Raw genomic sequence first — 142,081 nt, forward strand, 5'->3', positions numbered from 1 at the left:
CTGCCGGGGGCGCGTGTCAGGATAGAGGTGTCAGGCCACCTTTGCGTTAAATGCCCCTGCAATTTGGTCAGTCGGTGTGGTGATTTAGTCAAGGTTGCTTCTGAGCGAAGCCAAGGCCTTGGGCAAGCCGGTGATGTGTCCGCCATAAAAAGGGGGCCTCGGGCGAGACGGAAGTCTCTCGAGGTCGGCTGCCTTCGGCCGAGGCTAGGCTCGGGTGAAGCGTGATCGAGTCACTCGTGTGGACTGATCCCTGACTTAATCGTGCCCATCAGGCCTTTGCAGCTTTATGCTGATGGGGGTTACCAGCTGAGAATTAGGCGTCTTGAGGGTACCCCTAATTATGATCCCCGACAGGAGCGATCCGATTAAGCGAGAGCGCGACATAGCAATCACATGACGCAACCAAGTTTGAATGGCACAAATATTGCGTCGTGTTGCCACGACGCAGTCAATATTCAGCTAATGTCATAACTCAGCCGATAATAACATAGCTTGATCAATATGTCCGAGTACCCACTATAATATTTAATCGCTCGGCGTGAATCAGAAACTCAACATACCACAAATATTTAGAGCGATTTAAAAATACACAACATAGCCTTCACATGCAATTTAATTAATTTCTGTTAATTATTTGCAGCCAAAAATAATTATTAATGCAGAAAAATTAAATACCAAAATTATTGCATGAGCATAACACGTCAGGTGTAAAAAGCATTCCCATATTTAAACATGTACTTTTCTACTAATTATTTACTGCTGGAAATAATTAACTAAAGTGGAGTCTGAAACATAAAATGTTTTGTTCTTTCTGTTTATTTTCTGGTAACTTAGTCGTGTGCGTTTAGAAAAATACATCAATTTTTTTTCTTGAGACACAAGAATAGCAAAAAGCATCTGGTGCGCATGCAAGCATGCAGTCCATCTAATTGGGATTTTTCTTTTCCTTTTTTTTCTAAGCTGTACGACCCTTTCTTTTCTCTGCGCATGCACGTTTGTGCGAGTGCGACAGTGCGTGCGGGTCAGCCTTTTCTCCACCGCATGCACATGCATGGAGAACCGCATGCAAGCCTGATCTTGATGTGTGTCATGCAAAGGTGGGATCCTTTCTTCTCGCCGCTAGAATCGGTCAGCAACTGCTAGGCTGTGGAGCATGCAATGCAGCAGCAGGCTACAGGTCAGGTCGCTGATGTGCGGCGCGGCGCAGCCCAGCGCATGTGTGGCTTCTGGCGCCGGCGAGGAAACCAGTCAACCGACGCGGGCGCTTCTGGCGCGAGCGAGGACCAGAGCGGACGTAGCACCATGACAGTGATGGCTAGTTTGTGGCGTACAGATCGTAGCGCGTGTACACTAGCAGATCAAGAACAATAGATCTAATTGAAGCATACCGCTCGAATGTGTAGAGGGAAATCGAAGCCTCTAGCGTAGGAGAGTTCGGCTAGGCCAAAGACCTGCCGACTTGACGTAGAGTTGATGCAGATTTGATCTTATAGTAACATCGAGGTAGAGCGTGCTGATAACGTGTTGAGAACTACGTTACCACGGATCACCAGATCCGCTCCCTTCCCTTACGTCAGCAGTAGAGGCACAAGAAGTTGTAGAGAACTCGTCTCCCTTCCCATAAGCACGACAGAGAAAACACACGAGACACAGGATATAGGGTTGAGCCTCTGACCTCTTTCTCTTCTCTATCTTATGAGGTGGTGTACAGGTTGCTTACATAGAGATGTGAGACCCTTTAGGGGCAAAGCAGGTATTTGCCTACATAACCCTAATTAGAGTTACTTAACAAGTACAGCTTATTAAAAAAACGTGAAACCAGATAAAAGCCCTGCCAAAATGATCCTTACATATACACTTGTTCATATATATATATATATATATATATATATTAAAAAAAGTGGAAGAAAATCGAGGCAGTGCCGCGGGTAGGACTAGGAGGCCTGCCAAAGGAGCGGTTCGACCCGCTCCTAAATCAGCCCATGGAGGCATGGAGCAAAGCAGGCCGACCCTACAGGGCAGGAGAGGGGCAATGGGCCATCACAGGGTGGTAGGTGGCCTGTTTCAACGGCCATGGTACATGGACATGGCAGGTGGTTTCCCCGCTTCAGAGAAACAGCTCGCCGCTTGAAAACGAAGCCTCGCGCCGCAGCCGCCGCCGGATGCGTACTATTTGCTCCGCGGTGAAGAGGAGGCTCAGACGGTGCCTTCCTCTTGGCTCCCCAGCGACTGCTCCTCGCCGCGGATGCAGCAGCTACGGCCCGCGCGAGGCCGTCGCGCTCCTCCTCCGGCTGCAGTCCGCCCCCGCCCTCACGGAGGTACGGAGACTCCACGCTGCGCTGCTGGTGCGAGGCTACCATAGAAGCACCGTCCTCGCCGCGCAGCTGGTACGCGCGTACGCCAGGATGCGGGATGGTGGGCTCGGGCACGCGGTGCGTGTGTTCGATGGAATGCCTACGAGGAACTCCTTCGCGTGGAACGCTGTGATCAAGGGCCTTGTCGACGCTGGCAGGTTCTCGGAGGCGCTGCGGTGGTACTGGGACATGGTCCGTGACGGCTCGGTCGTTGCTGATCGTTTCACGTACCCGCCTGTTCTGAAAGCGTGTGCGGCGCTTGGCGAGGTTGAGCAGGGGAGAAAGGTTCAAGAGAACGTGGAGACGGACATTGCCCGGGGCATTGCAAAGGGCAACGTGTTTGTGCAGTGCGCGCTTGTGGACATGTTTGCCAAGTGTGGGTGCTTAGGTGAGGCGAGGAATATGTTTGAGAGCATGGGAGTGAGGGACTTGGCTTCGTGGACTGCGATGATTGGAGGAGCCGTCCGCGGAGGAGACTGGCTTGAGGTGATGACGTTGCTTAAGCGCATGAAGTCAGAAGGGTTTCGGCCTGATTCAATGATTTTTGCTACTGTTATTCCAGCATGTGGTAAGGTGAAAGAGCTGAGGACTGGAATGGCATTGCATGGATATGCAGTAAAATGCGGAGTAGGTGATGATATCTGTGTTCCTAATGCTTTGGTTGATATGTATTGCAAATGTGCTAGGCTGGATATGGCTGCTTCTCTGTTTTGGTCTATCGATCACAAGGATGTGTTCTCTTGGAGTACCATAATTGCAGGGCATTCACAGAATAGAATATATAATGTGAGTGTCAGTTTGTTTACTGAAATGGTTGCTTCAGGCATAAAACCAAATTCTACTACCATAGCAAGCATACTTCCTAGCATTTCAGAGCTGAGGTTACTGAGGTATGGAAAAGAAATTCATTGCTTCTCCTTAAGAAATAGATTGGAGCACAGTGAGTTTCTAGCTAGTGCACTCATCGACTTCTACTGTAGACAAGGATACATTAGGGACGCACAAATTGTTTTTGAATTCAAGCCGAAGAATGATTTGGTCGTTTTGAATTCAATGATCAGAGGATATGTCGTGAATAAGGATTCAGAGTCTGCATTACGTCTATTAAGGGCACTGCTGAAAGAGGGACTCAGACCTGATCATGTGACTGTTGTTTCAGTTCTTCCTCTATGCAATCAACCCTCGAGGCTCCTCCAGGGTAAGGAGCTACATGCTTATGCCATCAGACATAACATAAGTTCGTGTTTCTCAGTTACTAACGCACTTACAGATATGTACTGCAAGTGTGGTTGCCTAGAAATAGCCAACAAGATTTTTCTGCTGATGACAGAGCGAAATACTGTTACATATAACACTCTGATTTCTTCTCTGGGAAAGCATGGCCATGCAGATCAAGCATTCATTCTTTTTGACCTAATGAAGAGGGATGGAGTTTCTCCAGATAAAGTGACTTTTGTAGCTCTGTTATCATGTTGTAGCCATGGAGGCCTTATTGACAAGGGCTTATGCTTCTATGATTCCATGTTGCGGGACTATAATATTCCTCCTGACAAGGAGCACTATTCATGTATTGTTGACCTCTACAGTAGATCTGGGAAGCTTGATGATGCTTGGAGTTTTATTGCTAATTTACAAGAAGTGCCAGAAATAGATGTTCTTGGGTGCCTATTGTCAGCATGCAGAGATCACCATAGAATGGACATTGCTGAGCTTGTTGCAGAAAGAATATTTGAGCAAAACCCCAATGATCCTGGTTATCACATTCTGTTATCTAACGTCTATGCCAGTGCTGGAATGTGGTCTGAGGTGACTAGGATAAGAACTATGATAGAAGAGAGGAGCTTGAAGAAGAGAACAGGAAATAGCTTGATTTAAGATCATGGCGTGTCGCTTGTGGTTCTTTGACTCCCTGTACATATCAAATTCATTTTGCACAAAAGAAAAACATCATTTGCTTGTGGTTGTATGGAACAATTAACTAGATAGGAAATCCAAAAATGTCTGACTGTCATATTTAACGGGAAGATACATAACTCAGCGAAATCATGAACGGTCACTTCATAACATGTCTTGGATACATAAGGCAAGACGGAGTGTAAAACTGCTGATGTGAAGGATAGTGACTAACTTATCTAACTACTGAGAATTAGTGATAAACCTGGGAGAGAGAATGCAAGGAGACAGCTACTACTCTGCTACTGCATCAAAACACTGTTCAGATATTTTCTTTTCTAGAGGAATACATTTCCATATTTGCGGGCATAAGTGAGTTGACAGGATTACAGTGTGAACTTTACTGTTTATGCTTGTTCTTAATGTTATATTTTAAGAAGTTTAACAAATTTGCTCGTTTTCTACGCCATGCCTGCAATCTGCATTCTCTGTGTTTGTTTGCTAGTATAATTAGCTAAAGAAGACTGCTTGGGGTCACATGGTTCATATTGTATAGCTCACATTTTCTTCTGTTTGACTATCGCCAAGCTCAATTTGAATCTTGATGATGATTGATGAATCTATTCACTTTTCTTGGGAACGCTTAACGTTTTTTCATCCAAGAACTCCTTTTTTCTATATTGCCTACTCCTCATTGCTCTATGTGCAGTTTAATATATTTTTCTGATGCTGAATTTCCTTATTAATAATCAAGAATCTATTCTGCAATCAGTTCATGATTTATCAAACATTCATAAAGGGAAATTGATACTTATGCTCTAAGATGATTTCGGCTATACCTCTTATAGTTTTGCAACTTTTTTGTAGGCAGACAGTATACCCTGTTCTGAAGTCCTTTTTTTGCTAGCTACACTTGTGAAGAAAAGTAAGCAAGTGGGTGCACATCAACGCTCAAGTCTTTCTATGGTTTGGAAGAAGTTTGGATTTTGCGAGGGAAAAATGGATTTTCCAGTTATGCACTGTTTCAAAAATTTTATTCACCATGAGTCTTGGACTTATTCTCCTAGGCAGGTAGTTAGACCACACATATCAGTGCACTGTTTCTCCAGACTGGGTTTCAGCACGACAAAGCTTTTGCTTACTCATGAATTAGCTCACCTGTTGCTATCATATACAACGATGGTGTCTCCATCAATGGATGCCAAAAGCAGAACCAGCACCACAAGTAGAATCGGTAAAGCACCCGGATTTCACTGATGATGCATCATAATGCAATGCAAAAGGGCAGTAATCAATGAGGGTGCTGGGCCAATGCAGAGGGGGTGGGCAGTGGGCTCACCACATGTCTTCATCAGATAGTTGATTCCCCGCTTGTCCTACTGAGCGTTGCTGCTATCCGAAGTTTGTGCAGAGGATTGAGTTGAACCACATGGCCTATATTATTACAGCGTTTGTTCAATTCCGGTGTCCCAGAATCTATCAGGTAAGGAGCTGCTTTCTTGCAAGATAGGTAGAGAAAGAGAGAGAGAGAGAGAGAGAGAGAGAGAGGTGATTTTGCACGCCTAAATCCCAATGCTTTTATTGCATCTTTGAGTTTGACTAGCCATTTTTCAATAAAATATTGTTTTACATGGCCTATATTATTACAGTCGTTTGGCCGTTTGTTCAATTCTGGTGTCCCAGAATCTATCGGTTAGGGAGCTGCTTTCTTGCAGGTCAGAGAGAGAGAAAGAGAGAGAGAGAGAGAGAGAGAGAGAGAGAGAGAGAGAGAGAGAGAGAGAGAGAGAGAGAGAGAGAGAGAGAGAGAGAGAGAGAGAGAGAGAGAGAGAGAGAGAGAGAGAGAGAGAGAGAGAGAGAGAGAGAGAGAGAGAGGGAGAGGGAGAGGGAGAGGGAGAGGGAGAGGGAGAGGGAGAGGGAGAGGGAGAGGGAGAGGGAGAGGGAGAGGGAGAGGGAGAGGGAGAGGGCGAGGGCGAGGGCGAGAGAGGGAGGGAGGGAGAGAGGGAGAGAGGGAGAGAGGGAGAGAGGGAGAGAGAGAGAGAGAGAGAGAGAGAGAGAGAGAGAGAGAGAGATTTTGCATGCCCCCAATGTTTTTTTATGATTTTGACATCCCATTTTTTTAATAAAATATTGTTTTACATACTTCGTCCATACATTTCTGTCCAGAGCTCTGAGAAGTGAAAAACGTTATCAATGGTAGTAATAGTACTATTAGGGTGTGTAAGAAGATCCTGTGTGATTATTTTTTTTTTACACTAAACCCTTTGACATCTTTCAGTTCCTCACCCTCGGTTTGTTGCTTCCTTGCTGTGTAGGTTAACTTGCAAGCTTCAAGACAACAGGGAACGGGCATCCTTATCGGATCCAGATCAGATCTATTCTCCAACTTCTTATCGAAGTTCCGATGGCCGGTGCGATGTAGTTTGGGGTTTGGACCATCTGCCATCCTGCAACGGTAACTGTCTTCTCCCATGTTATCTGAAGTTGATTATGTAGGATTACGGGGAGGCTACGCTAGCGCAAAACAAAATTTTCATCCCCATAATACCAAGAACTACTGCGGTTATAGGTCATGGAATTACCACTAGACGCGCAGAGCAGCGGAAGACGTCTCGATGTAGACGAACGCGTCGAGCAGTGTCGTGCAGTCGCCGGCGTCCTTCACGTCCTCGCACGGTTCGTCCAAGTGCTCCAGATGCAGCACCTCCGAGGTATCCACACGTACAGGGAGGAAGCGCCGCGTACCGAACTGCTAGGTTCGCGATGGCGGCTTGGCGAGGGCGAGCGGCGGCTGCTGATTTGCAGGTGGCGAATTAGGTTATCCCTTAACCGCGCCCCCGCCCCTCATTATATAGGCGTTATGGTGGGCTTCTGACGCCGAGGCCCATCATTAACCCTAAAGCCCAGTCTAATTTCGGATCTAATCCGAATTAGGCTTCCTTCCCCTTAAGTGTGTGACCCTATAGGTTCACGTACAAATAGACATAGCCCGAGTACTCTTACTTGGCTCAATAATTGACAGCGGCCTTTAGCAAGACATGTCAACTCCTATGTGTACGTAAAGATCATATCAGACGAACCATTGCGACATTAAGTACATGCTGTTCCCTTTGTCTCACGATATTTGGTCTGGCTCTAAGCTGACCTCTCTTTCTCGATACTGTGAATTGGAATCCTTTCAATGGTTAACTCTTAACCCTAGCATGGCCATGCATTTCTTGATCCAATCACTCGAGGGGCCCAGAGATATCTCTCTCACAAAGAGAGGGACAAGTCTCATAGCATGCTTCCTGACAAACCCAAAACTACCTTTATAACTACCCAGTTACGGGATAGCGTTTGATAGTCCCTAAGTAAGTCAATTCACATCTTGAGAACATGCGACAATCTCAGGTCTAAGGATACAGTATTCATGTTGCAAGAAGAGAACTATATTACAATATCTCACGTTGGGTCGGTCCAGCCTCATGTCATACATGCGCCCACATTATTAATTTAACATCTCCATGTTCATGTGATGTACGGAAATACGTACACACGTCGGCACAGGGCACGCGACGTGCGGCGCGCGGCTGAGCGCGCAGGACGCCTGATCCAGCAGGCAGCGCCTGATCCAGCAGGCAGCCAGGCCTAGCGGCTAGATCTGGAAAGAATAAAAGTGATTGATGGCCTTCCTATTAGTCTGGGCTAGATTTAGAAGGAATAGGAGTGATCTGTGATTGATGGCTTTCCTTTATTAGTCCGGGCTAGATTTAGAAGGGAATAAGAGTGATTAGTGATTGATGGCTTTCCTTTAATAATCTGGGATAGATTTAGAAGGGAATAAGAGTGATTAGTGGCTTCCTTTAGTAGCCCTGGCCTATGGCTTTATATACCCCTGTAAGCACCCATGATGAGGACAAGAAAGTTTTATCTCCATCTCCTACCTCTCTCTACTCGGCAACAGGGGGCATAACCCGTTGACGAAAACCGCCGTTCCTGGGGGCATAACCCGGTCGGCAACACGGACGGCGGCTACGACCTTCGGAGCCGCGGTCCTCCTACCCTCGGGCCCGACGCCCTTGACAACCTGGTATCAGGAAGTCGGCGATCCCCAACCACCACCCCCAGCCCTTCAGCCGCACCACCACCACCAGCCACCACCTCCCCGTCCACCGCTACGTCCAGGTTCATCACCATGGGTGACGGCGCTCAACCCTCCATGGCCGACGTCATGCAGATGCTCCAGACCCTGTCCACCAACATGTCCAAAATGCAGTCCGACATGGTGGTCATGCAGGAGAAGGTCGCCTCCGCGACCGACTACGGCGGCCACCAAGATGGGCAGCCCCGCACGGATCACCCGCCGAAGTTCCAGCGGATGGAGTTCCCGCGCTATGACGGCAAATCCGACCCGCTGATCTTCATCAACAAGTGCGAGTCGTACTTTCGACATCAACGCACCATGCCGGAGGAAAAGGTATGGATGGCATCTTACAACATGGACGACGTGGCCCAGCTGTGGTTCCTCCAACTCCAGGAGGATGAGGGCACGCCGCCCTGGGGTCGCTTCAAGGAACTCCTCAACCTCCGGTTCGGACCAGCGCTGAGATCAGCGCCGCTGTTCGAGCTGACGGAGTGTCGACGCACGGGATCGGTGGAAGAATATTCCAACCGCTTCCAGGCCCTTCTTTCGCGTGCTGGCCGGCTGCAGGAAAGCCAGCGCGTACAACTGTACACAGGGGGGCTGCTGCCGCCGCTGAGCCATCAGGTCCGCGTTCACGCGCCGGAGTCCCTGGCCGCAGCCATGAGCCTGGCCAGGATGCTGGAACTGGTGGAGCTAGACCGGCTCAACCCCCTACTCGGTCGGGCGGCCCCGCGCGCGGCCCTGCCCGCTCTACCTACGCGGCCAGCGCTGCCAGCGGCCGGCGCGCCTCCGGTGCTTCCCGTACCGGTTCCCCCAGCACAGCAGCTGGCCCTCCCGGCGCCTCCTCCACGCGGCGCAGCTGGGGCTGCCAAGCGCCTTACGACGGAGGAGCAGGCGGAACGTCGTCGTCTTGGCTTGTGTTACAACTGTAATGAGCCGTACTCCCGCGGGCACAATCGGGTGTGTCGCCGTGTCTTCTACATTGACGGCTTCGAGCTGGAGGACGCTGCCCAGGAGGCTGACGCCGTCGACACCTCCGCACCATTGTTCTCCCTTCGCGCTGTGGCTGGTATGCCCATTTGTGACTCCATGCAGGTGCGCGTGCAAGTGGGCGCCGTGACGCTGACCGCCCTTCTGGACACTGGCTCCACGCATAACTTCATCGCCGAGGCCGCAGCGTCACGCACGGGGCTTGCTGTCGAGACCAGCCCACGCCTCACGGCCACCGTGGCGAATGGCGAGCGCATCGCCTGCCCGGGTGTTTTCCGTCAGGCCCCGATCACCATCGCAGGCGAGGACTTTTGCGTCGACCTCTATGTGATGCCACTGGCCGGCTACGACGTCGTCCTCGGCACCCAGTGGATGGTCACGCTAGGCAAGATGGTGTGGGACTTCACCACGCGCACCGTGGCCTTCACACGCCATGGCCGCCCCGTCTGCTGGGAGGACGTGGCCGCCCGGCGCACACCGCGCCTCGACAGCATCACGGCGCCCGAAGCCTTGCTGGAGGAGCTGCTGACCACGTTCGATGGCCTCTTCGCCGAGCCCTCGGGCCTGCCACCGCCGCGGGCGCGTGACCACAGCATCGTACTCAAGTCGGGCACACTGCCGGTAGCGGTCCGGCCGTACCGTTACCCGGCGGCCCACAAAGATGAGTTGGAGCGACAATGTGCCGCAATGATCGCACAAGGCATCGTGCGTCGCAGCGACTCCGCGTTCTCGTCCCCGGTCCTCCTCGTCAAGAAGCCGGACGGATCGTGGCGTTTCTGCGTCGACTACCGGGCGCTTAACGCGCTCACGATCAAGGACGCATTCCCTATCCCAGTCGTCGACGAGCTGCTGGACGAGCTCCACGGGGCATGCTTCTTCACCAAGCTCGACTTGCGCTCCGGGTACCACCAGGTCCGCATGCGGCCGACTGACGTGCACAAGACGGCGTTCCGCACACATGACGGCCTCTACGAGTTCCTGGTCATGGCGTTCGGGCTGTGCAACGCTCCCGCCACGTTCCAGGCCATGATGAACGACGTCCTGCGCCCCTTCCTCCGCCGCTTCGTGCTGGTATTTTTTGACGACATTTTGATTTACAGCCGCACATGGGCGGACCACCTTCGTCACCTGCGTGCTGTCTTCGGCGCGCTTCAACAGCACCAGCTCTTCGTCAAGCGCTCTAAGTGCGCTTTCGCGGCCTCCTCCGTCGCGTACCTGGGACATGTTGTCTCGGCGGCCGGAGTCGCCATGGACCCCGCCAAGGTGCAAGCGGTGCGCGACTGGCAGCAGCCGCGGTCGGCCCGCGCGGTTCGCGGTTTCCTCGGTCTTGCCGGGTACTACCGGAAATTCGTGCACAACTATGGCACAATCGCCGCGCCGTTGACCGCCCTGCTCAAGAAGGACGGGTTCCTGTGGTCGGACGAAACGGCGGCTGCCTTCGCCGCTCTAAAGGAGGCGGTCACGTCGGCCCCGGTACTCGCCATGCCGGACTTCTCCAAGACGTTCGTCGTCGAATGCGACGCTTCGTCCCACGGCTTCGGGGCGGTGCTGGTCCAGGACAGCCACCCCGTGGCCTTCTTCAGTCGGCCCGTGGCGCCTCGTCACCGCGCCCTAGCCGCCTATGAGCGGGAGCTGATCGGCCTCGTCCAGGCAATCCGCCATTGGAGGCCCTACCTTTGGGGGCGCCGATTCGAAGTCAAGACCGATCACTACAGCCTCAAGTACTTGCTGGATCAGAGGCTGTCCACCATACCACAACACCACTGGGTGGGCAAACTTCTCGGCTTCGACTTCTCCGTCGAGTACAAGCCGGGACATACCAATGCCGTCGCGGACGCGCTCTCACGCCGCGACACACCGGAGGAGGGCTTGGTGCTGGCCTTGTCCGGACCACGCTTCGACTTCATAGATCGGCTCCGTCAGGCACACACCGTCGACCCCACGCTCGCGGCCCTCCAGCACGACATCAGCAGCGGCGCCAGGTCACGGCCCTGGGCGCTAACCGACGGCCTCGTCCACTATGCGGGCCGGCTGTACATTCTGCCCGCCTCCCCGCTGCTCCAGGAGATCTTGGTGGCGGTCCACGAGGAAGGCCATGAGGGCGTACAGCGCACCCTGCACCGACTCCGGCGCGACTTCCATTTTTCTCACATGAAACGTGTGGTGCAGGATCTGATTCGTGGCTGTGCAGTCTGCCAACGCAACAAGCCCGACCATCAGCACCCGGCCGGCTTGCTGTTACCCCTGCCGGTGCCGCAAGGGGTATGGACGGACATCGCCATGGATTTCGTCGAAGCGCTGCCTCGCGTCCGCGGCAAGACCGTCATCTTCACGGTGATAGACCGCTTCAGCAAGTATGCACATTTCGTTCCCCTGGCGCACCCGTACACGGCCGAGTCTGTGGCGCAGGCATTCTTCACCGACATCGTCCGTCTCCACGGCATTCCCCAGTCGATCGTCTCTGACCGGGACTCGGTGTTCACCTCCAACTTCTGGACCGAGCTGATGCGCTTGAGCGGTACCAAGCTACAGATGACCACGTCATTTCATCCCCAGTCAGACGGCCAGTCCGAATCGGCGAACAAGGTCATCATCATGTATCTCAGGTGCTTGACGGGAGATCGACCCCGCGACTGGTTGCGCTGGCTCCCATGGGCGGAATATATCTTCAACACCGCTTTCCAGTCGTCCCTGCGCGACACGCCGTTCCGCGTCGTCTATGGCCGCGACCCTCCCTCACTTCGCTCCTACGAGCAGGGGGCAACGCGGGTGCCTGCGGTGGCCAGGACTTTGGAGGAGCGCGTGGAGTTCCTGGCAGATATCCGTCACCGGCTGGAGCAGGCCCAGGCTGTCCAGAAACATCATTATGATCGTCTACATCGTGACATCGACATACAGGTCGGCGAGTGGGTGCTGCTTCGTCTACGCCAGCGCCCGACGGCCTCCATGCCCGACTCGTCGGCTGGCAAGCTGAAGCCGCGGTTCTACGGCCCTTACCGCGTCGTCGAACGCATCAACGCCGTGGCTGTCCGCCTGGCCCTGCCTCCTCAAGCTCGCCTCCACGACGTCTTCCACGTGGGGCTTCTCAAGAAGTTCCACGGCGCGCCTCCGCAAGAGCCTCCAGCTCTACCTCCGGTTCGCCACGGCGCAGTTATTCCAGAGCCAGAGCAAGCAGTCAAGATGCGGCTGCTCAGGGGAGTTCGGCAGGTCCTCATTCGCTGGCGGGGAGCCTCTCCGGCATCGGCTACCTGGGAGGATGTGGACACATTTCGCGCTTCATACCCACTATTTCAGCTCGAGGACGAGCTGCCTCTCGAGGAGGGGAGAGATGTGATGTACGGAAATACGTACACACGTCGGCACAGGGCACGCGACGTGCGGCGCGCGGCTGAGCGCGCAGGACGCCTGATCCAGCAGGCAACGCCTGATCCAGCAGGCAGCCAGGCCTAGCGGCTAGATCTGGAAAGAATAAAAGTGATTGATGGCCTTCCTATTAGTCTGGGCTAGATTTAGAAGGAATAGGAGTGATCTGTGATTGATGGCTTTCCTTTATTAGTCCGGACTAGATTTAGAAGGGAATAAGAGTGATTAGTGATTGATGGCTTTCCTTTAATAATCTGGGATAGATTTAGAAGGGAATAAGAGTGATTAGTGGCTTCCTTTAGTAGCCCTGGCCTATGGCTTTATATACCCCTGTAAGCACCCATGATGAGGACAAGAAAGTTTTATCTCCATCTCCTACCTCTCTCTACTCGGCAACAGGGGGCATAACCCGTTGACGAAAACCGCCGTTCCTGGGGGCATAACCCGGTCGGCAACACGGACGGCGGCTACGACCTTCGGAGCCGCGGTCCTCCTACCCTCGGGCCCGACGCCCTTGACAGTTCATGACTTGTGAAATGTAGTCATCAACTAATACATGTGCTAGTCATCGACTCTGACTAGGGACATCATTTAGAATAACCATATAAGTAAAGAATCTCACAAACAATTCACATAATTGCTAATCAATACAAGGTGTCTTCCATGGATATTCAATTAAGCAATATATATATCATAGATACAAAGAAATATGCTCATCTCTATGATTATCTCTAGGGCATATTTCTAACAGATTAGCAGCGCTGTCTATATATACCTGATCCAAATGATTGCGATAGACCTGCGCACAGCAATCGATAAGCTTAATGAGAGCGTTGGTAACCGTGTCCAGTTATTCGAAGCATATATTCTAGTTCTTATCATGGAAAAAAAAAAGAGGAGTATGAAGAAATCCAGTGGTAGACCGCAGGTAGCTTGTAGCGGTTCTCTCTCTGGCTGAAGTAGTAAGGAATGGAAGGCTGCACATGCGGAGTTTTGCACTGGATAACTAACTCCACGTGCTATTCTACTACTACCTGTCCAACCCTTCACAAAAACCCTAAGTAACAGGATTTGTATTCTTTAAGCATTAGATAACCACAAGCTTTAGAAGCCGGTAACCCACCTGTCATGAGCTGCCACCAGAACAGAGAATATGTGAATGCTTACACTAGTCTATGCAAGTCTTTGGGCACTGGAGCTTAAACGGCACGCACCCCTCCCCATGTGGGCAGATAAGATAACGACGTCCCTGAGAATGGGGAACCGACCCACGCCCCTCTTCTCATGCTGCACCCACCGGCCACCGACGCTGGAGTGAATTCACCGACCGTGGCTCGTTTCGCCGTCACCCAGAAGGAGACGTGTAGCTCGCGCTGAAGAGATTGGATGTTTGTTTGGTTTGATGGTTCGTTTTGGCGCTGCCTGCCACTGCAGTCTGCAGCACAGTGATCAATGGCGTTTGATAGCAGCCTATTGGGGGATCCCAGACCTGGTCAGTCCATTTTATTTCATCACCATTCATGGGTGTTACGGCCTGTTTGGATCAACCAGAGCCAGTTATTAGCTGGGCTAGAAGTTAGCCTAAATTAGCTGGAGTTGGCCACCTAAAAGATTGTTCGGTGGGTGGATTGAAAGAAATCGGAGGGAATTAGATCCAGTTCTATTCAAATTTATTAAGAAGATTTAATCCCTTTCAATCCACCTCAAAACGAATAAACCCTAGGCTATATATTTAAACAAACCCTTACGTACGGGCGTGTAGGTGTAGCTGATGGTGATGGTATAGCCAAATGGATCGTATTAAATGGACCGACACTAAGCACGACATGGCCCGTAGTACTTCGGCACGGCACGAACATGATTCATATAGTGACAGTGTCGGCACAACACGGATCTAATGCCGTGTTTGGGCCGCCACCCCGGCACGATGGGCTGACACGAGCACAACATGATTAAGTGATCGATACGGTTAGGCATGACTTAGACTAACCGGTAGTATATAGATGTGTTTGTGATATTTGCATGTGATTGTAAATTGTTATTTGTTATGATTTTAAACCTAATGAATTTACTTTATAATGGTATAGATATCTAATTGTGAGTGCTAGTGACAGTGCAGTGACTTGCCTGACTACCCGTTTGCAGGTGATGGGCGGTGGGTGCCGACATGTCCACAGGACATCCCGCCCGTTGAATTGTCTGCAAGGAGTATGCATTATGACACAGTAGCTAGCTAGTGACTTTATTATATTATATGTTGATGTGATGCCTAACTGTCTCACATTTATAGCTGAATGGACGAGCGGATTTGGCATGACTTATGTATTTACGCGGCAGTGGTTAGTAGTGTATAGCTTTACCTCTGTTCCCCCATCCTGTTTTGGAAACTTTTATCCGTGCCTGTTCTGAAACGATCAGCCGGGCTTTCCTGGTGAGCTAGCTGTTGCCGACTTGTTTTCTTGTGGACGATTTACAGCGCAAGTCAGAATAGTAACTGATAACTCACGAGATTAACTCTAAATCTCTAAATATGTAGCCTATACTAACTACCACATATTCTATTATTTATTTTCACCTCTTTCCTCTCCACACCCAATGGGCAGCCAATAGGAAGAGGAAAGAGATTATTCAGTCCACCACAGAAGGTGCACTAGCTGTGAAGTTCCTGAGAGCTGTAAAAATTTACGGCGCGGCTGCGGATAGCCTAAAGGCACGTACTGATCGTATGCATGTAACAGCTTTTGTTGTCTTGAGGAGTTGAGGTCGTCGACGCTCGACAGCATTGGAAAAGCTTTGGCTGCTAAAGTAGAAAGTACACTTTGCACTTTCCAGGTGTGCATTCTAGTAGCCCTCTCTTGCTCTCTTGGCCATCGAAGCATCCTCCAGAGTGTGTAGATCCGATCAGATCCGCGAGAACATGCTGAGAGTCTCCGGGCAAAGGGATGATAAGAGCTGGAACATGAATTGGCAGAAGCAGAAGCGAAAGCAGGCTGTTTATTTGTCATGAATGGATACCATGATTCGGCCTCTAGGACTAGGAGAGGATAAGAGGGTCGGGGTGGACACGTAGAGGAGGATGGTGGTAGGCAGGAGAGCTGTCAGCTGAAGCAGCAAGCAAGCCCATGCATGGGGCGGTGGGGTCATCGACCGACGCGGCGCGGGCCGGGGCCATTCTGGAGACCGTGAAATCGACATTTACCGTTGATGGATAGCGTCCCTACATGACCGACCGCACTAGAGGCAAAAAAAAAAAAAAGTGGACCCATCTGCCGACCACAGAGGCGAGGAGCGAACCAATGAGCTCCTCGTCACCGCGTCCAGCAGGCAGCAGGCCGGGTGGGGTGATGGACTGTGATGAATGCCCGCGCATCCCGGCCAAGTTCCGCGGGGCGTCAGATGGGGATGCATGCACACAGCTCAGCGCACCCGATGCCCTCTGCCCACGCATCTTGGCATGTTGGCACCCCGGACCCCCGCCCGCTCCCCGCCTTTATAAGCGCCAGCAGCCACGGCAGGTGGAGCTCATCGCATCCATCCACCACGCACCCCACCAACCCATACCCATACCAGAGGCTCTCTGATTTTACTTCTCCGCGGTAGATCGGCTGAGCGAGCGAGCGAGGCACACGGAGCTAGCTAAACAGAGCACACGGGTAGAAAAGCAAGATGTCGGACGGCACGGCGACCTGCATCGACATCATCCTCGCCATCATCCTGCCGCCGCTCGGGGTCTTCTTCAAGTTCGGCTGCGGGGTGCGTGATTTTTTAATATCTACTACTAGTTCGGCGGCAGCTTTCTGCCTTCTTTGCTGCAGTGCAGTGCCGATCGATAGATGACTGTTATTGCTTGCTTGCTTGCTGCAGGTTGAGTTCTGGATCTGCCTTATCCTCACCTTCCTCGGCTACCTCCCCGGCATCATCTACGCCGTCTGGGCCATCACCAAGTAGCCGGCCGGAGCAGATGAACCACGGTCCCCTGCCAGTGCCAGGCAGCTAGCTGTGACTCCGTCGCGTGCGTTAGCATGCAATGCAAGCGCAGGGTGGTCTCGTGGGGGGACGTGGTGTGCGCGTGTCTTGAGATGTGATTCCTTCCTTCTTTGTTTAGTTGCTGCTGCTCCTGCTGGTGTAGTACTGGTGTATCCAGTCCTTTTAATTTCTTGATTAGTTTGCTCGGCTGAAGAAATCAGGACGCGTGCCTGGTGTCGCTCCTCAGCTCCATGTACTTGTACAACCGTTCCTCCCTGCAGCTGCTGCCCCTTCTCTCTTTTTTGTTTACCTTGGGTTGATGGGTTGTTAAATTCGTTGTTTGTCTCTTTTTTAACCTTCGCGATTGTAGTACTGGGTTGGTTGCTTGCTTGGTTGGTTTCGGTTGGGAGATCGATGGGAATAAGTCTATGATATATATCAGTACAACAAAAGAGAGAAAGAAATTGCCGCCGTCATAACTAGCTTACCGTGCGTGAATTCACTACTCGGGCACTGCCAGTGGCTTCCGCCATCTTGGGGGAATTACTGCACCACCAACTTTGGTGCGTGGGTTGGACGAGAGCGTGACCTGAGCATGGAACACGTCCGTTGGTTATCTCGTCTTCTTGTGACAACCGCCTGGTTCGTCGCCGAGGGCCGCGGCCCATCAAACAGCCTCCGCCGCGGCGGAACTCCAACGGGGCCGGGTCGGATTGGGGCCGGCAGCTGCCCAAGCTGGAGTCCGTTCTGTTTGGTTGAAGAGCCAAGTAGAACGGAACAGTTCTGTTTCAGTTTTGTTATTGTTTGGTTACAAAGTAACCAGAACGGAATGACTCCAATTAGGGAATATTCTCCTCAGATCCGGAACCATTCCGTTCCAAAAAATCAATGGGATGGAGTCGCTCCGTTCTAATCCCGCTCTCACAGTCACGCTCCGTTCCGTTCACTCTGCAACCAAACAAAAAACAGAACCGCTCCGTTCCAGATTACCAAACACAGAACAGAGCGGCTCCGTTCCTAGAATCAGGGATGGAACGGCTCCGTTCTATTTGGCTCCTCAACCAAACACTACCTAACAGCGTCGTCCGACCCGGCAGGCGCTGACTTCACTAGTTGATTTACACTGCTGACTTCAGTAGAGAATGGCAGAGCGAAGGAGCCAGAGAAGCCGCATCAAGGTCCAGCACCACAAGCAAGCTGTTCGCTTGGCTTTACCGAAACGGTTTCCACTGTTTCTGCCGCGAGGAGAACCAACAAAATGCAACTGTTGCCCATAAAACGATTGGAATCCACATGTTTACAGCATGAGTATCCAATGGTTTATGCTGGGCAGATGTGGAGATGGACACACCAACTATCTGCACCCTGCAAAACGTATAGCCATCTCCCCACGAACAGGGTAGTATCTAGCCTAGTCAGTGAATACAGAATACACAAGCATGTGAAGCCAGCAGAGCATAAAGACACAGATTCTCAAAGCATCCATCAACCGAAGACATAAAAAAGCACATCACAAGCTAACCCCCCTAGCAACTTCAGCAGGTGCACATCTTTCAACCCTATAAACATAGCATCAAGTGCATGTTTAAGCAAGTGCTGCTCGAGCTCTTCAGCACAGCAGACTCGCCAACATATTCTCAAAGCTCGAAAGTTACCAGCTCAATGGATCCTGTGTCTGCAGGAGGCCAAAACTCATCGCATTGTCTCGTACTCACAGAAACAAAAATACAGCCGGAAAATTGAAAATACCGCCCCCTCCCCTCTGCAACTCAGAACAGATTAGACAACCCCGTCCATTGTAAGTTCTAATTACTATGCCTGCTCTGTCTCCCCACTCTTCTTTTTCTTCTCCCTTTTCTTCTTGCTCTTCTCCACCCCCGCCCCATCTGCATGCTCAGCACTCTCTGCATCCGCGGCCGCGGCGCTTCCTTCCTTGCTCTTCTTTTTCTTCTTCTTTTCGCTGCCCGTCTCGTCAGCTGCATCATCAGCCTTCTCCACCTCCTTCGCTTCAGCGGCATCAGCTGATTCTGATTCTACCTTTTCTTTCTTCTTCTTCTTCTTCTCGCTCTTGTCCCCTTCCCCTTCCACTACCTCGGCATCTTCCTCGACCTTGATCTTCTTCGCCGGAACGGAAGCATCATCGCCATTGTTCTCATCCTGCTGCCTCTTCTTCTTCTTCTCCTTGACCTTTTCACCGGCAACTGCATCCTGTTCCACCTTCACCTTCTCTGGCTCAGGAGCAGCTGCGATGCTAGCGATCGATACATCGCCGCCAGTGGGAAGCACCACATTGCGGAGCCACTCAGCTGGGGTCTTCTCGTTTGGCTTCCCATGCTTATCAAGGAGGCCCTCGGCGACCATCTTCTTCTTCTTGAGTGCCACTGGACCAAGCCCCCACTTCCTCGGGTACGTATCCCTGTCCATCACGACCCTCTTGATCTTTGCGACCGCGCCATGGTCGCAGGTTGCCATAACAGCAGTGGTCATCTCAGCAATACCAATGGCAATCGCCTCCCCCTTCGTTGTCATCAGGACAACCTCCTCCCCGGTCTCGATATCATTCTCAAACCGGAGCAAGCCAGGGATCATAAGCTTAGCGCCATAGCAGATAGCATTCACGGCAGAATCCTTCACGACAAGCCTCTTGTAGCTTGTAAGCAGCACCTCCAGCGGCATGACGACGCGCCTCAAGTAGGACTCGTCCTTGTGGTTGTCGAGCGACCACATGGCGTCCATCACGTCGTGCATGGTCACCATATTGTCCTGCTCCCCGAGGATCCCCGACCGGACACGGCGCAGCTCCTGCATATGCGCGCCGACGCCAAGGAGCAGCCCAAGGTGCACACACAGAGTCCGGACATAAGTGCCTGCCTCGCAGGAGATCCAGAACACCGCGAGGTGGCGCTCAGGGTCGTGCTCCAGGAGCTTGCTCTCGTAGATGGTCCGCACCCTGAGCTGGCGCTTCACCGCGGAGATGAGCGGCGGGCGCTGGAACACGGCGCCCGTCAGCGCCTCTAGCGCGCGGGCCACGCGCGCGGTGTCCGGCACGGCGGCGTGGAAGCGGGCGACGCACACGTACTCCTTGCCGGCGCCTTGCTGCGACTTGACGAGGCGCGTGGCTCGGTCGACGCAGACGATGAGGTTGCCGGTGACCTTGGGGTCGAGCGTGCCGCTGTGGCCTGTCTTCTCGGCGCGGAGGATACGCTTGATCCAGGCGACCACCTCGTGGGAGGACGGGTTCGACGGCTTGTCGAGGTTGATGACGCCGTAGCGGAGATGCTCGGCGAGGGGGCGCTTCAGCGGCGAGTGGCCGGAGGGGAGCGGGGTGTAGTGTCCAGTCCGGACGTTGAGGCGGTCGTAGTTCTTGAGGAGGAGCGGCCAGGTCGAGGTGTCCAGGGACGGCACCAGGGACTGGGGCTTGATTAGGTAGCCATCAGTCTTCTCCTCAGCCTCGGCGAGCGATGGCGGGTCAGTGGCGGGGAGATCCTTGGACTTGTGCTTCTTCTTCTTGGATTTTGTTTGCTCGGAGGCGGGGGACGCGACGGCCGGCGGCGTGGACGACATGGCGGCACCGCGGCAGGATTGGGGGTTGGGGTGGGGAAGGCGGGTAGCTTCTTGTTTAGGGTTTAGGGCAAAAGGGTTTAGTGAGTGACGAATGGTCTGATCGTGGCTCGGGGCTGATGGGCTTGTAGTATGGACCAGGCCGGAACAGATGTTATTAGAAAGGGAAAAGGAACGAAACTGATTTGGCCCAACGACCTTAGATTGGGTTGAAAACGTGGTCCTATTTTGCCACCAAAGTCAATTAAAAATGGGAAGTTTCTCACAAAAAAAAGAAAAAATTTGGATCGGAAGTCCGTCTTGTTAATATTCGGAGGGCGCTCCGTTAGCCCTGTGGGGGGAGAGGCATCCTCGTGCCACCCCAAAATGGGTGGGATCCCCACGAGGAACACCCCACATGGATTTTTGACATCCCTGCTTACGTGAACATACATCTGTATCTATACCACTATATAATTCATCAGATTATTTTTTTGCAAAACTCATCCAACCAAATTACTTCCACACCCATAACCTTCGACATATCCGTCATTGCATCAGACTTACACACACCATCAAACCAACTGTTCAAATTGCTGAATAATTCCTCTCCTCTCACTTGTTCAAATCCAATGAACAATATTATTTGAATCATCTATCATCCCTCATCTCTTCTTCCACCCTGCGTTCTCCCCTCTCGCTCTTCCTCGCGTCCTCACCCATCGTCGTGGTCATTTTTTTTGTTTTACTTTCTTAGCTTTAGCACAAGCTATATCTTAGTGTTAGAAAAGGAAGGTTGACATTTGCGGCTCCCTACGTAAAGGCAAACATGCAATAACCAAACAATGGAGGTATGGAAGTGTAACAACTTCAGACTGCTGAAAGCATCTCTAACAGGAGCTCTAAACGAGATACTATTTTGAAATATAGAACTTTGACATAAAAACATACTCCAACAGAGGCTTTATTTTACAAAAAAATTCATTCAATAATTTTAAAGTTCCGTCTTTCGGGTTCTAAATATAGTACATCATATACCAGAGTATTATCCTCGTTCCGTACACTATTTCTAACAATTTATTTTCTAAATAGCATGATATAGTTTCTAATAATTGGAGCTGCAAACATTTTTATAGCATTAAATATTTTAAATAAAGTCTTGTTTTAATTTTGAGTAGTCAAAATATATGACTTATGTTGGATATGATCTGGTGAGAGTTTTGCGACGACCCCGATTTGGAAAAATCAGAGCTAATCCAAAGTTCCAAACACGGGTCCCATCCAAACACTCGTCGATCATTCTGAACTCCCTCAAATCCCGCAACCAGACCCCTATTCCCGTCCAAATCCCATCACCAATCCAATGCCTCCCACCGGCGACGACCCGCCGGCTTCCGCCGGCATCTCCTTCCCCGACGCGGACGGCGGCGGCGATTCTGAAGACGGCGACTTCGCCGGCGCCCACCTCCTCGACCCCACCGATCCGGGCCTCCCCAACCCCACCACCTCCTCCGCCACCGGCCTGCCCCACGCGATCCCTGCGGCCGGGAGCGGCGGCGGCCCGGTCACCTCTGGCAACGGCGGGGAGCGGCGGCCCCTGTTCCAGCGCCTCTGGACCGAGGAGGACGAGATCGTGATCCTCCGCGGCTTCGCGGAGTTCACCGCCGCGCGCGGCACGGCGTTCGCGTCGCACCAGTACGACACCGACCCCTTCTACGAGGACATGCGCCGCCGCCTCCAGCTCGACTTCACCAAGAGCCAGCTCGTCGAGAAGCTCCGCCGCCTCAAGCGCAAGTACCGCAACTGCGTCTCTCGCCTCCGCGAATCCGGCGCCACCTTCACCTTCCGCTCCCCGCACGAGCAGGCCATCTTTGAGATTGCGCGCAACATCTGGCGCCCCACAAACAAACACGGCCGGGATCCCTCGGCTGACTCTGACGACGAAGACGCCGCCGCCGCGACACAGATACCTGCCAACACCAGCCCCAACGGAGAAGCCAAGTCCCCGTCCTCTACACGGCAGCGTCGTCGCAGGCGAGTGATGGAATTCAGCCCTGCCACTGGCGCCGCCCCTGCCACAAACATGCTGCAGCCCCCTCAGCCAGTGCAATTGTCTGTATCGGTGCCTGTCAAGATGGATGACTCTCTCCCAGCACAGCCCCAGACTCCAATGCCAGTGATGGTGGCCATGGATGGCTCAGAGCCTCTCAGGTTGCCAGTGGTGTCGCCTCAATCAGGAGTTTCTGATGCTGAGAAGACTTGCCTGACTCCTCTGTTTAAGGAGATGCTACGGGCAGCGATAAATGTCGGAGCAAACCCATTTGGTGCAAAGCTTCCTGAGCCGCCGCTTGGGTTGGCCATGGAAGGGGAGAAGTGGCGGAAACAGCGGATTTTGGAGCTGGAGGTGTACTTGAAGAGGATCGAGCTGCTGCAGGATCAGGCGAAGGCAACGCTTGAGGAGCTCAAGTCATCAACCCCTGGGTCTTAATTCATGATAAGATGAGATCGCTTTGGTTTTAGGATTCTTGCTCTGATTCTTAGTGTAGATGTTTAGGCATTTTTGCATATGTTACGTCCATAAAAGAATATTGTTGACCTGATTGGGGCTTGGAACTAGTTTATTTGTTGTTCTGTATGTTCATGTGATATTAGCTTCAATTTATGATCTTTTTTCTTTATAACATAGGTTCATGTTCCTTTGTTTACTGTGGTAGCGGTATGCTTCCAGTGAACAGAAAGGTACCCTGTAGAAAGATGAATTGTTGCAATTAATTTACTAAGATTACATATATATTGTTATTTCTGTGTTGGACTGTTGGTTTCATGTTCACTTTTGTCTGTCGTCAGCCAACAATTGCTATGATGATTACATCACAGTGTCAGACTGGTTTATAATATTGAAGATGGATAGACTTGTTTTAGAAAGGTCATGGAGCTTGGTTTTCTTGAGAAAGACGATTACATGTGAGTGGAGGTTTTAATGGATTAATGATTATGTCCCCCTCCTCCTTTTTTTTGTAAAGATGCAGCCTTTCAATGTCATATCTGCATATGATGAATGGTTAACGTTCTAACCCATGTGATTGCATCTAAATCTCCACCATGAGAATATGACAAAGCTGTAGTAATAGACAGGGTCTGAGACAAGTTTCAGCCACCATTCAGAGGTCTGCATTCCCAGTTTCAGAGTCTGTTGTCGTCAGTTTCGTCAGTCATTCGTTTGTGTTCTTTTCTGTTTGATTCAGTTTGTATGGAGTCCGAGTCTTTAGCTAGTTAGTTGAGCTCGAGGAACGATTGAGCGTGTCTTAGGAAGGTCGTGTGTGAGTGGAGCTCGTGTCGAGCGGGAACCGTGGGATGGCACGGTTGTGAAAGTGCCCTGGCTGATGAACTCGACACTGTAATAAGCCCGTGTTTCTTTAGTTTTCAGTTAATACACATAGAGTCCAGAAAAGCAGTTTAGAACTGCACCAGAATCTTGTGCATTCCAGAATCGTCGTTCTCAACTCCGGCATCCATTTTCCCGGCCTTTGGTCGGAACAGGGTCATGCTCATTCCTCAAAGCATTGCCGTTCTGGAGATATATGCCTTTTGGGCATCAAATCTGGAGACATGGCATCACGTTTAACAGAAACTTGAACACCATATCTGCATAGAACTGAATGTCAGGTTGGCACATGCTATTTTGATGTTTGTACATGGGCGGGTTTTAGATATGTGGGGCCTAGTCACCAGCTTTTTGATCCCTTGTTGAAGCCACTGCAGTTGTTGTTGCCAGACTAAAGCCGCTGCAATTGTTTTTAGCACATCTTTCTGGTCTGGCTTATGCCTCCATGTACTTATCTTCCCTCTCTCCAGTTGTGCTCCGTTATCTGAGACATGGGAAGTTAGTGGGGTGTATGTATGTACACTTCATTAGCTGTGGAACTTGATGATTCACTTGATTTGAAATTCGGGAACTGAATAAACTGGATTCCGTATCGGTGTGAGTCGTGGTGATTTGCAGCGATACATTTTTGTTGGATATGTGTTCACTTGTGGCGCTATAGCTTCTTCATGGCCCCATTAACCATGTCATGGTTTGCTTATTCGTTGTCTTTTGTATAATTTGCAACTCCAGCATTAATTTGATGTTCCAATGTTCGAACAGGTTGTGCAGCGATTTCCCCTCACCTTTTGTAAATTTTTGCCAGTCCAGCGTTCGAGATTGTAAGGTATGTCCACTTTGCTGGCGACTTTAATGGGGGCATGGCAAGTTCTGTTACTACTTGTGCAGTTGTGCTACGTATCGCCTACCATATCGCAAGTTCTAGGCATCTGACTAGCTGCTGAAGGCAGGGCTGAACCCCAATAGTGTGCAAATTTTGATGATCAAACTTCACAGTCCAGCCTGTTTGCTTGGCTCTTGCTAGGCAAGAGAATGGGTTAAGAACTCTGGCTTTGATTTGTGGGCGGGCTGAATTTCGTTCTACGCATATTTTTAGTTATGGCTCCATGGAACTTGTGATGGATAAAGTCATCACATTATTCTATAATGTGTTCTCTATCTATGGGTCTGTAATCTCTATGGGCGTGTAAGCTTGTGATTGATAAAGTCATCACATATGTGTTCGGCCCCCTTTGATAGGGCTCCTCTGAGGCAGTTTTTGCTCTGGCTTCGTTTTTTTTATGAAGTTGTACCAAGTGGTGTTTATAAATAGATTTGCCTAAAAAGCACTTCCCTTATTTTCATTAGGATGGTGAAGCAAAAAATAATGGTTCAACCAACTTTAGCTTGCATTCATTTTACAAAAAAAAAAAAAAACCTTCCCACTAGATATATCTGTTTTCCATGTGAATCTTGTTTTGAGTTCCACACCGCTGACCTCCTCGGGGAGCTCTCGCCCTCGTCTTTAGTTCGGCTTTGGCGACCGCAAGCATTGCTCCCTCGTGCTATGCCGCTGGCTAGTTGTAAAGGTTGTCTCTCGTCTCCGCTTCGCGCTTGAAGCCATACTTCTAGCTTGTGCTTCACGCCAGGGCTACCCACGGGTTTGTTGTTGATGGCATAGGGCACATCACGACCGGCCACGGGGACATGACAACCGACGAAGAGCCATGTATTTGACAAGGGGGTTTAAAAATCAGTTCAGAAGCTATTTTACCAAGTGGTTTTTAATGGCTTTAGCTTCTCCACAAAAGCTGCTTTGACGAAGAAGCCTGAGTGTAAGTGCAATCAATCTCTTGAAAGTTTTGGTGATAGAATGACAAAACAAATAAAAATACTAATAATTGTGCTTGAAGTATGTACTCAGTTATAGTAAGATCCAAAGAAGCACATGAGGTCATGCCGAATAAAAATTCAAACATGTAATACAATGGAATCACGCAGGTGTTCAATCAAGATTCATTTATTTCACGTGGTTCCATGTGATCAAGACATTATATTTTATATTTGTTTTGAGTCATAGAAATCGCCATAATACTTAGTGGAATCCACAAAAGAGGTAACAGCACTTGCCATTAGCTAAAAAATCTCCATTTCAAACCCTATTTTAAAACTTGGTCTTTAGAGTGTGAAGTGCATAGTTCGACCTCCCTAGGGTTCACTAGTTCGATATGTTCTATGGAAAATACCGGGATTGGTCAGGATATGCTTTGGTAGAAACTAGTTGAACCGACCCTTTAGGTGTGGTTCAACCGGGTTTTGGGCCGGTTGAAGTTGCACTTGAACCGGTTGTCGAACCGGGATTCACTTTGGAAAATATCGGTTTAACTATCTTTCTATGTGGTTCAACCTCACTTTGCGCAGAACTTCTCCAACAGTCTGTTCTTTGGAGAATCTCATATATATAGCCTCTCCTCTCTCTCCACATTCACTCACATCATTTACTGCAGACCTGACTCAAGACAAGAGCATTCACTCCTCTCTCACTCTCTCACCCCAACTCTCTTACTCTCAAGTTGAATTGAGGAATCCTTGGTGTGAAGTGGAGTTCGTTGGTCTCATGCTTTGATTTCCTTCTCCCTCCCTCTCTTACTTGAGCTTTTTGCAAACATCAATTTGGGCGGATTTGTCGTTTTTAGAACATTGTGTTACTAGACGGTTTGAAATACCTTGATAGTCTCCAAACGTGTGGACGACCTCAAGAAGTTTGTATTACCCACTCTTTGAGAAAATTTGAGTAATAGATTGTGCCTTGACCTTTACCCAAGGGATCTACCTTTGATTTAATTGAGTATTCCGATACCGATTATGCTGGATGTAAAATTGACAGGAAGAGCACATCAGGGACTTGCCAGTTTCTTGAAAATGCTTTTTAAAATTATATTCTTATACATTGGCTATTTGCAAAAAGATTTTGAAAAAGGCTTTTCCAAAAGATTTGCGAAAACAAGCAAAGTGGTGCAAATGTGATCCAAAATGTCAAACTAGAATAAAGCAACCATGTATACTTTGAAATACTTTCAATTGGTTCAATTCAAGTATCCTATGCATAACTGTCAAAATTGCAAACTAGTTACATTTCTACACTTTATACTTGCTTTGGTTTGTGTTGGCATCAATCACCAAAAAGGGGATGTTGAAAGGGAAATGACCTCAACATTTCCTATAATCGATTTTGGTGTTTGACGTCCATCACAAACCATATGGACTAACTAGTGTGCCTAGTTGTCATTTGTCTAAGGTACGTAAAGTTCAACATAAACCAACAAAGAAAATGAGTTTGGGAGACTCTACAAAGTTTGGAGCATAGAAGAATGGACGCAACCAGTGGCGCATCAGACACTGTTCGGTGCCCAGACCGCAGCCCTCGCGAAGTGGCCGCTCTCGGGTTTTCGTAGAGCCACTCCACTAAAAATCATCGCACTGTCCGGTGTGCCACCGGACTATCCGGTGAGCCAACGGAGCAACGTCAACTTCGCTAACGGTCGACTGCGCTGACGGAGGAACAGTGAACAGTGCAGAAGTCAGAATGCACCGGACTGTCCGGTGCCGCAAGAGGACAGAAGACTTCAACGATCAACAACTCCAAACCCCAATGGTCGGCTGATGTGGCACGCACCGGACAGTGAACAGTGCAGTGTCCGGTACACCACACAGACTGTCCGGTGTACCCATCGACAGCAAAGTCAGCCAACGACTAGGAAGTGGTTGGAGGCTATAAATACCCCCCAACCACCTCCATTCAAGACATCCAAGCCTGCTACACTTCTCATTCAATACAGGAGCAAAGAATACACTCCAAAGTCACAATCAAAGCATTCAATCCTCTCCAAGCTACAAAATCAAATCAAGTGCTTAGTGACTTGAGAGAGGGTGTTTTGTGTTTCTTTTGTTGCTCTTGTTGCTTGGATTGGTTTCCTATTACCACTCTAATTCTTTTAAGTGCTTTGTAAAGCTAACAAAAGACACCTAATCGTGTGGTGATCCTTGCGGGGTCTTAGTGACTCGTGCGATTAAGAAGAAGTACTCGACCGGACTAAGTGACCGAGAGAAGGAAAGGGTTGGAATAGACCCGGTCTTTGTGGCCTCCTCAATGGGGACTAGGTTTTTTGGAACAAAACCTCGGGAAACAAATCACCGTGTTCATTTGTGTTGATTCTTATCACTTGATTTGTTTCTCCCCTCTCCTCTCTCTCTAAAGTTCACTTGCTCATATTGTTTTGAGTTAGCTCCTAAAGTTATCCACACTAATTGAGCAACTCATAGCAAGAGGAACTATCTTCGGCACTCCGAATTATTTTTAACATAAATCCCGGACATAGTGCGTGTTCAAAGTTTATAATTTTCAGGTTCCGCCTATTCACCCCCTCTAGGCGACTTTCAGACCTGCCTCCAGCGGCGCATGGGAGATGAAGCGTCCCGATCCTTTGGGACTCAAATGTGATACAATTACTAGTACTAGATTTTCGTTTGACCGGTCAACAGCTGTAGGAAGTTAGATTTTCGTTTGACCGGTCAACAGATGAATCCTAACTTCCTAGAGGAGGCCGTAGGAAGTTAGCTGGGCAGCTAACTTCCTAGAGCCAGCCGTAGGAAGTTATGTTTTCGGTTGACTGGTCAACAGCTCAAAGCTAACTTCCTAGAGGAGGCCATAGGAAGTTATCTGGGTAGCTAACTTCCTAGAGCCAGCCGTAGGAAGTTAGCTATTCTATTGGCTTGTGAACGGATGAAACCTAACTTCCTAGAGCCACCGTAGGAAGTTAGTTAAGTTTCTACGGTTTTGTAACTTCCGACAGCTTTTATAAAAAACTGTAGGAAGTTCTGTTTATTTCCTAGAGGTATCAGTTGCCTCTCGGAAGTTATGTATTTCCTACGGTTTTATATAAAAGATGTAGGAAGTTACAAAACCGTAGGAAGTGTATGATTTTGGTGTAGTGAGTCTCAGGAGGCTAGTAACTACATTCCTTACTTCAAATAGCACAAATATTCGAATAAAAGTTATTACAATACCAAAATACAAGCTCCAGCAAGCCTGGAATACAAAGCACAATGGAAGATCATCTAGCCCAAGCCACAGACAGACTGGGTGCAGACACAACCCCCTTCTAGTCGAACATAGTGGAAAAGAAGTCTTTAGCTGCTGAAAAACATAAATAAATCTGGGTGAATACACTAGGTATTCCGCAAGCCCATCCTGCTCGTAAAGAAAGAGGGACTGTCGGGGACCATAATTAGGGGTACCCTCAAGACGCCTAATTCTCAGCTGGTAACCCCCATCAGCATAAAGCTGCAGAGGCCTGATGGGTACGATTAAGTCAGGGATCAGTCCACACGAGTGACTCGATCACGCTTCACCCGAGCCTAGCCTCGGCCAAGGGCAGCCGACCTCGAGAGACTTCCGTCTCGCCCGAGGCCCCCTTTTTATGGCGGACACATCACCGGCTCGCCCGAGGCCTTGGCTTCGCTCAGAAGCAACCTTGACTAAATCGCCACACCGACTGACCAAGTTGCAGGGGCATTTAACGCAAAGGTGGCCTGACACCTTTATCCTGACACGCGCCCCCGGCAGAGCCGAAGTGACCGCCGTCACTCCATCGCTCCACTGGCCAGTCTGACAGAAGGACAGCGCCGCCTGCGCCACTCCGACTGCAGTGCCACTCGACAGAGTGAGTCTGACAGGCAGTCAGGCCTTGCCAAAGACGCCACGGCGAACTCCGCTCCGCCCGACCCCAGGGCTCGGACTCGGGCTAAGACCCATAAGACGGCGAACTCCGCTCCGCCCGACCCCAGGGCTCGGACTCGGGCTAAGACCCAGAAGACGGCGAACTCCGCTCCGCCCGACCCCAGGGCTCGGACTCGGGCTAAGACCCGGAAGACGGCGAACTCCGCTCCGCCCGACCCCAGGGCTCGGACTCGGGCTAAGACCCGGAAGACGGCGAACTCCGCTCCGCCCGACCCCAGGGCTCGGACTCGGGCTAAGACCCGGAAGACGGCGAACTCCGCTCCGCCCGACCCCAGGGCTCGGACTCGGGCTAAGACCCGGAAGACGGCGAACTCCGCCTCGCCCGACCCCAGGGCTCGGACTCGGGCTAACACCCGGAAGACGACGAAACTCCGCTTCGCCCGACCCCAGGGCTCGGACTCCGCCCTGGCCTCGGCCGAACGACTTCCGCCTCGCCCGACCCCTTAGCTCGGGCTCGGCCACGGCAACGGAAGGCAGACTCAACCTCGGTTTCGGAGGAACCCCCACGTCGCCCTGCCTAGGGCACAGACCGCCACGTCAACAGGAAGCGCCATCATCATCCTACCCCGAATCGACTCGGGTCACGAAGAACAAGACCGGCGTCCCATCCGGCCAGCTCCGCCGGAGGGGCAATGATGGCGCTCCACAAGCTCCATGACGACGGCGGCCCCCAGCTCTCTTACGGAAGCAGGACGACGTCAGCAGGGACTCGACCGCTCCAACAGTTGTCCCTCCGCCAGGCTCCGCCGCACCTCCGACAGCCACGACATCACGCCAGCAGGGTGCCCATATCTCTCCGGCTGCCACATTGGCATGTACCTAGGGCGCTAGCTCTCCCTCCGCTAGACACGTAGCACTCTGCTACACCCCCCATTGTACACCTGGATCCTCTCCTTACGACTATAAAAGGGAGGACCAGGGCCTTCTTAGAGGAGGTTGGCCGCGCGGGACCGAGGACGGGACAGGCGCTCTCTTGGGGCCGCTCGCTTCCCTCACCCGCGTGGACGCTTGTAACCCCCCTACTGCAAGCGCACCTGACCTGGGCGCGGGACGAACACGAAGGCCGCGGGACTTCCACCTCTCTCACGCTCGACTCCGGCCACCTCGCCTCTCCCCCCTTCGCGCTCGCCCACGCGCTCGACCCATCTGGGCTGGGGCACGCAGCACACTCACTCGTCGGCTTAGGGACCCCCCTGTCTCGAAACGCCGACAGTTGGCGCGCCAGGTAGGGGCACGCTGCGTGCTGACGAACAGCTCCCCGTCAAGCTCCAGATGGGCAGTCTCCAGCAACCTCTCCGGCCCGGGACGGTGCTTCGTTTCGGGACTCTTGAGTTCATGTCCTTCGACGGCAGCTACGACATGATACTTCTTCCACCGCCGCGCGACTACGACAATGGCGGCCGACAACCCGCCCGCCAGCGGCGGAATCGACGACGTCTTCCCCGCGTGGTGGAAGGGCAACATTCGGGCTCGCTCCGTTCTCTCCCCCGCCAACGGAGGAGGAGGCGAGGCCGTCAAGGCCAGGTGGGAGGCCGCGCTTCGTCGGCCGTCGAGCGAATCGACGCCCCCGACGCCCCGACGGAAGGCACGCCGGACGTCGACCTCGTGTTCAAGACGGAGGCAAGCGCCGTCCCCCCGCGGCACGCTGATCCCGAGCAAGAAGACGACGCCGGCGCGCTCGTGGAAAGCCTGCAGGACGTCGCCCTCGAACCAGAGATGACGGTGCAACCAGTCCCCGATGTGACTACGTCGCTCCTCGTCGACCAAAAGGTACCGACTAACTCCCATCTTGCGTCATTTCGACTCGGCCTCAACCCGCCAAACGACCTCGTTCTGGCGGGCGCTCTCATTGAGGCGAGTGCAACCCCACTGAGGTTTCGTATGCGGTCGCCTTGAGACCGACTGACGGACGTCTCGACCTACGGGCCCTCTGGGTCCGAGGAAGATGACGATCCCAGCATCGGTTGGGATTTCTCCGGACTTGGCAACCCCAGTGCCGTGCGGGACTTCATGACCGCATGTGACTACTGCCTATCCGACTGTTCCGATGGAAGCCGCAGCCTTGGCGACGAGAGCTGCGGCCCAAGCCGCGAATGTTTCCACATCGAGCTAGGGGATCCCTCCGAAGGCAACCATCTTGGCATGCCGGAGGACGGTGATCTCCCTAGGCCGGTGCCTCGCGCCGACATCCCACGGGAGCTAGCTGTGGTCCCCGCTCCGGCGGGGGGTTACGACCCACAACTCGAGCAAGTCCGCGAGGCGCAGGCCAGGCTCAACGAGGGAACAGGAGCGCTTGAGCCGATCCGTCGGGACGTCGGACAGGCATGGGTGGGCCAACCCCTGGCCGGAGAAATACGTCACCTGCCCCAAGGTCTCCAGCACCGCGTCGCCAACGATGTCAGGATCAGGCCGCCGCCCGCATCCAGCGGGGTTGGTCAGAACCTGGCAACCGCAGCAATGCTCATCCGCGCGATGCCGGAGCCGTCAACCACCGAGGGTCGGCGAATCCAGGGAGAACTCAAGAATCTCCTGGAAGGCGCTGCGGCCCGGCGGGCCGAGAGCACTGCCTCCCGAAGGCAAGGATATCCCTCGGAACCTCATGTCGCGACTTCCCGATTCATGCGGGAAGCCTCGGTCTACACCGGGCGCACGCGCAACACCGCGCCTGCGGCCCCGGGCCACCTCGGCAACGAGCACCACCGACGCGACCGTCGGGCTCACCTCGACGAAAGGGTGCGCCGAGGCTACCACCCCAGGCGTGGGGGGCGCTACGACAGCGGGGAGGATCGGAGTCCCTCGCCCGAACCACCCGGTCCGCAGGCCTTCAGTCGGGCCATCCGACGGGCGCCATTCCCGACCCGGTTCCGACCCCCGACTACTATCACGAAGTACTCGGGGGAAACGAGACCGGAACTGTGGCTCGCGGACTACCGCCTTGCCTGCCAACTGGGTGGAACGGACGACGACAACCTCATCATCCGTAACCTCCCCATGTTCCTCTCCGACACTGCTCGCGCCTGGTTGGAGCACCTGCCTCCGGGGCAGATCTCCAACTGGGACGACTTGGTCCAAGCCTTCGCTGGCAATTTCCAGGGCACATACGTGCGCCCCGGGAATTCCTGGGACCTTCGAAGCTGCCGGCAACAGCCGGGGGAGTCGCTCCGGGACTACATCCGGCGATTCTCGAAGCAGCGCACCGAGCTGCCCAACATCACCGACTCGGATGTCATCGGCGCGTTCCTCGCCGGCACCACTTGCCGCGACCTGGTGAGCAAGCTGGGTCGCAAAACCCCCACCAGGGCGAGCGAGCTGATGGACATCGCCACCAAGTTCGCCTCTGGCCAGGAGGCGGTCGAGGCTATCTTCCGAAAGGACAAGCAGCCCCAGAGCCGCCCATCGGAAGAGGCTCCCGAGGCGTCTGCTCCGCGCGGCGCCAAGAAGAAAGGCAAGAAGAAGTCGCAATTGAAACGCGACGCCGCTGACGCGGACCTTGTCGCCGCCGCCGAGTATAAGAACCCTCGGAGGCCCCCCGGAGGTGCAAACCTCTTCGACAAGATGCTCAAGGAGCCGTGCCCCTACCATCAGGGGCCCGTCAAGCACACCCTCGAGGAGTGCGTTATGCTTCGGCGTCACTTCCACAGGGCCGGGCCACCCGCCGAGGGTGGCAGGGCCCGCGACGACGACAAGAACGAAGATCACCTAGCAGGAGAGTTCCCCGAGGTCCGCGACTGCTTCATGATCTATGGAGGGCATGCGGCGAATACCTCGGCTCGGCACCGCAAGCAAGAGCGCCGGGAGGTCTGCTCGGTGAAGGTGGTGGCGCCAGTCTACCTAGACTGGTCCGACAAGCCCATCACTTTCGACCAGGCCGACCACCCCGACCATGTGCCGAGCCCGGGGAAATACCCGCTCGTCGTCGACCCCGTTGTCGGCGATGTCAGGCTCACCAAGGTCCTGATGGATGGGGGCAGCTGCCTCAACATCATCTACGCCGAGACCCTCAAGCTCCTGCGCGTCGATCAGTCCTCCGTCCGAGCAGGCGCTGCGCCCTTCCACGGGATCATCCCTGGGAAGCGCGTCCAGCCCCTCGGGCGACTCGACCTCCCCGTCTGCTTCGGGACACCCTCCAACTTCCGAAGGGAGACCCTGACGTTCGAAGTGGTCGGGTTCCGAGGAACCTACCACGCCGTGCTAGGGAGGCCATGCTACGCGAAGTTCATGGCCGTCCCCAACTACACCTACCTGAAGCTCAAGATGCCGGGCCCCAACGGGGTCATCACCGTCGGCCCCACGTACAAACACGCGTTCGAATGCGACGTGGAGTGCGTGGAGTACGCCGAGGCCCTCGCCGAGTCCGAGGCCCTCATCGCCGACCTGGAGAACCTCTCCAAGGAGGTGCCAGACGTGAAGCGCCATGCCGGCAACTTCGAGCGAGCGGAGACGGTCAAGGCCGTCCCTCTCGACCCCAGTGGCGACACCACCAAGCAGGTCCGGATCGGTTCCGGGCTCGACCCCAAATAGGAACCAGTGCTCGTCGACTTTCTCCGCGCAAACGCCGATGTCTTTGCGTGGAGTCCCTCGGACATGCCCGGCATACCGAGGGATGTCGTCGAGCACTCGCTGGATATTCGGGCCGGAGCCCGACCCGTCAGGCAGCCTCTGCGCCGATTCGACGAGGAGAAGCGCAGAGTAATTGGCGAAGAGATCCACAAGCTAATGGCAGCAGGGTTCATCAAAGAGGTATTCCATCCCGAATGGCTTGCCAACCCTGTGCTTGTGAGGAAGAAAGGGGGGAAATGGCGGATGTGTGTAGACTACACTGGTCTCAACAAAGCATGTCTGAAGGTTCCCTACACTCTGCCTCGCATCGACCAAATCGTGGATTCCACCGCTGGGTGCGAAACCCTGTCCTTCCTCGATGCCTACTCAGGGTATCACCAGATCCGGATGAAAGAGTCCGACCAGCTCGCGACTTCTTTCATCACGCCGTTCGGCATGTACTGCTATGTCACCATGTCGTTCGGTTTGAGGAATGCGGGCGCGACGTACCAGCGGTGCATGAACCATGTGTTCGGCGAACACATCGGTCGCACAGTCGAGGCCTACGTCGATGACATCGTAGTCAAGACAAGGAAGGCTTCCGACCTCCTCTCCGACCTTGAAGTGACATTCCGGTGTCTCAAGGCGAAAGGAGTCAAGCTTAATCCTGAGAAGTGTGTCTTCGGGGTGCCCCGAGGCATGCTCCTAGGGTTCATCGTCTCCGAGCGAGGCATCGAAGCCAACCCGGAGAAGATCGCGGCCATCACCAGCATGGGACCCATCAAGGACTTAAAAGGGGTACAGAGGGTCATGGGATGCCTCGCGGCCCTGAGCCGCTTCATCTCACGCCTCGGCGAAAGAGGTCTGCCTCTGTACCGCCTCTTAAGGAAGGCCGAGTGTTTCGCTTGGACCCCTGAGGCCGAGGAAGCCCTCGGCAACCTGAAGGCGCTCCTTACAAAGGCGCCTGTCTTGGTGCCCCCGGCGGACGGAGAAGCCCTCTTGGTCTACGTTGCCGCGACCACTCAGGTGGTTAGCGCCGCGATTGTGGTCGAAAGGCAAGAGGAAGGGCATGCATTGCCCGTTCAGAGGCCGGTCTACTTCATCAGCGAAGTGCTGTCCGAGACTAAGATCCGCTACCCACAAGTTCAAAAGTTGTTGTATGCTGTGATCCTGACAAGGCGGAAGCTGCGACACTACTTCGAGTCTCATCCGGTAACTGTGGTGTCATCCTTCCCCCTGGGGGAGATCATCCAGTGCCGAGAGGCCTTGGGCAGGATCGCAAAGTGGGCGGTGGAAATCATGGGCGAAACGATCTCGTTCGCCCCTCGGAAGGCCATCAAGTCCCAGGTGTTGGCGGATTTCGTGGCCGAATGGGTCGACACCCAGCTGCCAACGACTCCGATCCAACCGGAGCTCTGGACCATGTTTTTCGACGGGTCGCTGATGAAGACGGGGGCTGGCGCGGGCCTGCTCTTCATCTCGCCCCTCGGAAAGCACTTGCGCTACGTGCTGCGCCTCCATTTCCCGGCGTCCAACAATGTGGCCGAGTACGAAGCTCTGGTCAACGGATTGCGGATCGCCATCGAGCTAGGGGTCAGACGCCTCGACGCCCGCGGTGATTCGCAGCTCGTCATCGACCAAGTCATGAAGAACTCCCACTGCCGCGACCCGAAGATGGAGGCCTACTGCGACGAGGTTCGGCGCCTGGAAGACAAGTTCTTCGGGCTCGAGCTCAACCACATCGCTCGGTGCTACAACGAAACCGCAGACGAGCTGGCTAAGATAGCCTCGGGGCGAACGACAGTCCCCCCGGACGTCTTCTCCCGGGATCTGCATCAACCCTCCGTCAAGCTCGACGACGCGCCCGAGCCCGAGGTACCCTCGGCTCAGCCCGAGGTACCCTCGGCACAGCCCGAGGTACCCTCGGCCTCCGAGGGCGAGGCACTGAACGTCGAGGAAGGGCAGAGCGGGGCCACGCCAGATCAAGATTGGCAGGCCCCGTACCTGCAATATCTCCGTCGAGGAGAGCTACCCCTCGACCAAGTCGAGGCTCGGTGGGTAGCGCGACGCGCCAAGTCATTCGTCTTGCTGGGCGACGAAGAGGAGCTCTACCATCGCAGCCCCTCGGGCATCCTCCAGCGTTGCATCTCCATCGCCGAAGGTCGGGAACTGCTGCAAGAAATACACTCGGGGGCTTGCGGCCACCACGCAGCGCCCCGAGCCCTTGTCGGAAATGCTTTCCGGCAAGGCTTCTACTGGCCAACGGCGGTGGCTGACGCCACTAGAATTGTCCGCACCTGCGAAGGGTGCCAATTCTATGCGAAGCGGACACACCTGCCCGCTCAGGCTCTGCAGACAATACCCATCACCTGGCCCTTCGCTGTATGGGGTCTGGACCTCGTCGGTCCCTTGCAGAAGGCGCCCGGGGGCTACACGCACCTGCTGGTCGCCATCGACAAATTCTCCAAGTGGATCGAGGTCCGACCTCTGAACAGCATCAGGTCCGAGCAGGCGGTGGCGTTCTTCACCAACATCATCCATCGCTTCGGGGTCCCGAACTCCATCATCACCGACAATGGCACCCAGTTCACCGGCAAAAAATTCTTGGATTTTTGCGAGGATCACCATATCCGGGTGGACTGGGCCGCCGTGGCTCATCCCATGTCGAATGGGCAAGTAGAGCGTGCCAACGGCATGATTCTACAAGGGCTCAAGCCTCGGATCTACAACGACCTCAACAAGTTCGGCAAGCGATGGATGAAGGAACTCCCCTCGGTGGTCTGGAGCCTAAGGACGACGCCGAGTCGTGCCACGGGCTTCACGCCGTTTTTCCTGGTCTACGGGGCTGAAGCTATCTTGCCCACTGACCTGGAATACGGCTCCCCGAGGGCGAGGGCCTACACCGAACAAAGCAACCAAGCTAGCCAAGAGGAATCGCTGGACCAGCTGGAGGAAGCTCGGGACAGGGCCTTACTACACTCGGCGCGGTACCAACAGTCCCTGCGACGCTACCACGCCCGAGGGGTCCGGTCCCGAGAACTCCAGGTGGGCGATCTGGTGCTTCGGCTGCGGCAAGACGCCCGAGGGAGGCACAAGCTCACGCCCCCTGGGAAGGGCCATTCGTCATCGCCAAAGTTCTGAAGCCCGGAACATACAAGCTGGCCAACAATCAAGGCGAAATCTACGGCAACGCTTGGAACATCAAACAGCTACGTCGATTCTACCCTTAAGATGTTTTCAAGTTGTTCATATACCTCGCACCTACGCAAAGTTTAGTCGTCAAGGAAGGGTCGGCCTAGCCTCGGCAAAGCCCGACCCTCCCTCGGGGGCTAAAAGGGGGGAGACCCCCTCTGCGTCGAATTTTTCCTCGAAAAAGGATCTCTTTTTAGCAGGATTTCTTTCGTGCTTCTTGACTACTTCGGAAAGCGGATCCTGGAAACGACGGAGTACACGTAAGCAGCCAAGGCTGACCGAGCCGAGGGACTCCTACGCCTCCGGGATACGGATACCTCACTCATCACCTTCTGCGATAAGTAACTTGCGCTCGGATAAAGCGACTCCGTGGACCGAACAAGTCTTCATGTTCGGAAGCTCTCCTGCCGAAGCAGTCCTTCAAGCTTTCTCGACTAAGTCGGGGACAGGGCCTCATGGACGGGTGAAAGTACGCGTAAGCGGCAAGGCCGACCGAGCCGAGGGATTCCCACGCCTCTGGGATACGGATACCTCACTCGTCCCTTCCGCGAAAAGCAACTCTCGCTCACACAAACATCCCTGTTACCGACAGAGTCCAGATGCTCGAAACAAGAGGAAAAAAGACGCAGCTTCGCAAGCGCGGCGAGGGTGTGTTTTTCTGGCCTCGGCGGCCGCAGAAAGCACACGCTACAAGATGATCTGATCCTGCAGGCTCGGGTCTTCACGCTGAAGGGAGCCGTAGCACCCTCGGCATCGACGACGTCTTCAGCAAAGCCCGACCCAGCCTCGGGCGGCGACGTGGTCCAGGGACTCCTCCGGGAATCCGGCCCGAGCAGGCGGCTCGACCGGTTACCCCTGGGGCCTCGGTCAACCGGCTTCCAAGGGCGCCAGCCCGACCCGAGGCCTCGACTGATCGACTTTGGCGTCGGCTCCGCTGACGGACAACACGGCTAGGCTCTGGCCAACCAGGTTCCCATTCTCGAGCCAACTCCGCCTCTGTTCATACTGATATCGCTACCCCTGGCCTCGGTCCACCGAAGGGCGGCCGAGGGGTCTCTTTAACTAAGCTAGAGGAGCCCCAGACAACAAGGCCGAACGGGCCGAGGGATTCCTACGCCTCCGGGATACGGATACCTCACCCGTCACCTTGACACGGGGCGACTCATGCTTGGTAAAGCGGTTCAGATAATCAACAGGCGAGACTTAGTGCTCGAAAATGAGGAAAAACACGGCTCCGTGCCGAAATTACATACATGTTCAGGCCCCGACGGCCGCAATGAACAAAAAACACTGGCATTCGAAGTGCCATTACGAACGGAACTCCGGTTCCCCCTCCGCAGGTACGAACGACCCCACTCCATGGGGAAGGCCTGCGGAGCAACAGAAGACCGACGGCCGGCTCGCCGCCGCCCATCCTGACTACGACGACAGTGGGCCGGCGCTGCTGCGATCTTGCCCTCGCCCCCGCCGACGCTCGAGGGGCGAGGACAAGCACGCCGGCGCGGTGGCCCGGGGCGCGGGTGGTGGTAGTGATCCCGTCGGTGACGAGGACTTCTCGAGCCGCCTCCGCCTCGGCTCCGATGGCAGGGGACACCGGCCCCCTGGCAGATCCCCACTCAAATCCTCCCAGACGAGTGGGGCGCCGGCCTCTGCGCAAGGGCGCCGTCCCAGTGCAAAAGCAGGACCACCCCAGAACACGAACGCCGCCCTAACGACGCGCGGAATCGTGGGTGGTCCTCCCGTGCACACGATGCGGCGGTCACCCTCCGGCAGGAGGGGCCGCCGGAAGCCCGGCCGACGACTCCGACACGCTGGAGGTGACGACGCCCGCCGTCGATCAGCCCCACGTTGTCTAAGTCCGCGCCGTCCGCAGGGCCAGCGAGCGCCTCCACCCCCAAACGCCGCGGGAAAGGGCGACCCGTGGACCCGCGCGGAAGGTAGAGCGCCGGCTCAGCGTGGCTCCCGCCCCAGCGGGGATGATGAACATCCTTGAAGCTGAGGGTGGGACCAAGATCGCAGCCCGGCTTGCTCTTCCCCACCCAGAAACCGGCGGTCACCATCCTGGGTGATCGTCGGCATGGGGGTACGGCCGGGCCGGCTGATGAAAATCCTTGAAGCCGAACGATGGCTGAGAGGTACCAACTCCCATGGAGTTGCGTTCCTCCAACGAGGAGGCGGAAAGGCGGCGGATACCCCCCATCCGGGGGGCTTGGAAGATGGGAAGACACGACGCTTAAGGGAGGAAGGAGACATGGTTGCCTTCCGAAAGGAGTCTCCCTCCTTTTAAAGGCAACTCTCCCTACGTGCGCCCCCAGGCGCCGCGGGCTGAGTCTTCTCCAACACGCTCCAAGGCCCTCCCCTGCGACTCGGGGGCTGGGTCCCGCATGTCATGCAAGCCAGCTCAGGGCAGAAGAAGCCAAACCGCCGCGCGTGGTGCGCACGACCGTCCAGCGGTTACAAGCGACCCCCCATTTTCGCCCAGACCAACGGGCAGAAGGGGCGGGCAGCCATGCAGGCGGCATGCAACCGCGCCAGATGGACGCACTTCTCCGACTTCTGACGCGCCAGCTTGGGAACCCAGGCCCACGCGTCGAGCAACCGGCGCGCCAGTTGCTGCATGCAAGCAACCGCACCGCCACTTGTGCCACCATCGCGCCTCTTCGGTTGCGGAGCCTATGCCGCGACTCGAGGCGACCCAACAGCGCCAGCCTGGCGCGTTGGTCAAAGCGACCGAAAGTGGGCCGACAGTAATAACGGTGGCAGGCGGGCGGGCGCAGCGGTCACGTCGTCAGCCAGGCTCACGTCCCATCCTGGGACAGCGAGAGAGCCTCCTCTCGCGGCGTGGAGACAGTGCACCCGTGACCCGTTCCTCGAACGGATCGCACGCGCGCAACGGCCGCCCCGCCAACCACTCGCCCCGTCGCATTAACTCCGCGGCGGGACACGCGGCGCCTCTGGCAGGAGGAGCGCGCGACGCTTCACCTTCGCCGTAATAACCGCGTCAGAAAAGGTACGCCACGTCGTCCGATTTCGTATCCTTTTCCGTTTTCCTCTTTCTCTATCTCTTGCAACAGGGACCGGGAAAGGGGGATACCCCGAAAGGGATCCTTCTCCGCGAAGGAACCGGGCTCCGAGCCCCCCACTACTGATCAGGGGTTCGAAGGCTGGCCCTCCGAAGGGTTCAACAGCCGCCTCAGATCGCGTGGGCCCGACACCCACTACTGGTCAGGGGTTCGAAGGCCAGCCCCCCGAAGGGTTCCATGGCCGCCTCAGGCTACTCGGGCTCCGCGCCCATTACTGATCAGGGGTTCGAAGGCTGGCCCCCGAAGGGTTCACAGTCGCCTCAGACACCGAGCGAGGGATGACCAGGGGTACGTTCGATACATAACCGAGGCTCGGGCTGCGCTCCCGAGGTACCCTAGGACATTTCCGAGACCAGCGGGAACGATCTTGTAACGGAATCCCATCGGAGGGAGGCATCGAGCCCTCGGACCCCGTCGCCAGGGGACCGGGTCCGGCAAATCACCCGCAGGTACTTTTGGGCGTGCCTCTGGGCCCCTAGCCGACCCCCAACGAACGGGGCACGGACGTCCACTCGGATTACCCGCTTGCAGCTCACCGGAGACACCATGTTCGGTGCCCATCGAGGGTAACATGGCGCACTCCCCCCCTCCTCCTTGCGGAAGGCGACGTAGGGGCGTATGTAAAAAGTCGAGTCTGTCCCTGATCGTCCTCTCGCCCTGTGCAGAGGCTCGGGGGCTGCTCTCGCAAAAACCGGCTCCGGCCAAATCGTTGACAGCGTCAACATACCAGCCCGAGAGCTTGGGCCCCGACCGTGCACCCGGGCTACGGCCAGTTCGCATGAGGGAACGACCAGACCAGCCGAAGCGTTACGCGAGGTATTAAGACCTCGAAGGAGTGTAACCACTCCTCCGAGGCCTCGGGGGCTACACCCGGCGGGAGCGCTCGCGCGCACCCACCGGAACGAAATGCAACCGAGAAAGGCTGGTCCCCTTGCAAAAAAGTGCGACAAAAGCCTCCAAGCGAGTGCTAACACTCCCTTCGAGGCTCGGGGGCTACTGTCGGGGACCATAATTAGGGGTACCCTCAAGACGCCTAATTCTCAGCTGGTAACCCCCATCAGCATAAAGCTGCAGAGGCCTGATGGGTACGATTAAGTCAGGGATCAGTCCACACGAGTGACTCGATCACGCTTCACCCGAGCCTAGCCTCGGCCAAGGGCAGCCGACCTCGAGAGACTTCCGTCTCGCCCGAGGCCCCCTTTTTATGGCGGACACATCACCGGCTCGCCCGAGGCCTTGGCTTCGCTCAGAAGCAACCTTGACTAAATCGCCACACCGACTGACCAAGTTGCAGGGGCATTTAACGCAAAGGTGGCCTGACACCTTTATCCTGACACGCGCCCCCGGCAGAGCCGAAGTGACCGCCGTCACTCCACCGCTCCACTGGCCAGTCTGACAGAAGGACAGCGCCGCCTGCGCCACTCCGACTGCAGTGCCACTCCACAGAGTGAGTCTGACAGGCAGTCAGGCCTTGCCAAAGACGCCACGGCGAACTCCGCTCCGCCCGACCCCAGGGCTCGGACTCGGGCTAAGACCCGGAAGACGGCGAACTCCGCTCCGCCCGACCCCAGGGCTCGGACTCGGGCTAAGACCCAGAAGACGGCGAACTCCGCTCCGCCCGACCCCAGGGCTCGGACTCGGGCTAAGACCCGGAAGACGGCGAACTCCGCTCCGCCCGACCCCAGGGCTCGGACTCGGGCTAAGACCCGGAAGACGGCGAACTCCGCTCTGCCCGACCCCAGGGCTCGGACTCGGGCTAAGACCCGGAAGACGGCGAACTCCGCTCCGCCCGACCCCAGGGCTCAGACTCGGGCTAAGACCCGGAAGACGGCGAACTCCGCCTCGCCCGACCCCAGGGCTCGGACTCGGGCTAACACCCGGAAGACGACGAAACTCCGCTTCGCCCGACCCCAGGGCTCGGACTCCGCCCTGGCCTCGGCCGAACGACTTCCGCCTCGCCCGACCCCTTGGCTCGGGCTCGACCACGGCAACGGAAGGCAGACTCAACCTCGGCTTCGGAGGAACCCCCACGTCGCCCTGCCTAGGGCACAGACCGCCACGTCAACAGGAAGCGCCATCATCATCCTACCCCGAATCGACTCGGGTCACGAAGAACAAGACCGGCGTCCCATCCGGCCAGCTCCGCCGGAGGGGCAATGATGGCGCTCCACAAGCTCCATGACGACGGCGACCCCCAGCTCTCTTACGGAAGCAGGACGACGTCAGCAGGGACTCGACCGCTCCAACAGCTGTCCCTCCGCCATGCTCCTCCGCACCTCCGACAGCCACGACATCACGCCAGCAGGGTGCCCATATCTCTCCGGCTGCCACATTGGCATGTACCTAGGGCGCTAGCTCTCCCTCCGCTAGACACGTAGCACTCTGCTACACCCCCCATTGTACACCTGAATCCTCTCCTTACGACTATAAAAGGGAGGACCAGGGCCTTCTTAGAGGAGGTTGGCCGCGCGGGACCGAGGACGGGACAGGCGCTCTCTTGGGGCCGCTCGCTTCCCTCACCCGCGTGGACGCTTGTAACCCCCCTACTGCAAGCGCACCTGACCTGGGCGCGGGACGAACACGAAGGCCGCGGGACTTCCACCTCTCTCACGCTCGACTCCGACCACCTCGCCTCTCCCCCCTTTGCGCTCGCCCACGCGCTCGACCCATCTGGGCTGGGGCACGCAGCACACTCACTCGTCGGCTTAGGGACCCCCCTGTCTCGAAACGCCGACAGGGACCTATATAGTACATGCTTGATATAGTGGAGCTGAAGTCACTCTTCTTTTTCAGAGAGAGGCAATACTTTGATGGTTTACCCCAGAGCGAGAAGTAGCACATTTTCACACTCAACCACGCTGAGCTTCCTGCTCCCGTGGCACTGTTTTCATTTCCAAAAACACCCACACACTTCCCTATTTACGGAGATCAAAACACTAATTGTCATACCACACCAGACTCGTCCATACCAGTGGACACGGACTATTCGAATAGGTTTCAAATTTTGTGCAGAGGGGTACACTTTACCCACTGGTCTAGCTCTGCGGTCTCATGGACAATGAGACCCGAATCCGGCTCTCTTTCCTTCCTTGCACGTCCTCACCTTAACGGTTATACCGGAAGGAGTCAGGCCACCGCCATGCCCAAACCGGCAAAACATTCTCCTCCTTATCCTCCCGGTGCTCCCCAGCCATCATAACCCTGGGGTTTAAACCGTACAAGTTCAGATTAAGTGACTTCCCATACAGTCTCGAGTGGTTGTACTTTAAAGTGAGTACATGTAGTGAAGGATGATAAACCAGTCCTTATATGAAGGGACAATCCTTATGCTCACACCTAACCCGACTGAGCCAACACCTAAGGTCCTCCCCTAAACCAGGGAGTCCCTGATTATCTCACTCAAAAGGTGATAAGGGTGAATACCCTTCATCATGCACTTTTTGAAAACATCACTCCTTTTTAGAAACACCACCCTTTTCCCCAACCCACATTTTGTACTTAAAAGATGTTCTTTAATGCGGCTATCTCTCTACTCACAATGCAAAGGACCCAACCATTAATTCGTGCTTAGGCAGTGGTAGAAAGAATAGGCAATTCATGCATCAAGGGAAGAATGGACTTGCCTTCGTCGAAGTTCTCTTGGCACGAAAGGTTTATTTCCGAGAGGTGGGGCCCCTGCCCTTCTTCCGGAGCTACGATTTCTGGAGGATCGGATTCCTCCCCGCCTAGCAAAAACATGCAACGAACATTACATCAACCATGGTGGCTTAGTGAAATGTGCCACGTTTTAAATATTATTATTTTGTGCCATATAAAACATTTGGACTATTTTTGGTGCATATAATGTCAACATATATATATATATATATATATATATGAAAATAAAAAGGAGAAAAGGAAAAAGATAAAGGATTCTCGGTTAGCTGGGCCCGGGGGGATTTCGGCCCAGCGCGGGCGCGGTCGCGCGGTGCCGCGGGCGAGCCGGCCCACGAGGAGGGGAGATGGCGCGGGCGGACGCCGTGAGCGTGGGCCCACGTGTCAGAGAGAGGGGGAAAACCAACGACGTTAGGGGGAGGGGGGGGGCAAACCGGCCGGGGTTGGAAAACCGGCCGTCGACGAGGTTCCGCGGCGGTTCTCCAGCGTGGTTCCGGTTCCGGGTGGTTGGGGAGGTGGGCTAGTGCGGCCAGAGGTATGGGGTCATGGTGGCGGGGTTAATTTGGCCGATAAGCGCTTGGCATGGCCGACCCACGGCGGGGTGGCGACTTCCGTGGCGGTGAGGTCGCCGGTGAGGCCACACAATGCGACGGGGGAGGCGAAAGTGGTGCCTCGTGATCGTGGGGAGGTGGTGAAGCTCATGAGCTAACTCAATTGGACCTTAGGCTACTAGAGAGGGGAGGGAGAACTCACCGGAGCGGAGGGAGGGTGTGGCGACGCTGGCTCGATTAAGCTCGGGGGAGGGGTGTGGGAAGGTCGAGGCTGGTGTGAGGGGCTGGGAGAGCTCGGGGCGACCTTTTATAAGCGGTCGGGGAGGGGGGAGGAAGAGGTGGCGAGCAACGGCGAGGCTTGCTGCGGCGGTGATGATGGCGCACAGTGGTGGCGACGGGATGGCTCAGGGCAGGCAGTGGCGACGGGACGACTCGATCACAGTGCGCGGGGACGCAAGGCGCCAATTCGTGCAGGTGAGCGAGTTAATGGCGAGGATACAGGGCGGGTGGTGTCCGACGACGAACGCGTCGATGGCCGATCACGGGCGAGGGGGAAAGGGGCTGACGAGCGGGGCCCGCCTGTCAGAGAGAGGGCGGTCGCGAGGGAGAAGAGCGAGCGTGGCTGACGAGTGGGGTCGGGCTGTCAGGGGAGAGCGCGGCGCGGGGAAGATGGGCCGCGTGGGACGCGAGGGAGGAGCGCGGGCGCGCGGGAGAGGGGGGGGAGCTTGGGCCAGAATCGAGCCAGCCGAGAGGGAAGGGTTTTCTTTGTCTTTTTCCTTTTTCTTTTCACTTTTCTTTTCCTTAATCTCTTTTCCTTTAAACAAATATTCATCTAAATTTCCTAGGTGCCCAAAATGACATATTCTATGTGAAGTGCTACTAGCAATCATGGTGTACGCATATGATGAATATAATGCTTCATGAGATGGGGTCTTAAGAGATAAATAAAAAAGGGGGGTTAGGAGTTTAGGGTTTCTAACCTTGGAAATCAAAATCGGGATGTTACAGGAGAGGGGAGGGCCATGGACCACCGGCAGGGCACAAGGAGATGGGAGGAGTCATGTGGCCGCATCGAGGGGGAGATGATGGTGCCGGCGTGATCACCTATGCACCGGTCAGTGGAGCCAGTCGTGGGCCTACGTGCCATGGGGGCATAAGTTCGCCGACACGCTGGTGGTGAGAAGTCAACCGTAGGTCGCGATGAGAGGGAACACCTACACAAGTAGCGAAGGTTGTGCTTCGGTGGGGGAGGGAGGCCGGTGGGTGGCGGCCCCCATGACGCCGGTGGCGGGGCAAGGTCTGGTGGGGGAGGTCACTGATGTTGGGAGGGAGGGCGGCATGTGGCTACAACATAACGTGACGTTTGGGCAGGGGTTGACGTCTAGGGGGCGTGTGGGAGGAGAAAGAGAAAGTGGGTTGATACCGTATTGGAAATAAAACCTAACCCTAATTGGGGGCAGAGGATACATAATATATCCAATTATATGGGTAGGCTCATTATAGATAGAGTACACATGAATACATAATACACTAACATGACTATCTCTAGGCGCCTTACCCATCTCATCTCTTATTTGAAACTTTATTATATAAACAATACATTTTATAGTACAAAGTTATATTTTGCACGTCCATATACACATTATGCTGACCATAGCCTTATGTCACCTTTATTACCTCGTCCCTAACAGGATGTATTTTCTATGTTTGTTTAAGTAAAACTATTTAAAAAATTATTAAATGTTATAGAAAAGCATCATATGATTATGATAAGTATAGTACAAAACATAGGATTGAACATTTTCATTCGCCTACCGATAAACAGATAAAGGGCTTCTTTGAAATGCATGATTTTTCCCGTCTTCTATGTCTTTCTGTAAAAATCAATGGCACACAATATAATTATTCCGTACGCTTGTTAAAATCCGTGTGCAAACATAGGTTAGCAGGACCATGACTGCGTGCTGCTGCGGCTCTTCAATGCCGGTGAGCCCAGAGTTATTGACAATTTTGATATTATCATTTATGAGCTTTACCAATGTACTATCTGATATATAAATCATAAATACAGATGATTCTATCAGTTATAAACATAAGATGATATAATAATAGAAAGTCAAAACTGAGTGTGGATTTTTAGGGATCTGCGGTCCTCAGCCAGGGAACAACCCCCGCGCTGTCCTCCGCTCGGGCGACACAGGAGTCCCCCCATCCCTAGCCGCCACTCTCTCCTCCTCTATCCCCCCTCGTCGTCGCCGGAGGAGACTGTCGAAGGCCGGCGCGACCTCCAATGATGGCGGCGGTGGGGCGTTTCTCCGGCATTTCTCCTCTGTTTGGTCTCCCGGTGCTCAGATCTGAGCAGGTTCTGTGCCGGGCGGTTCAAGTTCCAGCCGCAGGGGTTGCTGGGGCGGGCGTCGTCCCCCGCACCGTCGTCTTCCTTGTCCCCGGCGTCATCGGGGGGCTGTGCTCGACGGTTCAACATCTGGTCCTGCAGGTGCAGCCAGGTGATGGATTGGCGACATCTGTTGGTGGTGGCGGGTCTGCGCCGTTTCGGCTGCGGACGCACGTCGTGGTGGGTCTGGAGCTGGGCGGCGGGCGTGCTCCTCGTGGTGTTGGGTTTTGTGGCATGTGGGCTGGATATGCCCTCAACAGTTGGCGCTGGCGGCCGGTGGCGGTTGTGTCGATGGCGGTTTGGGGCTCGTGTAGACGCCGTGGCGCGACACTCTCTTCTTTGCCACCCCTCCCCTTACGACATTGTCTACTGCTGTGGGCGGGGCGTCAGCCGTGCGACGGTGATGAGCGGAGGATCTGGCTTCTCAGTGGTGGTGTGTGGCGTCGTCATGTGGGCAGCAGTGGCCCCGACGGTGGTGCGCGTGCCAGCGGATCTGGCGCGTTGCAGCGGCTGCTGCCAGGGTTGGCCGACGAGAGGTGCGGTGGTGCGACGCGTGGTGCTGCCGCTGCTCGGCCGAGACCGTGGGCCCACCAGGAGGTGGTGCCGATCCGCGCTGCTTTGCGACTGTTGTGGCAATGGCACGTCATTGGCCCTCTGGATGGGTCTGTGTGGGTTGGTTGGGCGGTGACAGTTGTGGAGGTGTGCTTTGTCCTGGGGTCCTGGCCGGACGCTGTGCTGGGGAGGGTTTCTTGGGCGAAAGCCTTAGCGAAGATGACGCCCCTGGGCGCCGCTTCCCCTATTGAGGGTGTCGTGTTCCCTAGCTTTGTCTTACGTGGGCGAAAGCCCGGTCCACCTCGGACCGGCGACGATGGCGTCCTCGACGTCACTCCCTTCCCGAAGGCGTCACTACTGAAGTTCGTCTCGACCACGTCGTCGCCTTCGGTGGTTGCTTTTGTCTTTCGGGCCCCGGTTTGCGTGTGGAGGTGGAGGCTTGCATCGTGAAGTCAAAGCCGCTACGTCAGGGAATGTGGCTTGACAACGATGACGTGGGGGCAAACTCCCCTTCTTCGTGGGCTTGTTTGCTTCGAAGATGAGGCATTTGGCGGAGGCGGGGCGATGGATCAAGGTTTTGGAAGTCTCGCCGGTGAAGAAAAGAATCAGAGCTATCTCGAGTGGGATATCTCGTGGCTTGGCAACGACGACGCACCACAGTCTTCCTTCTCTTCTGCCGGTGTTTGTAGTCATCGTCGTGTTTCATTCGGCCTTGTGCCGCCTATCTTGGGGAGTCGGAGCTGCTCGTCACTTGTGTTGAGCTCGGCAACGATGACTCACGATGGACATTGTGTGTGTGGTTATTGTTGTCTGGTTTGTTTGTACGTTATGTATAGATTTTGGGCCCGATTTTCTTTAAATTAGGTCAATTTCTTTTTCTTAATTGAGAGACAAGTTAGGTTAAAAAAAACTGAGTGTGGTAAAATAGCTATGGGACTCGACACCGCAGCATCAACCATCAGAGCAACTCCCTGCTCAGGCCTCAAAAAGACTCGCCTGGATCAAAGCGCGCGGCAAAGGTAGCTCGACCGTGCGCCAGAGCAGCAGAGCTAGTCCGCTCGGCGCCGTGGCCGGACCTCGCCAGCGCGGCAAAGGTAGCTCGACCGCGCGCCGGAGCTAGTACGCTCGGCGCCGTGGCCGGACCTCGCCCTCGCGGCAGCGGTGCGCGCAGCTGCCTGCGCGGCGGCAGCGGCGGAGCTCTCCCACGCAGCCACGTTTGGTGTGCTTCTTCCTCCCCTACGCCCGCCTCCTCTTTTTCATCGAGCGTGCGTTGGGGCGACCCCGTCCGTGAAAAATGGCGGGCCTCAGCGGCGGCGGCGGAGGCTGGGGCGGCTACGACGACGACGACTGGGGCCTCAGCGCGGAGCAGCTGGACCAGATGGAGCGGGACGCCATCCGCCAGCTCGCTGAGCGCAAGGCCTCCGCCTCCGCGGCCTCCACCGCCCCCATCCCCGCCTCCCCTCTCGGAGCCACCTCGCCGCTCCCCTCCCGCGCTACCGTGCCGGCGGCGGCCGTCTCGTCGCCGCTCGGGGGCAACCACCCCGCTACCAGGGCCTCTCTGGAGGCCCGCTTCGGCAAGGTTAGGGTTTTGTCTGCTCCGTAGCTGATTTGGGGGTTTCTTGTTGGCGCAGTGGGGATTGGCTCGGTTATCGGATATTGGACCTATGGTTAATGCATTTTGGAGGTTCTTCTCCTTTTCTTTTTGAAAGACCGGAATTCTTTTCTATTACCAAACTCTTCGTATTCTGTAGCGATTTGCCCCTATCAAAGAAATAGAGGGGCTCTTGCTGGATAACTGTTGGGTTCATAAAGCGGTTGAAAATGTAGTACGAATTTGGGTCAATGCTGCATATATACAATTGGGATGGTAATCTTGAGAGCGTTCTCATCGAGCCATTCTGTGGTACTGAGTTATTTGGACAACTGGATTTTCTGTTGGAAGAAATGACGAATTTTGTTGTGTTCTGTGTTCTCTAAGCTCATAGTTTGATGCGCAGACACTGTATCTCTTTATGGACAACTTGGACAGTTTGTTGAAACGTTGGGAGATCTGTGGTTCAAGTATCAGCAGAGTTTGTGTTAATAAGCTAAATCTTAGTATTGGATTGTTATTTGTTTTCTTCATCTTTGCTCCAAGAGTGTTTTCCGCCCTATTATATGTTCTTCATTTTAGTGTGCAATTTTGAAAACCAAAAGTGGGGACTTTTTTCCTTGTTGAAATAAAACTGATGTGGCTGGATAATCAATAACTTGTGTAGAGAGTGTCATTGTTTTAGCAATAGTTACTCAGTTAGGCATAGAGGGGTTTTGCTGCTGCAAATCTTAGTTCCTTTTATATTTGTAGCTAATTTTGCTAATAAGTGCAATCCCTGTCCTTCTCAATTTCTCAGGTAGAAGCACTATCTCCCTCGAGAAATGCAGGTAGACATTACATTACAGGCCCTTCCATAGTTTCTTCTATATGGGCTGGTCCTTAAGTTTATTTATCCTTTGTTTTCACTTGTCATTCAAGTGAATAATAGCCAGGGCAGCTCGCCTAAGATATCTGTTCATCTTTTCCTCCATTCTAGCGGTATGATCGCTGCAAGATTCCCATACAGCCAGGTATGCCCCCGCAACAGATCTTGAATCACGTGCCACTGAATTATATGAAACTATAACCTGCTTGATTCTGTTTACTTCTCAGTTACTTGTCGATGCATTTCGGAAGATACCAAAAGCCAGTTGGAATGCTAAAGAAAGGTTTCTTTACAGTTTACACGTTCCATATATTTTCTGTAACATGGAAAAAATGATGCCTGCTGTAAAGTTTACTATCTGTTCTAATTGTTCTTATACTTAATTCAAAACAACAGGGTATGGATGTTTCCCCCCTCGTCTTTAGCAATAGTAGAGGAGGTTCCTCGCTCAGTACCTGGATTAACTGTGGAGGTAACAGTTATTGTCTGTAATCTCATTTCCCATTACAGTGACGTTCTTCTGATTATTTAATTTTATTGCTTTCTTGCTTAGTTGCTTGACATATATGCTGTTCATACTTTGACTAGTTAAACTTAAACAAATTCAAAGTAACACTTAAAAAGCAAACTCATGAAGTTAGCAAGCAGCTGTCCTACAAGTCCATTTTATGTAGGAGTCCTCTCTGTTTTTCTTCTCAATTTCTGTGAGGGAGTTTGCGAACGTTGTGTTTACAGCTTGTAACAAAAAACTCAGAGACACAAGTCGTGCCATCTTCCATATTATAGGAAACTAGTTAGTTGTTCGTGCATCGCTATGGTTTCTATATATCATGGCGAGCGCTTTGTTCCTAGAGACCACAGTTCGAATCCCAGCGGAGGTGTTCTTTTTTTTATATTTCGCTGGGCGCGCGGGGAAACGCTGGCGACGCTCGCTACACGCGTAGGGAGGGTGACGACGCACGACGAAACTCCAACTTTAAAGGTGTAGTGACTTTCAAGACTTCAAACATGGCCTATGTGGAAATTTCTGTCATGTGCAGAGTAGTTTTTGATAGCCCTAACTACTGGTATTGAAAGGAAAATGATGAAGGAGGAACCGATGGAGATACTAGTGTTCTCTTATTCAAACTCACAAATGTTACATGTACACAAGGTAGTACTCTCATTATATGTGCATTTAGGGCAGTTTGCTACAGAAACCAACCTGCTACAGTGTGAGTATATATCAATATCATACATACAACTAGCAACAACTATGCTTTAGTTAGTACATGCACAAAACCAATTTTGCTCCTTCACTGCCCCTGCTGATTCTACTACTACTGCAGCAGTTAATTAAAAACTTAAAATCGGAAGTCCCTAGAGAACAGTAGCAGCCCCTCCCAGGTGTTGCTGTGCGTGTGCTTAGGTTGTGTTTGGTTGGGGAGTCAACTGGAATGGAGCGGCTCAATTAGAGTTTCTGAGAATGGAGCCGTTCCATTCTGTGTTTAACAAACAGAACGGAGCCACTCAATTTTTTGTTTGGTTGAAGAGTAGAATGGAGCCGTTTCATTCTGTGTTTAATAAACTACCTTCTCACATCAGCTTAATCTTTTGGGTTGAACTGGTTAGTGTGTCCACTCTAACAATGGAAACTCCAAGAGCCTCTCTGCTCCTCTTTCGTTGAAAACCAAACATCCAGAAAATAGGAATGGAGTCGCTCCATTCTCCTCCACTCAACTAAACACAACCTTAGTAGTCAAAACCAAATTTCCTTTTTACTCTATAACAAATTACTTATCCAGCAATCTCCCCTTAATTTGTTTCCTTGGCATACTTGTATCTTCATTTCACACGGCCTGGTATTCTATTGCCCTTGCAAACTTGGACCAGCACCGAGACTTAGAAGCAAGCTGAACTCTTCTTCATATTGCCGAACATGAACTTGTATCAGGATGGACTGATGGAGAACTCACCTAATCAACATCCTGGACTTAGTCTCTCTTGATGGAGAAGGAGAACAAACCTAATCGACACCAAGAGCTCACTTTGTCTAGATGGGGAACACAGCTAATCAACGTCTTGAACTTCCAATCTTAGGATGGAGAACTCAACTTATTGACATCCTAGACATATTCCCTCTCAGAATTGAGAGCTCAACTAATCAACACCCCAAATTAAACAAACTCAACTTAGGACAGTGTACACATCTTCTCAATATCAATGACCAAATGTTTTGGACACCGGTCGCCTGAGCATGTAGTTTACCGATGACAGCTACCTCGTATGCCTAGGAACCCTCAACATCATCGGACTTGAGGAAGGGGTCGGCGACTGCAGCACCCCGAGCTGTTGCTAGGCCTCTGCAAGCTGGCAAGCAAGAGCATCAAGAGTGGCACACTCTTGATCCAAGGCGAGAGCAGCAGCTCTCTTGATCCAAGGCGACGACAAGGGGGGGGGGGCTGCAATGGCACTGGGCGGGGCACCATTGTACCGGATAAAAGAGCGGTAGGAGGGGGTGCGGGAGAAGAAGCCACACCCAGGCCGGTTGTGCCCACATCCATGGCGTTTGTGGCAGCAGCGGCCAGTGCGGCGTCCCAGGGGGCGGCGGTGCCTACGCACGCATCCCCATGGCGACCAGGGCCGTGGTGGTGCGCCAGCAGGAGGGGAAGGTGGCAGCGCTGGAGGAGTAAGAGGGAGCCAGGGAGGCCCACTAGCCATGGCGGCGGCTGCAAGCCCAAGGAGAGGCTCTGATACCATGAAAGAAGAGATGTTATTGCACTGCAGTGAATATAGGTTACATAATCTAGCAGCTCCTCCCAACTGTTGCTGTGCATGAACTTCAGTAGTCGAAACCAAATTGCCTTTTTACTCAAGAAAACAAATTACTTGTCCTACAGTTTTGACTTTTGAGCATGTATTTATTCTGATCACATAGTATGTACTTCTCTATCAGGTTCACAAATTGGATCCGCTAGTTCAGCGTGCTTTAGCTGCTGCTTTACGATCCAAAGATCTTCGAGGTATCTTAAAGTTTCCACTTTGTGCTTATGACATTTACGTCTACCTGATGCTAAGATAATATATAGACAGTAAATTTTGCACCCACTGGTTACCGAAGTGTTGTTGGATATAAACGGTCTTGCTTTCTTTAGTATCCATTTGAAATAAATAACAAAAAATGTTGGAAATTCAAATATTTTTGTATGAGACAGCATAATGTGAATAAAAATTATCCATGTGAAGTAATAAAATTTTACATTTGAATTTTAGACACTACTTGCGTGCCGTGCTGACCACATTTTGCTTGGGGAAGGTTTGTATGACAGGATTCCCCCTCATCTCGAGTCAAAGCTTATGCCATTTCAGCGTGAAGGCATCAGGTATGGTGATTCAACATTTCTGCAACTCTGTTTTGTGTATAATGTTGAAAGTGGATCTGACATTGGCATACTTTGCATAATGTTGAGCTTAGTGACCCTAAAATTATTCTTTAACGAAAAGTTAGATCATCACTGTTTATTGGCTAAATTTTCTTCAAAAACATTTTTATGTTCAACTTGCACCAAGTGTATTACATTTTTGTGCTGTACTTGAACAATGACATACTGGCTCATATAGCCATACTATAAACAAACAAACCTTTTGTTACTCTTGATTGTTTGGTTTGGCACACAACTAACCATCATATTCGACGCTGAATCCTAAGCTTGTAGTATGGTAACCAGGAACCTAAGTATGTACTTCGAATCATTGTATAAGGCTAACATATGTGCTTTTCATAATTGTAGGTTTGTTTTACAGCATGGTGGCAGAGCCCTGATTGCAGATGAAATGGGTCTTGGAAAGACACTACAGGTAAAACATTGTCTCTGAATCATATGCCTTCCAAATTTTCTGCATCCATGACCTGATTTGGTTTGCACTAGCCTTAGCCTGCATTAGACTTATGCAGCACAATTCAAAGCCAACATAAATGTATGCAACATGTTAATGTTTGGTTGTCCTACATATACAAGCTGAGTTTAGTAAGATTGTGTTTGCTTTCTTGTATTGTGTTTCATATGGTCACCTCTATGTTCTAATAGAGGTGGTGGAGGTGGGGAGATTCCATTTTTATGAGATCTATCGGCTTGTGTAAGCATTGCCTATTATGACCAAATCTGGTGTACTAGCTAATGCATGATTGGGCCTGCTTTTGGCGTTGTGCAATCTTGCATAAGGCCCTCTCGGGTGCACTGCACTGGCAACCAAACGTAATCCACACACTTCATTCCAGCTCTTGCACTGCAGATAGACCAACTAAAATGAATTATTAACAGTTTGATAAATTTACATTTTGTATTTCACGCTGACCGAACTAAAATGATAGTATATTGACTTGTGTTATTAACTCATGAATTGTGATGTTGGGACTGCTCATTTATTTCTTATGTAATTTGATGGAAGGTACTAATTTAGTTCCTAATTTTCTATGCAGGCAATTGCTGTTGCTTCTTGCCTTCGTGATGCCTGGCCAGTCCTTGTAATCTCTCCATCTTCTTTGCGATTACATTGGGCATCTGTGAGCACTTTTTTTTACGAGCCACCAATTTGTCATTTTAGCAATAATTCCTTTATGCATAAATGAAGGTCTAAACTTGATAACTTGCTATTTTAACAGGCGATTCAGAGTTGGCTTAACATCCCTGTGGAAGATATCTTGGTATATCCTTAACATTTCATTCACTAGTTCTCCCACAAAAAGTTTATTCGTTATGTGTTTTGTGAATTATTTCTCTAGAAGCAAATTATCCATTTATCTACTAATATCATGATGATTGTAGTAGAATATAACATAGAATATAACGCAATGAAGAAACAAAGAAACCATATGAGAAGTCTTGCAATTCCTGGCTAACCTTCATAAAGTTCTATCTGGAAACTGATGTAGCAGTGATTATCATATGTATACAGGAAACTTGTTATGCAAGTAAATCACATAGTTCAACAAGTCCTAGGCATAAAATAGAAAAAATATATTTCATTATCCTGATGAACATGGATCATTGTTCTTTAGGTGGTATTGCCACATACTGGAGGATCACATAAAGCAGGATTCAGAGTGGCTTACTCAAACTCGAAAGGAGATTTTCACTTGGATGGGGTGTTCAATGTGATATCTTATGATGTAGTTCCCAAGATACAAAGCACACTTCTGGATTTGGATTTCAAGGTAGATTTTTTGTCTTATACTTCATTCCGTTTATGGAAAAATGGACAAAGGAATATGCCCAAAGAACTATTTTCAGATAGGATTGTGTAGATATTAGCAATCCACATGCCAGAAACATGGTGTGAGCTACTCTACTGGTCCCCTTTATACGACCATTGTTACTACCACCTCTCCTTTTTTTTTATCCTCTTACCTTTTGTTAGGGTTTCATCTCTAATATATACCCTAACTTGCTTGGGACTAAAACACTTTGTTGTTGCTGTTCATTTCATTTGAACTTAAATTTGGGGAATTGTGTTTTCACATGATTTATTCCTCATTTCGTAGGTTGTGTTCAATATCTAGCTACTTAAGGCAAACACAACAGCACACTTTTGCTGTTGAACAAGTCATTTTGAAGCATACTATGTTCATTATATCTCCAGGAGATTGATTTTACACCTGAATGGATGATTTGCGGAGCATAATCTTAAATTTGTTGTAGTATAGGAGCGCCAAACTCAAGTAGATAAACAAGAGTTTGCATGTAGATTAGAGATTGCAGTACTGCTGCTGTTTTTGCGGGGTGGATTGGTATAGCTAGTTATTGAAATTACAGATACTTGGGGGATTGATTTATCACTTGATTGCACCTGAAGAAATAAGATTTGAACTAAACCTTCAGAAAAAGGGTCAACTGCATTTGATAGAAAATATCCGACTTTTTAGAAATACAATGATATTCTGACATCTTCCATTTTGCATGAATGTAACAGCTATCCATCTTCTGATTGCAATGAATTTAACCACCAAATAGCTGTAACCTCTTTCAAATGATTTTCATCCAGATTGTTATAGCTGATGAATCACATTTTATGAAGAATGGCCAAGCAAAGAGAACAGTTGCTTCACTTCCTGTTTTGCAGGTATGGTGCTTCTTATGAGGGAAACATGTTTTTCTTTGTGAGCATAAATATTATGTGCCCTAATTTGGACCAGTAGTTAATGTACTGCAACTCATCAAAACAAAGTTCGTGATTCTTAAATCATTAGTGTAATGACTACACTGAAGAGGGCTGAACGGTGATTACTGAAGGTGGTTTAGGAATTAGGATGGGTGATACCAGATTAGGGTGGTTTAGAATTTAGGTCTCAAAAAGTTTCCTTTTGAATGAAATATGTCTCAAAAAGTCTAACTCATTCTGTACTTATAACATCAGACCACCTTCCCTCATCTACTGTATGGTTGCTTCCTAATAAAATCTTTAAACCAGATCTTGTTTTTATCTCTTATCCCTGACAAACATTTCTCTGACTCTCGAGCAGCTTATCTATTAGTTAAACAATAACCAACTAACCTGGGAGTGTTACTACAGCACCATGCAATATGATTCTCAATTTCACCTGAACAATACACCATTACAACTGCTCATACACATGCTTCAGTTGTTTGGGTTGGGATACTTGTCCACTTATTTCATATTTTTTTTCTAGCAAACAGAAGTTCCAAACTTTCAGAGGACTGCATGGTGCTGGTCTGATTGTGATGAATTTTTCCAGATAGTCTTGTACTCTTGTTAGGTCCTGGTTTCTGAAGGCCAAAGTTTTTTTAAGTCCATTATTCTTTAGGAAACATCTTGTTATTGCCTGATTAGATGACCAGTAATATCTTCTACCCAATGGATGCATGAATTTGCAGAACCAACTAATTGTGACTTACAATCACAGAAAGCTCAATATGTTGTTTTGCTTAGTGGAACTCCTGCTTTGTCTCGCCCGATTGAGCTCTTTACTCAGGTAAATTTTGTTTCCATAGCTAGCTGCATATATTTAATGCTCAAAGGTAGAGTGACAAACTGACAACTACCTTTTATGTGTATCCAGATCCAGGCCTTGTATCCTACAGTGTACAAGAGTGTTAGTGAGTATGGCAATATATATTGCAAGGGTGTAAGTACTAAGTTTATCAAATTGCTTTCATCATTTTCTGTTGCCAATTGTTACTAATCATCAAATGACTTTGCAGGGTTTTTTCGGGTTGTATCAAGGTGCTAGCAATCATGAGGAGCTGCATAATTTGATGAAAGCAACTGTCATGATTCGTAGGTTGAAGAAAGATGTCCTTTCACAGTTGCCTGTTAAACGTAGACAACAGGTAGCATTGTGTTTTTTTTAATAATGAACATAATTTCGTTCTGTAAATTAGAAACATTCGATCTGTTCAAATCTGAGAATCTTTCTGTAGTAAATTTGACAGTTAGAGGTCTTTTTACCACTAGCACAGACCTTTTGAATCAGTGCCTCATTCCTAATTATTTCTGAACCTTTCTATGTTGGTTATATGCTTGTTTCTTTGCAATGCTTAAACTGTAACATTGAGAAGATCTGTTGATTTTTTTTTGATGATCTTGTACAGTGAGTCAGTAATATAGACTTTAGGATGTAGCTTTTATGTGAGCTTAGTTGCTGTTATACTGATATTTTCTTGACTACACACAGATCTATGCTTGATCATTTAATTTTCGTCAACCTTTCAGGTCTTTCTAGATTTAAGTGAGAAAGATGTGAAAAATGTCCGCGCTCTGTTTATTGAGGTATCATCCATTTTTATTCTTTGCCTGCAAATTATATATTGTAGAATATGAGGTAGCTAAACCTATCTGTATTTCATATAACCACATTTTTTGGTATCATACCTACTTGTTTGCACCGGTGAAGATATTTCACATGGTGTACTGGTTTAATCAGCAGTGAGTTATATGACTATAATTTAACTAATCGAAAGGTACAAATAGTGAAAGCTAACTAGTTATTTGTTCTCACATTATTCTAGAAAGTAAAATTACTGTTAATTTTTTCCTTTGCAAGTTGCTATGGTGCTTTTGAAAAGTTTAATCATCATTTTTTTATAAACACAAACATAGGCAAAGTATGCATTGCACTTAGTTTTCTTGCTGTGCCTCTGCATGAATGCATCAACATACCCATTGAAGTTACAATTTTTACTTTAAGTAATTTTGAAACGGTGTGCATTTTGTTAGTTGGAGACTTTGAAGGTCAAAATTGAGTCCTCTGACTCCAAAGAGATGATCGACTCTCTCAGATTTGCTTACCAGAATATTGTCAATAAGGTAATATGAAAGTGCATCCCTTTAGTGTCCTATATACACTTGGTGGATATTATTTCTAAGTATCTTACTGTACTTTCTTAGTTACTGTCAAGAATGTTAAACCCTTGGGTAGCTAGACTTCGGCTACGTAGTTCGTACCCTTGATCTGTCTTCTCCGGTGGGGTTAGACCCTAGGCCGAAGGCTTGGTTGAAGGCAGAGAGAGATAGGAGAATAGATGAGTAATATCTTTGTTGCCCTCTTTGATTTGCTGTCTTACAATATATATATATATATATATATATATATATATATATATATATATATATATATATATATATATATATATATATATATATATATATATATATATATATATATATATATATATATATATATATAGGAACTAACTAATCAATTATCTCCTTTAATTTAGGCTCTCAGTTAAATCGGCCTACAGAGCACAATTCATTGGCTCGTACACCACCTTAATGCTAACCTTGTCCGGAAGGCACGCGCAGAACCAAAATGCAAAATTTTTGCTTGGATTCTCCTGCAGGAAAAACTACTCACGGCCAACAATCTCGCCACTCGTGGGTGGCCTCATCAGCCATCTTGTGCCTTCTGCAACGCCATCTTGTGCCTTCTGCAACGGAACCCTTGAGACTGGTATTCACCTGTGTCTACATTGTCCTTTCGCCCGTGCGGTGTGGAGACAAATCCTGGCTTGGGAAGGTGTAATCCTCCCTGCCCAGTCTGACCTTGCTTCCGCCACCAACATTCGGTAGTGGTGGGAAGCTGCGACTCCCCCACTACCAAAAAATCAGAAACACGCTTTCAATGGAATCGTGATTTACACAATGTGGAACCTCTGGAAGGAAAGGAATCGCAGGATTTTCGAAAGCGTCGCCCTTCCCCCGGTCCAAGTCGCCTTAAGAATTAAAGAAGATGTTTCACAATTTAGGCGGGCTTTGCTTCCCATGTAATTTCAATATTGCTGCTTCCTGCTAGCCTGGAGTATTTAGGGTGTGGGGCTTAGCCTCCCTTTGAGTGTGCTCGGGTGTGGCTTGTCCGGTCTCAGACCGTTGTTTGTACTCTCTAAGCTCTTTCCCCTTAAATGATGGGCAGAGCTTCTGCCGTTTTCGTTCAAAAAAAAACTAGGAAGTAGGAACTAACTAACTCCTTTAATCTAGGAACTAGTACATCTTCTCCCCGTGTGCCCAGCGCGCGTTCTAAGCGCTCCACATCTCGGCGCACGTCACGGGGCCGACGCCTGGAATACGTGCGCTCGACCATGACATGTCTCCCCCCATCGAGGAGCAGCTCGTCCTCGAGCTGGAATTCCGGATACTTGACGCGAAATGGCTCAACGTCTTCCTAAGTAGCAGATGCTGCCGACTCGCCCTTCCACTGGACAAGAACCTGGAGCACCCCGCGAGCCAGACGAGAACGTATGGCGTGTTATGGCTCAGGGGCAACGACACCATGGTGCATAGGCGGCAGGGGTGGCCGGCGTTGGCCCCCAGAACTTCTTGAGCATCCCCATGTGGAACACGTCGTGAACGCGAGCTCAAGGCGGCAAAGCGAGGCAGACGGCGACGTCGTTGATCAGCTCGGTGACACGGTATGACCCGAAGAAGCGTGGCTTGAGCTTGCCGACGACAGTTTGGAGAAGCGAAGACGCCGCACGCTGTCGTAGGCGAAGGAGCACCTAGTCGCCCACCTGGTATGCGACGTGGCAGTGCAGCTTGTTGTAGTGCAGCTTTTGCGTCGCTTGAGCCTGTTCCAACTGGTATCAGACGTCAACTAGGAACTCTTCTCGTTCCTCCATGCTTTTGGCGACGACAGCCACCCTCGTGTCCCTCGGTCCATATGACCGGATAGTTGGCGGATCGCGTCCGTAGACAACGGAAGGGTGTGTCCCGCAGTGAAGTCTGGTAGGCGGTGTTGAAGACGAACTCCGCCCAGGGCAGCCAACGTAGCCACTGGTGAGGCCTGTCCCCCGTGAGGCACCACAAGTACATGATGATGACGCGGTTGGCTGCCTTCGATTGCCCATCTGATTGAGGATGGAACGTCGTAGTCATGTGCAGCTTGGTACCCATCAAGCGCATGAGTTCACGCCAGAACATCGACGTGAAGACTGGGTCCTTGTCTGACACCATGGACTGAGGCATGTCGTGTAGTCGAATGATGTCGATGAAGAACGCCTGGGTGACTGACTCGGCTGAGTACAGGTGCGCCAGTTGGATGAAATGGCAGTACTGGTTGAACCTGTCCACCACGATCACTATTACAGACTTGCCATGGATGCGGGGCAGTGCTTCAACGAAGTCGAGGGCGATGTCAGTCCAAACGCCCTGAGGCACAGGCAGAGGAAGTAGTACCGCTGGTAGACGCCGCATGTGCGCACCAAGTCCTGCACGAGCTACTTCATGTTAGGAAAATGAAAGTCTCGCACAGACGGTGCAGCGCGCGCTGAACCCCCTCGTGTCCCTCCTCATGGACTACCACCATGATCTCCTTGACCAAGGGGGAGCTCAGCGGGATGTAGTCGCCTGGCAAACTGAATCATGTCGTCGACGACTCGGCGGGATGTATAGTCGCTTGGCAAACTGAATCATGTCGTCGACGACTGTACAGGGTGCCTGGCGGGAGTCGACACTGATGGCTTCACGAAGGGCGACGAGAGCCGGGTCGGTGTGCTGTGCTTGGTGAAGACGGTCGATGAAGTCGAAGCGCGGTGTTGAGAGCGCGAGGAGCACCCCCTCCTCCGTGTCATGCCGGGGCAGCGCGTCGACCACGGTGTTCGTCGCGTCTGACTTGTACTTGACGGTGAAGTCGAAACCCAGTAGCTTCCCGACCAAGTGGTGTTGCAGGATGGTGGCCAGGCTTTGGTCCAACAAGTACTTCAGGCTGTAGTGGTCTGTCTTTACGAGGAAGCGGTGGCCCCAGAGGTAGGACCTCCAGTGTCGTACAACGTGGACCATGTCGATGAGCTTCGGTTCGTACGCGGCGAGGGCGTGGTGGCGGGTGCCACGAGTCGACTGAAGAAGGCGATCATATGTGCCCTTCTTGAATGAGCATCGCCCCAAAACCATGGGATGAGGCATCACACTCGACGACAAAGATCTTGGTGAAGTCTGGCATGGCCAGGACATGGGCCGTGGTAACCGTAGCCTTGAGTGCGGCAAAAGCCGCGGTGGCCTCCTCGTCCCAGGAGAAGTCGTCCTTCTTGAGGAGAGTAGTCAGCGGCACGGCGACGGAGCCGTAGTTGTGGACGAACTTGCGGTAGTAGACCGCCAAGCCGAGGAACCCCCGCACCGCTCGTGCCGAGCGAGGCACCGGCTAGTCGTGAATGGCCTGCACCTTGGTCGGGTCCATAGCGACGCCTGCCTCCGAGATGATGTGGCCGAGGTAGGAGACGGGGGTGATGCCAAACGTGCAGTTGGAGCGCTTGCTGAAGAGTTTGTGTTGGCGAAGTTTGGTGAGGATGGCATGTAGATGGAGAAGATGATCCACCCAAGACTTGCTGTATATCAATATGTCGTTAAAGAAAACGAGCACAAAGCGACATAGGAAGGGGCGGAGTACATCATTCATGAGAGCCTGGAACGTTGCCGGGGCGTTGTACAGTCCGAACGACATGACCAGAAACTCGTAGAGGCCGTCGTGGGTGTGGAATGCCGTCTTGTCGATGTCCTCCATGCGCATGCGCACCTGATGGTACCCCAAGCGCAAGTCGAGCTTGGAGAAGAACCGGGCGCCGTGGAGTTCATCAAGCAGCTCATCGATGATAGGGATCGAGAACGCGTTTTTGACCGTGAGCGCATTCAATGCGCGGTAGTCGACGCAGAATCGCCATGACCCGTCCTGCTTCTTGACGAGGAGGACCGGGGAGGAGAACGCCAAGTTGCTGCGGCGGACAATGCCCTGTCCGAGCATGGCAGCGCACTGTCGCTCAAGCTCGTCCTTGTGAGCCGCCGAGTATCTGTACAGCCGCACCGCCACCGGGGCTGCATCGACCGGCCCCAACTAACTAGAGCGATAGGCTCCTTTAATCTAGGAACTAACTAACCAACTAACTCCTTTAATCTAGGAACTAACTAACTCCTTTAATCTAGGAACTAGTAGATCTTCTCCCTGCGCGCCCAGCGCGTGTTCTGAGCGCTCCGCGTCTCGGCGCATGTCATGGGCCCGACGCCTGGAATATGTGTGCCCGACCATGACAGTTACTTACTAACTTATTATAAACCAAGACATGTAACTCCGAAGCTGAAGTGTTATTTTACCACTAGTTAGTTGCCCGTGCATCACTACGGTTTATTGTAGTGAAACTCAACATCAAAATCAGGAGCATATCTCTTTCTATATTAACATGTTAACATCATATTCAACTTTTGTTATTTGCACTTGGTTTAAGTATTGATTCTTGTTATTCATTTTTCTGTCATTTAGCTTACTGTGATTAGTCTGTATTTGTGCTTGCCTGGAAGTATGATTCTATTTTTCCTAATCACAGATCTATACTGATTCAGCTGTAGCCAAAATTCCAGCTGTGTTGGATTTCCTGGGTACTATGATTGAGGTGATCACCTGATATTATGATTCTATATGTTTGTCAAATTACCCTTTTAGTCTACCCTCGTGTTAGTGCAGTTTTGTTATTCCAAATGAGGATTTTATTTCACTGGTTTTCAAGTCGATAAGTCGAGTCGAGTCAATAAGGTACCGACTTGGTGACTAGTCGATAAGTCAGTCGACTAGTCGTCGACTTGCCAATATAGTGGCTGTTTTGCCTATATAATGGCTTCATATAGACAATATAACATTTATATATGAAGAAAGAGCATGTTTTACCTCATTTGAAGCCTGAAATTGAACTAAACTGAAATAAACAACAAGTCTTACCTCATTTCAAGCCTCAAACTGAACCAAATCAGCAATAAGTCAAACTCATAAGTCATAACAGCCATATAGTTCAAATTGGAAAACAAATAGCAAGAAAATATAGTTCAAACTTGAAAGGAAATAAGCTCCATTAGATAGCTAAGCTGCTGCAGCAGCTAGATAGATACCAGATAGATGGTCCCCCAAAATATCTCCTAAATCAAGATCATCCATTGCATTTTCTCCCAAATCAAGAAAATATATTGTGTAATGGGCCTTTGGGCTTTTTGGGCTGAATTGGGGCGCAAGTCGGCCGACTTGCCAGACCAAGTCGACGACTAGTCGACTGAGAATTTCCAGTCGTTGACAAGTCGCCTGACTTGCCAGAAAAGTCGAGCCGGGTCCCCAAGTCGAGCTCCCAGGACCGACTGGACGACTAGTCGCCGACTAGTCGCCGACTTGAAAACAGGTTGCTGAAACTGATAATGTTGTCGGGTTGTCACCAGTTACCACTGACCTATACATAGCCCTCATCTCATTTTCTTTCATAGGGGACCACATTTTGATAGTGTATAATTTGAAAAAAGAAGCAATATCCCTCATTTTCAAATTCTCTTTAAGCCAACTTGATTTTGTTGTACCATTGCATTAATAGAAGAGAAACATACCCCCACACACTGTTCACAGATTCCATTCATGGCTGTTTTATAAAAATACCAAACTCGATTCAACTTTAGTTAGACCTCAAAGCTGTTTTTGGAGGTTACAATAATGTTGTTGCATTGCCAGTAATGGACCATACTTCTATGAACCGTCCCTCATTTTTTTATCCCATAAATGTCAATGGTCTGTTGGCCCATTATTCTCATTTTAAATATGGTACAAAAACTTACAAACATATTTTTACCTTTACAAGCAATATCTAAATTCTTTGCTTTACCATCTAATCCAGGAAGGTTGCAAGTTCTTAATATTTGCTCATCACCAACCCATGATTGATGCCATTGAGAAACATCTCTTGGTAAGCATCTAATAATGTAGTTGATGTTTTACTCGTTAATGCTATGTGTGGACCTACTATCCACCACCATGTTTCAGAAGAAGAAAGTAAAGTGTATCAAAATTGACGGCAAGACACCTTTAACTACAAGACAAACCTTAGTCACAGATTTCCAAAACAATGATGACGTCAAGGCAGCAGTGGTATGTTTTTACTTATTCATATTATGTTTTGTAACTCCCACCCCCTCTCAAATACAACTGAAAGCCACAAAAATATATGCATACATTGGAAAGCCTAAATGCTCATTGAAAGCGTAGAGATATGCACGAACAATTGATGGTTATAGGCTGTGGGGTGCTACCCTTATCCCTGTACATACGGCTACGCAAGAGGGGTGCCCAATGTTGGGTTGCACCTGGCCGTAGACCTACACATATAAACACTCAAGACACTAGGCCCATAAGCTACCTATCTGTCTAACACTTATTACCAGTGACAGAGTTAGCTGGCGTTAAGTTTTTTTTTGGGAGGGGGTCTCCATGGTTTCTGGGCTTAAACGTGGTCACCAGGGAGGATGTTGGACCGGCGTTGACATGGCAGTGTGGGTGCTGCTTATTGTTGCGTTGGGAGAGGCCAATTGCGCAGTGCAGATGCAGGGGCATCAGTTGTGCATGATGTAGATGCTGCGGCTGGGATTAGGGGCGGAGCTTCGCCGCCGAACTCGCGGGGGTTGAAGGTGGGGGCACTTGAGTTGGAGGCAGAGAAGGTGCTGCCCTACTCGAATTAGTGGTGGCCATGGCTGTGGTCCTGTGTGCCAACGAGAGCAGCGATGCCAGAGCCGGAGGGGCAGGCGGAGGTGGCAGGGGAGCATGATGGAAGAAGATAAAGTAGAGAGAAGTGAGCGGGCGTGGGTGCTAACGGGTGCACGAGCAGGCGATAGTAGAGTTCACTAGAAAATAGGAAACTGATATAAGCTGGCCACTAACATGTATTTAATGCGATAACTGGCACCTGTGTTATGGTCGGCGTGAAGTACCATCTGAGGCAGCATGGCTAAGGGCAGATTACGTCCAGGTCTTGCAGAATCAGCGGCAAGGTTGTTGTGTCTAAGAGATTTGCTTTGAGCTTGTTATCTGGTTGTTGGTTAGTTTGAGAAACTGCCCTGTATATCTGGCCATTTATGTCACTGCAAAACATTGAATTAAGTAAGCTAGAATTCAACAATGTATTCTGATCTTCATTCTCTACACCTCATGTCCCTGCTGTCAGTCGTCACCTCAGCATCAATCATGTGTAAACCAGCAGCCGAGCGGCCGGCAACCTCCCATACCTATCTCTCACTGTCATACGACCGTGACAGTGTTTCATGCTCCAGAAATTAGTCGCTGGTATTTAATTTTTGGAATTTGTTAATGTCCCTAGTCTGCAAGTATAATGTTTCTCTGTAAGATCAATTTAACCCGGCATAAAGGTTGACTCCTTAGATACAAGAAAATGTTCTTACATGGTTCGAAAACTGTGGTTAATAAACTGACAATTAGCGGTTGATTGAGAGTGTGGAGATGTTAGTTTGGAAGGTCATGTGTCCAGGAAGGATACTGTGGATCAATGCTACAAAGAGACAGAGATATTGATGAAGGCCTCATTTGGAACAAAGGAAAAGTAAAGGAATTTGAAGGATTAAAACTCTATGGAAAATTTTCCTATGTGGTCCTTTGGAACAAAGGATTGAGTTGCTACAAATCCTATAAAATTCCTATGGAATTGAGCATTGTAGTGAGATTTTGTAGGATTTTTAACATGAGGTCCAACCTCTTGAAAATTTTCCTATGAAATTGAAGGTGCCATGCAACTCTATTCGTACAATTTTCCTATCCCTATGTTTTACTAATCCTCCATTCCAAAGGAGGCCGAAGATGTTAACCATAAAATTAAAGCATGGTGGATGAAGTGGTGTCAAACATTTGGCGTTTTGTGTGACAAGAGGGTGCCATAGAAGCTAAAAGGCAAGTTTTATAGTATGGCAATTAGATTTGTGACGTTGCATGGTGTAGAATGTTGATCTACAAAAAGACAACATGTTCAACAGATAATTGTTGCCGAACTACATATGTTACGTTGGATTTATGGCCATATAAGATGTGATCGAGCCTGGAACGGTGATATACGTGATAAACTAGGGGTAGCGCTAATTGAAGAATATTCTGTCCACCACTGGTTAAGATGGTTTTAACATGTCCAATGGAGACCTCCAAAGGCACAAGTGTGTAGTGGGATCATAACACACGATAGTAATAGGAAGAAAGACAGGAGAAGGCTGAAGCCGACACAGAAAGAGGCAGTAAAAGGAGGCCTGAAAGGATAGATTATTAACAAAAAATTTAGCTTTGAATAGAAGCACATGGAAAACAACTATTCATGTGCCTGAAACTTGATTTGCGGCTTTTGTTGGGTTTCAACTCTAGCCGACCCTAACTTGCTTGGGACTGAAAAACTTTGTTGTTATTGTTGTTGGTTGAGGGTGTGGATGTACACCCAGGCTACTCGATTTCGAGTCCTCGTCAAGCTGAACTTTGGTGCCCATTTTCTTTTTCTTCTCAGTGCATATAAAGCTGTCTAGTTCCTCCTAGGGGTTGGTCTATTTCCTTTGAAACATTTGTTGTCGGCAGCTACAATTAAGTCCCTGTTTGGCATAGCTCTTACTCCCAACTTCATCTCAAATCTGAAAAGTCTGTTTGAGTCTTTTTTCTTCGTCTAGAATAAAAGGAAATAGTTCAACCACATACAACTTTGGTGTATCCACAGCTCTTTCTAGAGCTAGAAATACCGAGCTCTGCCAAATAAGGCCTTGTACAATGTTCAAACCATGCGGACGGGTTGCATAGAATTTCGTGGAGTGTTAACGGGTACAATCTAATGGGAGAGTGTGACATGCCAGTTATCCATCAAAGCCGGAGGCTACGGGATAACTTTGACAGCAGCGAGCACGGTAATCTTTGCCGAGTTATCATGGACTCCTGGGGACATCATTCAAGCTGAAGATCGCGCGCACAGGATCGGTCAGGTGAATATCAGGCGCATGGTTTTGTAGCCAGCAGATTCCTTTGCTTTTTTCTTTGCTGCGTCATTATCGATAATTTGTTGTTTCACTTTTAACATGAGCTCCATTCATATATTCCAGGTCTCGTCCGTGAACGTGTATTATCTTCTCTCGAACGGTACTATAGATGATCTTATGTGGTATGTGCTGAACTTGGCTTCGTTCCCCTACCTAAAAATGGCTTGACGTTGCGGTTTAGGTCATGTATACTGAGTTGGTCTTTTTGTTGCTCTGGTTCTGCTTCCCAGGGACGTTGTTCAGGGCAAACTTGAGAACCTGGGGCAGGTTCTGTCTCTCTCATACCGGCATCTGAGTTTTGTTTTTTTTTCTCTAGTTAAGACCATGATTGTATTGCTATGAGTTGAGCTGGATTAAGGAAGCAAGAATCCTTCTGTTTTGTCAGATGCTGGACGGGCAGGAGAAGACGCTGGAGGTTTCCCAGAGGGACTGCAGGCCAAGCCCCTCGAAGAAGCAGAAGACACTGGTCGGCTTCCTCAAGCGGCCCAGCGCGTCCACGTCCGCGGAGGAGGGTATGCCCAGCACTTAATGAAGCAGCCTCGGATCTGAGGCGCGGTCGTGGCTTGTGAGCGAACCAGATCAGGTCATAGGCAGCCAGCAGCCACAATGGTGTTCGGCTCTATCACGTTGTAACACTTCTCCCTCCGTATTTGCTCGCTCTTTCGTTTCCTGAGAGATGACAGATGTATGCGTTTGGCTGACGAAGGGAAGAAAAATGAGCAAAACTTGAAGTATTTGTTAGGGAAGGATCCTAAACACTGAATTATATGATAAATTTAACATAATTGCGTTTGCTAAATCAGAATTTGGTGTAAGCCAGCCAATTCATCCATTAGCTAGTTGATCAAACACCGGTTCTAGAAATTTTGATTTAGCTGTCAGAGCATCGAGCGCAGAGATTAAGCCTAACAATACAGGAGAAGAAGAATGGGCTTGCGCTAGGCTGATTAAGCCTTGTGAAAACTCTCTGACTTAAGCTAGGCAGCGACAGGGGCGGATTTGGGCCGCAACGCCATGAACCGGGGCGTGGTCCATATACAGAGATATTCTACCTCCATACTAGCAAGACTCAATCGGCGAAGTGAGTCAGTCACTAGTCAGTTCCTCCCTATCTCCTCCAGCCCTCTACTCTGATCTTCCGTGTGCTCCCTGCTCAATCAGATTTCTTTTTTATGTATTGTGGGTTGTGGCCTTATTAAGCTATGCACTCAAAATATATCTTATGCACTATGATTGTGCTTTTATTATACTTCTTTTACTGATACTATGTTATTACATATTACATTATGAGTTATTGATTTTTAATTTTCCTCGTATCAATGTTTTTTGGAGAATAGACACGTATCATCGTATCCAATAACCGAATCCATATCTGGGCAACATAGCCTATCAGTAATTCAGTATACACGACTAGTTCCTTGGTGAAGAAACTACATGTACAAGAATACACTAGTCACTTTTCTGGTTTTCTAATGCTAGAAATGCAGAGGAAGTTAGAATACTGACATGGAAAATTCTCAACGAGACCAGCAAGTATTGTACCCAAAAATGAACTGAAATGTCTGAATCTAAACCAGTGGTTGGGTTCTTGTGTGAAACGAGCGGATGAACATTGAAATAACACATCTTGAAATTAATCAAACTGATGATGCGCACACAGATAGAACAATGTAACAGCAAATATCAACAGCGCTGTATATGTTCATGCCCGTCCTTGGTTTGAGGAAATAAACATTGTCGCTTAAACTCGTTTAAACGATAAAACGTGGTCATAGGCTAGAACGTCCGAACGTTTTAACATAATAGTGTAGAACGTCCGTGAAACGCTTGTCAATTTCGCATCGTTTAAGCGTTTTAGGACGTTTTAGACATATTTTGGACGTTTTACATTGTTAGGCCTCTCAAAGGCCCAAAAAACTAGGTCTTAACTTGTGCAGCACAGCGAGGATCGCGAACAGCCTACTCCAGCCTCCAGCGCCTGCTACGCCGTCGCCCACCTCCCTCCTCTCCTCCAGCGTCGCCCGCTCCCGATCGTCCACCGCCACGCACCTCCCTCCTCTGTCCTCTCCTCCACCCCCTCCTCCATCTCTAGGGCCCGCCTCCCTCTTCCAGCGCCCGAGCACCCCCTCCCCTCTCCCACGTCCAGAGTCGGTCTGACGTTGGCCCATCGCCCGATAGGTCCTCTAGCAGCCAACGTTGCCTGCAGCTGCATTCCAGAGTTCCAGAGTTTCAGCTACAACCACGAAGTTCCAACGTCTCCTGCAGCTGCTCTATTTGGTAAGTGGTCTACTGATCTGGACATCTGATATTATGAATCAAGGCTATCAGTCACTCAATTGTTAGGCTCTGTTTCCAGCACATACATTGTTTCCAGCAAGCAACAGTGGAAAAGATGGTGATGATCAAGACATGGATGCTCATGCTCTTGATATTGATGAGTTGGATGATGATTACTGATCCTAGATGCAAGTTCTAACTTGCTTAATTGCATAGATTTGTGTGTTGAACTTGATCTGCTTCCTTTTATGCTATTTATTTTGTGAACTCAAATAATCAACTTATGAGTATGAACATATTCTATCGTGTTGTTTTATGCCAAGTCTGAAAAGACGTTCCAACATTAGTTTCAATGTTTAAATGTTGAAAACGTGGTTCCTAACGTTTTATTGTTTTACCGCTTTAATAACCATGGAAATAAAAAGAGAGACCCAAACAAGCCGCAGTGTTTTGTACGAGAATGCAATAACTACAGATCGAAATGTAACCAGATATTGCAAACTTGTCCATATATTTCAGATGCGCTCAATGCTAAAAGATATGAAACCATGCTCAATTATGTGTTACATCTGCTATATACCCCCTCTGGTGTTAATGGATCCATACAATATTTAATGTATATGTTTTATATGTGTCTAGATTCATTGTCATCCATTTGAATATGGACAAAGAAATAAAGTGCCAAAATGATTAATATATTGGAACGGAGGGAGCGAACAGAGGGAGCATTGTTTTCAAGTCGGACGACTTGCTAGTCGTTCTGGCTGACCGACTTGGGCGTCGCGATTAATCACGATTAGTCGGACGACTTGGTCAATTAATCGCGATTGGTCCAAACCGACTTAGACGACTAATCGTGACTAATCGCGATTAATCGGACGACTTGAAAACAGTTTGAGGGAGTATTGTATACATTCTATGTGGTATTTATATATACAAAACATAAGGCTGTTATTTTTTTACAGTCCTTTGTATTTTGAATTTGAATACCTATTTTCAAGATCCTGGGCGTGCCTGCCAATGAGCAAGAAGAGGAAGCATCTGGATCCAGCGAACTCGTTGAAAGACAGCGAACAAGTGTAAGCGTGTTGCCCAATTGTCGTTTTACTAGTCTCTCCTGTTATGATCTGTGATGCATGCAGCAGCTGCTGCTTCTTTTGCTAACATTTACTGTTTTCTCCCTGAGCAGAGTCGCCTCAGATTTCATAAGAGGAGACGATCTTGATGACCTATTATCGAAGCTTATCAGGTAACACCTGCTATTCCCTCGCCTTTTGTTTTCCCGTGTTGCTTCACTCTCATGTTGAGAAGGGCATAACATAAAATTTTCATTCTTCTATAGGAGTGTGGAGATTGCCAAGGCTTCAAGGGGACGCTTACCAGAAAAGATATGGATGAAGGTTTCATTATCCTTGGTTTCACCAGATTTTACCATCATAATTGGCAGTCTATTCTGTTCTCCTGAGCAAACTCAGTAGAATGCAGCTTCTCTCTCTCCCTCACACACACACAAACATTTATTACGAATGTTTCCCCTTGCAGCAACAATTTGCTATCGGCGTCAATGATGTCACAAGGGTTCTTGAGCGAATGCCGCATTCTGTCACTGCTCATCCTGCTCAAATGTCTAGTGAAGCACCAACTGTCTCAGGCCAACGTCAAGCTCCTTTGGTACCATTGCAGGTTAATTTTCTACCCTAGTTTTCTGCTGGTGTACCTCTATAGGCAGCCTACAAATGGAATTGTATTTCCATTTTCATCGTGTGTTTATATGAGGTGGAAGTGGTTTCTTAGTCGTAGCATGTACTGGATTAACTGCACAATACTGTGTCGTTCTGTTCTATCGAAGAGAAATACATCCTGTTTTTTTTCTTCAACTTTGGCCACCTCCAACTATCTTTTGTTGCAGACTGTAATATGATGCTTTAATAATCAATTATCGTGTCAAATATATGCCACATTCTCCAAAGTGCAAACAAAGCCATTTATACTGTTTTATTTTACCATGTATAGCTTATTCTCTATTAGCTCTGCACGTAACAATAAAATCAGCCAATTAAGGATACATGTTGATCATGTTCAACCAAGAGCAAAGAAAAAGGGCGATTTCAATTGCCGCATACATCGATGACCACAGCTTCTGTGACGAACACTGAAAACTGACAAATATCCCATTAATGCAACATTGCAGGCTGTCCTTGTAGCTGCCGACTGCAATCCCAAATGGTTAACAAAACACATACCAACACTAGCGTTTACAAGGCAGGTACCGGTATTGTGCATGAAGGACAACAAGGGAGGCTCAGTAAGGTTAGGCCATGTGGTGAATGTCAGAACAGCGCTTGCCATTGGTGTAAAGGTAGGCTTGCTTTCTTTTCTCATGGATTCCGGTAAACCCTTATCTGTCTAGAAAGTATTCCTGAAACCTGTCTTCCAACTGTGTATTAGGCCAAAGATAGCGTTGTCAACAAGACTATTGATGAGTTCCTGAAAGACAGTAAACTGGTTGCCAATGAACCATAAAGTAACCCAAGTCTAGTGACACGTTTGTACTAAAAAGCCTGTACTTCTGGGCATGCAACATCCCAGGATCATCTCATAAATGGGTTTAAGTTTGAGAAGGGGATCAAGTATCTTGAGCAGATTGTGGCAATATCAATTTGGTGGGACTTCTTCAGAGAACGGTCATGGGAAATAGGACAGACTATTTGTTTGGTCCGTGCAATATTGTTTGACTGGTGAACTAGTTATCCATTGTGATCTAGAACTTGTATCAAACTCCAATGTAACGAGATGTTAGAATCCTTGTTTATTGGGTACAGTTTTTTCTTTTTCTCGAGGCTCGACACCGGTACATTAATTTTTCTTGTTTTCTATATTCTATAGTATATATAATAATGCGAAAAGGCTTACATTGTGATGTTAAGTCTTCCGAGTAGCATCTCCTCTGGAACAAATTTCTAGCTTGGTTAAAAAATTCCCTCGTTGTGCCTTGACAGCTCTTGGATTATCTCCTGCGCGTCATCTTTTAGATGGAATGATTGTTAGAGGTAAACAGAGTGGTTTTGCCGGAGGTACTAACCTCAGCCATCATTGCTTGATTATATAGAAAGATGAGATGAGTCACATTGATTACATAACAGCTCATTAGAGCTTAGCTAATCAGATAGGAGCCTTGGCAGCCGCACACACCTGTTGAGCTGCTCAAGGTCTTTAATGACTATAATTAACTAGCACAAGTAACTAGGAGAGTGCTTAGGAAACAGGACTTAATAACAACATTTCTCCCCCTAAGGCCTGTTTCAACTGATCTTGATCTCCTTGATCCCAATTCTGCTTCTCATATCTTCCAACTTGGTCTTGCCCAAGGCTTTGGTCAGTATATCAGCAAGCTGATCTGTAGTGGGAATAAATTCTGTTTTGATGCTACCTTCTTCCACACAGTCCCTGATGAAGTGATGCTTGATTCTAATATGTTTGCTCCTGTCATGGAAAACAGGATTCTTTGCCAAAGCTAGAGCAGATTTATTGTCTACTCTAAGTTCCACCACCTCAACTTCTCTTCCCAATAATTCTGCAAACAACCTTGACAACCACAAGGCTTGGGTTGCAGCTGTTGTCATTGCCACATATTCAGCCTCACAGCTTGACAATGCAACAACTCTCTGCTTGATAGATTGCCAGCTGACCAGACTGTTTCCAAGGAAAAACAAACATCCAGTAGTGCTTTTACTTGTATCAATATCTCCAGCCAAGTCTGAGTCACTATAACCCACAAGTCTTGCCTTGCCTGTCATTCTAGTATAGCATAGCCCATGATCTAGAGTACCAGTCACATATCTCAAGATCCTTTTTACAGCCTGAAGATGTTCAGCTGTTGGCTTCTCCAGAAATCTGCTAACATACCCTACAACAAAAGCCAAATCTGGCCTTGTGTGCACTAGATATCTCAGACTACCAACTAGTCTTCTATACTGAGTTGGATTTACCTCCTTTGCTGTACTTTCCTTGCTCAGTTTCAACCTTTCTTCCATGGGGGTGGTAGCTGGATTACAGTCTGCCATACCACCGAGCTCAAGTATCTTCTTAGCATAATGAGTCTGTTTCAGAGTAATGCTTCCCTCTGATTGTCTTACCTCAACCCCAAGATAGAAAGACAACAGACCCAAATCACTCATTTCGAATGTCTGCTTCATTTTTGCCTTGAAAGCTTCAATCTTCTGCTGATTGACTCCAGTGATGATCAAATCATCAACATAGACACCAATTATCAGCAAAGAATCACCTGAACCTTTCCTGTACATGGCAGCCTCATATACATTCTGCTCAAAACCCATCTGCTTGAGAGTCAAATCAAGTTTGGCATTCCACGCCCGAGGAGCCTGTCTTAGGCCATACAATGCCTTGTGTAACCTGTACACTTTCTTCTCTTCTCCTGATACTTCAAAACCTGGTGGCTGAGTAACATAAACCTCTTCTTTGAGTTCTCCATTCAGAAATGCAGACTTCACATCCATGTGATGTACTGTCCAACCTTCTTGTGCTGCTAGAGCAAGTAAAACACGTACTGATTCCATTCTTGCAACTGGTGCAAAGGCATCTTCATAGTCAATCCCTTCCTTCTGAACAAAGCCACGGGCCACAAGTCTTGCCTTGTGCCTGATCACAGCACCATGTTCATCCTTCTTCAATTTAAACACCCACTTCAATGAAATTGGGCGATGACCTGGACTAGGAGTAACAAGTTCCCAAGTCCCATTCCGCTCAACTGAGCTCAGCTCTTCCTTCATTGCTGCCTGCCAATCTGGATCATCTTTTGCCTCTTCATAGCTTGTGGGCTCACCGGCATGAGTGAGGTTTAGTTCTGCAAACAACCTCTGTGCCGGCAAAGGGGTTGGCTGATTACCAATAATATCATGGACCTTCCTATAACGAAGCTCTTCACCATCATGATAAGCATCCACCCTTTCACTATCATTCTCCAGAGGAGTCACATGCTCTATCTGCGGGCTTGCTGGAGCTGGTGTAGGTGTTCTAGGTGACACAGGCACCTCTGTCTCCACTGCGGATTCCTCTGCTTCTGCTGCAGACTCTCCTGCACTCACCAAAGGGAGACTAGGTGATGTAGGATGTGGCTGAAGAGGTGGTGAGGGTAACACTGAACTTTCTGCTTCAGGAAACTCCTCTGCCCATGGAAACTCAACAACAAAATCGCTGCATGCTGCCTCTGAAGTACCTGCTGCCGCTGATGCCCAGTCCCAGCCACGTCCTTCATCAAATACCACATCACGGCTGACTCGCACGCGCTGGGACACTGGATCAAATACACGATATGCCTTGGCCCCTTCTGCATAGCCAATGAACACTCCAGCCTTACCGCGATCATCAAGTTTCTGGAGCTGAGTAAGCTGCCGGGTATAAGCCACGCAACCAAATACCTTGAGATGGCCAACTGTTGGTGCGCGGCCATGCCATGCCTCATACGGAGTTACATTCCTCAGTGCCTTTGTTGGAGATCGATTCAGAATATGCACAGCCGTCATCACAGCCTCCCCCCAAAACCGAGAAGGCATCTGGCGTTGCTTGAGCAGAGCTCGTGCCATGGCCACCACAGTTTGATTCCTGCGCTCAACCACACCATTCTGTTGCGGTGAATAAGGAGCACTGAAATGCCTTTTAATACCTTCATTTGCGCAGTATGCGGCGAACTCCGCGACGGTGAATTCCCCGCCATTGTCGGTGCGCAGGACCTTCAACTTGCGCCCACTTTCCACCTCTGCTGCCACCTTGATCTTCTTGATTGCTTCCGCCGCTGCGTCCTTGGATGGCAGCAACACAGCCCACATAAAACGAGTGGCATCATCGACGAGCAGCAGGATGTAGCGGTTGCCCGCCGGTGTTGCTGGCGTGACTGGGCCGCACAGATCACCGTGCACCAATTCGAGTTGATTCCGGGCACGATATGCTGCTGCGGCCGGATAAGAGCGCCGCCTCTGCTTCGTGGTGACACAAGTGTCACATACCTGCTCCACATGATCGACCACCGGCATCCCACGCGCCATCTCCTCCTTGCTGAGTCGTCGGAGTGCATCGAAGTTCAGATGGCCGAAACGTTCGTGCCACTGCCATGCCTCAACATCCTTGCGCGCCGCGAGACAGATAGGTTGTGCAGCCTCGAGGTGCAAAATGTACAACCTGTTCTTCCCTCGATGTACCTTGGCCAGCAATCGGTGATGATTGTCCCAAATGTGGAGCACGCCATGGTTAATCACAACCTTGGACCCTCCTTCATCAAGCTGTCCCAAACTTAGTATGGAGTTCTTCAGCGCTGGAATGTAGTAAACGCCGTGAAGAACTCTCTGCTCACCGGTCTTGGCTTGAAAAATGATGGATCCAACTCCCTTGATTTCCACCTTCGATGCATCCCCGAACCGGACCGTTCCTCGAACGCCAGTGTTCAGATCAGCAAAGAGTTCCTGACGCCCGGTCATGTGATGTGTTGCGCCAGAGTCTAGGTACCAACCGCTGTCCATATCTTCTTCATCCACGCCAAGGTAGGCACATGCACGTGGCTCAGAAAGCTCGACGTGCTGCGCCGTGTAGCTGTGCGCCGGCGTGCTCTGCTCTAGGCTGATAAAACCCTGTGCCAGAAACAGAGCACCATCTTCTTCACATTCGGCGTACTGGACGCGCGCCTCATGCCTTCCTTGGTTCCCGCCACGCTGTCCAGCCTGATTTCCACCGCCGCGACCTCCACCACGGTTGCCACCGCCGCGGCCAGCACGGTTTCCACCGCCACCGCCGCGCTCTGCATCCTCACGGCGCGGCTGCGGACACTCACGTGCCCAGTGGCCTTCCTGGTTGCAGTTGAGGCAGGTGTTGGGGCCGACACGGCCAGCAACATTGCCGTCTCCTCGTCCGCCACCACGTCCACCTACTCTGCCTCGTCCTCGTCCACCACCGCGGCTGCGTCCACCGCCACCGCGCTGGTTCCTGGAACCAGAGCCACATGCATCGTCTCCCTTCTTTTCCTTTCTGCATCGCGCTTTCCACTGCTCCTCAGTGTACAACAGCTTGCCATTGATGGCCACCGGCTCAGTCAGTATTTGTTCTTCGCGATTGTCCACTGCCTTAAGCCTTCCAGTCACCTCCTCAAGAGTCAGTGCCTCAAAATCAAGGAACTGCTCAATGGCGACGACGATCTGCGAGTACTTGGCCGGCACCGTGCGCAGGAATTTCTCCACCACGCGCTCCTCGGTGATGTCCCTATCGCCATGGATGACAAGCTGCTGGTGCAGAGTTGACAACCGCACAGCAAAGTCATCCACTTGCTCACCAGGATTGACGCTGATGTTCTCCCAATCACGGCGTAGGCGCTGCAGTGTTGCTCGACGGACCCTGTCCACGCCGATGCGGGTCGCAGCGATGGCGTCCCACGCCTCCTTCGCCGTAGCCTTGTCGAGCAGTGGGAGACCCATCTCCTTGGGTACAGCCCCGACGATCACCTCCAGTGCGCGTCTGTCATCGCGGAACTGGACAGGACCGCCTTCAATGGCGTCCCAGAGATCGCGCGCCTGCATCCTCAGCTTCATGGTCTGGCTCCACTCGTAGTAGTTCGTCTTGTCCAGCATTGGCCACGACGTGCCGCTGCCGGAGTCGCGGTACACCACCCTTCCTTGCGGCGACTCGTAGCGAGCGCCGCCACGGCAGCGCCTTCGGTCCCGTAGTGGTGACTGCGAGCGCCTCCTATCTCGCGGTGGAGTCCTCATCCGCCTGTTCCTCTCTGTCTCCTCTTCCTCCTCCCACTCCTCCTCATCTTCTCCCTTCTCGGCGGCGATTTCGGCCCGCAGCTCCTGCGCCGTCCTTGCCGCTGCCTCTGCTGCAGCCGCTGCCTGCTTCGCTGCCTGGACTGCCAGCGCCGCTGCTTCCTCTGCAGCCTTCAGGCGTGCAGCCCTGCTGGAGAAGTCGCCCAGCTCTCCTTCGCTGGTTCCCTTGGCCTTGAGCCTGGCAGCGCGCTCAGCAGAGGTCGACATGAGTAGAGAAGAGAGGAGTCGGCCTTGAGACTCTCAGGTGTCTAACCTAAGCTCTGGTACCAAATGTTAGAGGTAAACAGAGTGGTTTTTCCGGAGGTACTAACCTCAGCCATCATTGCTTGATTATATAGAAAGATGAGATGAGTCACATTGATTACATAACAGCTCATTAGAGCTTAGCTAATCAGATAGGAGCCTTGACAGCCGCACACACCTGTTGAGCTGCTCAAGGTCTTTAATGACTATAATTAACTAGCACAAGTAACTAGGAGAGTGCTTAGGAAACAGGACTTAATAACAACAATGATGGGCCGTTGCAGAGTTGGCGATGATAACTCGCTAATGATATGGGGTCATGATGGGCCGTTGCAGGAAACTTGTTATGCAAGTAAATCACATAGTTCAACAAGTCCTAGGCATAAAATAGAAAAAATATATTTCATTATCCTGATGAACCTGGATCATTGTTCTTTAGGGGGTATTGCCACATACTGGAGGATCACATAAAGCAGGATTCAGAGTGGCTTACTCAAACTCGAAAGGAGATTTTCACTTGGATGGGGTGTTCAATGTGATATCTTATGATGTAGTTCCCAAGATACAAAGCACACTTCTGTATTTGGATTTCAAGGTAGATTTTTTGTCTTATACTTCATTCCGTTTATGGAAAAATGGACAAAGGAATATGCCCAAAGAACTATTTTCAGATAGGATTGTGTAGATATTAGCAATCAACATGCCAGAAACATGGTGTGAGCTACTCTACTGGTCCCCTTTATACGACCATTGTTACTACCACCTCTCCTTTTTTTATCCTCTTACCTTTTGTTAGGGTTTCATCTCTAATATATACCCTAACTTGCTTGGGACTAAAACACTTTGTTTTTGCTGTTCATTTCATTTGAACTTAAATTTGGGGAATTGTGTTTTCACATAATTTATTCCTCATTTCGTAGGTTTTGTTCAATATCTAGCTACTTAAGGCAAACACAACAGCACACTTTTGCTGTTGAACAAGTCATTTTGAAGCATACTATGTTCATTATATCTCCAGGAGATTGATTTTACACCTGAATGGATGATTTGTTGCGGAGCATAATCTTAAATTTGTTGTAGTATAGGAGCATCAAACTCAAGTAGATAAACAAGAGTTTTTATGTAGATTAGAGATTGCAGTACTGCTGCTGTTTTTGCGGGGTGGATTGGTATAGCTAGTTATTGAAATTACAGATACTTGGGGGATTGATTTATCACTTGATTGCACCTGAAGAAATAAGATTTGAACTAAACCTTCAGAAAAAGGATCAACTACATTTGATAGAAAATATCTGACTCTTTAGAAATACAATGATATGCTGACATCTTCCATATTGCATGAATGTAACAGCTATCCATCTTCTGATTGCAATGAATTCAACCACCAAATAGCTGTAACCTCTTTCAAATGATTTTCATCCAGATTGTTATAGCTGATGAATCACATTTTATGAAGAATGGCCAAGCAAAGAGAACAGTTGCTTCACTTCCTGTTTTGCAGGTTTGGTGCTTCTTATGAGGGAATCATGTTTTTCTTTGTGAGCATAAATATTATGTGCCCTAATTTGGACCAGTAGTTAATGTACTGCAACTCATCAAAACAAAATTTGTGATTCTTAAATCATTAGTGTAATTGATAGATATATATAGCAAGTGTATATTAGGCAAGTTCATATTAGGCAAGTCCACAATCAGTGTGATTAGCACCTGCCATGTATTGTGATTGGCACCTGCCATGTACTGTGATTGGCACCTGCCATGTACACTCAGCCACATTGGCTATATATATGAACGTCACCACCTCACTGCAGTGTGTGGTGTCTTCTCCAATCTCCTATCCTTCTACAGTAATGACTACACTGAAGAGGGCTGAACGGTGATTACTGAAGGTGGTTTAGGAATTAGGATGGGTGATACCAGATTAGGGTAGTTTAGAATTTAGGTCTCAAAAAGTTTCCTTTTGAATGAAAAATGTCTCAAAAAGTCTAACTCATTCTGTACTTATAACAGCAGACCACCATCCCTCATCTGCTGTATGGTTGCCTCCTAATAAGATCTTTAAACCAGATCTTGTTTTTATCTCTTATCCCTGACAAACATTTCTCTGACTCTCGAGCAGCTTATCTATTACTTAAACAATAACCAACTAACCTGGGAGTGTTACTACAGCACCATGCAATATGATTCACAATTTCACCTGAACAATACACCATTACAAGTTTACAACTGCTCATACACATGCTTCAGTTGTTTGGGTTGGGATACTTGTCCACTTATTTCATATTTTTTTTCTAGCAAACAGAAGTTCCAAACTTTCAGAGGACTGCATGGTGCTGGTCTGATTGTGATGAATTTTTCCAGATAGTCTTGTACCCTTGATAGGTCCTTGTTTCTGAAGGCCAAAGTTTTTTTTAAGTCCATCATTCTTTAGGAAACATCTTGTTATTGCCTGATTAGATGACCAGTAATATCTTCTACCCAATGGATGCATGAATTTGCAGAACCAACTAATTGTGACTTACAATCACAGAAAGCTCAATATGTTGTTTTGCTTAGTGGAACTCCTGCTTTGTCTCGCTAGATTGAGCTCTTTACTCAGGTAAATTTTGTTTCCATAGTTAGCTGCATATATTTAATGCTCAAAGGTAGAGTGACAAACTGACAACTACCTTTTATGTGTATCCAGATCCAGGCCTTGTATCCTACAGTGTACAAGAGTGTTAGTGAGTATGGCAATAGATATTGCAAGGGTGTAAGTACTATTCTTCGTGGGTATGGATATCTACTATCCATATCCATCACCCGATAGGCACATGACATGTGGACCTAGACATGGCCGCATCCTAGATTCCAGTGCCAGCGCCAGGCCCCAGCAGCCCAGCCCCCCAACGGCCCAGCTCCCCAGCCGAGTTTTTTGCTATTATAAACCTCATTTTAACTTGCTTCGACATAATATACTCTACAATTTAGAATTCAATAAAACAGTCTTTTTACCACGGTTCACCATTAAAATAGAATTACTGGTTAATTTAAACCAATTTTCCTTTTCTTTTATCTTTTCTACCCGTTTTGCCCTTGCTCTATTTTGTGAACGCATCCGTCGAGGGCAGTCACAAGGAACTCCAACGTTGGTGCTGCCGCCGTCCCAGACTTCCGCCACCGTGCTGCCGTCATCCATACTTCGCCACCGCACTGTCGCCGTCGTCCTAGACTTCGCCACCGCGCGCCGCCGCCTGGCAGGACTTCACAACCTCGCTCGTAGACATCACCAGTATCCACGCCGTCCTCTGTATCAGGTTCGATCAGGTTTCCAGCATCCTCGTTAGCCACATGCACGGGGACGAGTCAGTCGAGATGAATTGGAGTTTAAATCAGAGCAACACAATACAGTCACCAGTTATATTACTAGAACAAGCATCTCCACTGTGATGATGAAAGCATAACAGCCCAACAGTGAAGAAATGTGAAGATGGAGGACTTTGTCCATGAGTACTACTCTGTAAAGATGTTCAAAAGGGCATATGCCAGAAGAATAGAGTTTATTTGTAGCTAAGGGTAGTTCTAGAGGGTCCATCTTGACCAAGGGTACCTTAATCTTGAGGTACCGACAGATGTGTTTGTGAACCATATTTAGTTATATTGTGTGTGAAATTGAGAACAGATCATGGTGGAAAAAACATTGCTCTCAGATTGAATTTTGGATGTCCTAATAATGCTGAAAAACTGCAGCATAACATTCTCTTCAAATAAATACAAGTGATTTAACTGAAACCTGTACCTGCTAATCTGTATGATATGCGGCCATGTTTCTTTCATCTAGAATGTATAAATCTGTGTGTAGCTTTAAGCATTCCGTTTCCGCTAATTTATCTATGCCGAAGTGTTTCCTGTAATTCTGTCGGACTCAATTTCTCACAGGGTTGAGTCATTTTATTTGATGTGTAATACTCCCTCCGTTTCTTTTTATTTGTCGCTGGATAGTGTAAAATTACACTATCCAGCGACAAATAAAAAAAAACGGATGGAGTATATTCTTGCGTCAGTTTTCTCCATATGTTTGGTGAGGACGTTAAAACTGAATCCTAATATGCTTGGTATGAACGTCAACCATGAGAATACGCATGTGCTTTGTGAACCTAGTTCATCAGTTGTTTCGGACATTCCAAAATGCCCAGATCATCCCAAATCAGAGCAGGGGCAAAATGGTCGGTTCATGTGGAAAAGAAGATACAAGAAAAAAAAGATTAGTTTAAATTGGCTAATAATTTTATTTTAACGGTGAAACACAGACGAAAGGACTGTTTTATCGAATCCTAAATTATAGAGACTATTACATCGAAGCCGGTTAAAATGGGGTTTATAATAGCAAAAAAATTGCCCCAGCCTCCTGCAGTCCTGTGGTCGCACGGTCCTTCACTCCTGCGTCCTGTGCCTCGGTGCCTCCCAGACCCAGGCGGCCAGGATCCCAGCCTCCCAGGTCCCCGGTGGCGGCAGCAGCCTCCCAGTCCCAGATGGCCACCAGGTCCGTCCGACCGTCCCATGCACCCAGAGCTCTCTCGGTCTCGGTCTCGGTCTCTCACTCTCTTGTGTCTTGTCCTCGCAGTTCTAAACCCTAGCCGCCAAACCAACACGAGCAGCTGTCGCCCTCCAGGCCGGCCGAGCGGGGCGCCGGGCACCGTCGCGCCGAGCTGAGCGGAGAGTGGAGCACCTGCACCGAGCGGCCAGCGGTGCGCCGACGCGCCGTGCGCCGAGCACCTGAGTGGCCAGCGGGGCGCCCAGCACTCGTCTAGTCGTCTTCTCTGGTAAATTAAACTGGCTTGGATAAATTTGTGTTTAGATTTGGAGTTTTGGACATATTGCTTGTAGGGATTTGAAAAAATTACTTGTATGGATAAATGGATTTTGTTTGTGCAGATTGTGATGTCAACTCCCAACGAAAATTATTATTTGATGTTGTTGGAATGTTAAATTGTGATAAATTTCTGTTAGAATGCTGCTGAAATGTTGTTGTAATTTTAGTGGGCGGGCGGATAACAGATATCTGTTGGATAACGGATATCCGGCGGGTACAGGTACGGATATAGATCCGTATCCACAAGCGTAAATGGGTATGGGTATGTGTATGTGTATGGATTGGGTTTACCTCGCGGGTATGGATACGCGAAACATATATCCGCGTTCTACCCGCCCGATTGCCATCCCTAACAATACAGGAGAAGAGAATGGGCTTGCGCTAGGCTGATTAAGCCTTGTGAAAACTCTGTGACATAAGCTAGGCAGCGACAGGGGCGGATTTGGGCCGCAACGCCATGGACCGGGGCGTGGTCCATATACAGAGATATAGTTTGGGGTTATGGTTCAGAAATCTAAAAAAAAGAGCGATACTAGACATTTTTTAGTAGCACTCACTTATATACGTGTATCAGACCGTTTGGGCCGATTTGGATACAGCCCATGAAAGGAGAACAGCCCAACTTACCTCTCGCTTCATGCGTGAGCGTGACGTTGACGGCGTAGGCTAGCGCCTAGCGCTAGACCCGCCCGCGGCCCGCCGCACCCTCGCAGTCCCGACTCCTGCACAACGACGCTGTCGAGCCTGCCTGGCGAGTGTTGTCCGGCGGCCGGCAACGGGGAAGAGAGCGTCCGACGGCGACGCACTCGAGCGGCACCCCTCCCAACTCGCTCCCTCCTCGGCCCCTGCAGCCCTGCTCCGTGGCGCGCATCACTGGGCGGCTCGCCGTACAATCAGCGAGCGGGTGGCGGCTACCTCCATACTAGCAAGACTCAATCGGCGAAGTGAGTCAGTCACTAGTCAGTTCCTCCCTATCTCCTCCAGCCTTCTCCTCTGATCTTCCGTGTGCTCCCTGTTCAATCAGATTTATTTTTTATGTATTGTGGCCTTATTAAGCTATGCACTCAAATTATATCTTATGCACTATGGTTGTGCTTTTATTATACTTTTTTTACTGATACTATGTTATTCCATATTACATTATGAGTTATTGATTTTTATTTTTCCTCGTATCAATGTTTTTTTGGAGAATAGACACGTATCGTATCCAATAACCGAATCCATATCTGGGCAACATAGCCTATCAGACTATCAGTAATTCAGTATACACGAGTAGTTCCTTGGTGAAGAAATTACATGTACAAGAATACACTAGTCACATTTCTGGTTTTCTAATGCTAGAAATGCAGAGGAAGTTAGAATACTGACATGGAAAATTCTCAACGAGACCAGCAAGTATTGTGCCCAAAGATGAACTGAAATGCCTGAATCTAAACCAGTGGTTGGGTTCTTGTGTGAAACGAGCGGATGAACATTGAAATAACACATCTTGAAATTAATCAAACTGATGATGCGCACACAGATAGAACAATGTAACAGCAAATATCAACAGCGCTGTCTATGTTCATGCCCGTCCTTGGTTTGAGGAAATAAAAAGAGAGACCCAAACAAGCCGCAGTGTTTTGTGCAATAATGCAGTAACTACAGATCGAAATGTAACCAGATATTGCAAACTTGTCCATATATTTCAGATGCGCTCAATGCTAAAAGATATGAAATCATGCTCAATTATGTGTTACATCTGCTATATACCCCCTCCGTCACAAAATAGTATTCGTTTTAAGATGTTGATGGACTCATACAATATTTGATGTATCTGTTTTATATATGTGTCTAGATTCATTGTCTTCCATTTGAATCAAAGAAATAAAGTGCCAAAACGATTAATATATTGCAATGGAGGGAGTATTGTATAAATTCTATAATGTGGTATTTATATATACAAAACATAAGGCTGTTATTTTTTACAGTCCTTTGTATTTTGAATTTGAATACTATTTTCAAGATCCTGGGCGTGCCTGCCAATGAGCAAGAAGAGGAAGCATCTGGATCCAGCGAACTCGTTGAAAGACAGCGAACAAGTGTAAGTGTGTTGCCCAATTTTCGTTTTACTAGTCTCTCCTGTTATGATCTGTGATGCATGCAGCATCAGCTGCTTCTTTTGCTAACATTTACTGTTTTCTCCCTGAGCAGAGTCGCCTCAGATTTCATAAGAGGAGACGATCTTGATGACCTATTATCGAAGCTTATCAGGTAACACCTGCTATTCCCTCGCCTTTTGTTTTTCCGTGTTGCTTCACTCTCATGTTGAGAAGGTCATAAAATAAATTCTTCATTCTTCTATAGGAGTGTGGAGATTGCCAAGGCTTCAAGGGGAGGCTTACCAGAAAAGATATGGATGAAGGTATCATTATCCTTGGTTTCACCAGATTTTACCATCATAATTGGCAGTCTATTCTGTTCTCCTGAGCAACCTCAGTAGAATGCAGCTTCTCTCTCTCCCTCACACACACGCAAACATTTGTTACGAATGTTTCCCCTTGCAGCAACAATTTGCTATCGGCGTCAATGATGTCACAAGGGTTCTTGAGCGAATGCCGCATTCTGTCACTGCTCATCCTGCTCAAATGTCTAATGAAGCACCAACTGTCTCAGGCCGACGTCAAGCTCCTTTGGTGCCATTGCAGGTTAATTTTCTACCCTAGTTTTCTGCTGGTGTACCTCTATAGGCAGCCTACAAATGGAATTGTATTTCCATTTTCATTGTGTTTATATGAGGTGGAAGTGGTTTCTTAGTCGTAGCATGTACTGGATTAACTGCACAATACTGTGTCGTTCTGTTCTATCGAAGAGAAATACATCCTGTTTTTTTCTTCAACTTTGGCCACCTCCAACTATCTTTTGTTGCAGACTGTAATATAATGCTTTGATAATCAATTATCGTGTCAAATATATGCCACATTCTCCAAAGTGCAAACAAAGCCATTTATACTGTTTTATTTTACCATGTATAGCTTATTCTCTATCAGCTCTGCACGTAACAATAAAATCAGCCAATTAAGGATACATGTTGATCATGTTCAACCAAGAGCAAAGAAAAAGGGCGATTTCAATTGCCGCATACATCGATGACCACAGCTTCTGTGACGAACACTGAAAACTGACAAATATCCCATTAATGCAACATTGCAGGCTGTCCTTGTAGCTGCCGACTGCAATCCCAAATGGTTAACAAAACACATACCAACACTAGCGTCTACAAGGCAGGTACCGGTATTGTGCGTGAAGGACAACAAGGGAGGCTCAGTAAGGTTAGGCCATGTGGTGAATGTCAGAACAGCCCTTGCCATTGGAGTAAAGGTAGGCTTGCTTTCTTTTCTCATGGATTCCGGTAAACCCTTATCTGTCTAGAAAGTATTCCTGAAACCTGTCTTCCAACTGTGTATTAGGCCAAAGATAGCGTTCTCAACAAGACCATTGATGAGTTCCTGAAAGACAGTAAACTGGTTGCCAATGAACCATAAAGTAACCCCAAGTCTAGTGACACGTTTGTACTAAAAAGCCTGTACTTCCGGGCATGCAACATCCCAGGATCATCTCATAAATGGGTTTAAGTTTGAGAAGGGGGTCAAGTATCTTGAGCAGATTGTGGCAATATCAATTTGGAGGGACTTCTTGAGAGAACAGTCATGGGAAATAGGACAGACTATTTGTTTGGTCCGTGCAATATTGTTTGACTGGTGAACCTAGTTATCCATTGTGATCTAGAACTTGTATCAAACTCCAATGTAACGAGATGTTAGGATCCTTGTTTATTGGGTACAGTTTTTTCTTCTTCTCGAGGCTCGACACCGGTACATTAATTTTTCTTGTTTTTTATATTCTATAGTATATATAATAATGTGAAAAGGCTTATATTGTGATGGTTAAGTCTTTCGAGTAGCATCGACGAATTTTTAGCTTGATTAAAAAATCATCTCGTTATGCCTTGCCAGCTCCCGGATTATGTCCTGCGCGTTATTCTTCAGATGGAAGGATGAGCCGTTGTTCAGTGGGTGGTGATGACTCGCTGCTAGTGATGTGGGGTCAGGGTTTGGGAATTCTTTCGGCCAGGACTATGTTTTAGTCTCTTAATATAATATCAAGATCGTTGTGCCTTATTCGCTCCTGGGTTACGTCTTGCGTGTCTTCCTTCAGTTGGTTTGTTGTAGAGTGGACGGTGATGGCCCGCTAGTGATGTAGGACTAGGTTTTGAAAATTTTATCAGTGGAGACTATGTTTTGATTTTTTTTTCTTAATATAATACTAGGAGGACAATCTTTCCCTCTCCTTGTCTCCTCTTCCCGACCGAGTTTTTTATATATATAATAATAAAACAATTTGTATTACATAAAGTGAGCATATTATAAAACTATATTCTATAGTATATCTAATAATACTAATCTGATGTCATAAAACTTGATTTTTTTCTCTCTCTCTAAAAATCCAGTCAAGGTTTAAGGAATTTGACTTAAACCAAATAACCCGTCGCAGCTTAGGACAATGCAAGTATAAAGTAATAACGACAGCGGAGTATTACACTTGATTTGGGTGTCCATGAATCAAAGCGTGTAGGCAATCCTCCTATAACCAAAAGACATCTGTTTTATTGAACGTACTTAATTGTGCAAATGCCATGCACTTCTGATATACGTACACAACAACGAGGCAGATGCACATAAATCCAAATAAAAAGAAAAAAAATGGTACTGCATGCTTGTCCCTCTTTGCCACCCTTGAAGCAGCTAGCTAGCGTGAGGACTTCAGACGTAGCACTCGTAGAGCTTGATATCCATCTGCAGCCTGAAGTAGTACGAGCCCTGGAAGGTGTCGGTGCGGAGGGTGGCGATGCCGCGCGCCATGAAGAAGTCGCCGGTGCCGCCGACGACGGAGATGTCCCTCGTCTTCGCGGCGATGGTGTCGGGGCCCATGAGGTTGAGCGTGCCCCGGTGCGCCGTGGAGTTGAACACGAGCGAGAAGGCGAACCACGCGCTCAGCGACTCCTTCCTGTCGTAGAAGTAGAAGCCCTCGGCGCGCGCCCCGCCGTCACCGCGTCGTTGAACACCACCACCTCGCCGAAGTAGGTGTCGTTGACGGACACCGACCGGCTCAGCAGCGTCGGCTGCGCCGCGACCGCCGACGTCGCGTTCGCCGTGTTGGTGCCGTCGTACAGGATGTCGTGGTAGTAGACCGTCATCTGCTGGCACGGCTCGTCGTAGCTCGAGACGAGCTTCTTCTTGCGGCCATGGGCGACGCCGCCGCCGCCGGTCAGCACAAGCAACATGATGACGACACTGATCGAGCTGAGCTTGTAAGTTGGCGTGAGGCCCTGCATTGTTACACTGTTAATATAATCAAGATGATTTAGAGAGGCTTAATTAAGCAGATCGAGCGAGCTAGCTAGCTAGCTCTCTCTTGTTTGTTGTGTGTGAGCTCGAGCCGTGCATTGCCGTATTTATAGGGCCTAGGGCGCTAGCTGATGTATATACAGGAAGTGATATATATACATCATAAAGGGATGAAAGCGATTAGAATCACACAGGCATAATATATAGCATATATATGCATGGTTGGTACGGCCGGCATAGTTGAAATTTATAGCGTGTATTGGTGCCCTCTCAATGTTACGTGTGACTTTTCAGATTATCTGTCGCGTTCCTTTTCGTCGTCAGTAAGTAGGTGTCAGCGCAAGTGTCAAAAGGAAAGTATCTGTGCACACGCATGACATTGGCCTGGATATATAGAGATAGGTATGCGTCAATTTTATTTCTTCCCCAAACTACTACCAGCAGGCTGGCCATTTTATTGTTACACTGTTTCCAATAAAAAACAAGGTGCGTTCAAATATGGTACACCGGATATCTCATCGATATAGCAATTAACACAAGGTGCGTTGACCAAATGTAATGTGAATAACAACAGTAATAATTCACGCTTGATTACCAGTGGTAACAAATTTGAATAGACCGATATTAAATTGTAGTGTGATATCTAATTACGGTTGAACTCAAACAAACCACTAGTAGAAAAGAGTTCAAAGCCTGCGGCACCCATAAATTATCACTCGCGGTTTCAATTATCGCGCGTCAGTAAAAAAAACGAGGTGGGCCCGGCTTGGGAACCGTCAGTGGAAACCTATTTCTACTGGCGGTTATCTTAACACAACCGCCAGTGGAAATAGGATATTTCCACTGGCGGTTGTGTTAAGATAACCGCCAGTGGAAATAGGTTTCCACTGGCGGTTTTTCAAGCCAACCGCCAGTGAACTGTCTGTTATAAATACCCCTCTTCTTCCCCCGACAGGAGCTGTATACTCGCAGCCAACTTCCATTGGAGACGATTTTGGAGGTCCAGATTTCACAAAAATACAAGGAGGAGGTTTTGGTCTTCATTTCTTGGAAGAAGGTGGATAAGAAAGGTTGGTTTATGTTTCTTTGTCAATTTTTGTTCATTCTTACTCAATTTTAGCCACATTTTGGATCTAGGGTTTTACATGTGAGAGAGAAGAGTATAGCTAGGTTATTTTCTCTATTTCCTCAAATGAGGTTGCTTAAGATGGTTAGATTTTGTCTATTCCCTCTCCTTTTTCATGTTTAGTTCTCAAATAAGTTTATCCATAACACATATTTAGTTGCTTAATGAATGGTGAATGTGTTGTATGGAAGGTTGGTTTAATTATGTTTCAATTGTCAATTATTGTTCATTTTTGCTCAATTTTAACTACATTTTGAAACTAGGCTTTCACCATGTGTTAGAGATAGGTTTGGGTATTAAATTTTTTTGTTTATTAGTTGCTAGGAAAGTTTGGCTTATGTTTCTTTTGCCAAATTTTGTTCATTTTTCCTCCATTTTAGCCACATTTTGGATCTAGGGTTTCACCATGTGTTAGAGATAAAGTAGTTAGGTTGCCTAATCGATCCAACCGCCTATGCTTCATCCTTCCCGACAAAAACTGTGTAGCTCGCGCGCAGCCCAACTTTTATTGGAAGGGCAGATTTCACAAAATACAAGGGGAGGTTTTGATCTTTATTTTTTGGAAGAAGGTCGCTAAGAAAGGTTGTTCATGTTTCTTTTGCCAATTTTCTTTATCCATGATATATTTAGTTGTTACGAAATATTGGTATATGTTTCTCTTGCCAATTTGTGTGCCTTGTGTGTTTTATGTTACTTTTTTTACAGGTGATGATGGAGAGGATATCCTGGATGTATAACTTATCAAGGCTAGATCCATCATACATATCTGAGGTCCATAAGTTTATTGTTGTCGCTACGAACTATGCTTGGAGAACAAAGACAAAGCACATATATTGTCCATGCATGGACTGCAAAAATGCTGTTGTATTTGATGACACAGAACAAATCATATCTCATCTGATATGCCGAGGATTTGTAAAGGATTACATAATTTGGACAAAGCATGGAGAGGGTAGCTCTTCGCCTTATACAGCTGGAAACCCTGCGAACATCGACGACAGCTTTTAGTTCGTTCACGAGACACAACAACCTCTTCCACAGAGCGAACATGTAGTGCCAAATGTTACTGATCATGGTTATGCCGGAGGAAATGAATGTGAAAGAACCCATGTTCTACCAAATGTTATGGACGAGGAAGATGCAGAGTTGTTAGAGGCAATGTTGCGTCGTCATACAGATCCATCGATGTTCTTCATGAAAGGTATGGAGTCCCTGAAGAAGGCAGCAGAAGAGCCTTTGTACGACGAGTCTAAGGGCTGTACCAAAGAGTTCACAACGCTCCAGTCTGTGTTAAAGTTGTTGATGTTAAAAGCTAGATATGGTCTGTCTGATGCTGGCTTCGATGCGTTCTTGAGTATTGTCGCAGACATGTTTCCAAAGGAGAACAAAGTGCCTGCTAACACGTACTATGCAAAGAAACTAATCAGTCCACTCGCTATGGGCGTGGAGAAGATCCACGCGTGTAGAAATCACTGTATCCTTTATCGAGGTGATGATTATAAAGACTTGGAGAGCTGCCCAAAGTGTGGTGCAAGTAGGTACAAGACAAATAAAGACTATCGAGAGGAAGAGTGTGTTGCATCTGTGTCTAAAGGGAAGAAGCGAAAGAAAGCCAAAAAGAAGACTTCAAAATCCACGAGCAAAGAAAAAGAAGTAGACTATTATGCGCTTAAAAAGATTCCTGCTTTGGTGATGTGGTACCTCCCCGTTGTCGATCGATTGAGGTGTTTGTTCGCTAACCCTGAGGATGCCAAACTTATGAGCTGGCATGCTTCTGACGAGCACAAAAACGATGGGAAGCTTCAACATCCAGCCGATGGGAAGCAGTGGCAAGATTTCAATGAGAACCACCGAGACTTTGTCGATGAACCAAGAAATGTTAGGTTCGCACTGAGTACTGATGGAATGAATCCATTTGCTGAAAGGAGCAGCAAGCATAGCACATGGCCAGTGATCCTCACCATATACAACCTTCCTTCATGGTTGATGCAGAAACGGAAGTACATTTTGCTAACCATGCTTATTTATGGACCTACACAACCTGGAGTTGATATGGATGTATTTTTAGAGCCCTTAATGGAGGATATGAAAATATTGTGGGTAACGGGTGTTCAAATGTTGGATGAGTATCGTAAAGATTCATTCACGCCGAGAGCAATTATTTTTGTTACGATCAACGATTACCCTGCACTCTTCACATTATCAGGCCAGTTTAAGGGAAAGGTTGGCTGCACAGTATGCATTGATGAAACTGCTTACGTGTCCCTTACTGCATCTAAGAAGATAGTGTACATGAGGCACAAACGCTTTTTATTGGAAGGACACAGGTACCGCATGCGAAAGATGGATAAGTACTTTGATAATAATGGTGAACTACATTCTACTGCTCCATCGGGTAACAATAAAGGTCATAGAGTTTTTGAAATAGTCAGGAATATCAAGTTTGTTTTCGGGAAGAAGACAAAAGACGGAAAAACAAGGAAGGATGTCAAACCAGCTCCGGGGGCTATATTCAAGAAAAAGTCTATTTTATTTCTTCGAGTACTTGCCTTACTGGAAAGAGTTAGATGTGCGGCATGCGATCGATGGTATGCACGTTCAGAAGAACGTGTTTGAAAGCATAATTGGCACCTTGCTAGACATAAATGGCAAAACAAAAGAAGGGCTCAATTCACGCATGGACTTGGTAAATTTAGGCATAAAAAAGGAACTACATCCTGTTCTTTAAGAAGATGGGAAGTATCATCTCCCAGCAGCAAGCTACAATCTCAATGTAGATGAGAAACATGCGATGTGTGTTTGGCTTAAGAATTTGAAAGTCCCATCCGGATTCTGCTCTAGCATACGAAGTATTGTGTTAATGAAAGACCTGATAGTCACCAACTACAACTCACATGATTGTCATGTCATGCTGACTACATTCCTACCTATTGCCATCAGGGCTATAAATCCTTTGTTTTTAAAGATGGCAATCACACGGTTGTGCTACTTTTTCAACAGAATTTCACAAAAGATAATTGATCGTGATGAGTTGGCATCTCTTTAGGAATTCGCAGTGGAGACAATATCATAGTTTGAGATGTGTTTCCCTCCATCGTTCTTTAATATTATGGTGCACCTTGTGGTGCACTTGGTGCCACAAATAGAGGCATTGGGTCCTATGTACTTGCATGAAATGTGGACGTTCAAGCGTTTCATGTCAATACTGAATGGCTATGTATCAACCTGTGCTCGTCCCGAGGCATCCATGATAGAGGGGTACTGTACCAAAGAGGCCATTGAGTCCGGAGGTCCATTCTGCAATAGTATCCTAAAAGACCAGGTTGCAATAGGTCTGTCTCCGACACGACACGAGGGTAGATTGTATGGAAGCGGGAGGATGGGACGGAAATCTTTCGTCCCACCAGATTACAATACAGTACTTGAGGCATATCACAACATCCTACATCAGCTAGCGATAATAGAGCCATTTATCCAACAACACATCAATGAGCTTCACGAGCAAAATCCTGGGCATACGACTGATTGGGTAATGAAGCAACATAAGCAGCGGTTCAACACATGGCTAATGGTGAAGGACATTCCACGTGGAGAAATAATAGAAGAAAAAACCATCAAGGGGTTGGCATCTGGACCATCACGCCAGGTCACAACATGGCAAACCTATGACATTAGTGGATTCACATTTTGTACAAAGTCCAAGGACAAAAAGAGCATGTCACAAAACAGTGGTGTTCGATGCGAGGCCATAAATGATGAAACTGGTGAGATTATTACATATTTTGGCTTTATTGAGGACATATGGGAACTAGACTATGGTACATTTCAGATCTCGATTTTCCGATGTCAATGGGTTGAAGACAAATATGTCACGGTAGACAACTATGGGGTCAGAGTTCTTGATCTAAGTAAGGTAGGTTACAAAGATGACCCATGGATCCTTGCTAATCGTGCTGCACAGGTCTTCTATGCTGAACAGATCATTTCTAACAATGAGAAGAAAAGCACCGACAAACCGAAGCATGTAGTTTTTCCTGGAAAACAACAAGCTATAGGAGTTGATGGTGTATCTGTTTTAGAGGATTTTAACCAATTCAACGACATGTCTCTTTTCATAGACCATCCAACCAAGATAAGGAACGTTGAGCGAAGCATCCCACGCAATTCGATGCCCTGGGTACGCCACGATGGACAAGGCAGAACAATAGCTCCCTAGATTATATAGTTGTCATGTAATTGATTATTGTTAGGACATGTCATGTAATTGATTATTGTTAGCGACTATTCAACTAATATATATATATATATATATATATATATATATATATATATATATATATATATATATATATATATATATATATATATATATATATATATATATATATATATATATATCAGGCAGTAAGAAACAAGCATCTTCAAAGAACATGCTATGAAAGAACTTGGAAAGATGTTTACCAGATCTGATACTTGTGGAAGAACTTCACACCAATGGTGACGAGAGACGCGAAGCCAGGAGACGACGTAGTATTTAAACACTGCAAGAACGGGCATTCTAGTGACTTTTTAGAGAGGAGAGAGAGGGAGAGAGAGGAGAGAGAGATAGGAGAAAGAGAGAAGAGAGAAAGGAGAGAGAGGAGAGAGAGAGGAGAGAGAGAGAGAGAGGAGAGAGAGAGGAGGGAGAGAGAGGGAAGAGAGAGGAGGGAGAAAGAGGAGGGAGAGGGGAGAGAGAGGAGCTAGGGAGAGGAGAGAGAGGAGAGAGAGAGGAGAGAGAGAGGAAAGAGAGAGAGAGGAGATAGAGAGAGGAGAGAGAGGGAGAGATAGAGGAGGGAGAGAGAGGGAAGAGAGAGGAGGGAGAGGGGAGAGAGAGGAGCTAGGGAGAGGAGAGAGAGGAGAGAGAGAGAGGAGAGAGAGAGAGGAGAGAGAGAGGAGGGAGAGAAGTAATATATATATATATATATATATTATGTATACTAAATATATATATTTATATATTTAATATGTATAAAAATTTATATACTTAATGTATGAATATACAATAAAAAATAATATACTAAAAATATTACTACTGGCGGTTCTCTATGACAACCGCCAGTACAAATTAGAGAACCGCCAGTAGAAATATCTCCTATATAAAAAAGCGCGCGCGGGGCCGATGAAAGTTGCCTAGAGGGGGGGTGAATAGGCAAGTTAAAACTTTTTCAACAAAAACTAGAAGCAAACTGGGTAAAACTGAATTGATCTCGAAATTCACCCAGTTAACTTTGGAAATGAGATGTTCTAAATGATCCACAGGGTTCAAAGTAGTAGATCTGAGAAGGGCACTTCTCAAAATCCACACACCAAAAAGATATAAACAATCTTCCACGGAATGGTGAGAGAACGAAGAACATGAACAAACACAATGAGCAAGAACACAAGAGACACAAGATTTATCCCGAGGTTCGGTCACACCACAAAAGGTGCCCTACTTCCTCGTTGAGGCGCTCACAAAGAGCCGGGTCTCTTTCAACCCTAATCCTCCCTTTGCCGACCACAAAGGTCAAGCCCACACAATAATCTTTGCTCAAACGAGCGGGTAATACAAACTTTCTTATGGTCTTCCACAAGATTTGGAGACTCACAAGAGACACCTAGTCGTCTAGGAGCTATAAGCTCCAAGAGTAATGAATCCACAAAGAACTCGATGTAGTACCAAAGCTCGAATGAAGAAGAAGAGCAAGAGAGATTTAGAGATGAAGCACAAAACCGCAGCTCTCAAGCTCACTCAAAGATTTCTCTCCAAAGATTTGAAATGGGAGAGGCAAGAGATGTGTGAGAGAGAGAGGGAGGTGTTTCTTGGGTTAGAAATGGAGTTCAAATCGTGCTCACTGCTTTGGGGAGAGAGGTAGGAGGAAGTATATATAGGTGGAGCTCAAAACTAGCCGTTGGGCAGATTTTTCTGCCTCAGACCGGTTGAACCTCCCCCTAGGGCGGTTGAACCTCCCCTGGCAGGCCTGGCAGCCTGTCTGCCAGTCTGACTGGCAGACTGACGCGCAGACTGACCTGCAGACTGGTCAGGGTTGACTAGACCAGTTGAACCGCCCCCCAGGGCGGTTGAACCGCCCCTGACACCTCTGGCGACCTGTTTGCCAGTCTGACTTGCAGACTGTTGGTCAGAGGTCAGAGGGGTCAGAGACCAGCTGAACTGCCCCTCAGGACCAGTTCAACTGGTCTTGACCAGAGAGTTTAGGAGAGAAAACCCCAGCTCAACTGCCCGGAGGCAAGTTCAGCTGGTGTATGGTCAAAGAGGTTCACAGTTGAAGTTGAGTTCAGCTGAAGTTGAGAAAGCTCAACTCAGCTGAAGTTCAGCTCAGCTGAAAAGCTCAGCTGCAGCTGAAGAAGCTCAACTCAGCTGAAGTCAAGTTCAGCTGGAAAGCTCAGCTGCAGTTGAAGAAGTTCAGCTGCTTTTCAGCAAGAACACTCTAGGTTTCTCAACCCTAACCACGGTCAACCATAGAACGTTAAAGAGATTTTTGCTTTTCAAAAATAGCTTTTGAATAGAGAGGTTTGAGCTTTGGCAAACACCAACCTTCTTTTTGGATCCCCCTTTATAGTACGACGATTCCTATACTCAAGTTAAATAAAATATAATGAAGTAAACTCCTTGAGTCATTGGTGTCTCATGTGTGATTTCTCCATGGCATTGCTTCATAAGGATCACAAACATCTTTGTCTCACCTTTTGAAGCAAACTCAAATCAAACCCAGTGACTTGTACCATATCATCTTATATGAGTTCAAATCATGGCTTCAAGTCACCTTACTGATGCATCAACATGTTATAACTCTTCATAGTTGATTAGTTCATCGACTTAGTGCAAGTACTCTCTTCTTCACCTTAGCCATGGTACCTCGGTCTATAAGCCGTCGCTTGACCTTCACCTTCGCTTAGTTCCTCGAAGCCCTTTCCTTGCTATCTTCACCCTATCAAGCCATTCTTGAGTCACATCAAATTGAGCATCCATTGAGAGAATCATTTCTTCAATATTGTGAACCTTGCTTGAATGTCTTCTAGATATAATTGTCAAGATCAATCAAGCTCTAGTTTGATTCTCATAGAAGCATATATGGACTGACAGTAATATGGTCAAGCCAATTCACGATTCCTCATATCTTATTCTCTTTGGCTTGACCAATCCTCTAAATCACTTTGTCCTCTATTCTGGTCATATGTATGTAGTGATTTCTCAGGTCTTGTCCATATATTCAAACCAATATAGAGATCATATTATATCCATTTGCATTGTCTCATTGGTTATTTAACCTCGTGTTGAACCTTTGTTCACTGATCATTATACACTATTCAAGTATGTTCATCATACTGAATTTCCTGTTCAACACTTAGCAAACTCGTTAGACCTTTAAATGTGTTGTTATCCAAATCACCAAAACTCACAAAAGGGATGAATACACTTTCAATCTCCCCCTTTTTGGTGATTGATGACAACACATTTAAAGCTTACATAAGATTTGATAAATAAGATTTTAAATCCTATGATATAGTTTTCTCCCCCTAAATATGTGCATTTCAGAAAATAACACTTTTGTACTCAAATGCCAAAAGCACATATTTAGATCAAAGTATAGACAACTTATATCATACTATTCATAGGGTGCAGTGTGTCATAAAATAAACGTGATGCTCATGACATGGAATGCACTTATCAACTTTCTTCATCTTATGTTTTTCTTATGACTTCCCCTTTTTGTTAATTATTTCTCCCCTTTTTAAAAGTCTTCTAACACTTAGTTACATAAGACTAAAGGTAAGCTTTAATGCACAATTTCTCCCCCTTTGTCATAAATCTCCAAAAAGGATACAAAGAATATAAAGGATAGAAATTATGATTAAGCGAGATGTGAACACACTATCATGAAAGGGATCCTTAGATGGCACAAAGGTAATGGATAAGTGTCATAAGTGATGTACCTTTGTGTTTTACCTTTTCAAGGGGTTTCCAGACTTGTGTTGGATTTAGAATTCATTTGCAAGCTCTTGTTGGCATAATTGTGACATAGGTCCAAGATAGCAAATGAAGATTGTCATACTAACTGAAAGATAAATCTTGATACCTAGAGTCTAGATGTCACCTAGCATTTTCTTATCACAACAAGAGGCAACATGAAAATTGCACAAGTATGGATTATGCAACTAGTGATCATGTATGAAAAATATCAATTGAAAAACACCAATTGATACAATTTGATAGATAAATAGATCACTAATAGCATATTACACTAAGTTCTCCTCAAGTTTTAGTGCACATATATATATATGAATTCAATTGATATATGTTGAGAGTACTTATTTGAAATTTAAAGTACCATTAGCATAAAAGGAGTATCAACTGAACATAATCATGCAACATAAGGAACATGTGCACTATTTAATCAATTAAGTTCTAGACAGGAGAATCTATAGGCTATGCTACTTCAGATATTTGTAATCCAAAAAGATGTGATACATATTTACCAATTTTAGATGATGTTGGAGTAGCATATACAAGAGAAACTCATTCTCTTATGAAATGTATAGAAGTTACATTTATTGGAGCAAAGAATCTTTGATACTCATCAAAATTTGCAGTGGAAGCGATTGTCTTTGCTTGAAGATTCCTTTCTAATTTGAGACTACACACATAATAGACTTGAAAATGAAGTTAGTCTCAAAGATGCAAATTATAGACCATTCTCCCCCTAAATGTGTGCATACAAGTGATGAATACTTGTTTAGCTTATGCACTTGGACTTGTGAGGCCAGGGGATTAAGTTCTACAATTTGAACCTTGGTACAAATAAAGTATGAAAAATATGAAATTGCACCAATTTAAGGAATTACTCATAATCAAACGGTATACTAATCGACATGATATGCAATATTTTAAGCCAAGATTCAAGTGCAACTTTATGATGTGACTTAAGATATTGCATATATATGCATACACTAACTTGTAAGAGCCTAGATACACAAATGTAATACAATAGTTCATGGAGTGACACACCTCTGTTCCATGCCATATGGTCTTCATTATAATCATGAATTTCTATCTTAGCTTTTGATAGGCTTGACATTTCAAAGAGAAACTTATCCTCTTTAAACGATCAAGAGAAACTCATTCTCTTCAAAGAACTACACAAATTCACTAAAAGAAAATGTTAGTCTTTAAGGACACAAGATATAGAATGAGCTCCCCCTAAATGTATGCATCAAGTACTCGAATTACTTGTAACATGCACTTGATTCAAATAAGATTCTTAGAGGAGTTCATCATATATCTTGGTCAAGGCATAATATATATGAAACAATTGAATTTATGCTAGAGAACACATATCATTCCCCAATAGAACTAATCCATGGGGTGACATGTGGTAAATATTTGATCATTTCCTTGGAACCACTCATCCTCATTTGATGTTCTCCAAGGTGTGAGACTACAAAACATGAACTTGAAGAAATCATTAGCCTCACAAGATATAGGCTAAACTCCCCCTCAATTTGTGCATGCAAGAGTACACAAAGTACACTTATGCACATTAACAATGTGAGGTTAAAGGAGATGTTTGCACTATATCTTGGTTTAACATAACATGCTTTACATAGATGATGAAAATTAAACCAATTAAAAGTTTAAGAACTAAAAGTATATCAATTGAAATCTTGGAGGGTAAAGCATGCTAATATGAACCTCAACCTCATAATGAAGGATATCATATAAATATGTCACCACATCTTCATTATTAGGTTGACAAAAAGTGTAACTCCCTTCTTGAATCATTGTGATTTCTTTTCTCTTTATGATTTCATCCAACCAGGCGATCTTGAACTTCATTGATCTTGGCTTGGTTCAATCAAACTTGATATGAGACCCATTGAAACTCAATGATTGAAACAACCAAGACTCTTATATCCGTGGATTTTGAATCCATTTTGAAAGCACTTGGAAGGACCTTATTTAAACACTTAGAAAAGAGAGCATTAGAAACACAAGGGAGGGTTTCACAAATGATAATCCTTATACGTGGATGGAAAATGAATCATCATTCTTGAAACCCAAAAGGATAGATTAAATTCCTTTAAATTAGTGCACACATATAGTTGATGTCAAAGTTATATGCACTATTGAACATTTTATATTGCAAGGAAATTAACCTATACTATGGAACATCCCACTAAGGATAGAATACTAAAACAACTGAAGGAGAGGAAGTTTTCATACCTTGGCCTCTTATCAACTTCATCTTACTTTAGTTGAATAGTATCCTTTAAGCTTGTGGTTTATCCAATGTAAAACAAGCACCATCTCTTAACATAGATTTTCTATGGATAAACTCAACATAAGAGATGACATTAGTAGCACAAGCACTAGTTTCTTATTTAGCAACCCTTTATATGTGGAAGGCAAGCGAGTTGCTAAAATAGAGAAACATCATAATATGGACTAAATTTCCCTTGAGCCCTTAAGCACAATATATTTTGAATGATATGGATAATATGCATGGTTATTCAATAAAGTCTAAAGGGCTGACTTAATCCATGTTATGGTGAGTGTCTAATAAAGAAGAATCAAATCCAAATTAACTAGATAGAGAATACGTCACATAATTTTGGATTGTTCACCATATGATAATATTCATTCATTTTCCAATTAGACATTTATTTCATAATCAACAACTGATGTATATCCTCAAGTGCTTCTTTTTCCTTAGTGGCTACATAAGTCACAAAAAAAAGATAAGATTTGAAAATAATATGCACTTGAGATTCAGTTGTTACCACCCTTGCTACTATCTCCAAATATGATTTATACATTCATTATCGAGCACCCAACTTGATCCATTGAAGGCGTGATCCTGCAAAACAAGTTTAAGCTGCATATCTTGGTACCCAATTTGAATTGGGTCCTTTGAGATTAGTAGGAAGAGCCTTGAGTACCCACACATTCCTTATTGTGGCCTTTCTCTTTGTGTAGGCATCCACATATACTTGACAACCATCTTACATGGTTTCAAGTCAATATTTGTCGGGGACCATAATTAGGGGTACCCTCAAGACGCCTAATTCTCAGCTGGTAACCCCCATCAGCATAAAGCTGCAAAGGCCTGATGGGTACGATTAAGTCAGAGATCAGTCCACACGAGTGACTCGATCACGCTTCACCCGAGCCTAGCCTCGGCCAAGGGCAGCCGACCTCGAGAGACTTCCGTCTCGCCCGAGGCCCCCTTTTTATGGCGGACACATCACCGGCTCGCCCGAGGCCTTGGCTTCGCTCAGAAGCAACCTTGACTAAATCGCCACACCGACTGACCAAATTGCAGGGGCATTTAACGCAAAGGTGGTCTGACACCTTTATCCTGACACACGCCCCCGGCAGAGCCGAAGTGACCGCCGTCACTCCACCGCTCCACTGGCCAGTCTGACAGAAGGACAGCGCCGCCTGCGCCACTCCGACTGCAGTGCCACTCGACAGAGTGAGTTTGACAGGCAGTCAGGCCTTGCCAAAGGCGCCACGGCGAACTCCGCCCCGCCCGACCCCAGGGCTCGGACTCGGGCTAAGACCCGGAAGACGGCGAACTCCGCTCCGCCCGACCCCAGGGCACGGACTCGGGCTAAGACCCGGAAGACGGCGAACTCCGCTCCGCCCGACCCCAGGGCTCGGACTCGGGCTAAGACCCGGAAGACGGCGAACTCCGCTCCGCCCGACCCCAGGGCTCGGACTCGGGCTAAGACCCGGAAGACGGCGAACTCCGCTCCGCCCGACCCCAGGGCTCGGACTCGGGCTAAGACCCGGAAGACGGCGAACTCCGCTCCGCCCGACCCCAGGGCTCGGACTCGGGCTAACACCCGGAAGACGGCGAACTCCGCTCCGCCCGACCCCAGGGCTCGGACTCGGGCTAAGACCCGGAAGACGGCGAACTCCGCTCCGCCCGACCCCAGGGCTCGGACTCGGGCTAAGACCCGGAAGACGGCGAACTCCGCTCCGCCCGACCCCAGGGCTCGGACTCGGGCTAAGACCCGGAAGACGGCGAACTCCGCTCTGCCCGACCCCAGGGCTCGGACTCGGGCTAAGACCCGGAAGACGGCGAACTCCGCTCCGCCCGACCCCAGGGCTCGGACTCGGGCTAAGACCCAGAAGACGACGAAACTCCGCCTCGCCCGACCCCAGGGCTCGGACTCCGCCCTGGCCTCGGCCGAACGACTTCCGCCTCGCCCGACCCCATGGCTCGGGCTCGGCCACGGCAACGGAAGGCAGACTCAACCTCGGCTTCGGAGGAACCCCCACGTCGCCCTGCCTAGGGCACAGACCGCCACATCAACAGGAAGCACCATCATCATCCTACCCCGAATCGACTCGGGTCACGGAGAACAAGACCGGCGTCCCATCCGGCCAGCTCTGCCGGAGGGGCAATGATGGCGCTCCACAAGCTCTATGACGACGGCGGCCCCCCAGCTCTCTTACGGAAGCAGGATGACGTCAGCAGGGACTCGACCGCTCCAACAGCTGTCCCTCCGCCAGGCTCCACCGCACCTCCGACAGCCACGACATCACGCCAGCAGGGTGCCCAGATCTCTCCGGCTGCCACATTGGCATGTACCTAGGGCGCTAGCTCTCCCTCCGCTAGACACGTAGCACTCTGCTACACCCCCCATTGTACACCTGGATCCTCTCCTGACGACTATAAAAGGGAGGACCAGGGCCTTCTTAGAGAAGGTTGGCCGCGCGGGACCGAGGACGGGACAGGCGCTCTCTTGGGGCCGCTCGCTTCCCTCACCCGCGTGGACGCTTGTAACCCCCCTACTGCAAGCGCACCTGACCTGGGCGCGGGACGAACACGAAGGCCGCGGGACTTCCACCTCTCTCACGCTCGACTCCGGCCACCTCGCCTCTCCCCCCTTCGCGCTCGCCCACGCGCTCGACCCATCTGGGCTGGGGCACGCAGCACACTCACTCGTCGGCTTAGGGACCCCCCTGTCTCGAAACGCCGACAGTTGGCGCGCCAGGTAGGGGCCTGCTGCGTGCTGACGAACAGCTCCCCGTCAAGCTCCAGATGGGCAGTCTCCAGCAACCTCTCCGGCCCGGGACGGTGCTTCGTTTCGGGGCTCTTGAGTTCATGTCCTTCGACGGCAGCTACGACATGATACTTCTTCCACCGCCGCGCGACTACGACAATGGCGGCCGACAACCCGCCCGCCGGCGGCGGAATCGACGACGTCTTCCCCGCGTGGTGGAAGGGCAACATTCGGGCTCGCTCCGTTCTCTCCCCCGCCAACGGAGGAGGAGGCGGGGCCGTCAAGGCCAGGTGGGAGGCCGCGCTTCGTCGGCCGTCGAGCGAATCGACGCCCCCGACGCCCCGACAGAAGGCACGCCGGACGTCGACCTCGCGTTCAGGACGGAGGCAAGCGCCGTCCCCCCGCGGCGCGCTGACCCCGAGCAAGAAGACGACGCCGGCGCGCTCGCGGAAAGCCTGCAGGACGTCGCCCTCGAACCAGAGTTGACAGTGCAACCAGTCCCCGATGTGACTACGTCGCTCCTCGTCGACAAAAAGGTACCGACTAACTCCCATCTTGCGTCATTTCGACTCGGCCTCAACCCGCCAAACGACCTCGTTTTGGCGGGCGCTCTCATCGAGGCGAGTGCAACCCCATTGAGGTTCCGTATGCGGTCGCCTTGGGACCGACTGACGGACGTCTCGACCTACGGGCCCTCTGGGTCCGAGGAAGATGACGATCCCAGCATCGCTTGGGATTTCTCCGGACTTGGCAACCCCAGTGCCGTGCGGGACTTCATGACCGCATGTGACTACTGCCTATCCGACTGTTCCGATGGAAGCCGCAGCCTTGGCGACGAGAGCTGCGGCCCAAGCCGCGAATGTTTCCACATCGAGCTAGGGGATCCCTCCGAAGGCAACCATCTTGGCATGCCGGAGGACGGTGATCTCCCTAGGCCGGTGCCTCGCGCCGACATCCCACGGGAGCTAGCTGTGGTCCCCGCTCCGGCGGGGGGTTACGACCCACAACTCGAGCAAGTCCGCGAGGTGCAGGCCAGGCTCAACGAGGGAACAGGAGCGCTTGAGCCGATCCGTCGGGACGTCGAACAGGCGTGGGCGGGCCAACCCCTGGCCGGAGAAATACGTCACTTGCCCCAAGGTCTCCAGCACCGCGTCGCCAACGATGTCAGGATCAGGCCGCCGCCCGCATCCAGCGGGGTTGGTCAGAACCTGGCAACCGCAGCGATGCTTATCCGCGCGATGCCGGAGCCGTCAACCACCGAGGGTCGGCGAATCCAGGGAGAACTAAAGAATCTCCTGGAAGGCGCTGCGGCCCGGCGGGCCGAGAGCACTGCCTCCCGAAGGCAAGGTTATCCCTCAGAACCTCATGCCGCGACTTCCCGATTCATGCGGGAAGCCTCGGTCTACACCGGGCGCACGCGCAACACCGCGCCTGCGGCCTCGGGCCACCTCGGCAACGAGCACCATCGACGCGACCGTCGGGCTCACCTCGACGAAAGGGTGCGCCGAGGCTACCACCCCAGGCGTGGGGGGCGCTACGACAGCGGGGAGGATCGGAGTCCCTCGCCCGAACCACCCGGTCCGCAGGCCTTCAGTCGGGCCATCCGACGGGCGCCATTCCCGACCCGGTTCCGACCCCCGACTACTATCACGAAGTACTCGGGGGAAACGAGACCGGAACTGTGGCTCGCGGACTACCGCCTTGCCTGCCAACTGGGTGGAACGGACGACGACAACCTCATCATCCGTAACCTCCCCCTGTTCCTCTCCGACACTGCTCGCGCCTGGTTGGAGCACCTGCCTCCGGGGCAGATCTCCAACTGGGACGACTTGGTCCAAGCCTTCGCTGGCAATTTCCAGGGCACATACGTGCGCCCCGGGAATTCTTGGGACCTTCGAGGCTGCCGGCAACAGCCGGGGGAGCCGCTTCGGGACTACATCCGGCGATTCTCGAAGCAGCGCACCGAGCTGCCCAACATCACCGACTCGGATGTCATCGGCGCGTTCCTCGCCGGCACCACTTGCCGCGACCTGGTGAGCAAGCTGGGTCGCAAAACCCCCACCAGGGCGAGCGAGCTGATGGACATCGCCACCAAGTTCGCCTCTAGCCAGGAGGCGGTCAAGGCTATCTTCCGAAAGGACAAGCAGCCCCAGGGCCGCCCATCGGAAGAAGCTCCCGAGGCGTCTGCTCCGCGCGGCGCCAAGAAGAAAGGCAAGAAGAAGTCGCAATCGAAACGCGACGCCGCTGACGCGGACCTTGTCGCCGCCGCCGAGTATAAGAACCCTCGGAAGCCCCCCGGAGGTGCAAACCTCTTCGACAAGATGCTCAAGGAGCCGTGCCCCTACCATCAGGGGCCCGTCAAGCACACCCTCGAGGAGTGCGTTATGCTTCGGTGTCACTTCCACAGGGCCGGGCCACCCGCCGAGGGTGGCAGGGCCCGCGACGACGACAAGAACGAAGATCACCTAGCAGGAGAGTTCCCCGAGGTCCGCGACTGCTTCATGATCTATGGAGGGCATGCGGCGAATACCTCGGCTCGACACCGCAAGCAAGAGCGCCGGGAGGTCTGCTCGGTGAAGGTGGCGGCGCCAGTCTACCTAGACTGGTCCGACAAGCCCATCACTTTCGACCAGGCCGACCACCCCGATCATGTGCCGAGCCCGGGGAAATACCCGCTCGTCGTCGACCCCGTTGTCGGTGATGTCAGGCTCACCAAGGTCCTGATGGATGGGGGCAGCTGCCTCAACATCATCTACGCCGAGACCCTCAAGCTCCTGCGCGTCGATCTGTCCTCCGTCCGAGCAGGCGCTGCGCCCTTCCACGGGATCATCCCTGGGAAGCGCGTCCAGCCCCTCGGGCGACTCGACCTCCCCGTCTGCTTCGGGACACCCTCCAACTTCCGAAGGGAGACCCTGACGTTCGAGGTGGTCGGGTTCCGAGGAACCTACCACGCCGTGCTAGGGAGGCCATGCTACGCGAAGTTCATGGCCGTCCCCAACTACACCTACCTGAAGCTCAAGATGCCGGGCCCCAACGGGGTCATCACCGTCGGCCCCACGTACAAACACGCGTTCGAATGCGACGTGGAGTGCGTGGAGTACGCCGAGGCCCTCGCCGAGTCCGAGGCCCTCATCGCCGACCTGGAGAACCTCTCCAAGGAGGTGCCAGACGTGAAGCGCCACGCCGGCAACTTCGAGCCAGCGGAGACGGTCAAGGCCGTCCCTCTCGACCCCAGTGGCGACACCACCAAGCAGGTCCGGATCGGTTCCGGGCTCGACCCCAAATAGGAAGCAGTGCTCGTCGACTTTCTCCGCGCGAACGCCGACGTCTTTGCGTGGAGTCCCTCGGACATGCCCGGCATACCGAGGGATGTCGCCGAGCACTCGCTGGATATTCGGGCCGGAGCCCGACCCGTCAGGCAGCCTCTGCGCCGATTCGACGAGGAGAAGCGCAGAGTGATTGGCGAAGAGATCCACAAGCTAATGGCAGCAGGGTTCATCAAAGAGGTATTCCATCCCGAATGGCTTGCCAACCCTGTGCTTGTGAGGAAGAAAGGGGGGAAATGGCGGATGTGTGTAGACTACACTGGTCTCAACAAAGCATGTCCGAAGGTTCCCTACCCTCTGCCTCGCATCGACCAAATTGTGGATTCCACCGCTGGGTGCGAAACCCTGTCCTTCCTCGATGCCTACTCAGGGTATCACCAGATCCGGATGAAAGAGTCCGACCAGCTCGCGACTTCTTTCATCACGCCGTTCGGCATGTACTGCTATGTCACCATGCCGTTCGGTTTGAGGAATGCGGGCGCAACGTACCAGCGGTGCATGAACCATGTGTTCGGCGAACACATCGGTCGCACAGTCGAGGCCTACGTCGATGACATCGTAGTCAAGACAAGGAAGGCTTCCGACCTCCTCTCCGACCTTGAAGTGACATTCCGGTGTCTCAAGGCGAAAGGAGTCAAGCTTAATCCTGAGAAGTGTGTCTTCGGGGTGCCCCGAGGCATGCTCCTAGGGTTCATCGTCTCCGAGCGAGGCATCGAAGCCAACCTGGAGAAGATCGCGGCCATCACCAGCATGGGACCCATCAAGGACTTAAAAGGGGTACAGAGGGTCATGGGATGCCTCGCGGCCCTGAGCCGCTTCATCTCACGCCTCGGCGAAAGAGGTTTGCCTCTGTACCGCCTCTTAAGGAAGGCCGAGTGTTTCGCTTGGACCCCCGAGGCCGAGGAAGCCCTCGGCAACCTGAAGGCGCTCCTTACAAAGGCGCCTGTCTTGGTGCCCCCGACGGACGGAGAAGCCCTCTTGGTCTACGTCGCCGCGACCACTCAGGTGGTCAGCGCCGCGATTGTGGTCGAAAGGCAAGAGGAAGGGCATGCATTGCCCGTTCAGAGGCCGGTCTACTTCATCAGCGAAGTGTTGTCCGAGACTAAGATCCGCTACCCGCAAGTTCAAAAGCTGCTGTATGCTGTGGTCCTGACAAGGCGGAAGCTGCGACACTACTTCGAGTCTCATCCGGTAACTGTGGTGTCATCCTTCCCCCTGGGGGAGATCATCCAGTGCCGAGAGGCCTCGGGCAGGATCGCAAAGTGGGCGGTGGAAATCATGGGCGAAACGATCTCGTTCGCCCCTCGGAAGGCCATCAAGTCCCAGGTGTTGGCGGATTTCGTGGCCGAATGGGTCGACACCCAGCTGCCAACGACTCCGATCCAACTGGAGCTCTGGACCATGTTTTTCGACGGGTCGCTGATGAAGACGGGGGCCGGCGCAGGCCTGCTCTTCATCTCGCCCCTCGGAAAGCACTTGCGCTACGTGTTGCGCCTCCATTTCCCGGAGTCCAACAATGTGGCCGAGTATGAAGCTCTGGTCAACGGATTGCGGATCGCCATCGAGCTAGGGGTCAGACGCCTCGACGCCCGCGGTGATTCGCAGCTCGTCATCGACCAAGTCATGAAGAACTCCCACTGCCGCGACCCAAAGATGGAGGCCTACTGCGACGAGGTTCGGCGCCTGGAAGACAAGTTCTTCGGGCTCGAGCTCAACCACATCGCTCGGCGCTACAACGAAACCGCAGACGAGCTGGCTAAGATAGCCTCGGGGCGAACGACAGTCCCCCCGGACGTCTTCTCCCGGGATCTGCATCAACCCTCCATCAAGCTCGACGACGCGCCCGAGCCCGAGGTACCCTCGGCACAGCCCGAGGTACCCTCGGCACAGCCCAAGGTACCCTCGGCCTCCGAGGGTGAGGCACTGAACGTCGAGGAAGGGCAGAGCGGGGCCACGCCAGATCAAGATTGGCAGGCCCCGTACCTGCAATATCTCCGTCGAGGAGAGCTACCCCTCGACCAAGTCGAGGCTCGGCGGGTAGCGCGACGCGCCAAGTCATTCGTCTTGCTGGGCGACGAAGAGGAGCTCTACCATCGCAGCCCCTCGGGCATCCTCCAGCGATGCATCTCCATCGCCGAAGGTCGGGAACTGCTGCAAGAAATACACTCGGGGGCTTGCGGCCACCACGCAGCGCCCCGAGCCCTTGTCGGAAATGCTTTCCGGCAAGGCTTCTACTGGCCAACGGCGGTGGCTGACGCCACTAGAATTGTCTGCACCTGCGAAGGGTGCCAATTCTATGCGAAGCGGACGCACCTGCCCGCTCAGGCTCTGCAGACAATACCCGTCACTTGGCCCTTCGCTGTATGGGGTCTGGACCTCGTCGGTCCCTTGCAGAAGGCGCCCGGGGGCTACACGCACCTGCTGGTCGCCATCGACAAATTCTCCAAGTGGATCGAGGTCCGACCTCTGAACAGCATCAGGTCCAAGCAGGCGGTGGCGTTCTTCACCAAAATCATCCATCGCTTCGGGGTCCCGAACTCCATCATCACCGACAACGGCACCCAGTTCACCGGCAAAAAATTCTTGGATTTTTGCGAGGATCACCATATCCGGGTGGACTGGGCCGCCGTGGCTCATCCCATGTCGAATGGGCAAGTAGAGCGTGCCAACGGCATGATTCTACAAGGGCTCAAGCCTCGGATCTACAACGACCTCAACAAATTCGGCAAGCGATGGATGAAGGAACTCCCCTCGGTGGTCTGGAGCCTAAGGACGACGCCGAGTCGTGCCACGGGCTTCACGCCGTTTTTCCTGGTCTACGGGGCTGAAGCTATCTTGCCCACTGACCTGGAATACGGCTCCCCGAGGGCGAGGGCCTACACCGAACAAAGCAACCAAGCTAGCCGAGAGGAATCGCTGGACCAGCTGGAGGAAGCTCGGGACAGGGCCTTGCTACACTCGGCGCGGTACCAACAGTCCCTGCGACGCTACCACGCCCGAGGGGTCCGGTCCCGAGAACTCCAGGTGGGCGATCTGGTGCTTCGGCTGCGGCAAGACGCCCGAGGGAGGCACAAGCTCACGCCCCCCTGGGAAGGGCCATTCGTCATCGCCAAAGTTCTGAAGCCCGGAACATACAAGCTGGCCAACTGATAGTCGCCTAGAGGGGGGGTGAATAGGGCGAAACTGAAATTTACAAATATAAACACAACTACAAGTCGGGTTAGCGTTAGAAATATAAACGAGTCCGAGAGAGAGGGCGTAAAACAAATTCCAAGCGAATAAGCAAGTGAGACACGGAGATTTGTTTTACCGACGTTCGGTTCTTGCAAACCTACTCCCCGTTGAGGAGGCCACAAAGGCCGGGTCTCTTTCAACCCTTCCCTCTCTCAAACGGTCCCTCGGACCGAGTGAGCTTCTCTTCTCAAATCAAAGCCGGGAACAAAACTTCCCCGCAAGGGCCACCACACAATTGGTGCCTCTTGCCTTGATTACAATGGAGTTGTGATCTCAAGAACAAGTGAGAAAGAAAAGAAGCAATCCAAGCGCAAGAGCTCAAATGAACACGGCAAATCACTCTCACTAGTCACTAGGGCTTTGTGTGGAATTGGAGAGGATTTGATCTCTTTAGTGTGTCTAGAATTGAATGCTAGAGCTCTTGTAGTAGTTGAGAAGTGGAAAACTTGGATGCAATGAATGGTGGGGTGGTTGGGGTATTTATAGCCCCAACCACCAAACTTGACCGTTGGCTGGAGGCGTCTGCTCGATGGCGCACCGGACAGTCCGGTGCACACCGGACAGTCCGGTGCCCCTGCCACGTCATCACTGCCGTTGGATTCTGACCGTTGGAGCTTCTGACTTGTGGGCCCGCCTGGGTGTCCGGTGCACACCGGACAGGTACTGTTTGATGTCCGGTGTGCCAGCATGGGCGATTCTGACTTCTGCGCGCGCAGAGGGCGCATTAAATGCGCGGCAGAGAGCCGTTGGCGCGGAGATGACCGTTGCTTCGGAGGCGCACCGGACAGTCCGGTGAATTTTAGCGGGCAAGCCGTTGGCGTTTCCCGAAGCTGGCGAGTTCCTGAGGCCGACCTCCCTTGGCGCACCGGACACTGTCCGGTGTACACCGGACAGTCCGGTGAATTATAGCCGAGTCGCCCTGGAAATTCCCGAAGGTGGCGAGTTTGAGTCTGAGTCCCCTGGTGCACCGGACAGGTACTGTTCACTGTCCGGTGGCACACCGGACAGTCCGGTGCGCCAGACCAGGGGTGCCTTCGGTTGCCCCTTTGCTCCTTTATTGAATCCAAAAATTGGTCTTTTTATTGGCTGAGTGTGAACCTTTTACACCTGTATAATCTATACACTTGGGCAAACTAGTTAGTCCAAAGATTTGTGTTGGGTAATTCAACCACCAAAATTATTTAGGAACTAGGTGTAAGCCTAATTCCCTTTCAATCTCCCCCTTTTTGGTGATTGATGCCAACACAAACCAAAGCAAACAGAGATGTACATAATTGAACTAGTTTGCATAATGTAAGTGTAAAGGTTGCTTGGAATTGAGCCAATATAACTACTTACAAGATATGCATGGAATGTTTCTTTCTTATGTAACATTTTGGACCACGTTTGCACCACATGTTTTGTTTTTGCAAAAGTTTTGTAAATTCATTTCAAAGATCTTTTGCAAGTAGTCAAAGGTAAATGAATAAGAGTTTGCAAAGCATTTTCAAGATTTGAAATTTTCTCCCCCTGTTTCAAATGCTTTTCCTTTGACTAAACAAAACTCCCCCTAAAAGAGATCCACCTCTTAGTGTTCAAGAGGGTTTTGATATACCATTTTTGAAATACTACTTTCTCCCCCTTTTGAACACAATAGGATACCAAATGATAAATACTTTTGGAAAGCACTAAGTTTTTGAATTTGGTGGTGGTGGTGCGGTCCTTTTGCTTTGGGCTCATTTCTCCCCCTTTTTGGCATGAATCGCCAAAAACGGAATCATTAGAGCCCTTGAAGTAATTTCTTCCCCTTTGGTCATAAGTAAATGAGTTAAGATTATACCAAAGACGAAATCCGGTCCTTTTGCTTTGGGCTTTTACTTTCTCCCCCAAAGACAAGGTCCTTTTCTTGGAGTGATGGCGAAGGATGAGTTACGGAGTGGAAGCCTTTGTCTTCGCCGAAGACTCCAATTCCCTTTCAATATACCTATGACTTGGTTTGAAATAGACTTGAAAACACATTAGTCATAGCACATAAAAGAGATATGATCAAAGGTATTCAAATGAGCTATGTGTGCAAGCTAGCAAAAGAAATTTCTAGAATCAAGAATATTGAGCTCATGCCTAAGTCTGGTAAAAGATTGTTCATCAAGAGGCTTGGTAAAGATATCGGCTAATTGATCTTTAGTGTTAATGTAAGAAATCTCGATATCTCCCTTTTGTTGGTGATCCCTAAGAAAATGATACCGAATGGCTATGTGCTTAGTGCGGCTATGCTCGACGGGATTGTCGGCCATTTTGATTGCACTCTCATTATCACATAGCAAAGGGACTTTGGTTAATTTGTAACCGTAGTCCCGCAGGGTTTGCCTCATCCAAAGCAATTGCGCGCAACAATGACCTGCGGCAATGTACTCGGCTTCGGCGGTGGAAAGAGCGACCGAATTTTGCTTCTTTGAAGCCCAAGACACCAAGGATCTTCCCAAGAACTGACAAGTCCCCGATGTGCTCTTCCTATTAATTTTGCACCCCGCCCAATCGGCATCCGAATAACCAATCAAATCAAATGTGGATCCCCGAGGGTACCAAAGCCCAAACTTAGGAGTATAAGCCAAATATCTCAAGATTCGTTTTACGGCCGTAAGGTGTGATTCCTTAGGGTCGGATTGGAATCTTGCACACATGCAAACGGAAAGCATAATGTCCGGTCGAGATGCACATAAATAAAGTAATGAACCAATCATCGACCGGTATACCTTTTGATCCACGGACTTACCTCCCGTGTCGAGGTCGAGATGCCCATTGGTTCCCATGGGAGTCTTGATGGGCTTGGCATCCTTCATTCCAAACTTGGTTAGAATGTCTTGAGTGTACTTCGTTTGGCTAATGAAGGTGCCCTCTTGGAGTTGCTTGACTTGGAATCCTAGAAAATACTTCAACTCCCCCATCATCGACATCTCGAATTTCTGTGTCATGATCCTACTAAACTCTTCACATGTAGACTCGTTAGTAGACCCAAATATAATATCATCAACATAAATTTGGCATACAAACAAGTCATTTTCAAGAGTTTTAGTAAAGAGTGTAGGATCGGCCTTGCCGACTTTGAAGCCATTAGCAATAAGGAAATCTCTTAGGCATTCATACCATGCTCTTGGGGCTTGCTTGAGCCCATAAAGCGCCTTAGAGAGCCTATAAACATGGTTAGGGTACTCACTGTCTTCAAAGCCCGGAGGTTGCTCAACATAGACCTCTTCCTTGATTGGTCCATTGAGGAAGGCACTTTTCACGTCCATTTGATAAAGCTTAAAGCCATGGTAAGTAGCATAGGCTAATAATATGCGAATTGACTCAAGCCTAGCTACGGGTGCATAGGTTTCACCGAAATCCAAACCTTCGACTTGGGAGTATCCTTTGGCCACAAGTCGAGCTTTGTTCCTTGTCACCACACCATGCTCGTCTTGCTTGTTGCGGAAGACCCATTTGGTTCCTACAACATTTTGGTTAGGACGTGGAACTAAATGCCATACCTCGTTCCTTGTGAAATTGTTGAGCTCCTCTTGCATTGCCACCACCCAATCTGAATCTTGAAGTGCTTCCTCTACCCTGTGTGGCTCAATAGAGGAAACAAAAGAGTAATGTTCACAAAAATGTGCAACACGAGATCGAGTGGTTACCCCCTTATGAATGTCGCCGAGGATGGTGTCGACGGGGTGATCTCGTTGGATTGCTTGGTGGACTCTTGGGTGTGGCGGTCTTGGTTCTTCCTCATCCTCCTTTTCTTGATTATTTTCATCTCCCCCTTGATCATTGCTATTATCTTGAGGTGGCTCATCTTCTTGATTTTGCCCTTCATCAACTTGAACCTCATCCTCATTTTGAGTTGGTGGGGATGCTTGCATGGAGGAGGATGGTTGATCTTGTGCATTTGGAGGCTCTTCGGATTCCTTAGGACACACATCCCCAATGGACATGTTCCTTAGCGCGATGCATGGAGCCTCTTCATTACCTATCTCATCAAGATCAACTTGCTCTACTTGAGAGCCGTTAGTTTCATCAAACACAACGTCACATGAGACTTCAACTAGTCCAGTGGACTTGTTAAAGACCCTATATGCCCTTGTGTTTGAGTCATAACCAAGTAAAAAGCCTTCTACAGTTTTAGGAGCAAATTTAGATTTTCTACCTCTTTTAACAAGAATAAAGCATTTGCTACCAAAAACTCTAAAATATGAAATGTTGGGCTTTTTACCGGTTAGGAGTTCATAGGATGTCTTCTTGAGGATTCGGTGAAGATATAACCGATTGATGGCGTAGCAGGCGGTGTTGACCGCTTCGGCCCAAAACTGGTCCGGTGTCTTGTACTCATCAAGCATGGTTCTTGCCATGTCCAAAAGAGTTCGATTCTTCCTCTCCACTACACCATTTTGTTGAGGTGTGTAGGGAGAAGAGAACTCATGCTTGATGCCCTCCTCCTCAAGGAAGCCTTCAATTTGAGAGTTCTTGAACTCCGTCCCGTTGTCGCTTCTTATTTTCTTGATCCTTAAGCCGAACTCATTTTGAGCTCGTCTCAAGAATCCCTTTAAGGTCTCTTGGGTTTGAGATTTTTCCTGTAAAAAGAATACCCAAGTGAAGCGAGAATAATCATCCACTATTACAAGACAATACTTACTCCCGCCGATGCTTATGTAAGCAATCGGGTCGAATAGATCCATGTGGAGTAGCTCAAGCGGCCTGTCGGTCGTCATGATGTTCTTGTGTGGATGATGGACTCCAACTTGCTTTCCCGCCTGGCATGCGCTACAAATCCTGTCTTTCTCAAAATGAACATTTGTTAATCCTAAAATGTGCTCTCCCTTTAGAAGCTTATGAAGATTCTTCATCCCAACATGGGCTAGTCGGCGGTGCCAGAGCCAACCCATGTTAGTCTTAGCAATTAAGCAAGTGTCGAGTTCAGCTCTATCAAAATCTACCAGGTATAGCTGACCCTCTAACACTCCCTTAAATGCTATTGAATCATCACTTCTTCTAAAGACAGTGACACCTACATCAGTAAAAAGACAGTTGTAGCCCATTTGACATAATTGAGAAACAGAAAGCAAGTTGTAATCTAAAGAATCTACAAGAAAAACATTGGAAATAGAATGGTCAGGAGATATAGCAATTTTACCCAATCCTTTGACCAAACCTTGATTTCCATCCCCGAATGTGATAGCTCGTTGGGGATCTTGGTTTTTCTCATATGAGGAGAACATCCTTTTCTCCCCTGTCATGTGGTTTGTGCACCCGCTGTCGAGTATCCAACTTGAGCCCCCGGATGCATAAACCTACAAAACAAATTTAGTTCTTGACTTTAGGTACCCAAACTGTTTTGGGTCCTTTGGCATTAGAAACAAGAACTTTGGGTACCCAAACACAAGTCTTGGAGCCCTTGTGTTTGCCCCCAACAAACTGGGCAACGACCTTGCCGGATTTGTTAGTCAAAACATATGAAGCATCAAGAGTCTTAAATGAAATGCTATGTTCATTTGATGCAATAGGAGTTTTCCTTTTAGGCAACTTGGCACGGGTTGGTTGCCTAGAGCTAGATGTCTCACCCTTATACAAAAATGCATGATTAGGGCCAGAGTGAGACTTCCTAGAATGAATTCTCCTAATTTTGCTCTCAGGATAACCGGCAGGGTATAAAATGTAACCCTCGTTATCCTGAGGCATGGGAGCCTTGCCCTTAACAAAGTTAGACAAATTTTTAGGAGGGGCATTAAGTTTGACACTGTCTCCCCTTTGGAAGCCAATGCCATCCTTAATGCCAGGGCGTCTCCCATTATAAAGCATGCTACGAGCAAATTTAAATTTCTCATTCTCTAGGTTGTGCTCGGCAATTTTAGCATCTAGTTTTGCTATATGATCATTTTGTTGTTTAATTAAAGCCATATGATCATGAATAGCATCAATATCAACATTTCTACATCTAGTACAAATAGATACATGCTCAACAATAGATGTAGAGGGTTTGCAAGATTTTAATTCTACAACCTTAGCTTGTAATATGTCATTTTTAGTTCTAAGGTCGGAAATAGTAGTATTGCAAACATCAAGATCTTTAGCCTTAACAAGCAATTTCTCATTTTCAATTTTAAGGCTAGCTAAGGAAGCATTCAACTCATTAATCCTAGCAAGTAAATCAACATTATCATCTCTAGGATTTGAAGTTGAAACATTGCAAACATGTGAATCAACCTTAGTATTTAAACTAGCATTTTCATTCCTAAGGTTGTCAATCATCTCACGGCAAGTGCTTAGCTCACTAGACAATTTTTCACATTTTTCAATTTCTAGAGCATAAGCATTTTTAACCTTAACATGTTTCTTGTTTTCCTTAATAAGGAGGTCCTCTTGGGAATCCAAAAGGTCATCCTTTTCATGAATAGCACTAACCAATTCATTTAATTTTTCCTTTTGAGCTATGTTAAGGTTGGCAAAAAGGGTGCGCAAATTATCTTCCTCATCACTAGCATTGTTATCACTAGAGGATTCATATTTAGTGGAAGATTTAGATTTAACCTTCTTTTTGCCGTCCTTTGCCATGAGGCACTTGTGGCCGACGTTGGGGAAGAGAAGCCCCTTGGTGACGGCGATGTTGGCGGCGTCCTCGTCGTCGGAGGAGTCGCTTGAGCTCTCGTCGGAGTCCCACTCGCGACAAACATGGGCATCGCCGCCCTTCTTCTTGTAATACATCTTCTTCTCCTTTCTTCTCCCCTTCTTGTCGTCGCCTCGGTCACTGTCACTAGATATAGGACATTTAGCAATAAAATGACCGGGCTTACCACACTTGTAGCAAACCTTCTTGGAGCGGGACTTGTAATCCTTCCCCCTCCTTTGCTTGAGGATTTGGCGGAAGCTCTTGATGACGAGCGCCATTTCCTCATTGTCGAGCTTGGAGGCGTCTATTGGTTGTCGACTTGGTGTAGCCTCCTCCTTCTTTTCTTCCGTCGCCTTGAATGCGACGGGTTGAGCTTCGGATGTGGTGGCATCATCAAGCTCGTTGATCTTCCTCGAGCCTTCGATCATGCACTCAAAACTTACAAAATTCCCGATAACTTCCTCGGGGGTCATTTTAGTATATCTAGGATTACCACGAATTAATTGAACTTGAGTGGGGTTAAGGAAAATAAGTGATCTTAGAATAACCTTAACCACCTCGTGGTCATCCCACTTTACACTCCCGAGGTTGCGCGCTTGGTTCACCAAGGTCTTGAGCCGATTGTACATGTGTTGTGGCTCCTCCCCTTTGCGAAGCCGGAACCGACCGAGCTCTCCCTCAATCGTTTCCCGCTTGGTGATCTTGGTGAGCTCATCACCTTCATGCGCGGTCTTGAGTAAATCCCAAATCTCCTTGGCGCTCTTCAACCCTTGTACTTTGTTATACTCCTCTTTACTTAGAGAGGCGAGGAGTATTGTTGTTGCTTGAGAGTTGAAGTGCTCGATTTGGGCCACCTCATCCTCATCATAGTCCTCATCCCCTACGGATGGTACCTGCGCACCAAACTCAACAACATCCCATATGCTTTTGTGGAGCGAGGTTAGATGAAATCGCATTAAATCGCTCCACCTAGCGTAATCTTCACCATCAAAAGTTGGTGGTTTGCCTAATGGGACGGAAAGTAAAGGTGTATGTTTGGAAATGCGAGGGTAGCGTAGGGGGATCTTACTATACTTCTTGCGCTCTTGGCGCTTAGAAGTGACGGAGGGCGCATCGGAGTCGGAGGTAGAAGTTGATGAAGTGTCGGTCTCGTAGTAGACCACCTTCCTCATCCTCTTATGCTTGTCGCCTTTCCGATGCGGCTTGTGGGAAGAAGATTTTTCCTTCTTCTCTTGGTGGTGAGAAGAGGAAGCCTTTTTCTCCTTCCGTTTGGAGGAGTCCTTCTTCTTCTCCTTCCTCTTGGTACGGGACTCTTCCGATGAAGTGCTCCCATGGCTTGTAGTGGGCTTTTCGCCGGTCTCCATCTCCTTCTTGGCGTGATCTCCCGACATCACTTCGAGCGGTTAGGCTCTAATGAAGAACCTGGCTTTGATACCAATTGATAGTCGCCTAGAGGGGGGTGAATAGGGCGAAACTGAAATTTACAAATATAAACACAACTACAAGTCGGGTTAGCGTTAGAAATATAAACGAGTCCGAGAGAGAGGGCGTAAAACAAATTCCAAGCGAATAAGCAAGTGAGACACGGAGATTTGTTTTACCGAGGTTCGGTTCTTGCAAACCTACTCCCCGTTGAGGAGGCCACAAAGGCCGGGTCTCTTTCAACCCTTCCCTCTCTCAAACGGTCCCTCGGACCGAGTGAGCTTCTCTTCTCAAATCAAAGCCGGGAACAAAACTTCCCCGCAAGGGCCACCACACAATTGGTGCCTCTTGCCTTGATTACAATGGAGTTGTGATCTCAAGAACAAGTGAGAAAGAAAAGAAGCAATCCAAGCGCAAGAGCTCAAATGAACACGACAAATCACTCTCACTAGTCACTAGGGCTTTGTGTGGAATTGGAGAGGATTTGATCTCTTTAGTGTGTCTAGAATTGAATGCTAGAGCTCTTGTAGTAGTTGAGAAGTGGAAAACTTGGATGCAATGAATGGTGGGGTGGTTGGGGTATTTATAGCCCCAACCACCAAACTTGACCGTTGGCTGGAGGCGTCTGCTCGATGGCGCACCGGACAGTCCGGTGCACACCGGACAGTCCAGTGCCCCCTGCCACGTCATCACTGCCGTTGGATTCTGACCGTTGGAGCTTCTGACTTGTGGGCCCGCCTGGGTGTCCGGTGCACACCGGACAGGTACTGTTTGATGTCCGGTGTGCCAGCATGGGCGATTCTGACTTCTGCGCGCGCAGAGGGCGCATTAAATGCGCGGCAGAGAGCCGTTGGCGCGGAGATGACCGTTGCTTCGGAGGCGCACCGGACAGTCCGGTGAATTTTAGCGGGCAAGCCGTTGGCGTTTCCCGAAGCTGGCGAGTTCCTGAGGCCGACCTCCCTTGGCGCACCGGACACTGTCCGGTGTACACCGGACAGTCCGGTGAATTATAGCCGAGTCGCCCTGGAAATTCCCGAAGGTGGCGAGTTTGAGTCTGAGTCCCCTGGTGCACCGGACAGGTACTGTTCACTGTCCGGTGGCACACCGGACAGTCCGGTGCGCCAGACCAGGGGTGCCTTCGGTTGCCCCTTTGCTCCTTTATTGAATCCAAAAATTGGTCTTTTTATTGGCTGAGTGTGAACCTTTTACACCTGTATAATCTATACACTTGGGCAAACTAGTTAGTCCAAAGATTTGTGTTGGGTAATTCAACCACCAAAATTATTTAGGAACTAGGTGTAAGCCTAATTCCCTTTCACCAACCATCAAGGCGAGATCTACGGCAACGCTTGGAACATCAAACAGCTACGTCGCTTCTACCCTTAAGATGTTTTCAAGTTGTTCATATACCTCGCGCCTACGCAAAGTTTAGTCGTCAAGGAAGGGTCGGCTTAGCCTCGGCAAAGCCCGACCCTCCCTCGGGGGCTAAAAGGGGGGAGACCCCCTCTGCGTCGAATTTTTCCTCGAAAAAGGATCTCTTTTTAGCAGGATTTCTTTCGTGCTTCTTGACTACTTCGGAAAGCGGATCCTGGAAACGATGGAGTACACGTAAGCAGCCAAGGCTGACCGAGCCGAGGGACTCCTACGCCTCCGGGATACGGATACCTCACTCATCACCTTCTGCGATAAGTAACTTGCGCTCGGATAAAGCGACTCCGTGGACCGAACAAGTCTTCACGTTCGGAAGCTCTCCTGCCGAAGCAGTCCTTCAAGCTTTCTCGACTAAGTCGGGGACAGGGCCTCATGGACGGGTGAAAGTACGTGTAAGCGGCAAGGCCGACCGAGCCGAGGGATTCCCACGCCTCTGGGATACGGATACCTCACTCGTCCCTTCCGCGAAAAGCAACTCTCGCTCACACAAACATCCCTGTTGCCGACAGAGTCCAGATGCTCGAAACAAGAGAAAAAAAAGGCGCAGCTTCGCAAGCGTGGCGAGGGTGTGTTTTTTCTGGCCTCGGCGGCCGCAGAAAGCACACGCTACAAGGTGATCTGATCCTGCAGGCTCGGGTCTTCACGCTGAAGGGAGCCGTAGCACCCTCGGCATCGACGACGTCTTCAGCAAAGCCCGACCCAGCCTCGGGCGGCGACGCGGCCCAGGGACTCCTCCGGGAATCCGGCCCGAGCAGGCGGCTCGACCGGTTACCCCTGGGGCCTCGGTCAACCGGCTTCCAAGGGCGCCAGCCCGACCCGAGGTCTCGACTGATCGACTTCGGCGTCGGCTCCGCTGACGGACAACACGGCTAGGCTCCGGCCAACCAGGTTCCCATTCTCGAGCCAACTCCGCCTCTGTTCATACTGATATCGCTACCCCTGGCCTCGGTCCACCGAAGGGCAGCCGAGGGGTCTCTTTAACTAAGCTAGAGGAACCCCAGACAACAAGGCCGAACGGGCCGAGGGATTCCTACGCCTCCGGGATACGGATACCTCACCCGTCACCTTGACACGGGGCGACTCATGCTTGGTAAAGCGGTTCAGATAATCAACAGGCGAGACTTAGTGCTCGAAAATGAAGAAAAAACACGGCTCTGTGCCGAAATTACATACATGTTCAGGCCCCGACAGCCGCAATGAACAAAAAACACTGGCATTCGAAGTGCCATTACGAACGGAACTCCGGTTCCCCCTCCGCAGGCACGAACGACCCCACTCCGAGGGGGAAGGCCTGCGGAGCAACTGAAGGCCGACGAATGGCGCGCCGTCACCTGCTCCAGCAGCGGCGACGACGACGCCTTCTGCTCCGAGGGACCAAGCAGCGGCAACGCCGACTTCAGGCTAGATGCCGCTGCCAGGAGGCCCCCGCCCATGCCAAAACTCGTAAGGCAAGGACGGGCAGAAGGCCGTAGAGTTGGAGGTCAGCCCGTGGCCGGCCCCGGCTATCTCGCCGGCAGCAGAACCTCTTCAAGCTGCCGTGGCGGATGCCGGCACCGCGAGCGGCTCCGAAGCCACCCGCGCCTGAATGCCAGGCACGCTGCAGCTGCCAGCGCCACGGACGACGGCCACCTTTCCCTCCGATCACTGAGTGAAGGAGCGGGCCGCCGCCCACGCGGGGGCCGACCTCAACTCGGCGCACTCCCCTCCCCAGCCCTGGTGATGAAAATCCTTGAGGCTGAGGGAGGGGAAGAGGCCGTAGCCCGGCTCGCTTTCCCCCACCATCAAGCCGGAGGTCGCCATCTCAGGTGACCGCCGGCGGAGGGGAGCAGCCGGGCAGCATGATGAAAATCCTTGAAGCCGAACGATGGCTGAGAGGTACCAACTCCCATGGAGTTGCGTTCCTCCAACGAGGAGGCGGAGAGGCGGCGGATACCCCCCATCCGGGGGCTTGAAAGATGGGAAGACACGGCGCTTAAGGGAGGAAGAAGACATGGTTGCCTTCCGAAAGGAGTCTCCCTCCTTTTAAAGGCAACTCTCCCTACGTGCGCCCCCAGGCGCCACGGGCTGAGTCTTCTCCAACACGCTCCAAGGCCCTCCCCTGCGACTCGGGGGCTGGGTCCCGCATGTCATGCAAGCCGGCTCAGGGCAGAAGAAGCCAAACCGCCGCGCGTGGTGCGCACGACCGTCCAGCGGTTACAAGCGACCCCCCATTTTCGCCCAGACCAACGGGCAGAAGGGGCGGGCAGCCATGCAGGCGGCATGCAACCGCGCCAGATGGGCGCGCTTCTCCGACTTCTGACACGCCAGCTTGGGAACCCAGGCCCACGCGTCGAGCAACCGGCGCGCCAGTTGCTGCATGCAAGCAACCGCACCGCCACTTGTGCCACCATCGCGCCTCTTCGGTTGCGGAGCCAATGCCGCGACTCGAGGCGACCCAACAGCGCCAGCCTGGCGCGTCGGTCAAAGCGACCGAAAGAGGGCTGGCAGTAATAGCGGTGGCAGGCGGGCTGGCGCAGCAGTCACGTCGTCAGCCAGGCTCACGTCCCATCCTGGGACAGCAAGAGAGCCTCCTCTCACGGCATGGAGACGGTGCACCCGTGACCCGTTCCTCGAACGGATCGCACGCGCGCAACGGCCGCCCCGCCAACCACTCGCCCCGTCGCATTAACTCCGCGGCGGGACACGCTGAGAGCACCTAGAGGGGGGGGTGAATAGGTGATCCTGTAAAACTTCAAAACTTAAGCCACAAAAACTTGTTAAGGGTTAGCACAAGTATGGCCAAGTGGCTAGAGAGGAGTCAAAACACAATAACCACAAGAAGGCAATCACAGAGTTGACACGGTGGTTATCCCGTGGTTCGGCCAAGTACAAAACTTGCCTACTCCACGTTGTGGCGTCCCAACGGACGAGAGTTGCACTCAACTCCTCTCAAGTGATCCAATGATCAACTTGAATACCACGGTGTTTTTCTTTCCTTTGATCTTTTCCCGTTTGCGAGGAATCTCCACAACTTGGAGTCTCTCGCCCTTACAATTGAGTTCACACAGAAATACGGAGTAAGGTGGGAATGAGCAACGCACACAAGACTCGAAAATCAGAGCAACAACACGCACACAAGTCGCAACAAGAGCTCGCAACGCAACACAAAGAGTTCACAACTCCACAAGAGCTCTATATGCTATCACAATGAAACGAATGCGTGAGATTGATGTCTTGGTGCTTAGAAGAGTTGTAGGAATGCTTGGTGTGCTCCTCCATGCGCCTAGGGGTCCCTTTTATAGCCCCAAGGCAGCTAGGAGCCGTTGGGAACAAATCTAGAAGGCCATCTTTGCCTTCTGTCTCGTGGCGCACCGGACAGTCCGGTGCACACCGGACACTGTCCGGTGCCCGATTTGTTTCCATAAAAAGCGAAGCCGACCGTTGCCGACCGTTGCAGATCTGACGCACCGGACAGTCCGGTGCACACCGGACAGTCCGGTGCTTCCTTCCGACCGTTGGCTCGGCCACGTGTCGCGCGCCGATCGCGCGGCCGACCGTTGGCCCGGCCGACCGTTGGCTCACCGGACAGTCCGGTGCACACCGGACAGTCCGGTGAATTTTAGCCGAAGTCGCCGGAGAAAAACCCGAGAGCGGCCTCTTCGGCCGAGGCAGCCTGGCGCACCGGACACTGTCCGGTGCACCACCGGACACTGTCCGGTGCCCCAGACCGAAGCAGCCCCTTGGCTGTACACAGCCAAGTCTTCTCTTCTTCTTCTTCTTTCTGTTTCTAAACACTTAGACAAGATATTAGTACACAAAACCAATGTACTAAGGCTTAGAAACATACCTTTACTTGTGATTTGCAACTTGTCCATCCATGGGCATATTTTCACATATTGGCACCTGTGTTTGCACTTAATCACCAAAATACTTAGAAATGGCCCAAGGGCACATTTCCCTTTCAATCTCCCCCTTTTTGGTGATTTATGCCAACACAACATAAAGCAACTAGAACAAGTGCAAAATCACTTCAAATAAAAACTCAAATTGGTTTTGATTCAATTTTGGCATATATGGATCATCCTTTGCCACCACTTGGTTTGTTTTTGCAAATCAAACTCAAATCTCTATCTCTAAGTCAAACACACATGTTGAAGCATAAAGAGAGTCATTCCAAAAGAGATTGATCAAAGATTTCAAAAACTCCCCCTATTTCCCATAATCAATACTTCTCCCCACAAGAAGTCAACTTTTGACAAAAGAGACAATAAGAGACAATAAAAGCTTTTGACAAAACAAAAACTCTATTCTACTATTTTCATCTACTATTTTCAAAATCTCTCAAGTGGTAGCTGATCCATTTATCACTTTGGCCTTTATTTTCTCCCCCTTTGGCATCAAGCACCAAAACGGGATCAATCTTGGCCCCTTTAACCTCATTGCCTCACCAAAATCGTCAATGAAGAGTACAAAGGCAATAAGATCATAGAGATGAACTTGGAATAAGTTACCCTCTCATCGGAGTGCAGTGGAAGTCTTGCATGGTCCAAGTTCACCTTTCCCTTTCAATTCACCTTCGAGACTAAATCAAGCAAACTCAAGCAAATGGTTAGTCTCAAAGGGTCAAGTTGTAACACATCTCCCCCTAAACATGTGCATCACTTTGCAACGGACTTGTGAGGTCCAGGGAGTGTTTGTACAACTTGAGCACCACAATAAGCAACAAAATGCAAAAAGGAACATGATCAAAGGCATAAACACATGTATGCTACAATTCAATCCAAGTTCCGCGAATCTAAGACATTTAGCTCACTACGCAACCTGCAAAAGGTCTTCTTATCTAGAGGCTTAGTGAAGATATCGGCTAGCTGGTTCTCGGTGCTAACATGAAACACTTCGATATCTCCCTTTTGCTGGTGGTCTCTCAAGAAGTGATGCCGGATGTCTATGTGCTTTGTGCGGCTGTGTTCAACAGGATTCTCCGCCATGCGGATAGCACTCTCATTGTCACATAGGAGTGGGACTTTGCTCAGATTGTAGCCAAAGTCCCTGAGGGTTTGCCTCATCCAAAGTAGTTGCGCGCAACACTGTCCTGCGGCAACGTACTCGGCCTCAGCGGTGGATAGGGCAACGGAAGTTTGTTTCTTAGAATTCCATGACACCAGGGACCTTCCTAAGAATTGGCACGTCCCCGATGTACTCTTCCTATCGACCTTACATCCAGCATAGTCGGAGTCTGAGTATCCAACTAAGTCAAAGGTAGACCCCTTTGGATACCAGAGCCCGAAGCAAGGCGTAGCAACCAAATATCTAAGAATTCGCTTCACCGCCACTAAGTGACATTCCTTAGGATCGGATTGAAATCTAGCACACATGCATACGCTAAGCATAATATCCGGTCTACTAGCACATAAGTAAAGCAAAGAACCTATCATTGACCGGTATGCTTTTTGATCAACGGACTTACCTCCTTTGTTGAGGTCGGTGTGTCCGTCGGTTCCCATCGGCGTCTTTGCGGGCTTGGCGTCCTTCATCCCAAACCGCTTTAGCAGATCTTGCGTGTACTTCGTTTGGGAGATGAAGGTGCCGTCCTTGAGTTGCTTCACTTGGAACCCAAGGAAGTAGTTCAACTCGCCCATCATCGACATCTCGAATTTCTGCGTCATCACCCTGCTAAACTCTTCACAAGACTTTTGGTTAGTAGAACCAAATATTATGTCATCGACATAAATTTGGCACACAAACAAATCACCATCACATGTCTTTGTAAAAAGAGTTGGATCGGCCTTCCCAACCTTGAAAGCATTAGCAAGTAAAAAGTCTCTAAGGCATTCATACCATGCTCTTGGGGCTTGCTTAAGTCCATAGAGCGCCTTAGAGAGCTTACACACATGGTCGGGGTACCGTTCATCCTCGAAGCCAGGGGGTTGCTCCACGTACACCTCCTCCTTGATTGGCCCGTTGAGGAAAGCGCTCTTCACATCCATTTGGTACAACCTGAAAGAATGGTGAGCGGCATATGCTAGCAAGATTCGAATTGACTCTAGCCTAGCCACAGGAGCAAAGGTCTCCTCGAAATCCAAACCTGCGACTTGGGCATAACCTTTTGCCACAAGTCGAGCCTTGTTCCTCGTCACCACCCCGTGCTCGTCCTATTTGTTGCGGAACACCCACTTGGTTCCCACAACATTTTGCTTAGGACGAGGCACCAGTGTCCAAACTTCATTGCGCTTGAAGTTGTTTAACTCCTCTTGCATGGCCAACACCCAGTCCGGATCTAGCAAGGCCTCTTCTACCCTGAAAGGCTCAATAGAAGAGACAAAGGAGTAATGCTCACAAAAATTAACTAATCGAGATCGAGTCGTTACTCCCTTGCTAATGTCACCCAGAATTTGGTCGACGGGATGATCCCTTTGAATCATCGCTCGAACTTGGGTTGGAGGCGCCGGTTGCACTTCTTCCTCCATCACTTGATTATCTTGTGCTCCCCCTTGATCAAGCGCCTCCACTTGAGGTACCTGTTCGTCATCTTTGGTTGGGGTATGCACCATAGTTGAGGGAGAAGGTTGATCTCGTTCATCTTGTTCCTGTGGCCGTACTTCTCCAATCGCCATGGTCCGTATAGCGGCCGTCGGAACATCTTCTTCATCTACATCATCACAATCAACAACTTGCTCTCTTGGAGAGCCATTAGTCTCATCAAATACAACGTCGCTAGAGACTTCAACCAAACCCGATGATTTGTTGAAGACTCTATACGCCTTTGTATTTGAGTCATAACCTAATAAAAACCCTTCTACAGCTTTGGGAGCAAACTTAGAATTTCTACCCTTCTTCACTAGAATGTAGCATTTACTCCCAAATACACGAAAGTACGATACATTGGGTTTGTTACCGGTTAGTAGCTCATATGACGTCTTCTTGAGGAGGCGATGAAGGTAGACCCTGTTGATGGCGTGGCAAGCAGTGTTAACGGCTTCCGTCCAAAAGCACTCGGGGGTCTTGAACTCTCCTAGCATCGTCCTCGCCATGTCGATGAGCGTCCTGTTCTTCCTCTCTACCACACCATTTTGCTGTGGTGTGTAGGGAGCGGAGAACTCGTGCTTGATCCCTTCCTCTTCAAGGAACTCCTCCACTTGAAGGTTCTTGAACTCGGACCCGTTGTCGCTCCTTATCTTCTTCACTTTGAGCTCAAACTCATTTTGAGCTCTCCTGAGGAAGCGCTTGAGGGTCCCTTGGGTTTCAGACTTATCCTGCAAAAAGAACACCCAAGTGAAGCGGGAAAAATCATCTACAATAACTAGACCATACTTACTCCCTCCTATGCTCAGATAGGCGACAGGTCCGAAGAGGTCCATATGCAGCAGCTCCAGGGGTCTTGAAGTGGTCATCACGTTCTTGCTGTGATGTGCTCCTCCCACTTGTTTACCTGCTTGACAAGCTGCACAAGGTCTATCTTTTTCGAAATGCACGTTAGTCAACCCTATCACGTGTTCTCCCTTTAGAAGCTTGTGAAGGTTCTTCATCCCCACATGTGCTAAGCGGCGATGCCACAGCCAGCCCATGCTAGTCTTAGCTATTAAGCATGCATCTAGACCGGCCTCTTCTTTTGCAAAATCAACTAAATAAAGTTTGTCGTCTAATACACCCTTAAAAGCTAGTGAACCATCACTTCTTCTAAAGACAGACACATCTACATTTGTAAATAGACAGTTATACCCCATATGACATAATTGACTAACAGATAGCAAATTATATCCAAGACTCTCTACTAAAAATACATTAGATATGGAGTGCTCATTAGAAATTGCAATTTTACCTAAACCTTTTACCTTGCCTTGATTCCCATCACCGAATACAATTGAATCTTGGGAATCTTTATTCTTGACGTAGGAGGTGAACATCTTCTTCTCCCCCGTCATATGGTTTGTGCATCCGCTGTCGATAATCCAGCTTGAACCCCCGGATGCATAAACCTGCAAGGCAAATTAGGCTTGGGACTTAGGTACCCAACTCATGTTGGGTCCTACAAGGTTAGTGCAAATTTCCTTAGGGACCCAAATGCAAGTTTTGTCTCCCTTGCATTTTGCCCCTAACTTCCTAGCAACAATTTTCTTATCCTTTCTACAAATAGCAAAGGAAGCATTTAAAGCATAATAAATTGTGGAAGGTTCATTCACTACTTTCCTAGGAGCATGAATAGCATTTCTCCTAGACATATTTCTACCATGCATATAGGAAGAACTAGAAGCAAACATGGCATGAGAGTCAAAATCATCAAAAGCATTATAACTCCTATAAGCATTTCTAGTTTGTCTCCTATCATAATACATAAAAGCATGGTTCTTTTGCACATTACTAGCCATAGGGGCCTTCCCTTTCTCCTTGGCGGGAATGGGAGCCTTATGGCTTGTTAAGTTCTTGGCTTCCCTCTTGAAGCCAAGTCCATCCTTAATTGAGGGGTGTCTACCAACCGTGTAGGCATCCCTAGCAAATTTTAGTTTTTCAAAATCACTTTTGCTAGTCTTAAGTTGGACATTAAGACTAGCCACTTCATTATTTAGCTTTGCAATAGAAACTAGGTGTTCACTACAGGCATTAATATCAACATCCTTACACCTAGTGCAAATTTCAACATGTTCAACACAAGAGTTGGATTTATTTGCTTCTACTAGTTTAGCATTTAAATCATCGTTTATGCTCTTTAAGTTAGAAATAGAATCATGGCATGTTGACACTTCACAAGCAAGCATTTCATTCCTCTTAATTTCTAATGCAAGAGATTTTTGAGCCTCTACAAACTTATCATGTTCTTCATACAACAAATCCTCTTGCTTTTCTAAAAGTATATTCTTTTCATTCAAGGCATCAATTAATTCATTAATTTTGTCTATCTTAGATCTATCTAAGCCCTTGAACAAGCATGAATAATCTACTTCATCCTCATCACTAGATTCGTCCTCACTTGAAGAAGCATAGGTAGAATTGCGAGTACATACCTTCTTCTCCCTTGCCATAAGGCATGTGTGGCGCTCGTTGGGGAAGAGGGTTGATTTGTTGAAGGCGGTGGCGGCGAGTCCTTCATTGTCGGAGTCGGAAGAGGAGCAATCCGAGTCCCACTCCTTGCCTAGATGCGCCTCGCCCTTTGCCTTCTTGTAGTGCTTCTTCTTCTCCCTTTTGTTCCCCTTTTCCTGGTCACTTTCATTATCAGGACAGTTAGCAATAAAATGACCTAGCTTACCGCATTTGAAGCATGATCGCTTCCCCTTGGTCTTAGTCTTGCTCGGCTGTCCATTGCGACCCTTTAGCACCGTCTTGAAGCGCTTAATGATGAGAGCCATTTCTTCATCATTAAGCCCGGCCGCCTCAATTTGCGCCACCTTGCTTGGTAGTGCCTCCTTGCTCCTTGATGCCTTGAGAGCAATGGGTTGAGGCTCGTGGATTGGACCGTTCAACGCGTCATCGACGTACCTTGCCTCCTTGATCATCATCCGCCCGCTTACAAATTTTCCAAGAATTTCTTCGGGCGACATTTTGGTGTACCTGGGATTCTCACGAATATTATTCACCAAATGAGGATCAAGAACAGTGAAGGACCTTAGCATTAGGCGGACGACGTCGTGGTCCGTCCACCGCGTGCTTCCATAGCTCCTTATCTTGTTGACAAGGGTCTTGAGCCGGTTGTAAGTTTGAGTTGGCTCTTCTCCCCTTATCATGGCGAATCGTCCAAGCTCGCCCTCCACCAACTCCATCTTGGTGAGCATGGTGATGTCGTTCCCCTCGTGAGAGATCTTGAGGGTGTCCCATATCTGCTTGGCATTGTCCAAGCCGCTCACCTTATTGTACTCTTCCCTGCACAAAGATGCTAAGAGAACAGTAGTAGCTTGTGCATTTTTATGAATTTGTTCATTGATAAACATAGGGCTATCCGAGCTATCAAATTTCATTCCATTCTCTACAATCTCCCATATGCTTGGATGGAGAGAGAATAAATGACTACGCATTTTGTGACTCCAAAATCCGTAGTCCTCCCCATCAAAATGTGGAGGTTTACCAAGAGGAATGGAAAGTAAATGCGAATTCGAACTATGTGGAATACGAGAATAATCAAATGAGAAGTTCGAATTAACCGTCTTTCTGTAGTCGTTGTCGTCGTCCTTTTGGGAAGAAGAGGACTCATCGCTGTCGTAGTAGACGATCTCCTTGATGCGTCTTGTCTTCTTCTTCTTCCCATCTTTTCGCTTGTGTCCCGAGCCCGAGTTGTTGGACTTGTCATCCCTTGGCTCGTTGACGAAGGACTCCTTCTCCTTGTCGTTGATCACAATTCCTTTCCCTTTAGGATCCATCTCTTCGGGCGGTAAGTCCCTTTGTGAAGAGAACGGCTCCGATACCAATTGAGAGCACCTAGAGGGGGGGGTGAATAGGTGATCCTGTAAAACTTCAAAACTTAAGCCACAAAAACTTGTTAAGGGTTAGCACAAGTATGGCCAAGTGGCTAGAGAGGAGTCAAAACACAATAACCACAAGAAGGCAATCACAGAGTTGACACGGTGGTTATCCCGTGGTTCGGCCAAGTACAAAACTTGCCTACTCCACGTTGTGGCGTCCCAACGGACGAGAGTTGCACTCAACTCCTCTCAAGTGATCCAATGATCAACTTGAATACCACGGTGTTTTTCTTTCCTTTGATCTTTTCCCGTTTGCGAGGAATCTCCACAACTTGGAGTCTCTCGCCCTTACAATTGAGTTCACACAGAAATACGGAGTAAGGTGGGAATGAGCAACGCACACAAGACTCGAAAATCAGAGCAACAACACGCACACAAGTCGCAACAAGAGCTCGCAACGCAACACAAAGAGTTCACAACTCCACAAGAGCTCTATATGCTATCACAATGAAACGAATGCGTGAGATTGATGTCTTGGTGCTTAGAAGAGTTGTAGGAATGCTTGGTGTGCTCCTCCATGCGCCTAGGGGTCCCTTTTATAGCCCCAAGGCAGCTAGGAGCCGTTGGGAACAAATCTGGAAGGCCATCTTTGCCTTCTGTCTCGTGGCGCACCGGACAGTCCGGTGCACACCGGACACTGTCCGGTGCCCGATTTGTTTCCATAAAAAGCGAAGCCGACCGTTGCCGACCGTTGCAGATCTGACGCACCGGACAGTCCGGTGCACACCGGACAGTCCGGTGCTTCCTTCCGACCGTTGGCTCGGCCACGTGTCGCGCGCCGATCGCGCGGCCGACCGTTGGCCCGGCCGACCGTTGGCTCACCGGACAGTCCGGTGCACACCGGACAGTCCGGTGAATTTTAGCCGAAGTCGCCGGAGAAAAACCCGAGAGCGGCCTCTTCGGCCGAGGCAGCCTGGCGCACCGGACACTGTCCGGTGCACCACCGGACACTGTCCGGTGCACCACCGGACAGTCCGGTGCCCCAGACCGAAGCAGCCCCTTGGCTGTACACAGCCAAGTCTTCTCTTCTTCTTCTTCTTTCTGTTTCTAAACACTTAGACAAGATATTAGTACACAAAACCAATGTACTAAGGCTTAGAAACATACCTTTACTTGTGATTTGCAACTTGTCCATCCATGGGCATATTTTCACATATTGGCACCTGTGTTTGCACTTAATCACCAAAATACTTAGAAATGGCCCAAGGGCACATTTCCCTTTCACACGCGGCGCCTCTGGCAGGAGGAGCGCGCGACGCTTCACCTTCGCCGTAATAATCGCGCCAGAAAAGGTACGCCACGTCGTCCGATTTCGTATCCTTTTCCGTTTTCCTCTTTCTCTATCTCTTGCAACAGGGACCGGGGAAGGGGGATACCCCGAAAGGGATCCTTCTCCGCGAAGGAACCAGGCTCCGAGCCCCCCCACTACTGATCAGGGGTTCGAAGGCTGGCCCTCCGAAGGGTTCAACAGCCGCCTCAGATCGCGTGGGCCCGACACCCACTACTGGTCAGGGGTTCGAAGGCCAGCCCCCCGAAGGGTTCCATGGCCGCCTCAGGCTACTCGGGCTCCGCGCCCATTACTGATCAGGGGTTCGAAGGCTGGCCCCCGAAGGGTTCACAGTCGCCTCAGACACCGAGCGAGGGATGACCAGGGGTACGTTCGATACATAACCGAGGCTCGGGCTGCGCTCCCGAGGTACCCTAGGACATTTCCGAGACCAGCGGGAACGATCTTGTAACGGAATCCCATCGGAGGGAGGCATCGAGCCCTCGGACCCCGTCGCCAGGGGACCGGGTCCGGCAAATCACCCGCAGGTACTTTTGGGCGTGCCTCTGGGCCCCTAGCCGACCCCCAACGAACGGGGCACGGACGTCCACTCGGATTACCCGCTTGCAGCTCACCGGAGACACCATGTTCGGTGCCCATCGAGGGTAGCATGGCGCACTCCCCCCCTCCTCCTTGCGGAAAGGCGACGTAGGGGCGTATGTAAAAAGTCGAGTCTGTCCCTGATCGCCCTCTCGCCCTGTGCAGAGGCTCGGGGGCTGCTCTCGCAAAAACCGGCTCCGGCCAAATCGTTGACAGCGTCAACATACCAGCCCGAGAGCTTGGACCCCGACCGTGCACCCGGGCTACGGCCAGTTCGCATGAGGGAACGACCAGACCAGCCGAAGCATTGCGCGAGGTATTAAGACCTCGAAGGAGTGTAACCACTCCTCCGAGGCCTCGGGGGCTACACCCGGCGGGTGCGCTCGCGCGCACCCACCGGAACGAAATGCAACCGAGAAAGGCTGGTCCCCTTGCAAAAAAAGTGCGACAAAAGCCTCCAAGCGAGTGCTAACACTCCCTTCGAGGCTCGGGGGCTACTGTCGGGGACCATAATTAGGGGTACCCTCAAGACGCCTAATTCTCAGCTGGTAACCCCCATCAGCATAAAGCTGCAAAGGCCTGATGGGTACAATTAAGTCAGAGATCAGTCCACACGAGTGACTCGATCACGCTTCACCCGAGCCTAGCCTCGGCCAAGGGCAGCCGACCTCGAGAGACTTCCGTCTCGCCCGAGGCCCCCTTTTTATGGCGGACACATCACCGGCTCGCCCGAGGCCTTGGCTTCGCTCAGAAGCAACCTTGACTAAATCGCCACACCGACTGACCAAATTGCAGGGGCATTTAACGCAAAGGTGGCCTGACACCTTTATCCTGACACACGCCCCCGGCAGAGCCGAAGTGACCGCCGTCACTCCACCGCTCCACTGGCCAGTCTGACAGAAGGACAGCGCCGCCTGCGCCACTCCGACTGCAGTGCCACTCGACAGAGTGAGTCTGACAGGCAGTCAGGCCTTGCCAAAGGCGCCACGGCGAACTCCGCCCCGCCCGACCCCAGGGCTCGGACTCGGGCTAAGACCCGGAAGACGGCGAACTCCGCTCCGCCCGACCCCAGGGCTCGGACTCGGGCTAAGACCCGGAAGACGGCGAACTCCGCTCCGCCCGACCCCAGGGCTCGGACTCAGGCTAAGACCCGGAAGACGGCGAACTCCGCTCCGCCCGACCCCAGGGCTCGGACTCGGGCTAAGACCCGGAAGACGGCGAACTCCGCTCCGCCCGACCCCAGGGCTCGGACTCGGGCTAAGACCCGGAAGACGGCGAACTCCGCTCCGCCCGACCCCAGGGCTCGGACTCGGGCTAAGACCCGGAAGACGGCGAACTCCGCTCCGCCCGACCCCAGGGCTCGGACTCGGGCTAAGACCCGGAAGACGGCGAACTCCGCTCCGCCCGACCCCAGGGCTCGGACTCGGGCTAAGACCCGGAAGACGGCGAACTCCGCTCCGCCCGACCCCAGGGCTCGGACTCGGGCTAAGACCCGGAAGACGGCGAACTCCGCTCCGCCCGACCCCAGGGCTCGGACTCGAACTAAGACCCGGAAGACGGCGAACTCCGCTCCGCCCGACCCCAGGGCTCGGACTCGGGCTAAGACCCGGAAGACGACGAAACTCCGCCTCGCCCGACCCTAGGGCTCGGACTCCGCCCTGGCCTCGGCCGAACGACTTCCGCCTCGCCCGACCCCATGGCTCGGGCTCGGCCACGGCAACGGAAGGTAGACTCAACCTCGGCTTTGGAGGAACCCCCACGTCGCCCTGCCTAGGGCACAGACCGCCACATCAACAGGAAGCGCCATCATCATCCTACCCCGAATCGACTCGGGTCACGGAGAACAAGACCGGCGTCCCATCCGGCCAGCTCCGCCGGAGGGGCAATGATGGCGCTCCACAAGCTCTATGACGACGGCGGCCCCCCAGCTCTCTTACGGAAGCAGGACGACGTCAGCAGGGACTCGACCGCTCCAACAGCTGTCCCTCCGCCAGGCTCCGCCGCACCTCCGACAGCCACGACATCACGCCAGCAGGGTGCCCAGATCTCTCCGGCTGCCACATTGGCATGTACCTAGGGCGCTAGCTCTCCCTCCGCTAGACACGTAGCACTCTGCTACACCCCCCATTGTACACCTGGATCCTCTCCTTACGACTATAAAAGGGAGGACCAGGGCCTTCTTAGAGAAGGTTGGCCGCGCGGGACCGAGGACGAGACAGGCGCTCTCTTGGGGCCGCTCGCTTCCCTCACCCGCGTGGACGCTTGTAACCCCCCTACTGCAAGCGCACCTGACCTGGGCGCGGGACGAACACGAAGGCCGCGGGACTTCCACCTCTCTCACGCTCGACTCCGGCCACCTCGCCTCTCCCCCCTTCGCGCTCGCCCACGCGCTCGACCCATCTGGGCTGGGGCACGCAGCACACTCACTCGTCGGCTTAGGGACCCCCCTGTCTCGAAACGCCGACAATATTTAATCACATATATAAAAGCTAGAGTTAAGAATAGGAGCCTTTTCTCCTTTTCTTGATACATCATTGTGTTGTCTTCTTGATGATGAACCTAGCTTGACCTTGGGTGCACCTACCTTATCAAGGTTAGTTGCACAAGCATTCATATCATAAAGACAAGTTATGCATGGAATTTACAACTTAGTGATCCAATTCAATGTGAAGCATATGGATACCGATTGAAGTAGATTTCTAAGATATCAAAATATAGGTTTCCAAAATTTAGAGAGTATGGATCACTAATTGTACCTTTTACAGTTTAAAAATCATATCCATGTTAGTGCATATGTATGTGATGAATATCAACAAAAAGATTCTTATGCACTTTTAGAATTAACGATAAGGGAATTTTAAACTGCATCAAGAGTAGCTATTTAGAAAACAAAGATTACAATCCATATAAATGAGATACAAATTTACCAATTTGGATTGTCTTAGTATAGCTTACTCAAGGGAAACTTATTCTCTACGACGCAATATATATAATGTTCTCCCACTAAATATGTGCATCAAGTATTTGAATGACTTACCACATGCACTTTCAATTCAGTTAAGAGTTTCATGAGGAGTACATTACATATCATGGTCAAGGCATGACAAATTTGCAATGAATTAACTTATGCCTAAGAATACTTACCACCATATAGAACGTATCATTTGTTATACCAATTTGATAGATCTTACTATCTGTGGTGGTGTCACCTTAGTATTCTTCTTTTCATCATTTGTGGAGACTTCCTTCTTTGTTTTCTCTTTTCCTTTTAAAACTAGTCGATAAAACACTTTGAAAAGAGGTATTAGTAGTACAAGGAAGTATTTAATGAATGATGATATCTATATATGAATGGCAAACAAATCATCATTTATCAGGCGTAAAGGTATAAATTAAATTCCTTTTAAATTAATGCACATGGATGAGTGAATTAATAATATGCACCAATTTACAAATTTGAGCCAAAAAGAATTTAACTTTCATATTGACATTTTTTTTCATAAAATAGATTATTACCAATCGAAAGAATGCCACTTGAAAGGATCTATAATTGGTCATATACCAAATGAAACAGTAAAAGTCTGCAAAAATAAAGCTGAAAAGGTACTGCAGAAAAAGTGAAAAAGCAATTGACGCGTTCTGAAAAGGTGCTGTTGCAGACTGAAAAAGGCGTCTGAAAAAGGGCTGACGCAGTCTGAAAAAATGGTCAGACTGGCCGGTCAAACTGTGCCAGACCGGTTCAACCGGTCCTAGACACCAGTTCAACCGGTTTCAGCCAGGGGGTTTCCTGGTGAATACCAGCCGAACTGAAGTTCAACTCAGAAGTTCAGCTGGTCTCCCCAGCTGAGCTAGAAAGTTCAACTGGTCAGACCAGTTGAGCTTGGAATGAAAATTTTAAAATAATTTTCCACAATAAACCTCATTTCAAATTTTAAAATGTACGCATAGATTGAATGACACACTCTATTTTAGAAACACATTCTCATGTTGTGAGACTACATAAACACTTGGATAGAAACATTAGTTCCACAACTCTAGCCATATAGAGAATTCCCTTTTGGTAAGTGCTTTAAGAATTTGAATTTCTTACTTAGCACTCTATTCATTTAAGAACATGGGATAATCCTCTTTATGTCTAGGTCATGGCAATAATATGATAATCAATTTGAAATATGCCACAAGATACATACAATCAATTTAAAGCATGTAGATTGTCACAATATAAAAATATGAACTTGCAATCTACCATATAATTAGATCCTTTTCAAAGCAAGGTAAAATCTTTTAAGTTCATTCTCAAGTGCTTCATTTTTCCTATGTGGCTACAAAAAACACAAAGGAATATACCAATTAAAAGCAATGTGCACTTAAGAATTAATTGTTACCATCCTTTGGATATCACTTGGTTGTAGGCCTTTTGCTTGATTCCCACAAAGGTTAATCCTTATTCCCTACAACACAAGGTCTTGCTAGAGATGAATATGAAGTTAGTGATATAACAACTCGATTCATCTTTGGGTCAATCTTAAAGGATAGACAATGTAAGATTGATAGCTTGAGGTAAGAATTGAGTTAAACCGCTCAGGCACCCCAAAGCTTCATATCATCTCTGGGTACCTGCAAAACTTATTAAGTACATTTTGGTACCCATGTCATGATGGGTCCATCAAGGTTAGCCAATAAGGACTTAGGCACCCAAACAGCCTTGGTCCTAGAATGTGGTGAACTCATCACCTTTCTAGCACAAGAGTCAAATTTGGGTCTCCTAAGCATATTTGAATGTGTTGACAAGTTAGGCTTAGGAGTTTTACCATTTGGACAAACCTTGAATAGATGCCCTTTTTTACGGCAATTGTAGCAAATGTGGTGCTTGTCCTTGCAATGCATTTGCCTTTTGCTTTCATCTTTCTTGATGATCATCTTTCTTGATTGTGCAAGGTCTTGGTTCTTCATGTGGGGGCATGAACCAATTTCATGACCCTTCTCCTTGCATCCATAGCACCTTCTATCGCTTCTCTTTGATCTTTCTTTGTTGAAGCACATAGGCACATTGTTAGAGCAAATAGTATGATCATTAATTTTCTTACCATGGATTTTGCTCATGCCCTTCTTGAAAAGCTTGGTATTCTTTTGAAGGGGTTTTGTGCATGCTACGGTTGTCCCCTTCTCAAGCTTTTTCACCATATTATCACGGTTATCGTGAGAAGGTTGAGCATGACACTTTCCCTTCAAAAGTGTTAAGCTCCTTCTTAGCCTTCCAACTTCTTCCTTGAGCTCTTTATTTTCTTGTGTGATAGAAATATCACCAATTCCTGAAATTTCTAGCTCAATGGAAGATTGGCTTGCTTGATAACAACAATTGTTAGCACATGGTGATATAGTTTCAATTTCAACACATGTGCACATGTGAGGTTGGTATGATTTCAAATTAGTTAACACAACCTCATGAGCCATTTCTAACATGATATGTGAATCCATAAATTTATTATGAGAGCATACAAGCATATCATGTTTTTCTTGCAAAGCTAGATTTTCAATGTTTAGCTTTTCTACCGTGTTCTTGAGCATAACATTTTTATTTTCTAATTGAGCAATATATGATGAATGATTAATAGCTTTAATTTGCTCAATTGAAATGTCTTCATACCTTTGGACCAAATCATCATGAGAGCACTTTAGCTTCTCATGCTCTTTGGTCAACTTCTCCAAGTCTTTGATTTTTTCGATGAGGATATCTTCTTGCTTATGAAGCATTTCCTTTTGTTCTTCCGCTCTTTTCATGAGTTTGAGCAAGCTCATCCGGTTCTTCTTGCTTAGTTGAGCGAAGAATTTTTGAAGATCATCCTCATCTTCACTATCACTTTCATGCTCCTCCTCATCCTCACTTTCGCTTTCACTGTCACTCTCATTAGCAACAAAGCACATATGAGAAGTGGATTTGAAAGACGAACCTTGTGAAGAGGTGGATTCGTCGTTTGGTCTCCATCGATCATTTTCTTCTTCTTCAATACTTTTCTTCGCCTCATCTTCCTTCATTTTGAGGAACATCCTTTCGGCGATTCTCATGGTAAGATCTATTGCCCTAGGATCAACATCTGCACCAAAAGATGAAGTCGAGACAATCTCAACTTTTTCAAGCTTAGAAGCACTTTCGTTTCTTAGTCCCCCCGACATGATCTTTCCTCACGCGGTTAAGCGTTAGAACGAGAATTAGGCTCTGATACCAATTGAAAGTTGCCTAGAGGGGGGGTGAATAGGCAAGTTAAAACTTTTTCAACAAAAACTAGAAGCAAACTGGGTAAAACTGAATTGATCTCGAAATTCACCCAGTTAACTTTGGAAATGAGATGTTCTAAATGATCCACAGGGTTCAAAGTAGTAGATCTGAGAAGGGCACTTCTCAAAATCCACACACCAAAAAGATATAAACAATCTTCCACGGAATGGTGAGAGAACGAAGAACATGAACAAACACAATGAGCAAGAACACAAGAGACACAAGATTTATCCCGAGGTTCGGTCACACCACAAAAGGTGCCCTACTTCCTCGTTGAGGCGCCCACAAAGAGCCGGGTCTCTTTCAACCCTAATCCTCCCTTTGCCGACCACAAAGGTCAAGCCCACACAATAATCTTTGCTCAAACGAGCGGGTAATACAAACTTTCTTGTGGTCTTCCACAAGATTTGGAGACTCACAAGAGACACCTAGTCGTCTAGGAGCTAGAAGCTCCAAGAGTAATGAATCCGCAAAGAACTCGATGTAGTACCAAAGCTCGAATGAAGAAGAAGAGCAAGAGAGATTTAGAGATGAAGCACAAAACCGCAGCTCTCAAGCTCACTCAAAGATTTCTCTCCAAAGATTTGAAATGGGAGAGGCAAGAGATGTGTGAGAGAGAGAGGGAGGTGTTTCTTGGGTTAGAAATGGAGTTCAAATCGTGCTCACTGCTTTGGGGAGAGAGGTAGGAGGAAGTATATATAGGTGGAGCTCAAAACTAGCCGTTGGGCAGATTTTTCTGCCTGAGACCGGTTGAACCTCCCCCTAGGGCGGTTGAACCTCCCCTGGCAGGCCTGGCAGCCTGTCTGCCAGTCTGACTGGCAGACTGACGCGCAGACTGACCTGCAGACTGGTCAGGGTTGACCAGACCAGTTGAACCGCCCCCCAGGGCGGTTGAACCGCCCCTGACACCTCTGGCGACCTGTTTGCCAGTCTGACTTGCAGACTGTTGGTCAGAGGTCAGAGGGGTCAGAGACCAGCTGAACTGCCCCTCAGGACCAGTTCAACTGGTCTTGACCAGAGAGCTTAGGAGAGAAAACCCCAGCTCAACTGCCCGGAGGCAAGTTCAGCTGGTGTATGGTCAAAGAGGTTCACAGCTGAAGTTGAGTTCAGCTGAAGTTGAGAAAGCTCAACTCAGCTGAAGTTCAGCTCAGCTGAAAAGCTCAGCTGCAGCTGAAGAAGCTCAACTCAGCTGAAGTCAAGTTCAGCTGGAAAGCTCAGCTGCAGTTGAAGAAGTTCAGCTGCTTTTCAGCAAGAACACTCTAGGTTTCTCAACCCTAACCACGGTCAACCATAGAACGTTAAAGAGATTTTTGCTTTTCAAAAATAGCTTTTGAATAGAGAGGTTTGAGCTTTGGCAAACACCAACCTTCTTTTTGGATCCCCCTTTATAGTACGACGATTCCTATACTCAAGTTAAATAAAATATAATGAAGTAAACTCCTTGAGTCATTGGTGTCTCATGTGTGATTTCTCCATGGCATTGCTTCATAAGGATCACAAACATCTTTGTCTCACCTTTTGAAGCAAACTCAAATCAAACCCAGTGACTTGTACCATATCATCTTATATGAGTTCAAATCATGGCTTCAAGTCACCTTACTGATGCATCAACATGTTATAACTCTTCATAGTTGATTAGTTCATCGACTTAGTGCAAGTACTCTCTTCTTCACCTTAGCCATGGTACCTCGGTCTACAAGCCGTCGCTTGACCTTCACCTTCGCTTAGTTCCTCGAAGCCCTTTCCTTGCTATCTTCACCCTATCAAGCCATTCTTGAGTCACATCAAATTGAGCATCCATTGAGAGAATCATTTCTTCAATATTGTGAACCTTGCTTGAATGTCTTCTAGATATAATTGTCAAGATCAATCAAGCTCTAGTTTGATTCTCATAGAAGCATATATGGACTGACAGTAATATGGTCAAGCCAATTCACGATTCCTCATATCTTATTCTCTTTGGCTTGACCAATCCTCTAAATCACTTTGTCCTCTATTCTGGTCATATGTATGTAGTGATTTCTCAGGTCTTGTCCATATATTCAAACCAATATAGAGATCATATTATATCCATTTGCATTGTCTCATTGGTTATTTAACCTCGTGTTGAACCTTTGTTCACTGATCATTATACACTATTCAAGTATGTTCATCATACTGAATTTCCTGTTCAACACTTAGCAAACTCGTTAGACCTTTAAATGTGTTGTTATCCAAATCACCAAAACTCACAAAAGGGATGAATACACTTTCAGCCAAAAAATTCGCTAAGTCTTTGGCGCCCTGTCTTTCACACTTCCCGCCGTCAGGCTGCCAAAATTTCGCCCCGGCGATTTTCTCCGCCATGCGCCGCCGTCGTCCCCGCGCCGTAGGTAAGTTCTTCTCTCTCTCTCCCTTTCTTCGACTATGATCGCTCGGGCACGCGCCGCCGCCGCCGTGCACGCGCCGCCGTCGCGCGTGTAAACCCTAGGCCTAGGAAGAGTGAGAGAGTGAGAGGGAAGAGAGAGGAGGGAGAGGGAAGAGAGGGAGAGGGTTTAGGGTGTAAACCCCCTGCGCGCGTCTCTGCAGAGAGTGAGAGAGAGGGAGAGAAGAGAGAGGAGGGAGAGGGAAGAGAGAGGAGAGGAGAGAGGGAAAGGGAAGAGAGAGGAAAGAGATTGGAGGGAGGGAGAGAGAGAGAAGAGAGAGGAGGGAGAGGGAGTGTATATATAGGAAAGAGAGTGGAGGGAGAGAGAGAGGAGAGAGAGGGAAAGGGAAGAGAGAGGAAAGAGAGGGAGAGGGAGGGAGGGAAGAGAGAGGAAAGAGAGGGAGAGGGAGAGAGAGAGAGGAGAGAGCAACGGAAAGCATGTTTTTTTCCATTGTATTCCATTGTAAACAATGTATTCTATTGTATTCTATTGCAAACAATGTATTCCATTGTATTCCATTGTAAACAACGTATTCCATTGTAAAATGTAGACTAGATTCACTAGTATAAAATGTTTTTTGGCTTCCACTCTCTAGTAAACAACGTATTCCATTGTAGTACTATTAGCTAGTGAAATTAGAAGACGACGTACGTCACACTTGCGTTGCTTCGATTACGAGCAACTCATCAGAACCCCACTTGACCAGAGCGAGTTCTCATCACCTGTCCTTGGTCTCTCTCACACAAAGAGTATGCATCAAGCTTCATTAGCAAAGCAAAAAAAATCAAAGCTTCATTAACAACGCCATTTCCTACGACTCTCCATCTCTCTCTCTACGTCCTATATGACTCCTCCTATACGTCCTATACGACTCCTCCTCTCTCCCTCTCTATACGTTCTATACGACTCTCCATCTCTCTCTCTCTACGTCCTATACGACTCCTCCTCTCCCCCTCTCTCCCTCTCTATACGTTCTATATGACTCTCCATCTCTCTCTCTATGTCCTATACGACTCCCCCTCTCTCCCTCTCTATACGTTCTATACGACTCTCCATCTCTCTCTACGTTCTATACGACTCTCCCTCTCTCTCTCTATACGTTCTATACGACTCTCCATCTCTCTCTCTACGTCCTATACGACTCTCCCTCTCTATACGTAACTCGATAATATTCGTATCACAATATTAGGGGTTAGGGTTAGGGCTTAGGGTTAGTGTTAGTGGTTAAGGGTTAGGGTATTTGTTAATATGAATTTAATTATTGCTTATGTTAATATGTGTTAATATGTATTTGTATATATATACCGTACAAAGAAATGGTATTAACAATCAGCGTACAGAAAGTAGCCACAGGCCTTGCGATCCCAGGACGCAAGTTCCATGGAAACGACATTCCAGAAGAATATTGCAGGGTAGAAGTGACGACAGTCGTCCAAGGATACGAGGACGACATGCTAGACATCCCTGGGCCCGAAGGTATCGATACACTTGGACAAGCTATCAAGAATTTTATCCTTTGGCCTCGAAGGGATGTCGAATTGATTGATTGGTCGAATTCGTCGCAGGCCCAACCGTCTCCGCCTTCTCAAATTGTTGTTCCTATTGTACATCCATCATCACCTCCTCAAACTTCACATGCTGCTCCTCATCCTCTTTCTGACCCTCCTTCTCCTCATCCTCATGGTGGCCCACCGTCTCCGCCACATACATCGCCCTTCAGGGATCCACCTTCTCCACAGCCATCTCCACGACCATCAAAGAAATCTAAAGTTTCTATACCAAAATTAGTGTCCCCGTTCGAGAAGAAAAAGAAGAGTAAATCCACTGCTGGCACTGTTCGTTTTTTGAAAGGGATTGGACGGAGCCTCACGTCAGACACTGTTGATTTGGCCGATCTCGAGGAGTCCGCAAAAAAGGCTGAGGCAATGGCCGCAAAGATAAAGAAGCCAACTAAGACAGATTATAAAAACGTGCCTAAAAATATGTGCCGGGCAGACCACTACTCACTTTTGAGAAACTAAGGAAGGTCCCGGCTAATATTAAAAGGTTGCATGATTGGTACATGCGGGCATTTTCAGTTGGCATCTTCAGTTGGCATCGACACCATCAGTGTTAATATACCAGCCCATGCTTTTATTGGTTCAAATCAAAAAGCCGTTGTTACATTCGAGGACATGTGGTTAATGATGAACCTTCAGAGACTCGACGTGCAACTTGTAACCATATTTGCATTGTAAGTGTCACTCATACTCCACATATATGTGTTATTATTAATGAGTTGTATAAATTTTCAATATCTGACATGCACGTGTGCGTTGCAGAATGCAACATGATCAGCAGGAGATCCTTTATGGTACCAATCCCAATGCTAGTGCCAGTAAAAGGGTTGGGTATCTCAACCCAATAAAGATATGCGAGGATAACCATACTTTTAGAATCGGAAAAGGCAACGAAGCATTACAGGGGCTAACAGACGAAGAAATTGAGGTGCGTATCCAGGATCTGAAGAAGGATTTTGAAGCAAGATACACCACCTACATAGGACACGCAATGCTTCAATTTCAAGACAGGGAATCCATAGTGGCCCCGTACAACTTTAAGTAAGTGTGATTTTGCATAAATAAAATTAATAATTTCAATACACATGTATCACAAGTTTGATTCGTACAGGGACCACTGGATATGCTTCTTCATTTATCCTAAGGTTGGAAAGGTGCTGGTGCTCGACTCCTTGCACACCGAGCCTTCGACCTATTCAAAATTCCTCAGCATCTTAGAGCTGTAAGCCTTTTCTATGCATGCATACTTATATCGATGAGAATTGTAGAATAACATGGTGATTCTATTTGAGATCACAGGGCATTTAGGTTTTATAAGCTACATGGTGGAAAGTACGACACGTCCAAAAAAGGCGTGCCACTAGACATCCATTATAACTGGCCGGTAAGTATGTGAATTTATGAATACATATCATACATGTACGTACATAGGACAATGTTGCAACTAAATAACCAATCTCCCGTTATGTAGTGCCACAAGCAACCACCCAGATCGGTCCTATGTGGGTTCTACGTGTGCGAGTTCATGAGAATGAACGGACGATACATCACGAACCCTGGCAAGGTATTATTAGTAATAGTCACGTATGTATTTATGTCATTAAAGATGCAAATGTGTTATTATTGAGTATAAATAGATGATG

General features: G+C 49.2%; 7 protein-coding genes and 1 pseudogene across 29 annotated transcripts; 6 read left to right on the forward strand and 2 right to left on the reverse strand.

Moving 5' to 3' along the window:
• Positions 1–1,894: 1,894 nt before the first annotated feature.
• LOC103634411 (pentatricopeptide repeat-containing protein At4g33990) lies at positions 1,895–15,173 on the forward strand. Of its 2 annotated transcripts, none has more exons than XM_008655937.4 (4): positions 1,895–4,619; positions 5,115–5,730; positions 6,560–6,699; positions 14,869–15,173. In XM_008655937.4, the coding sequence occupies exon 1, from the start codon at positions 2,163–2,165 to the stop codon at positions 4,227–4,229; it is 2,067 nt and encodes a 688-aa protein (XP_008654159.2). In that variant the 5' UTR covers positions 1,895–2,162; the 3' UTR covers positions 4,230–4,619; positions 5,115–5,730; positions 6,560–6,699; positions 14,869–15,173. The 2 variants fall into 2 exon arrangements, with proteins under 2 accessions (XP_008654159.2, XP_020396900.1); XM_020541311.2 differs by lacking the exon at positions 14,869–15,173 and adding an exon at positions 6,814–6,852.
• A 1,072-nt stretch (positions 15,174–16,245) lies between these two features.
• LOC100281012 (uncharacterized) lies at positions 16,246–17,048 on the forward strand. The gene is made up of 2 exons (NM_001153931.3): positions 16,246–16,476; positions 16,588–17,048. Exons 1-2 carry the CDS (start codon positions 16,390–16,392, stop codon positions 16,669–16,671), a joined length of 171 nt encoding a protein of 56 aa, NP_001147403.2. The 5' UTR covers positions 16,246–16,389; the 3' UTR covers positions 16,672–17,048.
• A 1,113-nt stretch (positions 17,049–18,161) lies between these two features.
• On the reverse strand, positions 18,162–20,334 carry LOC107521957 (uncharacterized). The gene has a single exon (NM_001321823.2). The coding sequence runs from the start codon at positions 20,251–20,253 to the stop codon at positions 18,502–18,504; it is 1,752 nt and encodes a 583-aa protein (NP_001308752.2). The 5' UTR covers positions 20,254–20,334; the 3' UTR covers positions 18,162–18,501.
• A 1,196-nt stretch (positions 20,335–21,530) lies between these two features.
• On the forward strand, positions 21,531–23,032 carry LOC100273696 (uncharacterized). The gene has a single exon (NM_001148108.1). It carries the CDS (start codon positions 21,593–21,595, stop codon positions 22,715–22,717), a length of 1,125 nt encoding a protein of 374 aa, NP_001141580.1. The 5' UTR covers positions 21,531–21,592; the 3' UTR covers positions 22,718–23,032.
• A 25,259-nt stretch (positions 23,033–48,291) lies between these two features.
• On the forward strand, positions 48,292–67,909 carry LOC100501760 (chromatin remodeling factor18). Of its 6 annotated transcripts, none has more exons than XM_008653584.3 (24): positions 48,292–48,935; positions 49,747–49,777; positions 49,869–49,960; positions 50,043–50,098; positions 50,212–50,287; positions 52,751–52,817; positions 53,111–53,177; positions 53,586–53,652; positions 54,275–54,358; positions 54,458–54,499; positions 54,854–55,009; positions 55,837–55,914; positions 56,717–56,785; positions 56,873–56,938; positions 57,015–57,143; positions 57,526–57,582; positions 58,030–58,119; positions 62,619–62,684; positions 63,939–64,007; positions 64,085–64,189; positions 66,928–67,053; positions 67,171–67,229; positions 67,338–67,374; positions 67,493–67,909. In XM_008653584.3, exons 1-24 carry the CDS (start codon positions 48,651–48,653, stop codon positions 67,634–67,636), a joined length of 2,118 nt encoding a protein of 705 aa, XP_008651806.1. In that variant the 5' UTR covers positions 48,292–48,650; the 3' UTR covers positions 67,637–67,909. The 6 variants fall into 6 exon arrangements, with proteins under 6 accessions (XP_008651806.1, XP_008651807.1, XP_035816596.1 ...); XM_008653585.3 differs by having other exon boundaries at positions 64,088–64,189; XM_035960703.1 differs by having other exon boundaries at positions 54,275–54,319.
• Positions 67,910–68,152: 243 nt separating this feature from the next.
• On the forward strand, positions 68,153–81,148 carry LOC100285816 (uncharacterized). Of its 13 annotated transcripts, none has more exons than XM_035961161.1 (11): positions 69,028–69,384; positions 69,464–69,572; positions 70,350–70,463; positions 70,574–70,633; positions 70,727–70,784; positions 70,927–71,067; positions 71,576–71,743; positions 77,893–78,048; positions 78,877–78,954; positions 79,955–80,052; positions 80,140–81,148. In XM_035961161.1, the coding sequence occupies exons 3-11, from the start codon at positions 70,405–70,407 to the stop codon at positions 80,207–80,209; spliced, it is 888 nt and encodes a 295-aa protein (XP_035817054.1). In that variant the 5' UTR covers positions 69,028–69,384; positions 69,464–69,572; positions 70,350–70,404; the 3' UTR covers positions 80,210–81,148. The 13 variants fall into 13 exon arrangements, 12 of the variants coding, with proteins under 12 accessions (XP_035817064.1, XP_035817063.1, XP_035817054.1 ...); XM_035961162.1 differs by having other exon boundaries at positions 70,386–70,463; XM_035961160.1 differs by having other exon boundaries at positions 69,464–70,463.
• Positions 81,149–81,791: 643 nt separating this feature from the next.
• Positions 81,792–86,226, forward strand: LOC103633474 (Ribosomal protein L7Ae/L30e/S12e/Gadd45 family protein). 5 transcript variants are annotated; one of them, XM_035960745.1, is made up of 9 exons: positions 81,792–81,975; positions 82,057–82,255; positions 82,368–83,264; positions 84,311–84,388; positions 84,499–84,558; positions 84,652–84,709; positions 84,852–84,992; positions 85,498–85,665; positions 85,755–86,226. In XM_035960745.1, exons 4-9 carry the CDS (start codon positions 84,330–84,332, stop codon positions 85,827–85,829), a joined length of 561 nt encoding a protein of 186 aa, XP_035816638.1. In that variant the 5' UTR covers positions 81,792–81,975; positions 82,057–82,255; positions 82,368–83,264; positions 84,311–84,329; the 3' UTR covers positions 85,830–86,226.
• A 703-nt stretch (positions 86,227–86,929) lies between these two features.
• On the reverse strand, positions 86,930–87,790 carry LOC103633475 (dirigent protein 6-like; annotated as a pseudogene).
• Between the last annotated feature and the right edge of the window lie 54,291 nt (positions 87,791–142,081).

The sequence above is a fragment of the Zea mays genome, chromosome 7, assembly GCF_902167145.1.
Source record: "Zea mays cultivar B73 chromosome 7, Zm-B73-REFERENCE-NAM-5.0, whole genome shotgun sequence".
In the NCBI taxonomy this organism is placed as follows: domain Eukaryota; kingdom Viridiplantae; phylum Streptophyta; class Magnoliopsida; order Poales; family Poaceae; genus Zea; species Zea mays.

What these genes read in the sequence shown, in the direction of transcription:
- LOC103634411 (XM_008655937.4), top strand. Translation starts at nt 2,163, where the DNA reads ATGCGTACTATTTGCTCCGCGGTGAAGAGGAGGCTCAGACGGTGCCTT.
- LOC100281012 (NM_001153931.3), top strand. Translation starts at nt 16,390, where the DNA reads ATGTCGGACGGCACGGCGACCTGCATCGACATCATCCTCGCCATCATC. An exon ending in TCTTCAAGTTCGGCTGCGGG is followed by an intron (nt 16,477 to 16,587) that starts GTGCGTGATTTT and finishes TGCTTGCTGCAG; the next exon opens with GTTGAGTTCTGGATCTGCCT.
- LOC107521957 (NM_001321823.2), bottom strand. Translation starts at nt 20,253, where the DNA reads ATGTCGTCCACGCCGCCGGCCGTCGCGTCCCCCGCCTCCGAGCAAACA.
- LOC100273696 (NM_001148108.1), top strand. Translation starts at nt 21,593, where the DNA reads ATGCCTCCCACCGGCGACGACCCGCCGGCTTCCGCCGGCATCTCCTTC.
- LOC100501760 (XM_008653584.3), top strand. Translation starts at nt 48,651, where the DNA reads ATGGCGGGCCTCAGCGGCGGCGGCGGAGGCTGGGGCGGCTACGACGAC. An exon ending in ATCTCCCTCGAGAAATGCAG is followed by an intron (nt 49,778 to 49,868) that starts GTAGACATTACA and finishes TTGTCATTCAAG; the next exon opens with TGAATAATAGCCAGGGCAGC. An exon ending in TCCGCGCTCTGTTTATTGAG is followed by an intron (nt 57,583 to 58,029) that starts GTATCATCCATT and finishes GCATTTTGTTAG; the next exon opens with TTGGAGACTTTGAAGGTCAA.
- LOC100285816 (XM_035961160.1), top strand. Translation starts at nt 70,303, where the DNA reads ATGTGGTATTTATATATACAAAACATAAGGCTGTTATTTTTTTACAGT. An exon ending in CAGAAAAGATATGGATGAAG is followed by an intron (nt 70,785 to 70,926) that starts GTTTCATTATCC and finishes TTCCCCTTGCAG; the next exon opens with CAACAATTTGCTATCGGCGT. An exon ending in TTCTGTATTTGGATTTCAAG is followed by an intron (nt 78,049 to 78,876) that starts GTAGATTTTTTG and finishes ATTTTCATCCAG; the next exon opens with ATTGTTATAGCTGATGAATC.
- LOC103633474 (XM_035960745.1), top strand. Translation starts at nt 84,330, where the DNA reads ATGAGCAAGAAGAGGAAGCATCTGGATCCAGCGAACTCGTTGAAAGAC. An exon ending in TTGAAAGACAGCGAACAAGT is followed by an intron (nt 84,389 to 84,498) that starts GTAAGTGTGTTG and finishes CTCCCTGAGCAG; the next exon opens with AGTCGCCTCAGATTTCATAA. An exon ending in CAGAAAAGATATGGATGAAG is followed by an intron (nt 84,710 to 84,851) that starts GTATCATTATCC and finishes TTCCCCTTGCAG; the next exon opens with CAACAATTTGCTATCGGCGT.